This window comes from Perissodus microlepis, chromosome 3, assembly GCF_051167445.1.
Source record: "Perissodus microlepis isolate ML-2025 ecotype Zambia chromosome 3, ASM5116744v1, whole genome shotgun sequence".
NCBI classification, from domain to species: Eukaryota; Metazoa; Chordata; class Actinopteri; order Cichliformes; family Cichlidae; genus Perissodus; species Perissodus microlepis.
The window spans coordinates 5447242-5591343 of record NC_140463.1 but is presented as its reverse complement, the minus strand read 5'-3'; the positions used below and the strand labels follow the sequence as shown (position 1 = coordinate 5591343).

At 42.2% G+C, this 144102-nt stretch overlaps 4 protein-coding genes and 1 pseudogene across 8 annotated transcripts; all 5 read right to left on the bottom strand.

Annotated features, from left to right (window-relative positions):
* Nucleotides 1-2010: 2010 nt before the first annotated feature.
* On the bottom strand, nucleotides 2011-40146 carry LOC146389570 (uncharacterized). 2 transcript variants are annotated; one of them, XM_084910742.1, is made up of 8 exons: nucleotides 39836-40146; nucleotides 12906-13253; nucleotides 9800-10132; nucleotides 9609-9707; nucleotides 8552-8878; nucleotides 3329-3655; nucleotides 2779-3105; nucleotides 2011-2704 (listed from the first exon to the last, which is right to left on the bottom strand). In XM_084910742.1, exons 1-8 carry the CDS (start codon nucleotides 39870-39872, stop codon nucleotides 2613-2615), a joined length of 1890 nt encoding a protein of 629 aa, XP_084766868.1. In that variant the 5' UTR covers nucleotides 39873-40146; the 3' UTR covers nucleotides 2011-2612. The 2 variants fall into 2 exon arrangements, with proteins under 2 accessions (XP_084766868.1, XP_084766861.1); XM_084910735.1 differs by lacking the exon at nucleotides 39836-40146 and having other exon boundaries at nucleotides 12906-16515.
* Nucleotides 40147-48725: 8579 nt separating this feature from the next.
* Nucleotides 48726-62267, bottom strand: LOC146389569 (uncharacterized). Its single transcript, XM_084919221.1, has 6 exons — nucleotides 61982-62267; nucleotides 58512-58630; nucleotides 56045-56426; nucleotides 55771-55869; nucleotides 54584-54913; nucleotides 48726-54124 (listed from the first exon to the last, which is right to left on the bottom strand). Exons 1-6 carry the CDS (start codon nucleotides 62265-62267, stop codon nucleotides 52803-52805), a joined length of 2538 nt encoding a protein of 845 aa, XP_084775347.1. The 3' UTR covers nucleotides 48726-52802.
* A 6940-nt stretch (nucleotides 62268-69207) lies between these two features.
* On the bottom strand, nucleotides 69208-93510 carry LOC146389568 (uncharacterized). Its single transcript, XM_084910802.1, has 8 exons — nucleotides 93398-93510; nucleotides 91030-91368; nucleotides 90758-90856; nucleotides 84219-84545; nucleotides 78339-78665; nucleotides 74944-75264; nucleotides 72691-73014; nucleotides 69208-72614 (listed from the first exon to the last, which is right to left on the bottom strand). Exons 1-8 carry the CDS (start codon nucleotides 93432-93434, stop codon nucleotides 72523-72525), a joined length of 1866 nt encoding a protein of 621 aa, XP_084766928.1. The 5' UTR covers nucleotides 93435-93510; the 3' UTR covers nucleotides 69208-72522.
* A 3939-nt stretch (nucleotides 93511-97449) lies between these two features.
* LOC146389567 (uncharacterized) lies at nucleotides 97450-127552 on the bottom strand. Of its 3 annotated transcripts, XM_084911133.1 has the most exons (11): nucleotides 127237-127552; nucleotides 126788-126790; nucleotides 118589-118933; nucleotides 118295-118393; nucleotides 114954-115271; nucleotides 113812-114147; nucleotides 103849-103947; nucleotides 102239-102565; nucleotides 99957-100280; nucleotides 97618-97950; nucleotides 97450-97533 (listed from the first exon to the last, which is right to left on the bottom strand). In XM_084911133.1, the coding sequence occupies exons 1-11, from the start codon at nucleotides 127271-127273 to the stop codon at nucleotides 97451-97453; spliced, it is 2304 nt and encodes a 767-aa protein (XP_084767259.1). In that variant the 5' UTR covers nucleotides 127274-127552; the 3' UTR covers nucleotide 97450. The 3 variants fall into 3 exon arrangements, with proteins under 3 accessions (XP_084767259.1, XP_084767244.1, XP_084767251.1); XM_084911118.1 differs by lacking the exons at nucleotides 113812-114147; nucleotides 114954-115271; nucleotides 118295-118393; ... (1 more) ...; nucleotides 126788-126790; nucleotides 127237-127552 and adding exons at nucleotides 104095-104445; nucleotides 105835-106035; XM_084911125.1 differs by lacking the exons at nucleotides 113812-114147; nucleotides 114954-115271; nucleotides 118295-118393; ... (1 more) ...; nucleotides 126788-126790; nucleotides 127237-127552 and adding exons at nucleotides 104104-104445; nucleotides 105835-106035.
* Nucleotides 127553-130416: 2864 nt separating this feature from the next.
* Nucleotides 130417-140607, bottom strand: LOC146389566 (uncharacterized; annotated as a pseudogene). The gene is made up of 8 exons (XR_014799229.1): nucleotides 140571-140607; nucleotides 137900-138247; nucleotides 137098-137430; nucleotides 136877-136993; nucleotides 136264-136583; nucleotides 135324-135650; nucleotides 133070-133393; nucleotides 130417-133003 (listed from the first exon to the last, which is right to left on the bottom strand). The product of XR_014799229.1 is annotated as an uncharacterized LOC146389566 (transcript).
* Between the last annotated feature and the right edge of the window lie 3495 nt (nucleotides 140608-144102).

Below are 144102 nucleotides of genomic sequence, written 5' to 3'. Positions count from 1 at the left end.
AACATTTTTGCTAAGCTATCATATCTGGCCTCCTCCCTTTGGTCCTTCCCATGAGCTGTCAGATATCAGGATTTTTCTATAAAACCAATTCCTGTAGAAATGACATCATTACTGTGGGAATACTGTCAAATATTCCAGCACGACTGGATTCACAGAGGAACACGAGGAGGAACTTTGTTTGCTGTGAAGTCACCAGAACAGGAAACTGATGACATCCATGAGCTGCTGTAATCCTGAGAGCTGATTTCAAAAAGCGTGAAATGTCCCGACGCTCAGACCTGACGGGTCTGTGGACTGTTTGAAGGAAGCGTGGACTGTGATGTTCTCCTCACTGAAGAAGAATCAAACTCACATGGACACAGAACACAACCATGATGTCAGCGTGACCCAGCTCTCATTGCTGAGTGACATTTCCTACTGTTTAATGGTCAGTGAACACGCCACGGTGATGTTGATGTGGGCGTGGCAGCCACACACTGCAGTTGTGGATTTTCCTGTGTGCTGGAACTTTGTTTCAAAGTAGTTATGATGAGTTTATAAACATGTGTGTGAGTGAAACTGATGAGTGTAATGTGCTGTCAGAGTGAGGAGTCACTTTGAAGCTGTGTCCAGGAGTTATTTGTGATCACACAAACTCCTCTGGTGAGTTGGTCTGATGCACATTCATGGTTAGTGCTGCCCTGTTATACCTCAGTAACAGAACTGCTGTGATGTTCACTGTCAGCCATCCTGTAACGTATGAGTGAGATTATTAGTAGATTATTAGCTCTCTGCCAGCAGATTAGAGGCTAAGCAGGCCTGAGCACTACAGCTGGCTGTGAGTACAGATGTGTAACAGCAGCATGAACACTTAAACATCATCAGATGTTTGAAACCAACCGTTTCTGCCACAACAGAAAATACATTTTCTTTGCTGGATTTGATTTGTTTCTAAATCTGTGTCAGCTCCAGTTATCAGTGATCGGTCTCATTGATTACTGATAATCGTCCACATCAGTCCGTCTTTATTTTTAAGGCTGCTGATATTATGATAAAGAAGCTCAAAGACTTACTGACACAGAGGCAGCTGTCACAGCTGTTTGAAAACCTGAGTTTGTGGAAGAACTTTGCAGAAACAAAAACACACCTCAGTCTTGGATTCAGATTTTGGCTTCAAAGCGACACTTTCATCGGGAAGTTGAAATGAGACGTGTTTAATAAACTGGCACATTTCTTTCTCCTGTTTGTACAAAGCTCTCATTTTGGTGACGTCATCAAAGAAAACACACCTTTCACTTCCCCCTGATGGTTTTTGGGCTCTGACTATTTCCTGGATCCTTTTAATGGACTTAAAGTGGCCACGTTGTGTAACACGGATCCTTTCAGCTCCTTCTGGAGGTGATTCCAGGAAAAAGATGGAGCTCATTGAAAAGACTCTGAGCACAAACATTAAAATCCTGTGAGAGCGAAGCCTGAACTGATTCTGCTTTTTCCTCATGAATGTTCACAGATAAGAGGAGAGATTCAGAGAGGAACCAACCAATGTGAAAGTGAAAGACAGACGGAGACAGCAAGGAAGGAAAGTGAAAGGTTTCCAGGATCAGACGAGTTCAGGTGGATTCAGAAAGAGAGATCAGCAATAAAAGGAATGAAGTGTTTCCTCAGCTGGAGGCAGAACCAGCAGCTGGATGTTTCCCCACAGGTGGACTCACAGGTGAGACACCTGCAGCTTTACTGACACCCAGTGGACGCAGCAGGAAACTGCAGCAGCTCAGACAGTAATTCAAGTGTTTATTCAGGGCTGCTGTGGCTCATTAAAAACTCTGATATTCAAATAAACGAAGGTCTTCAAATGTCTCATATTTCTCCAAAATCATTAAATGGAAGTTTTTTCAGACTGGAAGGAAAAATGAAGCCAAGAAGAATTCACTCACTCACTCAGCGTCTCTCCTCTTATCACCGCTGATCAGACACATTTATTTATTTGAAGATGCAGTTAGCGGCTGACACGCTGATGATGCTCAGTAGATCTGATCTTTGTATGTGGATTTATTTGACAGGGACAGTGTTCATGTTCATGGACATCAGGATAAAAACAGAAGATGGAAACCTGCCAGATTTGAGCTAAACTGCTCATTTCCATGTGTAGTCCCTGGGCAGGTCACATGACTCTATCCAACATGCAAAGACACACAGACACACAAGAAAAGCCAGAGAAACAAAGACAAATCCAAACAATCCATCATACTGAGTCAAAGTGATCACAGGTCTGCTTTGTTGGAGATGAGCCTTCAAAGTGGAACATGTGGACTGTTCCTTTATTACTACCACTGAAGGCCACGCCCCTCTGGTCATGTGATCATATGGTTTGTAGGAACGCTCCTCTTCCTCAGAGGATCCACCTGTGCTTCCTCTCCTCTCTCCTCCACCTGTTACAGTGAGGGAACGTCCTCCATGATGGAGGAGCTGCTGGAAAGTGCTGAGAGTTTCCTCCAGAGTGAGACCTCTGTCACAGTTCAGAGGATCTACGGCAGCAGAGACCTTCATGGACACTAAAAGTCTCAAACACACAACAACAACATCACACTGACTCCACTCTGACATCACTGATCAATAATCAAAGAACACACAGATCAAACTGATTGATCAGCCATCAGAGGAGTCGGATCAATGGAGCTGCTTCTGTTCCTGATGTCCCCTGTTTGATCCTGGACCTGAACTCTCCCTGCAGAGGAGACACAAGACAGTCAGACACACACATACACACACACACACACACACACGGATAAACAAACAAACCTTTGACGTTGAGCAGCACTGTTTTCTGTCTGATGATCCATATGCTCCTGACGACATTACACACATATTTCCCACTGTCTCTCTCTGTGGGGTGTTTCAGGGTCAGACTGAGGTCTCCAGTTTTCAGCAGGTCTTTATTCATCTTCGTTCGGTCTCTGTAAACCTGGTGCTGTTCTTCAGGCTGCTCAGAGCCGTTCTTATACACGTGGACCTTGTTGTTTGAACTGATGTTCCACCACAACACTCCAGCATCTCCAGGCAGGTTTTGTGTGGTTTTGAAGGGCAGCTGGACAGACTCCGCCCCCTCCTCCACCTCCACCTGACAGTCTGAGAGGACAACAAACACAACATGAGCTGTACAAAGTGTGATTGGTGTTCACAGAGCAGCATCATGTGACTCTTGTTCTGCACTAAATGAAGCGATGGAGTGGCGCCTCATCAAAGAATTTATTTTATTTGAATGAACTGAAAATAGATTCAAAACTAAAAGCTTTTAGAGAATAAACTCGTACATGACCTCTGACCTTTGACCTGTATCTACAGCACTGACCTCTGACTTTCTGCTCCACTTTTCTATTCAACAGGATTTTTCCCTCCGTGCTGTAGACGTTGCAGGTGTAGGTCCAGTTGTCCCAGTCTGTGGGGTGTTTCAGGGTCAGACTGAGGTCTCCAGTTTTCAGCAGGTCTTCATTCATCTTCGTTCGGTCTCTGTAATCTTGGTCCTGTTCTTCAGGCTGGTCAGAGCCGTTCTCATACACGTGGATCTTCCTGTCATATATGGTATCGTCCTTCCACTCCACTTTAGCGTCTTCAGGCAGGTGAAGTGTGAAGGGCAGCTGGACAGACTCCACCCCTGAATCCACCTCCACCTGGGGGACTGAGAGGACAACAAAGCACAACATGAGCTTGGATGGAGACATTTGTGTTGACTCTAACAGGCTGAATGCTGCTGCTTCACTGGGAGCTCACTGTTAGATAGAAAGTGGTCAGTGTGAAGAGGAGACGCAGCAGAAAGATGAAGACTGACAGGAAGAAAGCAGTGAACAGACTGTTGGAGCTGCTGTTAGTGGGACAGGACTTTATTCAGTCTCTGAGGACCAGATTTGACTTGATGAAGCAGAGAAACACAGTCTGAGTGTTTCTATCACACTCACTTCATCACACAGCTCAGTTTGACAACATTTGGAAGAATTTGATAGAAGCGTTCCTTTAGTAAAAGCACCAAGAAAACACCATGAAAACACCTCACTACACACAAAACTGCAGTACTGGCAAATTGTACATAAAGTATGAAAAGTCAAAGTACTTATTGTGCAGAAAAATGTTCCCATCAGTGTCTATGGATCAATATTACTGCTGCACATGTTTAAGGCTGAGCTCATTTCAAATCCTTTCTATTGTGTTGAATCTGCAGTAATGCATCATATTCTATAAAATCATATGTTTGTAGTGGCTGTCCTGTGAGGACCACGTATCTCTAAATAAACAGCTGTTAATGAGCTCACAAACACAGGCCTACAGCTGGATTTGAAAAAGTCCATTCAATAGAAAATCAACAATCACAGCTGGATTCAAAGGCTTGAGCTCTGTGTGACATGGTTACCTGTCAGTATCTACAGGGGGATTCAAATATGAAGGAAACATGAAGGTGGTGCATTAGAAAAACTGCTGCTTTCAAGTGCAGAGCAACAAACTATTTGAACTGATCCAACTTTATTAACACAGACAAAGATTTGTGCATCAGCTGCTGTAACATTTGTAATGAGCATTAATATTAATAAGTGTGAGTGAACAGAGCTGCTGCAACAGTGAAACTCTCACTGACTGATGTTACGTGAGGCCTTGTTGGCTCATTGTTAGTTCGCTGCACTGAAACAGGAAAATCCAGCTGTTAGTCATAATGTTTGTGTTTGTAAAGCACTTTATAACTGAGGACAGTGTGGAGGAGAGTCTGTGTGAGTCAGCTGCACCAGTGCTTCATGCTTTGGTGTTTGTAACATAAAGTCGTCCCTGTAGACTGCTTTTAGTTTCAGTGTCCTTATTTTGCCCTCAGTTATTGGTTCTCACTGTCTCCAGATCAGGTTCAAACACAGAGGAGATCAGGGCTTTGCAGCTGCTCCTAAACTGTGGAACAAAGACCCACGCAACATTAGAGACCTTCAACACCCTCCATCCTCTTCCTCTTCTCCTTATCCCAGCTAACACAGAGAGACACTCACAGCACACAGAGAGGAGTGTCGGGGGAAAGGCCCCACTCAGGTGGTGGAAATGACCTCAGGAACTTGTTGCTGTGAGGCAACAATGATCAGCACCACCATACTGTTTGTTTCACTCATGGTTTCTCATTTTATGTTTGTTTTTAATCTGTTGAATTATTTCAGGACTTTGACTCATTTAAATGTGCATCACTTTGGTCAGCAGCTGTTTCAGTAACACTTTATAACACCACCTGCAAATTAGGGCTGCCACGATTAGTCGACTAGTCACGATTACGTCGACTATCAAAATCGTCGACGACTGATTTAATAGTCGACACGTCGTTTGAAGCTTTGTAAGATCCCAAAAGACGCAGGAATAAGTAGTAGGATTTAAGAGTGTAATAACGGACTGAAACAGAAGATGGCAGCACTGCATGTACAAGGATGCCAGCTGCCGTTAAACCCCGAAGAAGAAGTAGCTCTGTCCCAGAATTCATAGCGCAGACCAGCTCAGTTTCCAACAATGGCGGCAACTAGTTAGTTTTAATATTACTCTTATTATTCTTTCTGGGTCACAAAATAAACGTTTAATATATTTTCAGGCGAGAATGTAGCTGTGTAAACCTCAAATATCTGCTCAGTTTATCAAGACACCACATATTTTCAAAAGCGCTCCGACGTTTTCGGAGACGTCTGTTACCCACTAGCTCGATAGTTAGCCGGGAGCAAGGCTCACTACAGCCGTGAGAACACCGGACTCCCGGCAAATTGTTTTCAAACCCACCGCCGTCTTTCGCTACTCAGGTTAAACATATATGAGTCACTTAGATAACTTAAAAATGTTATTGTTTGGCTTTTTTTTAGTATTTTATTTGTTCCTGAGTAAATCGGTTTGGCTGAGATTAAAGTTATAGTTTTTACACAGCTGAATAAACGTCAAGCAGACAACTGATTATCAGAAGTGTGAGATGCTCGAGAATTTACTCCGGTGTCCTGTTATATTTTAGATAGCAAGGAGTTTATTAAACTTCACCAAACAATCTGCAGATTTCATTAAAATTTAATAAACTATCATCTTGCCTTTATTTTTAGTTAGCACATACCTTAAACACTTAAAGCTGTAAGCTAATGATAGTTATATAAGAGCAGATGCTGCTGGTGCAATAAGCTGTACGTTTTACGTACAATGGATGATGATCTGATTAGTTGACTAATCGCAAAAATAATCGGTGACTAGTCGACTATCAAAATAATCGTTTGTGGCAGCCCTACTGCAAATAAGGCTCAAGTAGCCTGTAGTTACCTGTAAGTTTGTGTAACAAGTAGGTTTTGTACAGAAAGAATAAAATAACTACACTGTAAGTACATTTAAGTACAGCGTCAGTCATTTTAAGTGCTGGGTTATTTCATGGGAAATTTCCAGAGCAACAAACAATATTCCATCTTTGTACTTTCCGGGCCGCGGCTCATATTATGGAGCGACTCAGCCTCAGCCTAACATCCTGGTATTTTATAGCAAAGGACGCTAAGAAAGGAAATCCAGCCACACTGTAGCCGACTGTCTGCATTGTAATCAGGCTGCAATGTAGGGACGTGTCTACAAAGAAGCTCCAGCTGAAAGGATTACAGCAGGTTAGTGTGATGACAGATAGAGGTGTAAATGTACTGACATGTAAAGAGTGTGTTGAGAAGGTGGAAGAGTGACGTGTGAGCAGCAGCTTCATGACAAGAACAAGCACTTCAGATGTACCGAGAAGGTCAGGAGGAGCTGCACTGTTTCTGTGTGCATGGAAACAATGGTTGGTGCAGTACATGTATGAGGACAGAGAGACAGTGGGAAGGTTTGCAGTAGCAGGGAAAGATGGGTTCCTGCTGGGGCTGGGATTACATCAGAAATCCACTCTGAGCCCCTTCTTGTTAGCAGTGCTGATGGACAGGCTGGCAGATGAGCTCAGGCAGGAGTCTCAGCAGCTCTGTTTGCTGAGGACATTGTGATCTGTAGTGAGAGCAGGAAGCAGGTGGGTGGAAGAGAGCCTGGAGAGGTGGAGGTATGCTCTGAAGAGAAGAGTGTGTGTGAAGAAGCTGGAGATACGACAGTGAAGATGAAGGAGTCGAGGTGGTGATGGTGGATCAGTTTAAATACATGAAGTCCTCCATACAAAGCAGCAAAGTCCAAAAGAGGTGAAGTGACAGTATAGCAGGATGGAGTGGGTGCACACATGTATCAGGTGTGATCTGTGACATGAGGACAGCAGCTAAAGTCAACATGAAGCTTTACAGCCTAGTGAGGCTGTGATGATGGAGACATGACACAAAGACAGGAGGCGACCTGGAGGTGGCAGAGTAGAAGATTTGAACAAGTGAGCAGAATAGAAAGGATGGAAATGAGTGGGTGACAGGGACAGCTCAGGCTGAGGAGTCTACAGGACAAAGATAGAGAGGAAGGCTGAGACTGATGAACAGCAAACGTGCAGAAGAGGGACGCTGGATATATCGATGCACCATGTTGAACCTGGAACTACCAAACATCAAGTGTTTGTATGGAAAACCTGAAACAGCCCAGGAAACGTGTTCATCCATAATATTTGTGTTATTAGTCTTTCTATAGTCACCTGAACACAACACAAATAACACACAAACCAACAATCAGCAGTGTTTGTGTTGTTTTACGTTCAGTAACCATGAAGCACGACTGCAAACATTTAGTATCACAAGTAGCAGCTAAAGCATCAAATAAATGTTCCACCTGGTGTATTTACCCACAAATGTTGTGTTTATTTTCACGTGTGTGTGATTTTGATTTTAGCCTCGTCATTGTTTTCCACAAATATACTGCACAGCATCATTTCCTTCTTCTGGTTTTCACACTAAATCTCTCAGCTTGAAAATAATTGGTTGTTATTGGTAGAAGTTATCAAATGAAATGAAAATGATGAACAGACTTAATAACAGGACTTCAAGAAGCTCAAATCTGGAACCTTTGGTTTGTTACTGGATTAAATGAAGACATTACCTGACCTGACATCTGATACTCTGTTTTAGTAAACCCATCTTTTCTCTACTCAGCAGTTTAGTTCTTTTATTGTTTGAATCAAAGCCTCAGGTGGGATGATGTCACTTCTGAAACTGAAAGTCTCTGTTAGCTGCAGAGCTCTGAAACTTCACACAGCTTTGGATGATAACATGGAGAAAGGATGTGGAGATTTTCACACTTCTGCTAGAAATCATCTTCTAGTTATTGTGACTCAGATATGACTGATTATAGATGAGGACCAAAGAAGGTTTTTGCTGATAATTGAACTGACTTAGCTTAGCCTGTGTTTTAGCCACATGCTAAACAAACACATGTTCAGAAACTAGAAGATGTTACTTTTCAGATGAAGTCTCACACATGAACTTTGCTCCTACAGTTCATCTGATGAAGCTTTTACATTTGGCTGGAAATCAAATAAAAACCAAAACAGCCACAAACATCAGACATGCTAACACTGTAACATTATTGGATGGAGCCACTGAGACTGAACCACCATCATGAGTCTGACCTCTGACCTTTGACCTGTATCTACAGCACTGACCTCTGACAGTGAGATTCACTTGTTTCTCCATCAGGATGTTTCCCTCCCTGCTGTAGACGGTGCAGGTGTAGGTGGAGTTGTCTCCATCTGTGGGGTATTTCAGGGTTAGACTGAGGTCTCCAGGTTCCAGTAAGTTTCTCTTCATCTTTGTTCGGTTCTTGTATTTATCGTCCTGTTCTTCAGGCTGGTCAGAGCCGTTCTCATACATGTGGACCTTCCTGTTGTTTTTGTCCTTCCACTCCACTTTAGCATCTTTAGGCAGGCAAACTGTGGTTTTGCAGATCAGCTGGACAGACTCCACCCCTGAATCCACCTCCACCCAGCGGACTGAGAGGACAACAAAGCACAACATGAGCTGTAGTGAAGGTTACTAATGTTCTCCTTATGACCTGTTACAGAGGACTTATTTCTGTGCTTGTCCTGTTAGACCTCAGTGTAGACCACAACATTTTACTGCAAACACTAGAACACACCAGAGTTATTAAAGGAAATTTATTACAATGCTTTGAATCATATCTGATAGATTCCAGTTTGTTGGTGTAAATGAGGAGTTTTCTTCACATAGAAAACTTAGGCATGGACTTTCACAGAAAGGTCACCATTTCTGCTGACATTATACTTGGTTTTCTACAACATAATGTAAAGTTATTATACATTATTCACGTTTCTGTTCACTTGTATTGGTTGTTTTCATTGTAACTTCTGCTGCCCTCCGCTGGTCTCTCTTGTAAAAGAGATTTTAATCCCAGTGAGACTTTTACGTGCATAAATAAAGTACACGTGCAGCCTCTGTGTCAGATCAATGCAGTGAAGCACACACACTGTTTAGTAAAGTCATGTTGTGGAGCTGTTTCACTGATCAATGACTGAGTCTGAAGGAGGTTTTCTGACTTCTGGAACAAACCTGGAAGTTTCTCTTCAGCTCTCTGTATCAGCTGTTTGTAACTCTCAACTCTTTCAGCTTCTGGAACAAGTTTGTGTGAGCCACAGTCAAGGAGCCACCAGAGGACACCTGCTGACCATCGGCATTATGGGTAGTGTAGTAGGAGACACTCACCTGACATGAAATAGTGCCGGAAATAAAATAAAAGACCTCCAGAAACCCCAAGAAGAACAAGGAGAACCAGGAGAGCTGTGGCCCAGGATGGAAATGGTTCTGTGGAGAAACATAAAACAATATCAACATGACTGCTGAACATTGACCTCAATTTCCTCCACTAACACCTGGTGTTTTTCTACATCTCTGACCTTTGACCTGCAGCACTACTTTCTGTCTCAGGATGTCTTTGTCCCTGTAGATGGTGCAGATGTATCCTCCACTGTCTCTCTCTGTGGGGTATTTCAGGGTCAGACTGAGGTCTCCAGTTCTCAGCAGGTCTTTGTTCATCTTTGTTCGGTCTCTGTAAAAACTGTCCTGGTCATCCAGGTGGTTACTTTTGTTTGGATACACATGAACCACCATCAGTTCAGGGTCAGAGTGAGTCCACTCCACTCTGGTGTCCTGAGGCAGGTCAGCTGTAGTTTTGCAAGGCAGAATGACAGACTCTGAGCCTTCCTCCACCTCCACCTCCACCTGGTGGTCTGAGAGGACAATAAACCACAGTATCAGGTGTAGAAGCAGCAGCAGTCACACTGATGGTAACTGAAGCACGGCTGAGTATCTACACAGCAAATCTCTGGAGTTAAATATCCTGGAGTTTATTTTTCACCTTATACTACAGTCAGTGTTGGGGAGTACTCTAAAGCGGTGTAATATTTAGGTGTTCATTCACTGGGTGCTAAGGAGTCTAATTCAACACATTGCTGGTGTTGTTTGTCTGTCGACCGTTACCGCGCCTATCTGTGTTTCTTTCTTGGACTCCGACATGTAGGAGGTAAAAATACTTTATTTACTTTGGGATTTTCTGAGAGTGTAGTGATGTTATTTGTATATATTTGGTTGCATGTATGCATAAGTAAAATATAAAGTTAACTAACTAGCACTAAATGTGTTTTCTGTATGTTATGCTGATTTGGAGATAGCAGCTAGGCTAACGCTAGTCAAAAGTTAGCTAACTAACTTATCTTACTGTATTTTAAGATACACATTTCACGTTGTCAATGAAAACGTTTATTTCTATTTCTTAATTTTAACACTAACGTTTAATTTAACGTTAGCTAACTACAGTAATATTCTGTTTAGACTCATGGTAATGGCCGTATTTAACCAAAGAGAGGTGCAGCCTGCACTGATGAGATGTTGAGGTACCATTAACATCAGTTAGTTAGTCCTGCTGCACACTGAAATATGCACACAACCCTGTCTCCAGAACTGTAAAGACAAGGACACGGCAAACATGCGGTCACATTGTCTGCTAAACCTAGCCTAGCTAAATAGATTTTAAGCAATATTTAGTGTGGACAGGCTAACTCAATGTAAGAAAGTGTTTATTGATTAAGTTATACACAGTTTACATAAAGTTACCATAAACAACCTTTTCTTCTTGTGTTGTGTTTCACATTAGTAAAGGTAGTTTTTTCCGTGGGTGGCGAAGATGTTGATAAAAGTAAAACACAGAGAGACAAAGAAATATGCAAAATTGGAAGAAGTCAGCTACACAGATTTTGTGAGAGCAGGTAAGTTATGGTTTGTGCTAAGTCATTAAAGAGGAAATGATAATGTTGTTAGTAACTGAGTGATGATTTTACTTCAGTGCAGCAGAAGTTTCTCATACCAGAAAATGCAGCACTGAAAGTCACAGATGAGCAGGGTATAGAGGTGGATGAGGATGTCTTTCCTGAACTTGCAACAGTCAAAGAGGTGTGTTTTGTCACCTATACAGCTGAAGGTAAGTAAATATATGCTCTGATAGATTTTGAAGGATTTGATTTGTACAGTTACTCTTAAATAAACATTTTTAATTTGTCTAACATCCTGTGGTAACAATCACAAAATGCTGTTTTCATGGCTCAACAGTAAGTTGGATTTATCACATGCATTTCAGACATCCTGGAAACACAATCATCCAGGAAGCTGCGCGACTGCTCAGACCTAATACACTATGTGACACTCACACCTTGTGGTATGTAAATTGTATATTACCATAATAAAATACAAAATAACCATCTGTTCTCCTGGGAGAAAGTGTACTTTAATCAAAGCGTGCAGTTTACTGGCCCTGTGTGCATAAATGGTATCTTTGTTGTGTTTTTGATTGTATATACCTTATATTCTAATATTTTTATTTGTCACCCTCAGATTTGACTGTCCTGAAGCAACACGTGGAAGAGTCCTCCTCTCCAAGTCTAACAGATACATTGTCTGTCTCAACCACCAGCAGTCAGAGCAGTGACACAAGTGATGCCGGACTTCAAACGGTTCAGCCTCTATTGGACAGCATATATGAAAGAAATGTAGATACAGTACTTAATTGACTTATACTTGACTCTTTAGTTGGCATTGAGCTATAGTCAAAATCTCTACCGTTGGCCAAATTCATATTGTTTCTATCTATAGCCCTATAAGCGTAAAAACTATAATCGCTATCAAAAAAGGAAAGTTTGGAGTCTAACCTTAGAAGTAGAGAGGGTGTCTGGGATCTTTTGCTTTTACTCTTGAATGGTTTCATAAAATATTCACTGGATTTTTCTCTGGGACAGCCAGTCCACTGAAAAAGATGCTTTCTATTTAGTTTTTTACAAATGTCTCTCAAATGAGTAAATGCTTTGTTTGTGTATAATGAACTTACAGGAAAGTCTAGTCTATCGAAACTATTTCAAGTGTTTCCGTCAGGCAGCAGCTGTCTGAGATGATGGTTGAGAAATGTAACAGATAAAATCTTAAGCAGAACAATATCAACATATAAACATCAGTCCTACAGTTTTATGCCATTAAGTCTGCAGTCCCCTCACTGTTACCTGAACCCTGCTATGATTTACACTACATATCCTAAAACAGCAGTTATTAACCTGAGAGTCTCAGTGACATCAGGACCAGCTGGATGAAACATGATGAACCATCTCTGCTCTGTCTGCGTTTCATAGCAGCTCCTCCAGTCTGACTCTGTACGACATCAGGACACTTCCTGCTGCTCTGTGAGCTGCAGTGAGGCTTAGAGAGCTCATGTTCTCCACTGTGTACAGTGTGTAAATGTTGTGAGTGTAACCCTGCACATGCAGTAAAGACTGCAGCTGTTGTAGCAGAGACATCCTGTTTCCACTGAGGTTAGCTCTGAGCTACATGTTGCTGCTGGTTTTTCAGGTTAGTCACAACAATTTACAAAACGTTCCCTTCAGTTTGACCTCTTACTCTGAGATGTCACATAGATAACAGGCTCCATGTGGAGTCTCTAACCCACCCAGAGTTCTGACTGACCTTTGACCTGCAGCTGTATATGTCTCAGTCTCAGTTCTTCTCTCCCATCGCTGATAGAGCAGGTGTAGTTGCCGCTGTCAGTCTTTGTTGGTTTTCTCAGAGTGAGGCTGAAGTCTCCAGTGTCCAGAGCATCAGACCTCATTGATGTGCGCCCGCTGTAACGCTGGTTTTGCCCTGTAAGATCGTCTCCTCCTTCTCGTCGTACATGGACAGATTTGGGATCAAGATCAGAGCGAGTCCACATCACTGTGGGGTCTTCAGGTATAAAACCTGAGTACTGACAGGGCAGCAGGACAGATCTTTCCCCCTCATTCACCTCCACCACCACAGCCAGGGCATGCTGGGAAACTGAGGACACATAAACACAAATTAACTGCATGCAGTGGGTTTGTCTCAGAGTCCACATTTATCAGCAGGACAGAGAGACCAGTTTTACAGTCAGACACTCAAATTTAATGTATTTATTTATTAAATCTGAACATTTAATCTGTGAACACCTGACAGATTAAACTGAGTGTGTCTGTGTTCATGAACCAGCCTCAGTTTGGTGCATTTTACTGAGTTTACAGAAAATGTTGGAAAATGTGACTCTTCCTGGTCTTTGCTTTATTTTCTAAGCACTTCCTTTAAACTCTGCTGTATCTTCATCTTTGTTAAATGTTTTGGAGGACCTGAAGGTTTTCTGCTCCCTCTGAAGAGTTCACTGTGACAGCCTGCCATCACGATGAGCTGTACTGAAACCTCATGTTCCCTTTGAACTGAATGTACTCTCATGATCCATCTCTCTGAGACAGACCAAACTAAACCCCCAACTGGCAGAATGAGTCACATGAACACAGCCAACATGTTTTTCATCACAAATACAAAAAACTGCAGCTAACACAAACCATTTAAAAGAGAAAACACGGACTGGTGATAAATGAACTTAAAACCCAGAATGAAGCGTCTCAGTAAGGTGTTGGGATTCTGTGAGCCTCCAGATCAGCTTCACTGCTGCTCAGCATTGTTTCTGTGAGGAGGGATGAGCACTGTTCTTCTGAAATATTCCCTTATTCAGAGACAGATTTACTAAGAGGCGAAGGCTAAAAGGCTGCAACTGCAAAACTATTCCACCAGGAGCAGAAAGGTCTGTCAGTTATTTTATTTTAGTGTTTTAATTCTGTTAATGCTTCCCCAGTATGTACTGTTCCCTTTAGAGCAGAGTACTGTGTGTGCTGTCAGGTGACTCCACACTGTCCAGTCTGTTGGTGTGCTCCAAAAATCCTATTTTGCTCAGGATAATTCTTCACTGAGAGACGTGACCCGGTCATATCTGTATTGCAACCATAATTAAAGCGGTTCCAGTTCTCTAAATAAAAAGTGTCACACCCATCTCATGTAATTGTGAGCGGGGCCTGGGTCTCTACAGTTTAGGTTACTCATGATATTACCTGCTCAGAACCCAAAATATGAACTATGTACATAAACCACAAGACAAGGATTTCATCTGAAATGCATCAGTTTGACTTTAGTTGGCGTATTTCAGGACAAAATAAAGGAAATAAGTTAATTCAATTGGTTTTAGTGTTATTTTAATATGTACCACTGATGAAGTGGTATTCATTACTGTTCATTCACTACAATTTCTAATACCAAATAAAACTAGATAATTAAACACTATGGTGGGCCCACACTCACTCTCATCCATGCACACCTTAATTACAACAGTCTCTAATGATCTGAAAATAAAACCCTGGTTGCCTGCTTGGATCATGACAGACACATGCGCTGTGGCCTAAAACCAAATGGCCACTTCATTTGTAAACACACAATAAAATAAAAGGCACATGGAAATATCAGTACTCACGGCTTAAGATAGTTCAAAGAGACAGGCAGGAGAAAAGGGATCAAGAAATGCACATAAATACCCAGGATCCTGATCTCCAAAGATGGAAAACAGTTTAATTTTGAGCATATTTTGGTAAAACTATAGGTGGCAAAAGTACACACATTCTGTAGTTAAGTAGAAGTACAAATACTACTGTTAAAAAATACTGTATTTGTTGGATTATAAGGCGAACTGTCGATGAAGGGGTCTGTTTTCATACATAAGGCGGACTGGATTATAAGGTGCATTAAGCAAAACAAAACAGATAAGTCAAACTTTACTCAACTCATTCTTCTTGCTTCCTCCACTTCTGCACCATTACCTCTATTCCCATGTTCAGTATATTAATGACTAACCTCGTATTGTGGATGGCAAGGGCGATTCTAGATTTAGAGCTTTGGGGGTGCTGAGCACCCAGAGAGCTGCCCAGCCAGGCAAGATAAATCATAAGAATCTTAAATTCATCAAGTCTCTCTGTGCCTGGGTCCTCGTCTCAAAACATGACATCACTGTTTTGTACATTTTAACAATTGAATCCCACATTTGTGAAAGAAAAGCAAAACACTTTTTTGAAAAGTCTGTAACAAAACCATCAAATCTGATAAAGGTTATTTAAATGCTGCAAAAGAAAAATGGATTGGAATAAAAAAATACATATCCTAACCTTAATTACTGGGGGAGAATAATGAATGATGCTCATAGTGAGTAAAAAGTAAACTGAGTGCATTTTTTGGACAGAGATTCACTTTTAATGTGTATGTATAATATAATACAGATGCATTAAAACACTCCCAAAACAGAATCAATTATTACAAATAAAAATCTTTACTGCAGACACTAATTTTACTAATTTAATAATACTAATTTTGTGTTGTGAGATTTATGAGTTTCATGCTTTCATAGTGGTCCTTAGGAGAGCTTGACATTTTTATCAGGTGGTCCACACTGTAAAAAGTTTGAGAAACACTGATAAGTGTATGTGTGCTTTTGGAAAACATTTAAAGCTGCTGTACAGAGTCTTTGAAACAAGCTTAAAACATTTGTAGAATATAAACAGAGCATCTGCTTCTCTTTACAGCTCCTCACTCCACCAGGGCTGTTTGGCACTTTTTGATAGTGTGCAAATGTGATGCACGTACTGCAGCAGTCATACAGACAACTGGACGGTCCAAAAGTTGGCCTACCTATTACTGGCTGAGGTTTTAGTAGAGTTGTGGCTGAACCACATAAAAATATATCATTAATTTTAATCTCCCCAATCAATGATAATGTTATGTTGGAATGTTGTTAAAGAGGGTCAAAAATGTTTCAACCCAGTTTGTTTTGCAGATTCTGTACAGCAGCTTTAATATAGGAAGAACACAACTTCCAGATTGTGAGTAAAATCAGGTTTTTTTCTTTGCCAGTTTAACAGTTTCTGTTTTGCCTGTCACTGTTCCCTGTCTGTTTTCTTACCTGGTTCTTCCTGACCTTGTACTTTCTCCTCACATTCCCCTCTTTCCTCTCTCCCTCTTCGGACTGACAATCATACACAAATAGATTGTATTCAATTAGATGATAAATTACATTAATATGAAAAAATTCTATTAAGATCACTAACAAAAAGTCCTCTCTCAGTGTACTTTCAACCAACAAGCAAATAACCAAACCACATGAACATCTAATAAAAGATATAAATATTGAAACACTGATCCAACATTATTCTTGATTGACGGATCATTTGATTTTACACTTTTACCTGAACGTGGCTCCTTTTTTAAAAAAAAAAAAAAAACCAACTTCCTTATATCCATTATGAACCTGGCTGTCTGTCTGTACAAAAAAAACTGGTAAATGGCCTGTATTTATATAGCGCTTTACTAGTCCCTAAGGACCCCAAAACGCTTTACACATCCAGTCATCCACCCATTCACACACTGGTGCTGGCAAGCTACATTGTAGCCACAGCCACCCTGGGGTGCACTGACATGTGTGCGCCCCAGGGTGGCCCCAAAACACACACACACACAACAGGAGTTATAAGGTTAATGGGCATTGGGTCAGTTAGCTAGTTAGTATCGATTTAAAACAGGGTGGTAACAACAGCAGGCTATGGACAATTTTAAGTTTTAGATTTTAAATAGGCTGTATAAATTTCAATGGGAGCAACGGGACAGTCAAATGTCGCTGATTTTACTGCAGTGTAGGACGAATTGTAGGGTAGCAAACATCACCGGAAAACAAGTTTTTTTTACACCCAGGTTACCTGGTGTAATGTTTTTCAGCTAAAAAGAAACATGGTCTGACTCCTACCTAACTATATAAAGAGTAACTGAAGGTTAAATGCAGCTAATATGTCCTGTTTTAAGTCAGGCACTTACACCTCCACTCCGCTGCGTCTCAGCCACCAGTGCTCTGGCAGCAACAGCGCTAGAGCCAGAGTAGGGGAGAGTGGAGCTGGAACAAAGCATTTTGGGAGGGGGGGGGGGGGGGGGGTATCTATACTTAAAGCGAGACCCCACAGGCAGCTACAAAAAGAAAGTTATAGCTTGCCTTCAAGACTTTGAAAAGGACAAAATCATTGACCGCCTCACATATCACCGCCTTTACCCAGGGGATTCCATACCCTGCATTTACGGACTTCCTAAAATCCACAAGGAAGCTGTCCCACTCAGACCCATAGTCAGTAGCATAAACTCAGCCACTTATAACATTGCAAAACACCTTGCTACCATCCTTGCTCGTCTCGTGGGGAACACCCCACACCACATCAAGAACTCCACCGACTTCACTGACAAGGTCCAGAAACTTACCCTGGATCCAGATGAAACCATGGTGTCCTTTGATGTAGTCTCTCTCTTCACTTGCATACCCACCACGGAGGCAGTGGAGACTGTCAGAAAACGACTACAAGAAGACAGCTCCTTGGAAGACAGGACCAACTCCACACCCGATCAGATCTGCACACTGTTAGACCTCTGCCTTACCACAACATACTTCAAATACAATGAAGGCTTCTACAGACAAAAACATGGCTGTGCCATGGGCTCCCCCGTGTCACCTATTGTAGCCAACCTTTACATGGAGGAAGTGGAAAGGAAGGCTCTTGGCTCTTTCAAAGGAAGAGTACCCAGCCACTGGTACAGATATGTAGACGACACCTGGGTCAAAATCAAGACACAAGAAGTGGAATCCTTCACTGTTCACATTAACGCTGTGGATAAAAATATCAAGTTCACCAGGGAAGACACAAAGGACGACTGTTTGCCTTTCCTGGACTGCGCTGTGCACATTGAAGAGAATGGCAACCTCAACATTGAAGTTTACCGGAAGCCCACACACACGGACCAGCACCTCCTCTTTGACTTCCATCACCCTCTGGAACACAAACTTGGAGTAATTAGGACCCTACACCACCGGGCAGAACATGTTCCCTCTAAGCCTGAAGGAAAAAAGAAGGAACACACACATGTAAAGGAAGCACTCAAAACGTGCGGCTATCCTAAATGGGCGTTCTTAAAGTCAGCAAAGAGGCACAGAAAAGAAGATGAGAAAATTGCCCGATTCTTTGGATGAAGTTATGTCTTTATGTATTAAGGTTGACAATCACCTTCGGGCTAACTGCAGCACGTGGAACTACAGCTCCGCAGCAAAGTGCAATGGCAGCTGGAGGAGGAGCATCTGGAAGCGGAGTCCGTCGCGAATCAGAGGATTCGGGGAAACGCGAGGAGCCCATGGAACAAGGACGCTCAAAATTAACTCCAGAGGTGTGACACCGCCGCTGGGAGGCTGGAGAGTGTGCTTATTGCGGCCGCAAATACCATATCGCTATGAACTCCATATCACTGAGCCTATTTCTTTAACTCTCTCCGGCAATCATTCTGAGACCTTACACTTGTTTGTGTTTAAAGCTCCGCTCACGCCATTGGTATTAGGATTTCCCTGGTTGCAACAACATAATCCCACACTAGATTGGAAGACAGCTAAGGTTTTGGGGTGGGGGAAGGGGTATCACATGACCTGCTTAAATGCCGCTACACCGCCTATCAGTTCTTCAGATCCAGGCTCCGTCCCTGATTCTTGTGATCTTTCCTCCATCCCTCCCATCTATGATGATCTCCGGGGGGTGTTTAGTAAAGACTGCACGTTATCGCTGTCCCCACACAGACCTTATGACTGTGGAACTAACCTCCTCCCCGGCGCTCCCCTTCCGACGAGCCGTTCATAGAGTATTTCTCAACCTGAACGTGAGGCAATGGAAAAATACATCACCGAATCTCTCGCCGCTGGAATTATCCGGCCCTCTTCCTCACCTCTTGCTGCTGTGTTTTTCTTTGTAGAAAAGAAAGACAAGAGTTTAAGGCCTTGTATAGACTATCGGTATCTTAATGAGATCACTTTGAGAAATAAGTACCCGCTGCCTTTGCTAACATCTGCCTTTGAACTCTTTCAGGGGGTCACCCTTTTCACTAAGTTGGACCTGCACAACCGGTCGCAGCAGATGGCCGCCCCTCCCTGAGCCTGGTTCTGCCAGAGTTCATGGAGGACCAGGCTCATGGAAGCGCGACAATCTGCTGTGACCGGTTGGGGTGAGAGAAGGAAGACAGGATAAAAGACATGCTGTGGAAGAGAGACAGAGATTAATAACAGATATGATTCAATGCAGAGAGGTCTATTAACACATAGTGAGTGAGAAAGGTGACTGGAAAGGAAAAACTCAATGCATCATGGGAATCCCCGGCAGCCTACGTCTATTGCAGCATAACTAAGGGAGGATTCAGGGTCACCTGGTCCAGCCCTAACTATATGCTTTAGCAAAAAGGAAAGTTTTAAGCCTAATCTTAAAAGTAGAGATAGTGTCTGTCTCCCGAATCCAAACTGGAAGCTGGTTCCACAGAAGAGGGGCCTGAAAACTGAAGGCTCTGCCTCCCATTCTACTTTTAAATACTCTAGGAACAACAAGTAGGCCTGCAGAGCGAGAGCAAAGTGCTCTAATAGGGTGATATGGTACTACAAGGTCATTAAGATAAAGATGGGGCCTGATTATTTAAGACCTTGTATGTGAGGAGCAGGATTTTGAATTCAATTCTGGATTTAACAGGAAGCCAATGAAGGGAAGCCAAAACAGGAGAAATATGCTCTCTCTTTCTAGTCCCTGTCAGTACTCTTGCTGCAGCATTTTGGATTAACTGAAGGCTTTTCAGGGAGTTTTTAGGACATCCAGTTTTTAGGATAATAATGAATGACAGTAGTCCAGCCTAGAAGTAAAAAATGCATGAACTAGTTTTTCAGTGTCAGTCTGAGACAGGATATTTCTTATTTTAGAGATGTAGCGCAAATGGAAGAAAGCAGTCCTACAGATTTGTTTAATATGTGCATTGAAGGACATGTCCTGGTCAAAAATCACTCCAAGGTTCCTCACAGCGTTACTGGAGGCCAAGGTAATGCCATCCAGAGTAAGAATCTGCTTAGATACCATATTTCTAAGATTTTCAGGGCTGAGTGCAATAACCTCAGTTTTATCTGAATTAAGAAGCAGAAAGTTAGCGGCCATCCAGATCTTTATGTCTTTAAGACATTGCTGCAGTTTAACTAATTTATGTGTGTTATCTGGCTATCTAAATTACGATCTGGGCTTTCAACAATCATTAAAAATGACTGAGCCGATTATTAGCACCTCCCTCGTGCTTTACTCGCGCTGCTCCGTATGGCAAATTGAGCGCACCTCTCTGCGTTTCTAACACGCGTCACAACAATTAAGAGGACCCGAGGGAAGCTCGGTGTCATGTTTCGGCTGAATGAGACACAGAAGGGGAGCACAGCTGGGAGAAATCGGACATAACGAGACCCAAGGGAAGCGAAACTCAATACATTCACGTAGGACACAGACCTTCAAAGTAAAACAGGAAATGTAACATAGACGCAGACTTGACTAGGGGAGACAGAGCAACTAAGAAACACAGAACAATAACAGGGAGACACAGAGGGCGGCTAACTAAATACTCAGAAAACTAAAGAGAATACAAGAAAGCCAAACTAAGACACTAGACCAGGGGTCTGCAACCTTTAAGACCCAAAGAGCCATTTGGACCCGGCTTCCACGCAAAAGAAAACACTGGGAGCCACAAATACTTTTTGACATCTAAAATGAAGATAACATTGTATGTATTGTTTTTTACCTTTATGCTTTGTGTGAACAACTAAGGTGTGTTGCTTATGAAATCCATGAAGTGCTACAGAGAAAATTACATGTTATTTATGTAATTAACACATTTTGAACTCCTAAAGAAATATAACAAAAGGAAAGACACCCAGCTGAACTAAAATGATCCATGTAGCAAACAAAAACTGTTGTGAGCCGCCACCCTCATATCGCCTTTGGGCTTTTGGATCCTTGACCTGACTTTTAAAAAATAATTGGAAAAAAGGCACTATGCTGCTAAAAATGAAAAATAGATATTTGCAAAATTCTGCCTAAATATTAGGGGTGCAACGATACACAAAATTCACGGTTCGGTTCGGTTCGATACTTTGGTGTCACGGTTCGATATTTTTTCGATACAAAAAATGTTCATGCTTTTTTAATTTGTCATTTATTAAAATTATAAATATATATTTTAACTCAAAAGTACAGTTTTTAAATTTAATGTTGCTGAAATAACAAAATAATAATAAAAAAAATCTATCAGATCGAGAAATCACTCATCTTTGGAAAAGAGAGTTTATTACAGAGAAATGGCTCTTTCCAAAATAAAAGCTATACTATACGCTTCTTCTGGGCTATATTCTCAGCTGCATATTAAACATACCAGGTCCCCATAAGGAGAATCCTGGGCTGTCTAAATGACTCGGGTAAAGTTTGTAGCATGCGTGCTTGTTGTTTTTGTCTGCTTCCACTTGTCTTTGCACTAGGATGACGTCGGCGTAAATGTGCAGTTATATTCGTTGTGTTCCCACTAGTGCTGTCAGCGTTAATCTCGTTAAAATGGCATTAACGCCATAATGTGGCAAATCTCCGTTAACGAGTTACCGCGGATCGCCCCGTGTGTGGGGCTGGACGGCGTCAACACGTTAACAAGCTAACTGCGCTAACGCACTAGTTCCCACCAATTGAGCATTGCGTGGCACATCCGACATACTGGTTTACTTTTGTCCATGACGCGCTTACTATCAGGGTCATGCTCACATGAACACCAAGATAGTTCCAAACGCCAGATCTGAATGAGGGTGGGGGAGGTTCAATTTGCCATGTTGCAACGAGTTTAATTTCTGTCTTGCTAGCTTGCGCTGCGCTCAGTGGATCTGCACTCGACAGTGCAGCCTAGGCAGAGTAGTCGAACGCAGATCCACTGAGCGCTCAGCAGAGAAAGCATCGTCAGAAGAAAAGTTGATAAAATAAATAAAAAAAATTTGTATTGTTTGATACATATGCGTACCAAACCGAAACCACTGTATCGAACGGTTCAATATCGATACGAGTATTGTTGCACCCCTACTAAATATGTATTTTACCTGGTTAATGTGTGTGGCGGGGCGTCGTCTGCAGTGCCGCTTAGGGGACGCACCTGAGCGGCACCCGCAATCAGGCCTCGCAGCCTTAACGTCTGTGCTATCTATGCTCCAATGTCCTGTTATATTTTAGATAGCAAGGAGCAGACGGCCGAGTTTATTAAACTCCACCGAGACAGCTGGTGACGCAAATCTGAAGGCTAGACCAGTGGTCCCCAACCCCCGGGCCTCGGACCGGTACCGGTCCGTGAGTCGTTTGGTACCGGGCCGCGCGAGTTGAGGCTCAGGTGTGAAATGTATGGTTTTCAGGGTTTTCAGCGTTATTTTGTTATTGTTTTTATCATTAACTCGATTTTCCTGGGTCTTTTCACGTGTGTTATGAATAAATCTTCATTTTTTCGGTACCGGTACTAGTTTTATTTTGTTGTATTTATCCGCGACACCCTAAAGGCCGGTCCGTGAAAATATTGTCGGGCATAAACCGGTCCGTGGCGCAAAAAAGGTTGGGGACCGCTGGGCTAGACCATCCTATTTCACAGCCACTCACTTCCGGCCTACCCGGCCTCCTGAGGACCCAGCCCAGGTAGACCGCAAAGGCCGGGTCCTCCGAAGGATGCAGCCTATGAATTTGGACACCCCTAAAGATTGTCCGTTGTTGACCAAACAGACACTTTCAGAATTGCAGAGACTTTTTTTGTACTGAACGGCTGGTCGCCCCAGTGTGACCCAGGATTTTTTTAACACAATTGAGTAACACCATTGAGAAATTAGGTCCCATATGTGACCAAATTGGTTGCACTGTAGAACCCTGGTATGGCTAGCTAGATGCTAAAGTACCACAATCACAACTTATGGATATCTGCAGTCGTTCAGGTGTTGTGGCAACCCCCCCCCCAAAAAAAAACAAAAAAACAGGCCCACTTTTAACACCTGAATTTTGCACACGTCATCTCTCTAAGTTACATCCTCTGATTAATAAATGAACAGGGTTTCCTTTCATGTGTTTCTGTTTAGGCTCAAATCGGTTTCATGTTTGGAGGCTTGCAGTGACGAAATAATAACTCCCCTAAAAACCAAACGTAACAAGCCTGTTTTGAAAATGCAAGGAGTAGAAAAATGCAGATATTTGTTTAATAATGTAGAGAGTAAAAGTAAAAAGCAGTCAGAAAAAAAAAATACTCAAGTACACATACCTGAAAATTGTACTTAGGTACAGTAACAGAGTATTTGTACTTCGTTACTTCCTGCCTCTGGATAAAACTATGTTGAACCTACAGTATCTGTATTTAGAAGAATTCTCTTATCTGAAATGAATGTCTTTCACTCCTTGATCGCATTCTTTGGACATCGCAGATAAATTAATCAAAGATTAATCAGAAAACCAGACATCACTATATTCTGAAAATACCGTCTACTACTCCTCAGCATCCTATTATATTCACCTGTGTTATAAATTTAAAAATTCTCATCATTGCAATTAAAGAATCTTTATTTTATTCAGTAGCTATACCTGGATTATAGACACTCTTTAGTCATAATTACCACATCTCTGATAACAAATGGAATAATAAATTCTTAATTACCAAAGAATATTGCTTCCTCCTTAAAGAGAAGTTATACTGTTCAAAGATTCTTCTCTCAGGATTGTAAAAAAAAAATAAGATGTGATTATTTACAATTCCCTGCTCCAGCAAAGGCTAAGCAAATCATATAAGAATAATGTATCCATATGGAAGTAATTGCTGAGATTAAAGCTTAAAAACTCAAATGACTGCACATTCTATGAAGCTGGGAATAAAACAGGAGAACTTTTTTTTCTTTTCTGCCAGGCTTTGCATTGATAAACCAGATCCGTTGTACTCAGCTCACTGAGTAGCTCCTTGAACTGATGGTTATTCAGCCCTCTGCTTGTGATGAAGTTTGTGGTAGACACAACGGTTTTCATCAGTGTTAAGCTTCAGGGAATGTGCACACAGACTCTCTTGATGTATGAGTGGCATACAACTAAATTACTTGCATCCAGACTCAGACAGGTCATTTCTTTTTTGGTTAATGCAGACAATCCTTTCTGCGTGCCAACCATTGTGGGTGCTCCATCAGTGGTGAGCCCGCTCAAGTTTTTAAATGGCAGTTTAAACTTGTTCAATGCCACAACAACAAATCCTCACCTTTAGTAGTGCCATGCATGGCTTGCAAAGACAGCAACGCCTCCTTCTTTTAAAAGTCAGCCATAATCCTCAAATCTGACATTTTACATGTTATAGTGTTTTCTCAGTGCTTATTTTTCAATTTCCAGATTTTTGTGCAGGAATACAAGCTGGTTGACACAGTCAGCTCTCAGGACACTTCTCTGTGCATTTACTATGTCTCCTGCAGAGGGGAATGAAATTCATTCATTTATTTACTTACATTTTTTTCCTTCTTTATCACAGCCACCACAGTGTTCAGCAGTCTGGAACAGGCCTCACTGGTCTCTGCTTCAGACAAGAAGGGCAGGTCCTTAAACCGAGGATCAACAGTTGATGCCACTGTTTTGAGTCTACTGTGTGGGAGGTGATCTGTGATGACCACGGAGAGGACACTGACAGCCTGGTGACATGCAATATGGACTATATTAACTTCTGTGTGGATAACACCGCACCCTCCAGGACTGTGCAGTGTTTCTCCAACAACAAACCTTGGATTACCCCAGAAATTAAAGCTGTCCTCAAGCAGAAGAGGAGGGCCTTCAAATCTAGAGACAAGGAGGAGCTGAAAAGGGTGCAGAGAGAGCTGAGGGGACTGATAAGGAATGGGAAGGACAGCTACAGGCAGAAGATGGAGAACCAGCTTCAACAAAACAAGGAAGTCTGGAGAGGCCTTAGAACCATCTTGGGCCACAAAGAACTCTCTGCCTGGGAGGGATGTGAGGTGGGCAAATGAACTGAATCATTTCTTTAATAGGTTTGATTCATCCATGAGGCAGTCTCCGACATCAGCTCCAGACTCACCCACCCCTACTGCTGCTGTTCCACTTTTGACACCTCAGACACTTCACACCTCCTCTACTCACCCTGCTCACTCCTCCCCACCCCCAACGACAGCATCCAATACACACTCAACACAAGGCTCCAGCCTGTCTCTCTCAACCACCCAGGTTAGGAGGGAACTGAGGAGGATTAAAGCCAGGAAAGTTGCAGGTCCAGATGGCATCAGCTCAAGGGTCGTCAGGTCCTGCACAGACCAACTGTGTAGGGTGATGGAGCACCTCTTCAACCTGAGCCTGAGGCTGGGGAGAGTCCCACAGCTCTGGAAAACCTCCTGTGTTGTACCAGTGCTCACCACTGTGAGAATCATGTTCTTTGATTTCTCCAGTGCCTTCAACACCATTCTTCCCACGGCCCTGAAGGACAAGCTGGAGAACTCTGGAGTGGACCATCACCTCACTACCTGGATTTTGGACTACCTCACTGACCGACCACAGTATGTGAGAACTCAGTCAGGGCTGTGTGTCGGACAGGGTCGTCTGCAGTACGGGGGCCCCACAGGGAACGGTTCTGGCTCCGTTCCACTTCACCATCTACACTGCAGACTTCTTCCACAACTCCACCCAGTGCTTCCTGCAGAAGTTCTCTGACGACTCTGCAATAGTCGGCCTCATCACTGATGGGGACGACAAGGAGTACAGAGAACTGACACAACGCTTTGTGGACTGGTGCCAGCAGAACCACCTCCAGATCAATGCCAGTAAAACCAAGGAGCTGGTGGTAGACTTCCGCAGGCACAAACGTCCTCCACTGCAACCAGTGAACATCCAAGGTATGGACATTGAGACTGTGGACAGCTACAGGTACCTTGGTGTTCATCTAAACAATAAACTGGACTGGACTCATAACTCAGAAGCCCTCTACAGGAAAGGGCAGAGCAGGCTGTACCTGCTGCGCAGACTGAGGTCTTTTGGAGTAAAGGGCCCACTCCTGAAGACCTTCTATGACTCTGTGGTGGTCTCAGCTATCTTTAACGGTGTGGTCTGCTGGGGCGGCAGCATCTCTGCTGGGGACAGAAAGAGACTGAACAGGCTGATCCGAAGGGCCAGCTCTGTTCTAGGATGCCCTCTGGACCCAGTGGAGGTGGTGAGTGACAGGAGAATGGTGGCTAAGCTGTCATCCCTGTTGGACAACATCTCCCACCCCATGCAGGAGACTCTGACAGCACTGAGCAGCTCCTTCAGTGGCTGCGGCACCCACGGTGTGGGACGGAGAGATTTCGCAGGTCTTTCCTCCCCACTGCTGTCAGACTCCACAACAAAGACTTCAACTGATCAAACACACACATCCATACATGTTCAAAAGCAATAACACTAAATGCAATACTCTTTCTGGCATCGTTATATTATACTCATATTGTATATAGCATTTGTATTCTATTTTATTCGATTGTATATAGTATTTTATTTTATTCTATTCTATTGTGTACAGTATCTTATTGATATCTTATTCCAGTGTTTTTCTATGTACCTTTGCACTGTCCACTGCTGTAACAAATCAAATTTCCCACACGTGGGACTAATAAAGGTTATCTTATCTTATGTTATCTTATGCATAGTGTCTCCCTCTCAGTTACATATCTCTTTCACAGATCTTCTGCTATGGCAGTCTTAATTTCCCTTACTGTCGGTGTATCATCAACACTTTCTTGTGCACCCATCACAAGCTTGGCATGAAGAGGAGCAATCATGGACAGGGTTGGCATGCTCTCCTCTGACATCACCAGGGTGGCGTCCTTCATAGGCTTGAGTGCCCTGACAACTTCTTCTGCACATGTGATGTCAGACTCACTTAATGTGAAAATTTCTTTTTCACTCTTCCTAACTTCTGCAGAAAGCAGAGCTGCACAGATGGCTGGTTGCTGTTCTAAAAATCATTCTATCATATCATAGGAGCTGTTCCGTCTTATAATTATGTCCATGATCAATCTGTGAGCTGGTAGCTGAAGGAGGCACTGTTTCTGCTTCAACTGGTTGCTGGCTGTGGTGCTGCGCCTGAAAAAGGCTGTTACACATCAGATCCTCCCGAGAAGTCGCACCACGGATTGTATTTTCAGTGCTTTCTGTGAGGCATGATTCAGACTGTGTGCAAAACATTGTATGTGCATCATGCCTGCAAGTCTAGCAGCGACAGCCATGTTTGGTGCATTATCGGTAACAACAACAAGGTCCTTTGCGTTCAATCCCTATTCAATCACAGTGTCAGTTAGTAACGCTGCAATGTTTTCACCTGTGTTACTGTCATGCATGGCTCGTGTTTGTAGTACATGAGACTGAAGTTTCCACTGGTCCATTATGTGACGTGCTGTAACAGTTACGTACGATTCAGTGGCTCTCGAAGTCTAAGCATCGCATGTCAATGCAACTGTCTCCGACGAGCTGAGAGAGTCCAGCACTGTCGCTTTGACTTCTTGGTACAACTTTGGCAAAGCGATGTCCGTGATGTGTTTTCGGGAAGGAACGGTGTAACGGTGTGGGATAAAAGGGGTGTTTTTTTTTCTTTTCTTTTATTATTTTGTTATTTTATCATCGGCATTATTGAAACCTCAGAATCATATAATCATAATCATATAAGAATCATATAAGCAGCCTTGAATTAACCTTTGATTAAAGCTTTTGACATTACATTGACATTTGTATTACAGTGATGGTTATAACCTTAGGTTGATTTTCCATTTACGAGTGCCAGAATAATCATATGCTCTTTCATTGCAGGTGTTACCATGATCATCTCATACATATTGCTGTTTGTTGCTCATTATAGAGTTGTGCTCAAATTAATAAGGGTTAAAAGCTACAGTCAGCGCGAATGTCTGGCTGATCTATGGAAGGGAAAGGCTTTGAGCATAGAAGGCCGCACGCGCTTACACAACACTGATATCAAGTTATTCTTTGTGATTCTGTGTTTAGTTATATCTTTTGTTATGTTTTAGTAGTGGCAATTGATTAAACAATATTCATTTAATATTACATACTTGATTTAGAGCATTACACACTGATCACCTTAACCAATCTGGAAATCCTTGTAGCTGCAATGTTGTGTCTCCGCAGGGGACAGTTGGCTCCAGGAGATAGGCGGGAGTCAGTGCCTGTCCTCGGGAAGGAGAAAATGTTCTTTTGCTGTGTTAAATAAAACTGTCAACATTGATTGTATTGCACCTGTCGTACGCATGAGGGGGCGTTCTAATACCCTGATTTCATAAAACTATTGTGATGTGATTTTTGGGGTGAGATCTGATGCTGTCTGCGTACGGTGTCCATCTCCCACGCGTGTGATCATTAAAATCATCGTTTGACTCAACCCGGCCGGACCAGTGTTGTTATTGTGACTTTTCCTCTTGTATCCATCCCCAATATTTGAATCCGTAACAACGGGAATCCAAAGTTTTAATCATATTACGAAATCCTTTATTCTCCACAACACTCAGAGGGCACATGTCTTTGCAAATAAAAACAAGTACTGACTACGTTATTTTTGATGCACAAGTTGAAGTTGCTGGTAGTTTCAAAAAGTTAACTTCTTCAATTGTCCGTTGAATGGGATCACCTCGTTTCGTTTTAAAATTAGCATTTGACACTTCGTCGTTATGGTGTCTAGACACGTGTGTTCGTAAATTTGTTGTATTACCTGAATATTTGACTCTGGCGGTGCAGATTTTACGGGTGCGTTGCTCTTGCTCATAGTCTTTACTACCTTCTTTTATCCTAATTCCAAAATAAGTCCACATATCAGCTTTGAAAGCTGTTGGGGCCGGCTGTATCCTCTCCTCTTCAGTCATCAGTTAGCTAGCACAACTGGCCACACATCCACTGTTTTACTTCGTTGGTTTTGGCAAACTAGACGCTTCTACAGTTATCGCGAGACCTTGTTTTTCCGTCAATGTAAAGGCGGTAAAAACTGCAAACAAGTGGCTAGAGTTTGAATTGCAACATACAAAAGAAATACACAGTAAATGCATGTAATTTTTCAATTAAAAAAATCGATAACACTGATTTTGAATATCCATTCAGTATCATTACACGAAATATCACGATATTTCGATGTATCGCTATTTTCTTACATCCCTACATGCTATAAGTACGTATATAAACATAAATTTGCAGTCCGACTGAAATAGTCTCATGGGCCGTAATCGTATCCGGGGGGGTGGACGTGCCCCACCCCTGGCATAGACTCTCAAGCAACAGGCACTTTGCTCTACCTACCGTTTATTGAGGTTATAGTTAACCCTCTCAGGCTCAAATTAAGTTTTAGTTGCTATTGCACAACCAAGTCCTCCAGTGGTACTTCTGAGTAAAAAAAACTCATAAAATATGTATGTGGGGTAATCAGGTTGTTAGTTTTTAACTGTTGCAAATCTGCAACGCCTGCCTTGAGAGGGTTACTCTCAGGAAGAGTCTTCCTGAAGAACTCACTCTGCAGCCCCATAAACTAACTCCACCCCCACTGACCACTCAATATTTTTCATGCAGTACAGCCAAAACATGTCTCTTAAAGAAACGGTAACAGTGCAACAGAAACGGTGAACGTATCATAACAGAATCTCCTTATAGATCATTACACTGCCCCCCCAACAATAAGTTCCTCATCCTCGAGGGAACAACACAGTCTCAGAGGCAGTCTGCATCGCCTCCTTGGTCTTCTGAGTCCGTAGGTGAAAGAAATAGCTATAGGGATTTCAAGGGAAGAACTTGAAGGAGGGGAAGACCATTCCTGCTGAGTTGATCTGTGCAGGGGGTATGGGGGCTTGCACACATCCCTCATGAAAGGAACAAGAGAATGTCCTCTATAAGGGGCCGTTCAGTCTCTGTGCAGGACAACTTCCTCCCTCTAGGAGTCAACTGCACCCTGTAAACCACTTCCCCAACTTGTTCCAGGACACTGCAGGGCCCCAATTTGGTCACACATGCGACCTAACTTCTCAGTGGTGCGACTAAAAAAAAAATCTTAGGTCACACCGGTGCAACTAGCCGTTCGATAAAAAAAAAAAAAGTCTCCGCAACTCTGAAAGTCTCCATGTGGTCAACAACAGACACACATTATGCCCATATCCTGATCTAAACCAATCAGACATAGTTAGGGGCGGGACCTTTCTGATTGGCTGATATTCCTGTAGGCCTACAAGTGTGTACGTTTGAAAGTGTGGGTAGATAGAGAGAGGTGAGTAGCCTAGGCCCGATAGAAGTGGATGTAGCTTTGGGTAATGAGAAAATGTATACTTTACTAATCCCCATAGAGAAATTCCTCTCTGTGCTTGCCGCACAGGGAGGAGAGGGGCGGGGCTACACATGATTCTCTGGCTGGCTAGAGCAGCATCTAATAACCAGCTCGCGAAATAAAAACAAACCAACAAACACAAAAGCACCAGACATCATGTTTTTTCTAAATTCTATCACGCACATATACACTAAAAGTGAGGTGCGAGGGCCCTCGGTGCACCTGCTAGAACAGGCACATCCAAAGTCCGGCCCGCAGGTCAAATGCGGTCCGTATGCAAATTTCCACTGGCCCGCAGCCTCTGTCATAAAATCAATAATACGTGGCCTGTCAGCACTGTTGATCACAGTATAAAATACAGACTTACAATAACGCTATTTTATATTTCACCTGAAGTTGGCAGTAGACTTATAGCCACACTATCTAGGCGTGACCCTTGTGCTTATCCTTTTTAAGCCCATTTCTAAAATGGCAAGTGTAACTAAAAAAAGGAAAGCTGGCAGCGAGGGCTGTCACTTCCAGGATATGTGGAAATTGTTGTACTTTTTCACTGAAATACAAAACAACTGTCGGCCTAATCTGCCAAGAGACTGTGGCTATTTTCAAGAAATATTAACCCTTTAAGACCTACCATAGAACCAAGTCCGCCAGAGCTTATATTATATTTTTACATGCTGTAGTGCCATTTTTGGGAGCATTTCAAATTGCTATACATCAATACAACCCTTATAGCCCAAATTTTAATAATATGTATGCATTAAGTGCATAGTAATTACATAAATTGCAAAAAAGTGCAATAAACTACAAAAAAATTGAAAATCGTTTTTGTTTTTTTAACATATATTTCTAGTTAGAGAAATTTAAGAGGCTTATCACTCAAAACTGTAAATACAAAAAAGTTGCACAAAATAGTTTCCCACCTCATGATTTCCTGAGGTCAGATGGCCCAGGATGTGAGTGGGCCTTCCCAGACGCCTTAACGCCCACTCACATCCTGGGCCATCTGACCTCAGGAAATCACATGATAGGGTGGGGCTAGGTTTCACAATGAGCTCACCCAAAACCCTGGCTGATTGTGACCCACACCCGCTTTCACACCTTGGCTCATGTGATTAGTTAGAGGATCATCAGGGGGTCCTTTGTCCCTCTTTGGGGGGAAACTCCCACTGGGTTTAAATCTGGGACTCTCCACCATTTGACCTTAGAACTGAAGAAGCTTCTCGGATGAGAGGTGAAACGTCTTCATTTTTCTTTCCAAGCTCCTTAGACTACGATGACCTGGGTGACTGAGAACCTTCACAGACATTGCTCAATAATATAAATTTTTTGAGAGGAGTGGACAATGAAATGAACGTGAGTGAAGAGATACTTGACCCCCAGAGCCTTAAGAACCAAACAAGAGGATTTATTTGCTACTGTTTGTTCCGCTATAGATGACATGAAACTACCGTGGAATAAAGTCGCTGGTATTATTACGGATGGCACACCTGCCATGGCTGGGGAGAGAAATGGATTAACAACCCTAGTCTGTAACAAAGTCAGCAAAGAAGGAGGTAAAGCTATAAAACTCCACTGTATTATTCACCAACATGTACTCTGTGCTAAACATTTAAAATATGACCATGTTATGAAACTGGTGATTATTAATTATATTCGCTCCAAAGCCCTGTGCCACTGCCAGTTTAAACAGTTTCTACTCAACATCCAGGCTGAATATGGAGATGTGTATCATAAGGATGTGAGATGGCTCAGTCGGGGGGTCTGAACTGCAGCACTTCTACTCTCTTAGGGAGGAAATCGGACAATTCTTGGCAAAAAAGGGACAACCGATGCCAGAACTATCCGATCATGTTTGGCTGGCTGATTTGGGATTTTTAGTGGACATAACACAACATCTGAACCCGCTGAACACAAGCATTCAGGGGCAAAATGCAGTGGTAAGCCAACTGTATTCACCCATCAAAGCCTTTGGGACTAAACTGCTACTTTTCCAAAGATACCTGTCACAAACGCAGACCAATACCACACATTTCCCATTGCATCACGGTATGGTACGGCAGCTGCACCAAAGCAGATAGAGTGAGGCTTCAGAGTGTGGTCAAGACAGCACAAAAGATCATCGGCTGCCCTCTCCCCTCCCTGATGGACATTTATTCCTCCCGCTGCCTCACCAGAGCAGCAAACATTATCAAGGACAGCTCCCACCCTGGCTTCAACATGTTCAGCCTGCTTCCCTCAGGGAAGCGCTACAGGTGCATCAACACAAAAACCCACAGACTAAAAAACAGTTTCTTCCCCAAAGCGATAACCACCCTGAACTCACACATGCACAGATAACACAGCCCCCCCACTTCCCACTTCCTCTATGGACCACCACTGTGCAATACCAATTCTATGTGCAACAACTCAACTGTATATACATAACACTATTTATACCAATTCTATGTGCAACAACTCAACTGTATATACATAACACTATTTATACCAATTCTATGTGCAATAACTCAACTGTATATACATAACTCTATTTATACCAATTCCATGTGCAATAACTCAACTGTATATACATAACACTATTTATTACATATTACTTACGGCTTGTATATTGTACATTTTATATATATATATATGTTTTTCCCTATGTTAATACTGTCCATATGTACATAGCGCTGCAGAACTGTACCCCCCCCAGCATGTTTACACTGAGTAGGAGATGCTCTGTATCTCATTGTACAACTGTATAGTGACAATAAAGGCATTCTATTCTATTCTACAGGAAATAATCACCAGTTTTCCACAGACCAATGTCAGTGCGCAAATGAGGAGGTATGCAGCAGGCATCTCTTCTCTGGGTGAGTTTCAACAGCGCTTTTGGGATTTTGCAGCTCTACAATGCTTAGGACACTGCCTGTAATTCCAGGCTACATGTTTGGTCCTGCATCCAACCAGATCATGGAATATCGTGCACAGGGGAACAAAATGAAGCAGCAGTTTGCTGATTTCTGCCTTGTGACTTTTGTGTTTATCAGCCTAGTAGTTTGTAGGCTTTCTAACTGCTAAAGACTTCTGACAAGCTGTTATTCCAATTTAAAACTCTAATTGAGCCTCTCTTTTTTTCAGTTTTTTGTCTTAGATTGCCTGACTCAGCAGGTCGGGGAAAATGCAGTTTCTGAGTTTGCCAGCCCCATCCTACAGTAAACTAAAAACAATGAACTGTAAATAATACATTTAACAAAAAATGTTTTTATAAAATAAGCTGTGTTCTTGATGCAAAGATGTCAATTCTTATTTTTTAAAAATTATATTATTATTTAAATTATAAGATAAAGCCTCATGCTCAATATAATAGTGTGATATTTTTGATATGTTACATTGTAACATAATGTTTAGATTTGTTTACCCCAGCTCCTACCTTTGCATGCACGCATCAATATTATCTTCATACAACAATGTAATTATTTTAATTAAAATTCCGCGTGGTATTGTGTCTCTGTGTTTCTATAAATAACGAGCCAACATTTTCCTCACAACCCCAGCGATCAGCTCCACAGACCCTCAGTTTACCTGCATGCATCCTGTTAACCTGTCAGTTGTTTAACACCTGCTGATTCAGGAAACGCGCCTACTTTGCCTGGTGATAGCCACAGCTTAACGTGGGCAGCTGCTACTCAATATAACGTAATGTCGTTATATGCAGTGTCTACAGCATCATGTAGTATACCACCACCACAACCACCTAAACCAACTTAGAGCTCTGTTAGACAGTTTTTGCAGAAATTGAATTGTAAATAGTTGTTTTATGTATTTTATAATTTTTTAACATTTTATGTAGAGTGAATAAATAAAAGCATATTATATAATTTTTCATTTATTATATAAATAAAAAACACGTTTTTTTAACATTAGTAATTCATTTTATGCATAATTTTATATTGTTGTTAATAATAAATTGATTAAAGCAACAAAACAACCTGTATGGGAGCCGAAAGAGCCGGTTCTCTAAAAAGAGCCAAAACTCCCATCACTACTGTGAAGATAATAACCTTCAGCTACACCCTGCCCTCAGTTCACAATGAGATCCTCTCTTCGTATTTGTTATTAGAGCTGAACTGAAAACTTTTACATTAGTTTGTTGCTCCACTCTGTTATGGTCAGTGTAAAATTAAGCAGTAAAACAAGGACACACATAAAACCGTCTCTGTGGGCAATCGGGAGCCTGTCAGTGTTCAGGATACAGTCAGCTGTGGTTAATCTAGATGAACTGGTCCTTTAAACAGACCAGAGGCAGAGACAACAGCGTGTATCTGACAGGAAGTTTAACCACACAGTAATTAATGGATATGATCGCTGTTACCATGGTTTCATAGTCATTAATGTTCAGAGAGGTCTCACTCACTCTTTATGATAAACATCCATGGCAGAAATAATCAGTCTGTCAAACTGAGTCTGTGACAGCTCAGGAGATCCTGACCCCTCCTCTCTGTGCTCCAACTGATTTATACCTATAAATAATTAATAAAGTTTAATAAAGTGACTCTAATGAGATGTGTCCTCTCTCTTTATGTTACCTTTATCATACTTGTATCCCACTGATGAAACTAGCTGCTCATCTTAACTGATGTTTGGAGTTTATGTGAGGGTTTTAATTTGCTTTGTCTTGTTATCACTTGCAGATGTTAGTGTCAGTGGGATGCAGATTATATGCAAATGACATTCAAGACTCAGCAGAGAAGCCCCGCCTCTCAGCCCCTCTCACACACAGTAAAAGAAAACAGGATTTAAACTGAAAAGCAAAAAGTGAAAAAAGAAAACTGAGTAAACAAATCTGTTTAAGGCTATGATCTTTTTAATGCTTGTATTTTATCTTTCCCTTAGGTTAATTGCTGAATTCTAAATTGCCCTTAGGTCTGAGTGTGAACGGTTGTCTGTCTCTCTGTGTTAGTCCAGCGTCAGGCTGGTAACCTAGACAGGGTGTACCCTGCCTCTCTCCCTGTGGTAGCTGGGAAAGGATAAGCAGTCAAAGACTCATTGTTTTTTGCAGCATATCCAGCTGTGAGTGGAGAAACACTGCAGCTGTAGAACATGATAGAACATGGACCAGAAGGTTCTCAGTGGAACACATTTCTGACTGAGGATGGATCTTAACAGGGTAACACAGAAACATCAGCTGTGCCATGTAGGTAAGAATTACGAGAAAAAAGACCAGCTGATCCTTCTAAACAGAACTTTGCAGTCAATCCATCCAGTTTCGATGCAGATCATGGACATAAAGCAGCTCCAGGATGAAGAGTGTGAAAGAACTTCTTCCACTACAGTATTCATTACAGCACTGTGGCACTCCACAAACCCTCACACTGTCTCAATCCCTGTTTCCAGTTTGACTGAGAGAAGGCCTGAAGCTCAGCCAATCACAGGACAGGAAGTGATCAGGGTGAGGCTGCTTCATGCAGGTGTGAAACTATGAGGAAGCTGAACGCCTCCTCTTTCCTCAGAAGTGATCTGTGGCAGTCTGCCATCATGTTTGGCTGCTCACACTAAATGTGACTCACTGAAAAGTGCAGGATAAACAGGTTAGTTTGCTGTACTGTGATGGATTTAAAGTAAAGAACAGTGTGTGACTGATCCACAGTGGCTGTGGATTCATAGTCAAAGTTAGCTTACATCAAGTGTAGCAGAGATTCATTTGAATTTTAGTTGATGATGCTGAGATTCACTGACTGAATTCCACCTTCATACCAACTTTATACCATCTAGTAAACAGACAGAATAAACGGTGTACTGTCAGTGTAGAGAATGAAATCAGCCAGGACAACTCATGAAACATCTGCTCACATCTGGTTGAATTCAGTTTTGTACATCTACAAAGAGCACCAGGTCAGCTGATCACACCCTGCACACTAAGAAAATCTACTGGAGCTCTGAATAGAAATTATTGTAAGTTTGATTCTTTTCCCCACACTGAGACATTACAACCAGTTTTAAAGTTCCTCCACCTGCTGAATCCACTTTAACCACTGACTGTACACATTTTACTGTTTAGAGGCAAAGTCACCCTCTACAATGTAGCAACAAGAAATAGAAATATAGTTTTATTTTCTTTTGTTTTCTACTTATTCAAGCCGGGTATGATTAGAGTAAAAAAAATAAACTAAAGTTTGTTTCCCATCTACAAACATTATGTTATTATTATGTTAATAAAGCACGAGGTTCAGTTAGCTTTGCACAAACGTCCTCCAAAGAGCTGTTTTTACTTTCTTACTCTGATTACATTTCAGAGCCTCTACTTTTTGACTTTTACTTGAGTAAAGAAGTGGAAACAGTTCTTCAGCTTTACTGGAGTATTTCTAATAGTAGTATTTGTAGTTGTACTTAAGTACTGAATGTCTGTACTTTGCCAACTCTCCTCATCTCCTGATGTGTTTACCTGTCCAAGTGAGTAACCCTCACACTCATGTTTTTCAACCTTCACCTGCTTCTTATTACACTTAATGGTCTGGTCTGTGTTTGATGTGAGACTCACTTATATATTTTTATTGTTTTAATTCACAGCTCAGACTGTTCTGTTAAATTAAACCAATCGTTTCCTCCTCTTGCTGTCAGTGTGGTAACTGAACATGAACTCTGATCTCTGAGCAGCACAGACTGAATAGACTAAGTGCACCTTAGCATATGCTACTTCCGGCGGGGAAACTCCCGTAGGAGTGCTTTGTTTCCGGTGTGATATTCGCGTCTTTAAAAAGTCAACCAAATGAATGAATCAAGCAGCAATTTACATTTCTCAAGATGTCTTGGGCATTTGCCAAATATATCTGTAGATGATGTTGGTGGACTTGTCGATATTTTTCCCTCGCACCTCAGAGCAAAAGAGAGAAGGGATTGAAATTTCTCAGTATAGAGTTCCCTCGTTTATCGCGGATGTTATGTTTTAAAAATAACCAGCGATAGGTGAAATCTGCGAAGTAGCCAGCTTTATTTTTTACAATTATTTTAGATGTTTTAAGGCTGTAAAACCCGTCACTACACACTTTATACACTTTTCTCAGACAGGCATGAACATCTTCACACTTTTCTCTCTTGTTCAAGTTCAAACCTTCATAAACAAAGAGAAAAGTCCATTATAGAATGAAACCAAAGATCAAAACCTGTTTTCAGTCCCAAACATTTATTTGAGAAATAAACCTACAGCATATTTGTTTTTCTATAAATTATAATGACAGATTTTAGAACTAATGAATTTAACTTTAAGATTAATTGCTTAATTTAAGCTTAATGCACCTTATAATCCGGTGCGCAGTATGGTTAAAAAAAATATGGTAACGTCTACCTTCCTTTAGCATGTCCAGAAGTCCGACTTTTTGTGCGATGGTTAGGATCTTCCTCTGCCTTTTGGGTGCTACCGCAGGTGCTTTTGACGGTGCAAAATGTTTCGTCGATATTGTTGTTTGTTGGGGAGAAAACTTACAAACATACAGTACAGCAGTCACACTGCTAGTGATCGATGTAGCGATTCTGTACTGTACAGGAGAGCACGGCACGGCACGGAGGAGATCGACATTGTGTTCTGCGTCCCAATCTACAGCCAATCGGGACGCAGAACACAATGCACTTTAAAAAAAACAAAAAAAACAGAACAAAAAGCATGCAAAATTGCACTGAAAGAATCTGCGAAACAGCGAGGCTGCAAAAGGTGAACCGCGTTATAGCGAGGGACCACTGTAATTATGAAGGTAAGTCACAACATACCCTTCGTAAATACTAACATATAGAGACCCTTACCCGCAATCACTCATGTATGTTTTTATATCCTGTGGCTTTTTTTCACGGTTTGTTGACATGCTGTGTAGGTGTGTTCTTGACTAGCTGATATCGACATAACGGGGGAAACATCTGGCTTTGACTATTGTTCACCTGTAGTTTGAATGCTGAACATTTGCCTGTTTAAATCATAAGAACTATTCACTATACAGAGATGTGCTTCTGAATGTGGACGATGTGTCTTCTGATTTTGTAATGCAGTTTGATCTACACTCTTCAAACGTCAAAACTGATCATTTTATTTATTTTATTTTTTTATGACACAGCAATGGTGAGTGTTCCCACCTTCTGCTCTTTGTAACCTAACGTGATCTTTCCGTTTTTGTATTTTGGACATGATTTTTGAGTCCACCTTCACGTACTCTACATCCAGTCTTAAAACAGGAGGTTAGCATTTTCTCGTGCACAGGGTCTATAGTGTTTGTGTTATTCGTGATAGTTATGGCTACAGTGGCTAATTAGTCTGGCTGTAACCATCAGAGTTTAAGAAGCTGGGAGCGACACCGTGCCATACCTTAATTCTGGCTGCTGACACGCACTCAAATAAGGATCCTGCCATCTTAGACGTGGGTTTAAGAACCATTTCCCATAAATGCCATATCATCTTTCCATTTAGTCATTGTTTTAGGTGAAGTGTCACTTACTTGACTATTCTGTTGGTCAAGCCCAAATACAGCAGATCTCTACAAGGAGTTAAGTTTGTTCAACAGAGTATGTCTTATTAAGTGATGTATTGTGAATTTTCCAATATTGTCCTAACAAAAATGAGGACCCTTTTTTTCTGGACATTGGCCTGTTTAAATCATAAGAACTGTCACTATACAGAGATGTGCTTCTGAATGTGGACAATGTGTCTTCTCCATGCTTATGTTGAGTGATGTAAACAAACAATCGATCTACGGCACTTCAAACATCAAAATTGACCATTAGATTTTTTATGACACAGCCATGATGAGTGTTCCCACAGTCTGCTCTTTGTAACCTAACGTAATCTTTCCGTTTTCGTATTTTGGACATGATTTTTTAGTCCACCTTCGCAGTAGCAATTGACTGCAAAATAAAGCTACCGGAAATGTACAACCTTCCATCCGGTCTAAAAACAGGAAGTTACGATTTTCTTGTGCACAGGGTCTATTCCAGGTAACAAATTATTTTCATAAACAGCGCTAAACACACACCTGTGCTGTTTTTAGCGCGGAGAAGCGGAGCTCAGAGGGCTGAATGAGCTCGGCTCAGACCGGAAACAGCGCAGACACGAGGCTACTTTAGCATGGTTAGCTAGCTCTGCCATACCGGAAGTGTCCAATCTGTGACTACAAAGTCCACAGTCTGTTAGTCTGGTCTGTTTCTAACCTTCCCTCATACTTTTACTATTAAAGCCTCATCATTAAATCTGTATTTCCAACACTGTGTGAATTTCCATGACGTCAGAGGCGCGAGCTGCGCCTGAGTGTAGCACTTCTGCTCACAGAGGACTGTCTGCGGAGCTGCTGCAGGTTAAACAGAGACTTTCTTACCGTTCATGAGGAGCAGGAACACCACCAGCGTCTTCATCCTCCTTTAAAAACAACTCAAACCGACACAAAGTCCCGTTAAATCCTCTGCTGACCCAACGAACCCACAGCTGGACACTGCAGCTCACAAACACGCCCACGCACAAAGTTTACTTTCTGTTTAACAGGAAGTCTCCGTGTGTCGCAGATATCAGATAATAAAATGTGTGTGAAGTAGATTTGAAATGAAACGTATAAATGTGGCACATGAACACAAACAGCTGGATCATTGTGGTCTGACAGGCCTGTTAAAGAAAGTCTGAGGCTCAGTGATGTTTGTGTGAATAGTTCATGGAGCTGTGGATCACCTTCATGCAGGAAGTGAACTTTGTTATGGTGAAATTATAAAAGCGTTTCTATTTAAAATATGCTTTATAAAAAATGATTATTATACTTATTATTATATTATATTATTATAATTCAAAGCTTCAGCCTTTATGTTGGTGAGAGATTTAAACTGAACACATCCTGTTAAAATCTGATTCATGTGGCAGTAACAAGATCTGCCACAGATTAATAATAACTAAATATTTATTAATTAGATACATAAACATAATGAGAGTTATGGCATAGCCTTAACAAATTACACTAATATCATAACCTGTCATTAACTTTCATTTAAGTCATAACCTTCATAAATCTGAGATCTGACATAACCTTGGAAGCTTGGAAATAAAGAAAAGCATCTGGACTTCTTGAAGTTGCTTGACTATTTCTGGAGTTCTGACACTGATGTGTGAAACAGTCCAAATAAGAAGCATTAAAGAGGGCAGCAGCCGCTCTGACCTGTGTGTCCGTGTTAGGGCTGCCACAAACGATTATTTTGATAGTCGACTAGTCACCGATTATTTTTGCGATTAGTCGACTAATCAGATCATGCATCCACTGAACGTAAAACGTACAGCTTATTGCACCAGCATGCTTACAGCTTTACGTGTTTAAGGTATGTGCTAACTAAAAATAAAGACAAGATGATAGTTTATTAAATTTTAATGAAATTTGTACATTGTTTCGGTGGAGTTTAATAAACTCAGTCTCGTCTGCTCCTTGCTATCTAAAATATAACAGGACATCGGAGTATATTCTCGAGCATCTCACACTTCTGATAATCAGTTGTCTGCTTGACGTTTATTCAGCTGTGTAAAAACTATAACTTTCATCTCAGCCAAACCGATTTACTCAGGAACAAATAAAATACTGAAAAAAGCCAAACAATAACATTTTTAAGTTATCTAAGTGACTTATATATCATGTTTAACCTGAGTAGCGAAAGACGGCGGTGGGTTTGAAAACGATTTGCCGGGAGTCCGGTGTTCTCACGGGCTCTAGTTAGCCTTGCCCCCAGCTAGCTATCGAGCCGGTGGGTAACAAACGTCTCCGAAAACGTCGGAGCGCTTTTGAAAATATGTGGTGTCTTGATAAACTGGGAATATATTTGAAGTTTACACAGCAACATTCCCGCCTGAAAATATCTTAAACGTTTATTTTGTGACCCAGAAAGAATAATACAAGTAACATTAAAACTAACTAGCTGCCGCCATTGTTGGAAACTGAGCAGGGCCGCGATGGGTCACGCTATGAATTCTGGGACACAGCTTCTTCTTCTTCGGGGTTTAACGGCAGCTGGCATCCTTGTGCATGCAGTGCTGCCATCTTCTGTTTCAGTCCGTTATTACACTCTTAAATCCTACTACTTATTCCTGCGTCTTTTGAGATCTTACAAAGCTTCAAACGACGTGTCGACTATTAAATTAGTTGTCGACGATTTTGATAGTCGACGTAATCGTGACTAGTCGACTAATCGTGGCAGTCCTAGTCCATGTCAAACTCCACAACCCACAGTGGGGCTTGAAATTAAAGAAAAAGTTTGCTATCCTGTGATCTCATTCTGTGTTTAAGGGTCACTTTTGAATCTTTATATCTGTTTGAAATCATGCTTCAGCTGCACATTGATGTGGCCTCACAGCCATCTTCTAGCACTGATGTTAAATACTTCTACACAATTCTTTCTCCATGAGGATTATTGTGATTTCTGTCCTGATCTTTGGTGTCACTGTAGATCATCCATGAGAGGACCTCCTGCAAAACTGAAGGAAGGAGAATGTTGTTCAGAAAAACTGCTGCTTTTTAGAGTTACAGAAAATAAGTTTTCCAAACATGGACCATCAGGTGCAGATTTGTAAGCACTCTGCTTATGATAAAGAACTTTTTTAAATGTAGAAGTTGAAGTTTTGTTTGATGTCTGAGTTTCCATTTTACACTACTTACTACATACTTTTACTATATTTAAGCAGTAAAAGTCTCAGTGATATAAGCAAGCTAAGTAACAGAGGCCAAATCTTTAAATACACATATTAATGATGTAATGAAACATTGATCATCTGTGATTAATTTTATTTTATTTAACTGTTCATTTTATCATCCTTAAGCCTCACATGTGACATCAGATAAACTATATACAGTGTGTTTGAATGGCAGAGATGCAGAAATGTGCGTATGTAGCACAGAGCCTGAATGTGCAGCTTAAAGCCATTTATGGTCTAAGGAGCTTGGAAAGAAAATCGTCTGGACTTTCAGACGCTTTTCTTTCCAAGCTCGTTAGACTACGATGACCTGGATGACTGAGAGCCTTCACAGACATAAAACCATTTATAATTATAATGAATAATGATGAATACAATTCTTACTTGTTTAAACAAAATCAGACATTTTTGACCTTTAACTGTATTTTCATGTTTTTCCCTGCAGATAAGTAGGGTAAAACTCCTCTGAGAGCTTACCACAACACCGACTTATTAGATAAAGATAACACAAATAAACACAAAATGCGGTTTCCAAATGAAGGTATTTATTATTAAGGGAGAAATAATCCAAACCTACACGGCCCTGTGTGAAAAGTGATCGCCCCCTAAACTTAATACCTGGTTGGGGGACCCTTACCAACAACAACTGCAATCAGGCGTTTGTGATAACTGAGTGTTTTACAGAGGAATTTTGGCCCACTCATCTTTGGAGAGTTGGAGGCTTTTCAGGGATAAACCACCTTTTTAAGGTCACCCCACAGCATTTCAGTTGTATTCAACTGGACCAAATTTAGCAAGAACAATCAGTCATCCTGGGAAAGCACAGGAAAAACCGGATACACGTTCCTGATTGGGCATACAGTGTATCTGAAATCCATCCTTAGAATCACATCATAAACTCTGTCCTGTTGGGAAATGTTGCTTAAAGATGAGGAGAAAGAAAAGCTGTGGATGTCTAAAGGTCTGCAGAGGACACGCAGGAAGAAAAATCCACTTTAGAAGCAGTTTTTACTGCAGAGAAGCAGAGACAGTGAATGCAGCAGGATCCCTCCTTCATCAATGTTCACAAATATCAGAGAAATGATCTGTGAAACAATGTGATCTGTTTATTGATCAATATAAATGATTGGATGAACAGCAGTGTGGTTGGAGGAGAAATAGAACTACGACTGATGCGGTGATGGAGACGGTTGGAGGAATAAGAGAAGCCGTTGAAAATGATGAGTGTTGTTGTTTTTCTATTGATCTACAGAAAGCTTTGATCCCATCGATCACAGTCAGTTATTGACCACAGTGGAGAAGTGTGGGATCAGCCGTTTGGAAAATACACGACAATGTGAGCAGATTAACGACACTGTGTCAGGATTTAGAGAGGTCACATGTGCTAGCCCGGGACCTCTGATTGGTCCACAGCTTTTTCTGCTTTATATTCATGATGTTTGTGATGTTGCTGGTTTGTTCACATGTGTTATTTCTGCAGATGATCCAAATTGATTTTGTGTGCAATCTACATCAAACATTAAATTCACTCAGGAAATAAATATCTGTTCAATATCAGTTCAAAGAGCACAAACCAAACCCTGTGGTTCAGAACAATCAATTACTCACAGTGACACAGAGTGGGAAATCCACAGTGTTGAAAAGCTTCACCAAGCTTGTCACATGTTTACTCCGTGTTTCTATCTAATGGAAGGCCCAACACATCCGTCCCATCTACCAGGTTTCATTTGTATTATAGTTCTTCGGGATTCAGACCAGCACAAGAAGGGCCCTGGACTCACTGGAGCTTTTTCATTTTATTTCCTGTTTTAATTTTTCTGACAAACTGTGAAAATATGTTTATTTAATCTCTGTCTATAATTTCATCATTAAAACTTAACCTGGTAAAAATCTCAGGTTCACATAATTCTGAGCCACAACACTTATGATCCCTGCACAAGCTTATTTCTAATCCTCCAAAAGCAGTGTTCAAATCCCTGAAAGCAGATCTGTGGGATGAAGTACAGCCAGCCAATCCCAGGACAGGAAGTGATCAGCTGACACAGTATTTTGAAGGTTGAGCTGTCAGGGTGTGAAACTATGAGGAAGCTGAACGCCTCCTCTTTCCTCAGAAGTGATCTGTGGCAGTCTGCCATCATGGCTGCACACACTAATGCCGTGTCCGAATTCAGGGGAAGGATGCTCCAAAGGACACTACCTACATCACGTCCTGGCAAAAATCTCAGGTTCACATAAATCTGAGCCGCACCCCTTATGATCCCTGCACAAGCTTATTTCTAATCCTTCGAAAGGACACTACCTACGTGTAGATAGTGTCCTTAGTAGTAATGTCCTTCAACTGACAGGTTGTCAGGAAGTGAGCGGCTGTGGACAGCCTTTTTTTAAATAGAAACTTTATTGAACAAACAGTGAGTATACAACATAACAGGTGGGCTGTGGATAGCTTTCTAGCCTTTGTTCAAGTCTGCCCTTACTTCCTCTACTTTGTTTTTCCAGTCGCTAACGCCATAGCGCGAAAACTTTAAAATGGACTGTGACAAAGTGGGTAAGAAGACCATTTGTCTATATTCTTAACATTCTTGTTTTGATTTAACCATATTTCACATGTAATCTGCAATAGGCAAACATCTACTATCCCGGGTTTGTTTATGTTTTGCACTTTTACAGATTATATAATATAACATCTTGGTTTAAATCAATTCCTACAAGTTTGTTAAGTTAACATGTTCTTTATTTCAACTGTTAATTTGTATTGTTTAGAACTTACCTTACCTACCTGTCTTCCAGAAACAAAAGGAGGAAATGTAGTTTTACTTCCTGCTTTATACCTTCTGGGTTCATCTGAGGTCACAGGAAGAGACCAAGTGCAGAAGGGGAAGAACTCTTATAATTTAATAAAGTTGATTTTAGAGGGTTTATGAAGAAATAGATTTTTGTTGTAATATGTATTGATTACACCACAGAGTTTATGTTGCCAGTAAAGAGGAGTAGTAGAGGTTTGAATATAATCATGTTCATCTTACCTACCTACTGAATGGAATAGTCCAGAGGAGAAATTGTTTGGTTAAGTGGACTATTTAAACAGAAGAACTCAGGTGTTTCGGGCAAAAAGGTTCAGGTCAGTGTAGCTCTGTGCAGTTTGACCTTAATTTCTGTTGATTTAAGTTCAGTTATGTTTATTTGAACTGAGTTAATTATAGAGTTGAGTTTCTTATTTGTTTCTTTGTAAATATTGTTTGGGTCACAAAATGGTGAATAAATCACTTGCTACACTGGACAGCATCAGTCTCCTGCACTTCTTTGACCGCTTAAGTCAAGTCCTACCACATGGACCCAGAAATGTCGCTCCGTTTTCTTGTACATTTTTAATTCTTGATGAGCTAAAAAAACCTTATCGTCGTTGCCCACATGTTTTGTACCTTAGGCTCATCAGAGACAATCATATCCAGGTAAAATAATTTCCTTTAATCTACACGCATTTAGGAATTACAGTGAACCCCGTTTCACGAAAAATTCAAGTTATGAAGGCACTGAACGGCAATATTTCTGCCCGTGTTACGGCAACATGCCCTAGTAATGAAATCCGCTGTCTCTGATTGGCTGAGCCTACAATGCCCACAATGCCTTCCGAATCATGTGACAACCCCTTGGCTTCCGTACTTGCGCTTCGCTGTTCCACTTGAACGACGTATTGTTGTTCTAGTTAGCAATTAGCCTATAGCCTATCGTTCAGCATCAGCTCACTCAAAACGCGCAATGGGTGCTTCGACTTGTGAAAATTTTCGACTTACGAAAGACCCTCGGGAACGGATTAATTTCGTAAGTCGGGGTTCCACTGTACCTAGCTAATCACATGGATAATTGAATTCCAGATTAACTGGCGTTGCAGATCAACTGGCATCGGTCGAACAGATGTGTGGTAGACTTGCTTTTCAGGAGCCGCTACGACAAAACAGGAAATAAACACCAAATATTCCATGTGTGATATTTTTGAGGTTTCCTCAAACACACTCCATCAGTCTTGTGGCTCTTGAACAACAAAATGTTTAAAAACGTTGAGAGTTTACCTGGTGATATTCCCATGCAGGAGGCGATCGCGAAAAAAGCAAACAATTAACACCACGCCGATGCTGTTCACAGGACAGCAAGAGTAAACGATCGGGAGAATCTTGTCTTCGTTATCGTTCCCCTCGCACGTTTTATTTCTCCAATTTCAGCGCTTTTGCTGCACAACTAAAGCGTGCAGTTTACTTTGTGTGCACTCAAATAGAGTCGAGTCAACTAGCGCCACCTGTGGCCATAGACTACAGGCAGATTAACTCTTGAAACACATCTGCACCACGTTTGAATTTGTTTCATGCACAATATATTTGGAACTTTCTATTTTTTCTGTTTTTGTGTCTTGCAAATAAAACTTTAAAGTAAATGAAATTGTATTATATATTTCTTTTTGGCCTACATCAGTAAGAAATGCCAAATTATATACACAAAGTTATAGAAATCCCCACTCATTCATGATGATTTCAGTATTTCTTCCCATGACAAAGAAATACGTCTCGAACAAATATATGACACATTCATATTTCACTAGTGTTGTAACATCACATCCTGTAAGCATAGTCTGCCTGTGTCTTTTCTCTGGAAATGAACATTTCCAGCCAATATAAGTAATTCATGGCTGGAGAGAGTTGATAGTCATATACAGTCTGTATAAGTGTGGTTAATATAATAAACATTTGTAAGGAGATGATTAGTAATAAACAGAGCCAGTGAGAGTGAGTGGAAGGAAGTGAGTGACTCAAGTGTGTCAGTTGGTTTGTCGTCTGTTTTTGAGTTTTGGGGGAGAGCAAGAATTTTTAAAGCTAAGTTAGGAATATTTATAATGTAATTTCCAAAACTTGCATATGATCTTCAAGTTGTAGTAGATCTGCTATCACACAGCAGCTGGAGCAGTCTCAAAAGGAGGTTAGTTCACTACTGCCATCTGTGGCCAAGTGCCATAGCCTACTACTAGATTAACTTGTGACACAGCCGCAGTAGAGGCTGAGTGGCTGCACTTACATCTGGTGCATTCAAATCGACCCACAAACACGTTGAAAGAAGCAATGCCAGCAATGTGGGTTGTCAAGGCTAAAACCAATCATTAAGCAAAGTTAATTAAACAGTGTGTGAAAACCTTGTGAAGACTTACAGAAAACATTTGATGTCTGTCATTGCCAACAAAGGGTATATAACAAAGTATTTTGATGAACTTTTGTTATTGACCAAATCATTTTGTCTCTCATAGTTGAGGTACACCTATGATTAAAAGTCTCATCTTTTTAACGTGCACAGTTGGTGGCTGACTAAATACCTTTTTGCCCCACTGTAAGTTGGAGCCCCCAGGTGTTGAGAGGCAGGAAGGGCTAAATGTATATTTCTTATTTGCATACTCAGGCTTTTAATGATTAAAAGAAACACTGGATGATGTTTAAAAGGTAAAATGTCTGTGTTCATTTGGTGCTCCTAAGGGGGCAGGCTGATGGTCTATAACACCCAGTAACTGACCAAAGGAGGGCAACAGCTGATTTAGCACTGACTTGAGCACAGGACTCCAGTTAAGAGGGAAAAGCTGAAAGACTGAGCATCACACTGCAGGGGAAGCTGTGGGACAGCAGGCTGAATGAAACCTCTCACAGTCAGTCAGGCTCTGTGGGAGCTGCTGACAGCTTCCTCTCCAGCATCAGGCTAACAGTCAGCCGCTGCCTGAGCCTGCAGACCGGTCAACACTTCAACGCTCAGAAGTCGGTGGATATGTTCCCAACAGTCAGGTCTATCCATGCCTGCTCTCACGCAGGGAACTCCAGGCTTTGTGTAAAAGACGGAGGCAGTGTTTCCTTAGCGTTGCAGTAACTGCACCTCTAAATAAACAAGCCCAATCTGGTGAGAGATGGATGGGTTTCTGGTCTCCAACACAACAATGTTCATGCTGTAGCCACACGTTACTGCTGCGTCAGCGTCCCCTCGCTTCCCTCTCGCCAGTTTCAAAACACCAGGCTGGAGGCTTTAAGATGGGACTGTGTGAGTCACTGGAGGCTTCATCCATCTTCTACATACAGCCTGTGCTCCTTGTTTTCATCTCAAATGTGCTCTTACTCCAGAGCTCCTCAGACAGTGCACACACACACATGAAGACCAGGCTGTGTCACAAAGTTTACACGTTTGATCCGACTGTGTGAGGAACACAACATGTGAAGCTTCAGCTTCTCTGTGTTTAAACACACTCACAGGCAGCCATGTGACTACCAAGCTTCAGCCAATCAGAACAAACTGGAGCAAAGTTCAACATGTTAGAAGTTAGTTTGTGCCCAGTGTGCATGTTTCATGAGTGCTGTGATAACTCTGTGTGTGCGTTTATTGAAATGGCTTTAAGATGCTTTGTTTCACTTTATTGGCAGCAGTGTTGTGACTGCACGAGCTGTGACTGAAAGGATCAGGCTGAAGGTACGAACGCCATCCGTGAGCTTCCTCTGAAGGGCGTCTGGGTGAGGCGTCTGACTGGGAGGAGACCCCGGGGCGGACCCAGGACACGTTGGAGAGATTCTGTCTGTCGACTCATCGGGGAACGCCTCAGCGTCCCAGAAGAGCTGGAGGACGTGGAAAGAGGTGTGTGCGTGTGCGCTAAGACCGCCGCCCCCGTGAGCCCGACCGGGCTGAGCAGGTGTATGAAGAGGGGTGGGGCTTAGTGAGGCTCTCTGAGTGGATATGATTGGCGTTTTACAGCCACAGCACCCTGAGCAGCCCCGATATGACATCATCTCTGAAAATCAATCAATGAATCAATCAATAATCCATCAGCGAGTTTGTTTGATTTTCACTGTGAACTTTGTGTGTTTCAAAGATGGAGGCCACGCTGCTCTCAGAGGACTGTGTGTGGTTGTGGTAAACGTGTGAGCTGCTGCTGCTTTTCCTCACATGTTTGACATGTTTCCACCTTTTTCACAGATGTAAACGGGTCCAAAAGGCTCGAGTGGTTCTGGATTCGACAGCACGAGTACTTTATGTCTGCTTCCAAACAGAAATGAATGGTGGCAGCAGGATTTCTGTCTCTACTTGGAGTTTGATTTTGGCTGTTGGGTTTGTGTTATGGTTTCTTTCAGTCCATGTCACAGATCCAGACACTGCACATCCCGCTGACTTCACTGAGCTACATGAGTTTGCTTATTTTACTTTTGTTATGTAACATTTTTGCTAAGCTATCATATCTGGCCTCCTCCCTTTGGTCCTTCCCATGAGCTGTCAGATATCAGGATTTTTCTATAAAACCAATTCCTGTAGAAATGACATCATTACTGTGGGAATACTGTCAAATATTCCAGCACGACTGGATTCACAGAGGAACACGAGGAGGAACTTTGTTTGCTGTGAAGTCACCAGAACAGGAAACTGATGACATCCATGAGCTGCTGTAATCCTGAGAGCTGATTTCAAAAAGCGTGAAATGTCCCGACGCTCAGACCTGACGGGTCTGTGGACTGTTTGAAGGAAGCGTGGACTGTGATGTTCTCCTCACTGAAGAAGAATCAAACTCACATGGACACAGAACACAACCATGATGTCAGCGTGACCCAGCTCTCATTGCTGAGTGACATTTCCTACTGTTTAATGGTCAGTGAACACGCCACGGTGATGTTGATGTGGGCGTGGCAGCCACACACTGCAGTTGTGGATTTTCCTGTGTGCTGGAACTTTGTTTCAAAGTAGTTATGATGAGTTTATAAACATGTGTGTGAGTGAAACTGATGAGTGTAATGTGCTGTCAGAGTGAGGAGTCACTTTGAAGCTGTGTCCAGGAGTTATTTGTGATCACACAAACTCCTCTGGTGAGTTGGTCTGATGCACATTCATGGTTAGTGCTGCCCTGTTATACCTCAGTAACAGAACTGCTGTGATGTTCACTGTCAGCCATCCTGTAACGTATGAGTGAGATTATTAGTAGATTATTAGCTCTCTGCCAGCAGATTAGAGGCTAAGCAGGCCTGAGCACTACAGCTGGCTGTGAGTACAGATGTGTAACAGCAGCATGAACACTTAAACATCATCAGATGTTTGAAACCAACCGTTTCTGCCACAACAGAAAATACATTTTCTTTGCTGGATTTGATTTGTTTCTAAATCTGTGTCAGCTCCAGTTATCAGTGATCGGTCTCATTGATTACTGATAATCGTCCACATCAGTCCGTCTTTATTTTTAAGGCTGCTGATATTATGATAAAGAAGCTCAAAGACTTACTGACACAGAGGCAGCTGTCACAGCTGTTTGAAAACCTGAGTTTGTGGAAGAACTTTGCAGAAACAAAAACACACCTCAGTCTTGGATTCAGATTTTGGCTTCAAAGCGACACTTTCATCGGGAAGTTGAAATGAGACGTGTTTAATAAACTGGCACATTTCTTTCTCCTGTTTGTACAAAGCTCTCATTTTGGTGACGTCATCAAAGAAAACACACCTTTCACTTCCCCCTGATGGTTTTTGGGCTCTGACTATTTCCTGGATCCTTTTAATGGACTTAAAGTGGCCACGTTGTGTAACACGGATCCTTTCAGCTCCTTCTGGAGGTGATTCCAGGAAAAAGATGGAGCTCATTGAAAAGACTCTGAGCACAAACATTAAAATCCTGTGAGAGCGAAGCCTGAACTGATTCTGCTTTTTCCTCATGAATGTTCACAGATAAGAGGAGAGATTCAGAGAGGAACCAACCAATGTGAAAGTGAAAGACAGACGGAGACAGCAAGGAAGGAAAGTGAAAGGTTTCCAGGATCAGACGAGTTCAGGTGGATTCAGAAAGAGAGATCAGCAATAAAAGGAATGAAGTGTTTCCTCAGCTGGAGGCAGAACCAGCAGCTGGATGTTTCCCCACAGGTGGACTCACAGGTGAGACACCTGCAGCTTTACTGACACCCAGTGGACGCAGCAGGAAACAGCAGCAGCTCAGACAGTAATTCAAGTGTTTATTCAGGGCTGCTGTGGCTCATTAAAAACTCTGATATTCAAATAAACGAAGGTCTTCAAATGTCTCATATTTTTCCAAAATCATTAAATGGAAGTTTTTTCAGACTGGAAGGAAAAATGAAGCCAAGAAGAATTCACTCACTCACTCAGCGTCTCTCCTCTTATCACCGCTGATCAGACACATTTATTTATTTGAAGATGCAGTTAGCGGCTGACACGCTGATGATGCTCAGTAGATCTGATCTTTGTATCTGGATTTATTTGACAGGGACAGTGTTCATGTTCATGGACATCAGGATAAAAACAGAAGATGGAAACCTGCCAGATTTGAGCTAAACTGCTCATTTCCATGTGCATAGCTGGACTGGCCATCGGGCATACCGGGCATTTGTCTTTACCCACTCCGTCTTTTTGTTTGTTAACTGAAGACGGAGAGACCTCAGCGAGCCGGAGGTCTTCCATGGGCAGCCTTTGTGGATTTCCAGCAGTAGTGCAGGAATGGGAGAGCAGCGAGCACAAGTTTCACGGGAGTGCAGACACGGAGCACGGGCACTGAGAAGAAGACACGGAACGGGAGTTGGGATTGCACTGGGGATTTATTGTTGTTTGGATCATTACACCACTGTAAATAAACGCACTGCCTTCATCATAAAGTCCTGCACTTTGGGTCCTCATTCCTCACATCCCCACGGTCTGGCACACAGACCGTGACACTCTTAGCCTTGTATGTCAGAACTGATATCCTTAATATCGTTATCTCAGGTGTGGCTCTGGCCGTCAACAGAGAAGTACAACACACTGTTGTGCTGTTCAAGGGATAGCCAATCGGAACAAAGTTGCTGTAAAGGAAGACAAGCCGATTTCAGATCGTTTCAGGCGATGTAAGCTTTAAGCACCCCTCATATTTTTCAAGAATGTTTATATTAAAAAAACAAAACAAAAAAACACTTTAATATGATGTTGTCTTAAGTAAGTAACAAAATTGGGCAGCAAGTAAAGATGACATGTAAACAAAATAGTTTAGCTTATGTTTGCTATTTGCTATGGGGAAAAGTGTCAAGCTCTGGCCAGTAATCAAGTCGCTCAGATCTTTTTTTGGTAAATTATAGAGTTGAGATAAGTTTTTATTCAGATTAATTTGGCACCAAAAACTGACTTGTAGGAAAATAACAATTAATGATTTTTAACCAGTTAATCTGAAGGATTTTTTTCTTACTAGCACATTGAGGCCCCAAAAGTAAGAAATCAAACCATCTCCATTCACTTCACTTTGGTAAAGGGAATCAAAAACTGTTTTATGCAGACATGAACACAGCAGGACACATTTAACTTAGCTGGGTTAGTTTGCTTTGTTTCTCCAAATCTTAATGTGATTAGTTGTAAATTCTTTACTTTACAATTTAAAGCACCTTGTGGTGACTGCTGTCATAAATTGTCACTATATAAATAAACGTGAATAGAATTATCAAAGCCAGAAAGTGCTTTAGCCTGAAACGCCAGCCCACAACGACCCCTAAGGTCCAGCTGATGTAAGGGCTAATGTGTTGACGAGTTTAGTCTGACCCATAATTTATGTTGGAAGTAGTGGAACAGTAGCAGAGCTGAAGGCAGAACTGATCGATTCTGGAACGATGACTTCATTCCCCTTTGTACTGAGGCTGCCTCTTCTCCTTGAAAGCAGACAAGCCTTCCAAACGGTCTTTGGTTGGTATCACCTGGGAATAACAAGCCTCTTCTATTGCCAGACCTGTAGATAAATCCACCTCTATCCCCTGGTTAATTGCCAACTTTGCCATCCTTATTGCAATTGGGCCCTGGGGGTTAATCTCCCGTGCAAGCTCCAGAGCCCTCAGGTAGGCAGCATCTCCACTGTTATTCTGCTCCACAGAATGACTGACAAGACCCATTTGTTGCGCCTGTGTTCCATCAACCACTCGTGCAGCAAAGATGAGCTCCTTGGCAAGAGAGACGCCAATCACCCTAGGGAGACGTTGTGTACCACCTGCTCCAGGAATAATTGCAAGTCTAGTCTCAACTAGTCCCATTTTGGCAGTATTGGAGGAAATTCTGATGTCACAAGCAAGGGCCATTTCCAAGCCTCCTCCTAAGGCAGCACCATCAATTGCAGCAATTGTTGGTACTGGCAGGTTTCCTAGCTCTGTAATGAGGGCTCGTGCTTTGGATACAAATGGTCCCACTTCACTCTGGTGCATCTTGGCCCTCTCCTTCAGATCTGCACCTGCACAAAATATACCAGGAACCAAACTACATAAAATTACACTGCGCACTTTTTTATTCTTCTTGATGTCCTCCACAGCTTCAAACATCATTTTCACAAGATTTTTGTTTATGGCATTTTTGGCTTTTGGTCGATTTATTCCAACGACGACAATACCGCTGTCTTCTCCGTCCAGGTATCTAACACGCAGCTCATCCTTTGAGTCGGAGCTGTAGTATCGCATAACAGCACTGTGGCCGTTCAGGCGAGGACAAAGCACAACTCTGTTGTACAGAACATACCGTCTGGAGCAGAAGGCAGCGGCTAGCCTACACGCACTTTGTCGATGTGCTGACTGCACGCGAAAAGATTGCCAAAATGATCTGCAACCTAACAAGACTGCTGTTTTCTTCCTTAGCAGGATGCGATAGGCATGAATATTCCCAAAAAACTGCAATTTGTAGACATCACATCTGTATTCTCCACTGTCTCTCTCTGTGGGGTGTTTCAGGGTCACACTGAGGTCTCCAGTTTTCAGCAGGTCTTCATTCATCTTCGTTCGGTTTCTGTAATCCCGGTGCTGTTCTTCGGGTTTGTCAGAGCCGTTCTCATACACGTGGACCGTCCTGTATTCAGGTTCATAGCGTTCCCACTCCACTTCAGTATCTTCAGGCAGGTTTTGTGTGGTTTTGAAGGGCAGCTGGACAGACTCCGCCCCCTCCTCCACCTCCACCTGACACACTGAGAGGACAACAAACACAACATGAGCTGTACAAAGTGTGATTGGTGTTCACAGAGCAGCATCATGTGACTCTTGTTCTGCACTAAATGAAGCGATGGAGTGGCGCCTCCTTCAGGCAGAGAAACAGCTCATGGAGAGAAATAATTATTAGAGCAAAAACAAGAGTGGAGCTGCAAATAAGGCCGAGAGGAACGCTGCAGAAAACTGTTCATGTGTGAATTCATAACTTCATAGATTTCTTTGAGCACTAAAATCAGAGCTGCTTCTATTTCTAATATGACAGCTGTACATTAGAGCTGGAACACTTTTCCACCCAAACCCAAATGTTTTGGCTGGAAATCAAATAAAAACCAAAACAGCCACAAACATCAGACATGCTAATACTGTAACATTAATGGATGGAGCCACTGAGACTGAACCACCATCATGAGTCTGTCAGCTGTATCTACAGCACTGACCTCTGCCTTTCAGCTCCACTTGTTTCTTCATCAGGATGTTTCCCTCCCTGCTGTAGGCAGTGCAGGTGTAGGTGGAGTTGTCTCCATCTGTGGGGTATTTCAGGGTCAGACTGAGGTCTCCAGGTTCCAGTAAGTTTCTCTTCATCTTCGTTAGACCGTTGTAATTCTTGTCCTGTTCTTCAGGCTGGTCAGAGCCGTTCTCATACATGTGGACCTTCCTGTTGTAATTGTCCATCCACTCCACTTTAGCATCTTTAGGCAGACAAACTGTGGTTTTGCAGATCAGCTGGACAGCTGAATCCACCCCTGAATCCACCTCCACCCAGGGGACTGAGAGGACAACAAAAAACAACAAAGCACAACATGAGCTGTAGTAACATTTTTTAATAATCATCTGATGGCCTCCTTACAGTAAACTTACCTCTGTACTGCGCCTCAGTGCTGCATTTGACACACCAGAAAACGTTGACAGTAAAGTAATTATGCTGCTGCTGTGGTTTCTGTCATATCCATCTCATAGATTCATGAGGATTCTTCCTCAGTTACAAACGTTAGTCATGGAGTTCCAAAAGGTTCTGTACTGGGACCAGTTCTTTTCACATTATAAATCTTTCTCTTATAATATAAGAAAACACTGTAAACATTTTCACTGATATGCAGATGAAACCCAGCTTTATTAATCTATGACAAAAGATAAGAGTTAAACTACCAGCATGTCTTAAAGTCAACAACCTTGATGACCTCCAGTTTTTTTTTAAAATTCATACATAATTTAGGTTCTTCTACTCGACCATTAAAACCTGAGAAACAGGGGGATCAATGACTGACACAAAAGGAGGAACATTTACTGTCAGCACGTTTCCATGTCAGCCTGCTGTTTCCCACCACAGAAGAAGAACAGCTTGTCCACATGCAGCCTCTGTGTCAGATCAATGCAGTGAAGCACACACACTGTTTAGTAAAGTCATGTTGTGGAGCTGTTTCACTGATCAATGACTGAGTCTGAAGGAGGTTTTCTGACTTCTGGAACAAACCTGGAAGTTTCTCTTCAGCTCTCTGTATCAGCTGTTTGTAACTCTCAACTCTTTCAGCTTCTGGAACAAGTTTGTGTGAGCCACAGTCAAGGAGCCACCAGAGGACACCTGCTAACCATCGGCATTATGGGTAGTGTAGTAGGAGACACTCACCTGACATCAAATACTGACAGAAATGAAATAAAAGACCTCCAGAAACCACAAGAAGAACCAGGAGAACCAGGAGAGCTGTGGCCCAAGGAGGAAACTGTTCTGTGGAGAAACACAAAGAACAACATGACCTTTGACCTCTGACTGAATGTAATGATATATTTTACTGAATATACCTCAAGCCAAAATACTTGTAGTCAACATGTGTTTTCAGCAGTAAAATAATAAAGTTTTATCTGAATGATAAAACCGAGTGATCCGCGTGTTTGTTGCTGACCTTTGACCTGCACCTGTACGTCTCCCAGTTTCATGTAGCCATATCTAAGGTCTCTGACGGAGCAGGTGTAGGTGGCGCTGTCAGACAGTTGGAGGTTGGTCAGGTTCAGGCTGAGGTCTCCAGTTTCCAGAGCGTCAGTCTTCATGGATGTTCGGCCGCTGTAACGCTGGTTTTGATCTTTCAGTTTGTCTCCTTGAAGCTGACGCTGGTGGACGGTTGGAGGACTGAGGTCGGAGCGACTCCACACCACTGTGGGGTCAGTCAGAGCGAAAGTGTTATACTGACAGGGCAGGATGAACGAGTCTCCCTCATACAGCTCCACAGCTGAGGCATGCTGGGAAACTGAGGACACACAGACAGAGGCTCCATGAGTCACTTTGGGCTAAAGATACACCAGGTAGATATTTGTGTTTTTCTTTCCTTTACTTTCTGTACAGTCTCTCACTTCTTATTTTTTATTTTTAGATTCTTTACTTTTCTGTGAATCTGCATGCTCCATGCATGTGTAACAGGTGTATTAAAAAGATCATTTGTATTTCGCCAAAGATCCATCGTGTGGGGTTATTTTCATTTGTCAGTTTTGTTTATGGACATGCATATGTATATATATTTATTTTCTGTATTTATATTTTGGGAGCTTTTATTTTCTTTGTGTGACCTTTGACGTCCCACAGAGTCACTTCCTGTTCCGGTTACAGAGCGATTAAACACAGTTAAAGTAATTGAAGTCATTCAAATATTGTTTGTTCCACTTGTGCATTTTGTCTCACACTGTTACTATATGGTCACGATGCAGTGCATTTTAATTTGTTGTTGTTATATATGTTTATATGTATATTTCATTATTTTAGCAGCTTGATTTATAATGAGGTTTGTTGTGATGTCACACCTCAGTCGTCTAGAGTCCCTGCTGGGGAGAGGTGTGCATGCAGACGTCCAGTCATATGAAGTTGCTGCACTGAATTTGTTTTTATTTGAACAGTTTTGGGAGGATAAACCTGCCTCAGCTGGCAAAGCGAGAGTCAACTCGTCTCATCATTCGCATAACAAAACACAGAGAACACAGCAATCAGAGTGTCAGGCCAGACCACCTACACCTGTCACTGTGCTGCTGGAACACTCACCCAGTGAGGGACAGTAAAGGATATTTATATTCTTCTCTTTTTTAAGTTCTTTTTTTTTTAATTGCAAAGGTTTAATAAATATTCAAGTGTTGATTTTCTCTGTTGCTGCGCTTTGGATGCTTTGGAATAACCTTCCTCTCCATATTAGACAGGCTATATCAGTGCCAGTTTTTAAGTCTTTATTAAAAACCTATTTTTATTCCCTGGCTTTTAACTCTGTGGGTAACTGATTTTATTATTATTATTTTTTTTATTATTTATTATTTTATTTTTTTTATTTTATTGCTATCTCTGGTTTTATTACTATGTGCATATTAGTATTGTACAGCACTTTGGTCTACAAGGTGTGTTTTTAAAGTGCTATATAAATAAATAAATGATGATGATGATGATGATTTTAGCATTTACGTGTTGAAAAAAGCCAAAAAACAATCATACATATTGAAACTCATTGTTTTTATTTGTTTTTTAAAGCTTCTTGAAGATGGCCTGTTGTGCCATGTCAACAACCTTATTCAGGTTTGTAACTGAGCTCCGTGTGTGGGAAAACCCTGAATCACTGAGTTCATCATGAGTACTCAGTTATAATATCAGTGCAGGCACAGGTGAGATAACCAGGTCCTGCTGTTATAAGTGTAAGTGTCACAGAAATGGCTTATGTATAAAGAAGTTTAATAGATGGCTCCAGCAGTTAAAATGTTCTTGCTTGTACATTTCTGTGGACAATATTGTAAAGGTGTGTTTATCTTGTCACAAAGAACAAGTTTTGTTACACCGCTATTATCGCGAGGTTTGGGCATGATAATATAGGCTGTGAGCCCACGTTTAATAATCACGCTAAGGAGTTCAGCGAGCTATCTGCAAAGGCCTGGTTAGTCTACCAGCTGTTCAAGGTATTTGATATAACTGTATTGTAATATTGTGAAAATTTGTAATGTATGGTGTTCTAATTATTTTATGTTTTCAATTAGAATGCACAGGACTGTAAAGTTATTGTTCTAGGACCTCCGAAGTGGCAGGCGGCCACGAGGTAATTTTTGTTGTTGTTAAAACACAAGTGTTACTTTTGATAGACTGACGCGCTTAAAGCCTTTGTGTTTTATGTTTGTAGTTTTCACGGCGTTCAATAAATGCAGCAAAGCGCCCGTCTTGAAGTAGCCGTGCCTGTGTTGTCATTTCGGAGTTACAATAAGTTATTTCCTCACTGTGAGAACATAACTGAGTGAATTCATAGAAAGTTATTTAATCTTTCTCTCTCCTGTTTGGCCGGGGCAGAACTCATGGTGGGTTCACACCCTTGGCCCACGCCTTCCCGGATTGGGAACACCTGGGCCTCATCAGACCAGCTTGTATTTAAGAGCTAGGAGGTCTGCTGTTCGGCGCTGGACTGTTGTGAAGACTCTCACTCCCCGGACCTGTCCCCGTGTTTCCCCATGTGAAGTGTGGAAGGAGCGACTGGTCACTAGTGGAAAGAGAGAGGTCGGAGTGGACGTGTGTGATTCCCCTTTTTCCCTGGAGCCCTGCCCCTCACGTCTTGTAAATAGCACAGTCCTTGCACAGCCTGTAAATACACTTGGTGAAGAAATTGTAAATAAACTTTCTCTGTTAAATCGCAACTCCGGAGTCCTGCGTGTGGATCCTCAGAGCAACCCGTGACAATAACTGAGTGAATTCACAGAAAGTTATTTAATTATAGCAGGAAAACAACAAAAAAAGTTTTCAATCACTCATGTCCTTCACAGTGGTTTGGTCCTCCATCATTAAACATTAAAATCATTAAACAATTTTTTTCTTTTTTTATTGCTGAAAGGGATTTTTGGATTTCCCATCAGCCCCTTCCAGCTGACAGGTGCACAGTTGAAACCAGCTAACAGTATTCAGGCTCCACCCACTGCACCGCAACAGTCTCTACACAGCACACAGTGATCTGTCTGACTGAAGCTCTGCTTTGTGCTGCTTTCTGATAACTCCACATACAGATGCTGTGTAACAGCAGAGACTATGATGGCTCTGTTGGTCACTACAAACACTTTGGATGTTCAGAGTAGAGCCCTGCATTGGGACTGGGACCCAACGCCAATCTTACAAGAGCTGCAGGCGGGAACTAAAAATAGACAGCGGGTCCTGAGAGCCATCGTGTTCACTGTGATGTTCAGCAAGTTTGAATGTGTTTCTTTGAAATGTGTCTCAGGGTTTTCTGATTATTATTGTGATTATTGTTGCTGTGTATTTGTGATCAAAAGCTCAGAGACTTTTGTGTTTTTATTGATTCTCTTCTTGTTCTACTGAAATAACTCATTCTGTGCATAGAAACTTATTTCATCATATAGTATATCTGCAGGTGTGGGTGGGGTCACACACAAAAACAGCAGAAGTGGGTGGTAATGGTCAGAAACTCAGCAGGAGTGGGATTTATAAACAGTCCAGCACAGGCTCGAGTTCAGAGCTTTAAAAAGCTGCACAATACAGTAGGACACCATCACGTGTCTGCGGTCAGACTGTTTAAACGGGCCTATCAGAACCCGTTGCCGGGCAGATTATTCATCCTGGATCTGCAGCTGTGGAACAGACACAGCAAAAGATGTTTGGTGTGACGGGCGCATCTGCAGACACACAACTATGCAGTGAGTGACCCCCGTGCAGCAACACTTTGATGCAGTATGAGTTGTGTTAGTTTCACACACACTGCACACACAAATATAATGACACACACTCCTTGTTCATATATCTCACTCATTCATTTGGACTTTGGTGAAATCCATTAGTTCTATTTGGAGCATTTAGTGAGCTTTTGCACAACACAGTTAAATTCTGTCTTTGTCACATTTCTTTGTTTTCCTGCTGCTGAAGGCTCCATGTGACTGCTGAGGGCTGCTGGTAGTTCTATACAGGAAGTGCTGATTGCACCAAACCCAGCACAGCCCTCTCATTGGGGGCCCATGTTTGTGTTGTTGTTAGATGATTGTTGGTATTTGTGTTGTCCTCATGTCTCACACTGCTCTGATCAGCCAGTATTTAAGTCCTCTTTGTTTCTTGTGGGTCGGCTCACTTTGATTGTGTTGAGCAGTTAGTTTGGAGTGAAGTTGTTTGAGTTTAGTTCTGATCAGCTGACCTCTCTGAGGCTCTGTGTCACTTCCTGTTGGATATTTGTGCATTTTTGGTTAAATCAAAGACACTTTTTCCCAAAATGGCCGCTGTGTTCTCACGTCTGAGCGGCTCGCTCCATCACACTCGCTCACGCCCCAAAACATGAATGTGATATAAGCGTGCCCTGAAAGCTGAATACAAACATATAGCAGGTCACAGCAGTGTGGAGAATATGACAATGAGCTCAGACAGTCAAAGATTCTTTTCTATGGATGTTTTTCAGGGGACGTTTGGTCCCTGCAGGACCAGCATGTTGTAGCACCTCACAAGTGAAGATACTGTAGGTGCAGTGAATGTTTAAATTGTACTGATTAGAATATACTGGACATCCAATGCTAAGATTCAGCGCACTGTGTTAGAGGCTGGGATTTGGTGAATTCTTTATTCATCATAAATGATGAATCCTTTGATCATCATTTATGTCCAGTTGAGAATGAATCTGTGCACTCACATATTAAATGAACTGAAAACAGTAGTGTGATCTTGCTATTAGGAATGAGAGAACTGACAGCTGTTATTTTAATCAGCCTGTCTCAGTTGTTTTAACTCCAAGTATCACAAAGTAATGTGGTAACATCTGGACTGACGAGTTTACTGTCAGCATTTTAATCGCTAGTTTAAAGGCTGTAGGCTGCAGCCGTTGCTCTAACACTATAAATGTAACAGGCCTCAGTGCTGGTTCTAACAGTCTGAGCTGCTTCCAGCTTTGCTTGTGAAGAGCACAGCAGCTTACAAAACATGTAGCTAGCTCGTACAGCTGTGACGTAAAACTTTCATAAACTAAGATGACCTTAAAATAACGGGGCTACGTGCGGTGATGCTAGCGTTAGCCATGTTACCTTCAACAGGTGGTCAGACTGCATAAACAGGCACACAGTCAGAGGTTGAGCTCTCCGTTTCGCTGCAGGGTCCCTTCATTCTTCACATTTCCGTGTCGAGCCGAGTGTAAATCCCGAGGCTGAACGGCCTTTGCACAAGCACACACGCTTCTTAGCAGGGCGAAGCTATGAGCTAGAAAAATCCAGGCTGGCAGCCTGTGTCTGTCCAACCCAGTGACTTTCTACAGTCATTGGTCCAACCAATGAGAGAGCTCCTTACATCCCACGGTGTGGCTAATTTGCATTGCAGCAGGATTTTTAAAATGAAGTAGCTAATCCAAATGTTAATCCCTGAGCAAACAGGAAAGGGAAATGGATTTTGAAATGAGGAGTGGAATCACCATTTTAAAAAGCATTTTGAAAATCACTTTATTAAAGTGGAATTCAAAAATGAATTTACAAATGCAGAATTTATTCTACAATTCATTATTTAAGCACAGAATACTTTATTTCAATGCGCACGACTCTTGTGGTCCTCCATAAAGGAGTCCCTCTTGCAGCAGATATGTATATTAAAATCACCAGAAATATGAACACGGTCATAATTTTATAAAAGAGAAGCTGGAAAATCTGCAAATTCAGAAATAAAATACTTATTGTATTTGGGTGGCTGATAAATCACAGCACAGAGAGTCACAGGGGGGCCAGTGAGTTCAAATAATTGAGCCTCGAAAGCAGCCTTCGAAGCAGTCGAAAACTGTGGCTTGGCCTCCAACCTTCCCTGGAAGTCTCGGTGAGCTGGAAAAAAAAAACAGTCAGGGGGAAGGAGTTCAGAGAAGGAAGCTCACCGGGGTGAATCCAAGTTTTGGTCTGGAGCAAAACATCCAGCTGCAGGGTGAGGAAAAGATCATTTAGGATGAAGGTTTTATTCGCCAGCGATCTTGAGTTAAACAATGCCATCCGGCTCTTAGCCACCTCATCCATGACAGAGGCGCGTCTCAGCTTGCTTAGGAGTCTCAGAGGTTCCAATCCAGGTCCGAAGCGGCGAGTACACAACTGGAAAGGTCGGATAAAAATGAAGTCCAATAGGGCAGATCCAGCAATGGCTGAGCAGTTTGAAGGATGACCGGCCATGGGAGGTGAATGGAAATCGCAGAGGAATTACCACTACTGATAGGGCAACAGTCTGTTAGAGAGTGGAGGTGCCTGTTCAGGGCTCTAGAGTGCGACCAATTTGTTCGGGTAACAAAAAAAAAAATCTCCGCAACTCTCTGTGTGGTCAACAACAGACACACATTATGCCCCTATCATGGACTAAACCAATCAGAAATAGTCAGGGGCGGGACCTCTCTGATTGGCCGTGGTCCAGTTGAAAGTGCAGGTGGAAGAGAGAGGTGAGTAGCTTGAATAAAGCGATATCAATTCATTAACGGATTCCACACAAAGACGTAAACGAGGAGCGGACCCGACGCATCAGAATCAGCTTTGTCTTTCTCGGCTTTCTCACCCGACGGCCCGAACACGGACACGCTGTCGGAGCTTAGCGATTCTGATGCGTCGGGTCCGCTGTGTTTACGTCTTTTTGCGCTGATTCTGAGCTGCAGGTTTTGTCTCTCCAACCAAAGTCCGCCGAGCCAGCAGCAACAGAAGCAGCAAACTGCGCTTCACATTTGATCAATGTCGTCATGAATTCCCTCTGACTTTTGCTGTTTTGCTTCCACCACAATAAAAATCACACTTCCTGCACAGCTCTCTCTCTCTCTCTCTCTGTACTTCAAGAACAGTTTCCCGTCTCAAATCTCTGTTTCCTGCATTATTCATTCGCTTATTACCCACCAGTCTACCGTTGTTTACAGCGGTCTTTTTCTTTTTTCACTTAAATGACCTCGGACAAGAAAGCCTAATTTCTGCTGTTCAATACTGAAGAAATTTAAACTTCTTAAAATTATGCAAAATTGCAGAATATTTTAAGGTTATCTGCTATAAAAAGCCAGACCAGGAAAATCTCCTTCATGTTTTTCTGTGTTTTATTCTCAGTTACTTTCACACAAAGGCATCTGCTGTGATGTTCACAATTCTGATGAAGTCTCATGTGTATCAATACTGATAAATGATCAGAATTATAATATTTCTAACTGTCTGAGGCTAAATTGAATCAAATCAGGACTTTGAGAACCGGAATTGAATGAGTTATAGAAATCAGTGATGATACTCAGCCCTAGTGAGCAGCCTAGGCCTGAGAGAAGTGGATGTAGCTGTGGGTAATGAGAAAAGATGAAAAGAACTATTGATAACTTTTTTGTTAAGTTAAGGCCTGATCTGTCTGAAATTCATAGCCAGTGCTCTGACATGGTGCCATCAATCTTTGAATGCTGAAAAAGCACAGTGTATCCAGGAAACACATTATATGCTGCAATAAATGCACTGCCCAAGTGTCCCCTCTCCCCACTGCCTTTCAGCAGCAGACAGCAGCAAACAGGTCGTCAGAGGAGCCGAGATGATGATTAAGTTTAACATTTTCTGCAATATTGACAAAGCACTTTAAGCACAAGATTGTTAGTTAATAATTTAGAAATGAATATTGTCTGTATGGACTTCCCCCCCAAAGAAAGTGCACATGTAAAACTGCGGTGTTAAGCGATGCGGTTAATAAATTTGAGTACGCCTAACTTTTGTGCCGGTACGCCTAACTTTTTAAAGTTAGGCGTACCGGTGCGCCTATGTCAAAAAGATAGTCTAGAGCCCTGCTTTAAGGGAAACCCGAATAGTCTAAATAGTCTAAACAAAAAGTCTAAATAAAAAGTACGAAAACAGAGATGAGGATTGGAGTGGGTAAGGGTGAGCTGCTGTTTCTTTTGATCACCAGTTTTCTCCTGTTTTGAGTTAGTTAAGGAGGTCAGACTGTCTCGGTTTTGGGTCGCTGCTCTTGCCGTCGACCAGCCAGTCAGCTGAGCAGTTTTGCGTTCTTTTAATGCTGTTTTCGTTGTTGTTTTTCACCGTCTACTCAGTATATTTGTATTATTTTCCTTTTCCTAATTTTTGTTTTCGACACTCGACACGACCCCAAGGCTCACCTACACCAGGGACTCCCTCATCTAGCTGCGGCTGCAGCTGCAGCCCGGCCTCCGGCTTTTCCTGAACATTGATGGCTTTTCACCACTTCTTCGTCTGGACAGGTGGCAGCATGTGTCTGTATTTAAACAACAGCTGGTCCTCTACAGTCACTGTGAGGGAGAAACTGTACACTACAGACATCAAGCTTCTGGCTGTTTCTCTGCACCCTACTACCTCACCCGAGAATTCCCACAGCTTTTCATCATCTTGGTTTACATCAACCCCAGAGCTGATGCAGCTAAAGCCGCAGAGTACTTCACCAACAATCTGTACAAACTGGAACAATTATCACCGGACTCTCCCAAGTTCATCCTGGGTGATTTTAACCTGTTCACCTGACAAGTCACTTAAAGTCTGGTCTGCTGGGGTGGCAGCATCTCTGCTGGGGACAGGAAGAGACTGAACAGGCTGATCAGAAGGGCCAGCTCTGTTCTAGGATGCCCTCTGGACCCAGTGGAGGCGATGAGTGACAGGAGAATGGCGGCTAAGCTGTCATCCCTGTTGGACAACATCTCCCACCCCATGCAGGAGACTCTGACAGCACTGAGCAGCTCCTTCAGTGGCTGCAGCACCCACGGTGTGGGACGGAGAGATTTCGCAGGTCTTTCCTCCCCACTGCTGTCAGACTCCACAACAAAGACTTTAACTGATCAAACACACATTCACAAGTGTGTGACTGTGTGTGTGACTGAATGTGTAAAGCGCTTTGGGGTCCTTAGGGACTAGTAAAGCGCTATACAAATACAGGCCATTTACCATTTACCACACAAACCCACACATGTGCAATAAGACTAAGTGCAAAGTTGTATTTTTACTTAGTTGTATAAAGCATTTGTATTCTATTTTTATCCCATTGTATATTTTATTTTATTCTATTGTATATAGTATTTTAGTTTATTCTTTTCTATTCTGTACAGTTGTGCACAGTATATTATTCTTATTGTATTCCAGTGTTCTCTAATTTTTGCTATATAACTTTGCACTGTCCACTTTCTGCTGTGACCAAACAAATTTCCCACATGTGGGACTAATAAAGGTTATCTTATCTTATCTTATCTTAAAGGATACCAACAGTATGTTACATGCAGCACACATCAGGGGAAGACTCTGGATAAAAGCTATGGCTCTGTACCAGATGCATTTAAAGCCCTACCCCTCCCTCCTCTCAGCTCAGCAGACCACCACACCATCCTGCTGGCCCCTGCTTACACCCCAGTCATCAAGAGGATTAAAAAGGTCACCAAAGACATCATGCAGTGGACAGCGGAAAGTATCCTCACACTACAAGGAGGATTTTCTTCACCGGCTCTGCTCTGGATAAAAAGGAGGTCAACAGGGACGTCAAGAGGGCCATAAAAACTGCTAAACTGGAGTACAAAAACACAGTTGGAAAAAAATTCACCACAGGGGACCTCCGCTCAGCCTGGCAGGGCCTCAAACCATGGCCTCTGTGAATACTGCAGTCACCACCCCCAGGTAGAGAGCAGCAACCCCTCCTCCCTCCCTGACGACCTCAACGCTTTCTACACCAGGTGTGAGACGGACAACATGGCCCAGCTTGAGGAGTCCAGATCCTCACTCAAAGCTGGCAGCTCTGCACTCACCTTCAGGACTGAGGACGTGGTGAGAGCCCTCAGGAGGACCAGGGAGAGGAGCTCACCCAGCCCTGACAACATCAGCAGTCGAGTTCTGAGGCACTGTGCAGGGCAACTAGGAAGTGTGTTCCAGACTCCATTTCAACACTCAATTGACAGTCACACCGTCCCCAGCTGTGGAAACACTCCACAGTCATCCCCATCCCCAAAAGAAACAACCCAAAGTCTCTGAATGATCTTCGTCCTGTGTCCCTCAGCTCCCTGGTGATGAAGGCCATGGAGAAGATCATAAAACAGCACATCGTAAGAGCAACTGACCCCAACTGATGGACCCACTCCAGTTTGCTTATTGTACATACACCATTTTTTAAAAATATTGTTTTTTAAACATGCATAAAAATGATATTAGTCTTAGGTCCAATCCTCTGCTGCTCCTTATTTCACTCAACACTGAGAGGTTTTATGTAACAATAAGTCAATAAATGTAAGGTACAGGGTCATGACATAAAGAGTTAAAAGTGACACACTATCTGTTGGCAGCTCCACCCTGACCACAACCATCCACAAAGCACCACAATCCTACAATCCTGAAAGTGTGTTGTAAGGTTTTTGTACCATATGGTCCATGGGCGACGTTCCAATTCAATTCAATTCAATTCAATTTTATTTATATAGCGCCAAATCACAACAAAAGTCGCCTCAAAGTATCAAGTCACCTTAATACTTATAATACCTGTTATGTTGGACTTGGGTTTTAGATTTTTTGGGAGATAGATGAAGCAAATATTTCTGGATTCATAAGCTCTTTATTCCGAGGGGTCACCCTGTGTGGTTTTTGATGCAGCCTAACAGAGAGGACACTCAGTACACCACTCATCTAAAACTGCAGCCATTTGTTATTTTAGAAACTTAGTCATCTGTCAATTATTGTAAAATGCTTTTGTCTGATTAATGATAAATAATAAATCTTCAAAAGTGAAGAATCACAGGTGTTTCAGAATAACTGGTTTCTGTTTTGGAACTTTCAGTATTTTAAAGTTGAACTAAAACCCAACTAAACCCATCATTGTATTTGCATGTTTACGAGTTTTAAAGAAAACATTTTCTTCATTGCAAAAATATGTAATTTGTCAAGTACAGTCAAAGTCAAATGTAATAAAGCATAAAACATGAATCTTTACTCTGTAAATGTAAAGTCGTTCTTACTTCTCTGTTACTTCTGTCTTGGACAGAAGCTTCTCTCGACTCTCACAGAGCACACATCATTACATTTGTATTTTGTAGCAATGAATTAAAATCATCACATAAACAGCACACAGTGAGATTATCTGCCTTAAACTGTGGTGTGAGTGCAGATTGATCTGCATTCAGTTTCTTACCATTTATGAGGAGCAGGATCACCAGCAACGTCTTCATCCTCCTGTAAAAAGCTCAAACAAACACAAAGTCCTTTAAATCTGCTGCTGACTGAACAAAGAAACAAACACTCAGCAATTTCTCTCCAACTGAAAGCACACAAGGAAAGTGTCACTTTTGTTTTTAAGAGGAAGTCAGTCATGTGACATGAAACTGTCCACTGTGAAAAATCCTCTTTACAGCCCACAACTTCCACCTCAGTGCTGACACAAGGCTCATCAGCAGACTGACATGTATTAAATGTCATTTGAATAAAGAACAATAAAAAAGTGTTGCCATGCTTAAAAAGCGTAAGTTTAATAACCCAAACCTTCAGCTTGTCTCTATGTTTGTGATATATTATCTATGTAAGTGTAGGGCTCATCAGTGCCCTCACTGATAACACAGAGTTGACTGTGTTTAATAAATAATGTGTCAGAATTATTTTAAAGTTTAGTCTTAGATTAGTTTTAAGTTTTGTAATTTAAGCTGGACTGTTTGAAACAACACTGATGGGGTATTTTTGCACCACCTTTTCAGAGCAGATAGAAACTCGTGATGGTCCTGGCAGGTCAGGTTTGTTTTCCTTCTTTTCTTCCTCTGCTTCCTCTCTGTGTCTCCTTCCCTCTCTCTTTCCTCTCAGGTGGCAGGCTTGATCTCCAGTTTTCCTGGGCTCTGGCTAGTGTGGCTGTTTGTCATCAGCTGGCTGCTTCCTGCAGCCTGTTAAAGAAAAGCAACCAAATATGCATCAATCCAAGACTCCACACCACCTCTAACAGTTACAGCTATCATTCACTCAGCCGACTCTAACAAGTCCTCTTCTCTTGAGCAGAAAACCCTGTGATGTTTCTGCTGGCCTGTTTTTGAGTTGGGCATTTGACTCCATATTTACTGACATTATCACAGAAAATGTTCAGCACTTCAAAACTACACTGGTGAACCAAAATTCTTATTTTAATTGAAATTCTCAACTTGTCGAATAAAATAGTTTAAGAGTTAATACATATTTTTCAGTGAACCCTTGCAAAAATTGCAATTGCAAAAATTCTGATTGGCTGTTTTGGTCTCCAATCAGTATTGTGGAAACACAATGTTGCTAAATCCAGTGGAGTGTTTTGGTTTAAACTAAATCAAAAAACATGTTTGGTTAGTGTGTTTAATTCTTTTATTTCAAGATATAGATTTTTTTAAGACCATCATTGGTGTGGTGCTATCGCATTGTCGAGAAACAGATGTTGAAGGAATCAGTCCTAAAGGGATGTTTCCTCCTCAGCCTAGCTTCTTCCACAAGGAGTGATTTGGATTTCCTCTGCAGCTAAAGAAGACATAACAGAATGAAAGAATTGCTCCAAAAATACTGCACCACAGCATCAGGTCAGTTCAGATGTTTGCTCTTGCAGTTCCTTTCATTAAATATGTTGTGAAATTGTAGTTACAGATGCAGCTGTAAAGTTTAAGTTAACCTATGGTAAATTACCAGCATAGTTTTCTTATGGAGGAAGTTCATGAGTTTCTAATCATGTGACTCCTTTCATGACTGATTGTTGCAGTTTTAACTAAATCATTTAAATCTGTTTTATGGCAATGGTGCAGTTGAGTCAGCAGTCAGAAATCTGGTATCTTTGTTGCTTAACAACATGGCCTCAAACCCTTCAGGAAGAAGGATTTGATCCTTCAATGAAGATTTGTTACCAGTGAAATGAAGCAATGCCTCTGCAGATGCAGTACACATCAAGACGTGAGACTTATGAAGAGGTGAGATGCAATTACTGATTTTGATGTAAAAACAAAAAAATATGGTATAACACTTGCTGTTTTCTAAATCTGCAGGAATCCAAGTTATCCATTGTAAATAGAAAATGCAAGGTAAACCTAGAAATTACCTAAAAGAGATTACCTAAAAGGTAAACCTAGCACATTACTAGAATCCAAAGTAACTACAAGTAATTTTGGATCAGTAACGACCTGTTGCGTAACATGCAACCCTCTTTCACATTTTAGCTAATTCGTCCAATTACCTGAAATTAAGGACTTCACAGTAATAAGGAGGAGACCACAGTCCATGCTAGTTTGTTTGTGGATATATAATCTCTTTTCAGATGTTTCTGAAAAACTGTGCTTCAGTTACAGTCCACGTAAACATAATTAGTTTCTTTTTTTTTTAAGTTTGTTTCATCAACAGCTTCAAATGCATGGTGCCTGCTGCAAATGATAAAACTCCACACAGCGCAGCTCAGTATGCACACAGACAGGTACTTTATTCTGTGTTATAGTTCATATACACACTATTATGCAGGACCATTTGTTAAAATTATGTGTAAGATAATTTACACAATAACTGTAACTGTAAAACATTTTGTGACCACACTACTTTAAATTATCTTTAACCCTTTAAGACCTACCATAGAACCAAGTCCGCCAGAGCTTATATTATATTTTTACATGTTGTAGTGCCATTTTTGGGAGCATTTCAAGTTGCTATACATCAATACAACCATTATAGCCCAAATTTTAATAATATGTATGCATTAAGTGCATAGTAATTACATAAATTGCAAAAAAGTGCAATAAACTACAAAAAAATTGAAAATCGTTTTTGTTTTTTTAACATATATTTCTAGTTAGAGAAATTTAAGAGGCTTATCCCTCAAAACTGTAAATACAAAAAAGTTGCACAAAATAGTTTCCTACCACAGGAAATTTATTTTGAGTGTCTTCATAGTTTTATTTTTGAAATACACCAATTTTTATGTACTGCAGGAAAAACAAAAATAAATATTATAATGCAAATTTGCAAAAAAAAAATGCATCAAAATAAACTATTTCCAGCAGTGCAATATGAGTCCTAAGCATCCCAGAAACGACACAGAAAGTCATAAAGTCAAACATAACTTTTAAAAACACCAGTATAGGCTCATGAGGCCCTGATGGTAAAAAAAACTACATTTCCGCAAAATGACGTCACTTCCGGTTTCGGGTAGGACATGGCGGACATGCGATAGTTCGTGCTGATGGACGTAGGAAGTGTTATGAACAGCTGATCGGATCGGCAAAGCGTGTTTCTGGAATATTATGTTTTTGTTGCTGCAAGTGCTTTTTATGCCGTTTTGCAAAGCTATATGTGGAAGGAAACTGACCTAGGACAAGCTGATGGCATAAGATGTAAGTACAACTCCTCCGGTTTCATATGCAAAAAAAATTATTGCGCTAGCTTACGTGGTTGCAGTGCTACTGGGATTTAAAAATAGTTACGCAAAACAGAGCGTGCCCGGCTTTAAAGGGTTAATGGTTGCTGCACAGAACATGCTGCAGTAATTTATAAGCACATTTAATTTGCTTTTGCTCTTTTAATCTGAACATGATTGTTTCAGATTTGATAATCCTAAATAATCATGTTTATGATGTTTTCTACCTTTGTTTTTCTTTTTTAGCATGGAAGATGTAAGAGTTTCCTTAAACAAAAGTTGATGCCACAACAGAATTCAAGTTGTGTCTGGACAGAGAAGATCTTCCAGACAGAGGCCTTCTCCAGTAGCAGAGAAAATAAAAGCTGCATCTGCTACCAGTGTTTGTTTGTTTTTTGTTTTCTTTTATATGATTTGGTGTGTCAAGATGGCTTGCCGTCAGCTGTTACCTGTTTTGTTTGTGGTAGCTTTGTTTACATGTATTTTCTTCAAAAATGTCTCTACTCTTCTGGTGTATGACTTCCATTGTTCCTCTGCTGTGATCCACCTCTCTCCAGGAGGAAATGCCACAGAAGGCGAGGGAAACAGGCCGGCGTGTTGGTAAAATTCAAAAACTGCATGACCTCCCCGGGCTCTTTGGGGCTCCAATGAGCTGTCGCATTTTCTTAATTAAGTCTTCACAAAAGGTTAAGAAAATTAACAGCTACCCACCATCATAAATCAAGGGTAAAGTACACTGATTCCTAAACCTAAGAAATGTCAAAGATGACTACTAAAGATGAGTAAAGATGTTTGCGCTTATTTTAGCCCATGGAATAAAGATGGTTACTAGTTCTAGATATTTTGGATTATCCAGAACTAATAAATAGGGGTGAGTTTTTGAAAAATGAATTTTCAGGCGGTTCGGTGGTTAGCACTGTTGCCTCACACACTCACAGCGAGAATGTCCTGAGTTCCACCATCAGGGTCTTTCTGTGTGGAGTTGGGTTCTCTACAGGTACTTCAGCTTCCTCCCACAGTTGAAAGACATTCAGTTAGTGGGACTAAGTAAGTGGAAACTCTGGTGTGAATGGTTGTCTATGTGTTAGCTCTGCGACAGACTGGAACTGTACAGGGTGTACTCTGCCTCTTCCCCTAAGACAGCTGGGATAGACTCCAGCCCCCCTGTCACCCTGAAGAGGATGGACGGAAATCGATTATAGCTTGAATAATGCAATATTGATTTATTAAATCCTGAATTGATTTCTAAATATAAATGTATTTTTGCCAGAAACTTGAGAATCTCACCTTAAAGCTCACAAAATTATTTCCACACCATCAAACAGCTAAAACAGCAAATGAAAGGAGGTAACTGGATTCTGCACAAACATTTAAACATAAAGTGCGTATTGTTCACCTAACGCCATGGACACGCCGTCGGGGCTGAAAGCCGACATCTCACAGATTCTGATGCTGCAAGTTTTGTAACTCTTTGACCAAAATTTACTGAACCAGCAGCAAAAGAAGATGAAAACTCCACTGAATTAATGCTGATAAACATCAGCATTAATTTGCTCTATTTGCTTACTTATTGCTGCTCAGTTAAAAGTCTGAAATTCAAACAAATGAAGGCCAAATGTCTCATTTTTCCACTCGCTCACCATTTCTCCTCTTATCACCACTCATTAGAAACATTTATTTATTTGAAGATGCAGTTAGCTGCTGACACGCTGATGATGCTCAGTAAATCTGATCTTTGTATATTTTTTTTTTTTCGGGATTTATTTGACAGGGACAGTGTTCATGTTCATGGACATCAGGATAAAAACAGAAGATGGAAACCTGCCAGATTTGAGCTAAACTGCTCATTTCCATTTCCACAGGATCCACCTGTGCTTCCTCTCCTCTCTCCTCCACCTGTTACAGTGAGGGAACGTCCTCCATGATGGAGGAGCTGCTGGAAAGTGCTGAGAGGTTCCTCCAGAGTGAGACCTCTGTCACAGTTCAGAGGATCTACGGCAGCAGAGACCTTCATGGACACTAAAAGTCTCAAACACACAACAACAACATCACACTGACTCCACTCTGACATCACTGATCAATAATCAAAGAACACACAGATCAAACTGATTGATCAGCCATCAGAGGAGTCGGATCAATGGAGCTGCTTCTGTTCCTGATGTCCCCTGTTTGATCCTGGACCTGAACTCTCCCTGCAGAGGAGACACAAGACAGTCACTCAGGGAAATACAGACGTGAACATGAAGAGAGAGAGAGACAGACAGATACCTCTGACTTTCAGCAGCAGAGTTTTCACTCTGATCCAGACGTCCTTGCTGTTGATACCACACTCGTATCTCCCACTGTCCCATTCTGTGGGCTGTTTCAGGGTCAGACTGAGGTCTCCAGTTTTCAGCAGGTCTTCATTCATCTTTGTTCGGTCTCTGTAAACCTGGTGCTGTTCTTCAGGCTGGTCAGAGCCGTTCTCATACACATGGACCTTGTTATTGATTTGGTCCTTCCAAACCACCGTAGCATCTTCAGGCAGGTTTTGTGTGGTTCTGAAGGGCAGCTGGACAGACTCCGCCCCCTCCTCCACCTCCACCTGACAGACTGAGAGGACAACAAACACAACATGAGCTGTACAAAGTGTGATTGGTGCTCACAGAGCAGCATCATGTGACTCTTGTTCTGCACTAAATGAAGCGATGGAGTGGCGCCTCCTTCAGGCAGAGAAACAGCTCATGGAGAGAAATAATTATTAGAGCAAAAACAAGAGTGGAGCTGCAAATAAGGCCGAGAGGAACGCTGCAGAAAACTGTTCATGTGTGAATTCATAACTTCATAGATTCCTTTGAGCACTAAAATCAGAGCTGCTTCTATTTCTAATATGACAGCTGTACATTAGAGCTGGAACACTTTAAATGTGAGCCATAAAAACATGATACTCTACAAGTGCATTCAGCTCTGACACTGTCACATCATGAAGGAGACGTGGAAATCACTTTGTTACACAAATCAAAGTCAAATCAATTCTATTGATGGAATATTGTGTGATCAATAGACTGATCAGTTTCTAATCTGTCATCTATCAGCTGGAAATCCAGCAGTGTCAAACAGACTTGGCAGCAGATTAGGACCAAACACAAACACATTGAGACTTTTTCTTCATCAGCAGTTGCAGGTAAACTGCAGCAACAATGCGACTCAGACAGTTTCTCTATAACTGCAGGGCTTCCTGCGCTGCTGTTAGTCAGATACGGATCAACAGGTTGTGGATAGAAAGCAGATTCCTTCAGCAGAGGATCCATATCACACTTGAAGCATGTCGTCGGGAAACAATCAGTGAAAATGGGACACTTTGAGCCAATTTGAGCCTCAAACTCTGAACATAACCTGCTGCAGACCAGCTGATGTGTTCAGTTACCATGGTGAGGAATTTCACAATAAAGGAGGCGTACGCTCTGTCTTTTCCCGGCCCGACGCTCTGGGACATTTTAGACAAGTTTCCTGGCAGAATACGATCCCGTCCGGAGGCCGACACCATCCTTATCCACATGGGTACCAACCGGATTCCAAACAGCGCTCCCACTTCCTCAAACTGGACTTTGTGTGTCTTTGTGAGGCTGTGAAACAAGCCCACCATAGAGTTTGTATCTCCGGCCCCACCTCAGTTCCACTCTAAACACTAATACATGTTCAGCTGGACTCGGAGCCTCTGGAGACATTTTGGATATTCCAGTCATGAAGATTCTTTAAGTCACAACAACAACAAAAACTGACAGATTGAACGTGTATCAAGATATCTGCTGAGGTTGAGGCTTTGCAGTACAGACAAAGGCCCAAAGGTCTGATTTGGACTTCTGTGATAAGTCTTTGTAGATGTAATATACTTGCTCGAAGTTTTTTATGTTTGTATTTTATGCATTGTTGCTATTGTGTTCAAAAGCAAGTAAAACCCCTTGATATTCATTCTTGATATTCTTGTTTGTTTATTTGTTGCTTCTATGTAAAATAAGATGGCTGCACTCAGCTTCAGTTAATCGAAAATGCTGCAGCAAGAGTCCTGACAGGGACTAGAAAGAGAGAGCAGATTTCTCCTGTTTTGGCTTCCCTTCATTGGCTTCCTGTTAAATCCAGAATTGAATTCAAAATCCTGCTCCTCACATACAAGGTCTTAAATAATCAGGCCCCATCTTATCTTAATGACTTTGTAGTATCATATCACCCTATTAGAGCACTTCACTCTCGCACCGCAGACTTACTTGTTGTTCCTAGAGTATTTAAAAATAGAAGAGTCTTCAGTTTTCAGGCCCCTCTTCTACGGAACAGGCTTCCTGATGAGCTTAATGCTCCCAAACACATTTCTATTGCAGGTCTGTTTTTAGTCTTGAATGTAGTTGAAACGTTTGTAATTTCCATTGTGATAAATAACAGAGAGTCATGCATTAAATGGAGCATCAAAGCAAATTTTTTTGCATTGATGTCAGGGCAGTTTGTTCTTAGTGACATACAAGGAAAAAAGTAAACAATGGATCAAACCTTTGGGCTTAAGCAGCAGTGGTTTTGCTCTGAAAATGTCTCCATTCCTCCAAACTTCACAGATGAAAGCTCCACCGTCACAGTCCGTGGGGTGTTCCAGGGTCAGACTGAGGTCTCCAGTTTTCAGCAGGTCTTCATTCATCTTCGTTCGGTCTCTGTAAACCTGGTGCTGTTCTTCAAGCTGGTCAGAGCCGTTCTGATACATGTGGACCATTCTGGATTTCCCGTCCTTCCAGACCACTATAGCGTCTTCAGGCAGACCTGTGGTATTGAAGGGCAGCTGGAGAGAGTCCACCCCGTCCTCCACCTCCACTTGGGGGACTGAGAGGACATCAAACACAAAATGAAAAGTGATAACCAGATGAGCTTTTCACTGTTATCCATTGTCTTGAATACAAATGTGGAATAAACTGCTGAACCACTCCAAAACATTCATTTAGAAACAAAGAGAGAAGACATCTCACAGACGTCACACATACAAGGATAATTTGGATTCTTTGGACAATCTTTGGACTCAGGCGCAGACTGAGAAAGCACGGTTCAAACATTTCTTTATTAATCACACTGTTGGTGTGCCTGTGGGATCACCAGGTACTTGTAGCTGTCCTCTATGTCTACGATGTTGCCTTCACCCTGGGTCTACACACCTGAATCAAATGATTAGTTCATTACCAGGCCTCTGGCGAACTGCAAGACATATTTAGGAGGTAATTTAGCCATTTGAATCAGCTGTGTTGGATCACGGACACGTGTAAAAACTGCAGGACACCGGCCCTCGAGGCCTGAAGTTGACGACCCCTGCTCTAAAGGGTGGCTGGTTGCTCAGCTTAACCACGTGCTCCTCTGTGACTTCTGAGTTGGAGAAGGAAGTCCCGATTTGGCGTCCGCAATACCGTCACAGACCTGAGGCAGAGGAGGGTATGGCGGAGACCATAGAGGCTGTGGGAGGTTCTGATGCCGAGGCAGACCACATGATGCCACTTTTGAGAACCAGGAAGGGTCAATCCGCTGATATTATGTTTGATGACTTGCAGTAGTGTTGGTCTACCATGGGGGGAGACCAAAAGAGGGGATGTTGGAATGATGTTACCTGAAGTGCTTTATTACTGTGCCTTTTATTAATCTCATATTATTCAAAACTGCCATATGATCATATAGAAGTAGTGTTGAGTGGACACAACCCTGAATAATAAAGGCATTAGAATAGGTGTCCTTCAGTCGTAGGCTCTCACCCATATTTGCCTGTAGAGCAGTAGATAAGAGGGAACCATCTTGTAGTCGAAAGTTACTGAAATGCTGTTGTTTAGACTAGAATGGGGTGCCCGGGAATAAAACTGTCAGGTGCGCGTCACCATTTTGAGATCTGCGGCAACGTGTCATGCAGGACGCATCTCCCTCTAGAAGTAATGTGAAAGAGAAAATAAAGTGTTAAATGGTCTACTGAGCAGTGTTTTGTCTTCCATCGGATGCCTCTGAGGAATTAAAAGAACTCGGTGAAGTGTTGATATTTGGAGTGCTCAGAGTAGAGACGCTACTCCTCCACATCGAAAGGAGGAAATCACAAAAAGTTGGTCGTGTTCATCTGGACATAGGGTTTCCAGTGGGAGAAATGTTTTGTCAGTCATCCAAGTGTCTTCTCAGCTGACTGCAGTTTTCCCCATCGAGAGTACCTTTGCACAATGACTGAAACTAGCACCACTGAATGAACAATAGGCTGGGGGGGGTGTGTGTGTCAGTTTTTGACCATTAATATGCAAATTGTCATGACCACTGATCTACGACCATTGATCAATGACTACTCATCATCCATCCATCCATCCATTCGCTTCCGCTTATCCTTTTTCAGGGTCGCGGGGGGCGCTGGAGCCTATCCCAGCTGTCATAGGGCGAGAGGCAGGGTACACCCTGGACAGGTCGCCAGTCTGTCGCAGGGCCAACACACAGGGACAGACAACCATTCGCACTCACATTCATTCGCACATTCACACCTAGTGACAATTTGGATTATCCAATTAACCTATCCCCACAAGCTGCATGTCTTTGGACGGTGGGAGGAAGCCGGAGTAGCCGGGGGGAAACCCACGCAAACACGGGGAGAACATGCAAACTCCACACAGAAAGACCCCAGCCTGATGGTGGAATTGAACTCAGGACCTTCTTGCTGTGCGGCAACCACCGTGCCACCGTGCTGCCAATAGGCTGGGGGGGGAGGAGGGATTGTGTGTGTGTGTGTGTGTGTCAGTTTTTGACCATTAATATGCAAATTGTCATGACCACTGATCTACGACCATTGATCAATAACTACTCATCAATGACCATGAATACTATTCACAGAGAGTTGGGGATTGGCTGCAATCACAGCATTGAAAGATGTACCATTGGGATGGTACATCTCTCTTCACTTGTGTTCCAATTACTGAAGCGTTGGAGGTAGTTCATAAAAGATTACAGGATGACCCCAATACCATCAACAGAATCACTCTCATTACTGACCAAGTGTGTTTGCTCTTGGAACTGTCTTAATTCCACCTATTTCACATACAAGGGTCAGTACTACTGGCAGAAACATGGGTATACCATGGGTTCTTCATTTTCATCCATTGTGTCCAACTTGTACATGGAAGAAGTGGAAAAGGGGGGTTTATTATACTGCCCTGGAACAACACCAAGTGATTAGTTGAGGTACGTGAATAACATCTAGGTAAAATCTAAACCTGAGGATGTACCACAATTCACTGATTATATTAACCTGGTGGACCTACACAAATTCACCAGGGAGGATATAAAAAGTAGCAGGTTAGCCTTCTTAGACTGTGAGATGTCCATCAGTAATGGGGGACATTTAAAAGTCGATATGTACCATAAACCACCACATATGGTTCATTGTATAAGGTTTGACTCTCATCACCCAGTGGAGCACAAACTGGATGTCATCAGGATGCCACAACACTGTGTTCTCTGTAGAAAGGCGCCCACACAAACACAAAGCAGGAGATGAAGCATCGCTGAATATGTTTCCAAACCAACTTCCTTCCAACCCGAAGACAGAAAAATATGGTGAAGCATGTGATGAATAGCATGCTGACTCAATCATTTCTGCATGTTTCCTCATGTTACAGAGGAGGAGAAGATCCAAAGAGGAGGCAGGGGGAGAGGCTCAGGAACAGTTAGGATCAGAGACTTTGAGCCATCATGGACTCCCACTGTGGGGACTCTTAGTCTTAGTCTGTTCAATTAAACGTACAGTTGCTTCCCCTAAAAGTTTTGGCTTTTAGACAACGGCATCAAAGAATTTATATTATTTGAATGAACTGAAAAAAGATTCAAACTTAAAATGTTTAGAGAATAAACTCTTGCATGACCTCTGACCTTTGACCTGTATCTACAGCACTGACCTCTGACTTTCAGCTCCACCTGTTTCTTCAGCAGGATGTTTCCCTCCCTGCTGTAGACGGTGCAGGTGTAGCTGTCTGTATTCCAGCCTGTGGGATATTTCAGGGTCAGACTGAGGTCTCCAGTTTTCAGCAGGTCTTCATTCATCTTCGTTTGGTCTCTGTAAACCTGGTGCTGTTCTTCAGGCTGGTCAGAGCCGTTATGATAAACATAGACCATCCTGCTGCCTCTGTCCATCCACTCCACTTTAGCATCGTCAGGCAGGTGAAGTGTGGTATTGAAGGGCAGCTGGACAGACTCCACCCCTGAATCCACCACTACCCGGGTGACTGAGAGGACAACAAAGCACAAGATGAGCTTGGATGGAGACATTTGTGTTGACTCTAACAGGTTGAATGCTGCTGCTTCACTGGGACCTCACTGTTAGATAGAAAGTAGTCAGTGTGAAGAGGAGACGCAGCAGAAAGATGAAGACTGACAGGAAGAAAGCAGTGAACAGTAGGGATGGGTATCGTTTAGGTTTTATCCGATACCGGTGCCAAACCGGTACTTTTGAAACGTGCCGGTGCTTAAACGGTGCTCAAACTGGTGCTTAAAGAATGGAGAACACAAAATTGGTCCAAAAACCTCTCATGTTCAGCTGTTTTTTTGTAAAAAGATAACAATGTTAGCCTTTTCTGCAGCTATGGGGCATATATGGCATCACTCTTGGCTGGAAGCAGTGCTTAAACAATGGAAAAAACACAAACTTTGTCCAAAAACCTTTGGTCATTTTAGCCTTTTTGGCCAGGGAGAAGGGAGTATCTGCCATCAAACAAGAAGACAGCCGCATGTAGCTATGATGATGTTTGCTAGTTCACCTTACTGCATTAATGTAATAACGTGGTTAGCCTACTCAACGTAAATTACACACGAACAACATTAAGCTACTCGCCCAGAGAAGAACGGCTGCTGCTGCATCATCATCCGTCATCATTTCTGCTACACTGGCAGGGCTAGGGGCCAGGACTCTACTCTTCGGGTTTTTGGGGGATGTTGCTAACTCCGGGTCCGATAACAGGCACCACACCCGCAGTAGATGTGCACGGTGTGAGGTCTCGCAGCAAGCTATCAAATACGGCGCATTTCTCGGCTTTAAAAAAAAAACGCTATGCGTCGCCAGGTGTTTCATCGGATTTGAGGTGTTACCTCCTTTGACAGTATCACAGTATTAGCTTAAAGCACTTGTTGCAGGCTGCTGAGTTTGCATCTTTTGCTGTGAAGTACAGCCAGACTTTTGACCGCTTCGCCTTGGGCATTTTAATCTGTAGCTCTGCTCTAAAAGAACGTATGTACCTGGGCCCGCCTACTATCCTCGGAAACGTAAAATGATTGGCTAGAATCTAAAGTGTATCACAGCTCAGGAAAAAAAGCACCGAAATAAAGCACCCAAATGTGCACTGCTTTTCGGTCTGGTTACTACCGTTTATGTCAGATACCAGTACCCATCCCTAGTGAACAGACTGTTGGAGCTGCTGTTAGTGGGACAGGACTTTATTCAGTCTCTGAGGACCAGATTTGACTTGATGAAGCAGAGAAACAAAGTCTGAGTGTTTCTATCACCAGAGATGGGCAGTAACACGTTACAAGTAACGCGTTACTGTAATCCGATTGTAATCTGATTACTTTTTTCAAGTAACGAGTAAAGTAAGGGATTACAATTGTAAAAAAGTAATTAGATTATACTTACTTTCCTGTAAGCACACTGCGTTACTGCATTACTAAACAATGATTTTGTTTGTGAGAGTGTCTCCTGACAATGACGCAAGCGGGTGCGACGGCTGTGGTAGCACGTCTGTAAATCAACAATAGAAAACATGGAGCGAGGGATAGAGTTCGATCGTGCAGCATTTAATACTTGGAAATACCGACATTGCTTTCAATTTGACTGTTTAAAAAGCGACAAAAACATAAGCGTACGTTGTACACTCTGCATCGGAAGAAAACTTCTTTCTACATCGAAAAATTCCACTTCCAACCTGAGCAAGCACCTAGCACGCTGCCACAAGAATGTTAAATTAACAGAAAACCCCCAGGATCCCCCCACTGACATGACCGCTGTGGCTACCACATCTACTTCCACCGGGCAAACCTTAGATGGACCCACTCCTGCTAAACAGGTTAAACTAGACGTAAGAGCGACAGGACTTAGTGCCGCTGAACTGAAGAAGCTCGTCGCTGCCTATATCGTCGAGGACATGTTGCCAATTTCCACTGTAGACTCTGAATCATTCCGACGCATCGTAGAAAAAATACCAACTAAAGGTGGTGTCAAGCTGCCCCAGAGAAAGTCAATTGTAGGATACCTTGAGAGAGAATATGACAAAATGAACTCTAACTTGAAGGCTACACTCGAAGAGGTGGAGTTTGTTTCCACCACTGCTGACATCTGGACGGTAAATAATAAACGTTTTATGGGTGTAACAGTTCACTGGATTAATTCCATATTACAATGCAACAAGGCCGCCCTAGCATACAAGAGAATTAGAGGCAGCCATACCTATGATGTAATTGGAGCAGAGATTGAAGAAATCCATTCATCATATGGAATACAAGGCAAAGTTATTGCCACTGTAATGGATAATGCATCCAATTTTGCCAAAGCATTCAGAGTATGTCAGCCCTGTCATTTGGAGTCTGAATCTGAAAATGAAGAAGGTGATGACGAGGAACCGACCTTTACTGATGTCAAGGAAGCTCTTTCAACCGCATGTGGTGATGCACAGTTTGGCCTCCCTCCACACTACAGATGTGCATCGCACACAATTAACTTGATTTTAACAAGCGATGTTGACAAACATCTAAATTCCTATGGAGACACCAAAGCTGTATACAGGAGTAGCATTGCAAAATGTTCTGCTCTTTGGACTAAAGCAAGTTGATCAACATTAGCCTCTGAACAGGTGGAGGAAGTCAGCCGGAGGAAACTAATGGTACCGACATCCACAAGGTGGAATTCCCTGTATGAGGCCATTTCTAGAATCATCACAATTCCCTTGAATGATTTTAATCCCCTGTGTGTAAAACTGGGAATCAAGTGCCTTAATGAAAGGGAGTACCAGTTCTTGAAAGAGTACTGTACGGTGATGAAGCCCCTGACAGTGGCTCTCGACATCTTACAAGAGGATGAGTGCACCTATGGGGCTTTACTACCAACACTCACAAGCCTGATGTCAAAGACGCTTGCCCTGAAAGATGACCTCTCTAGAATGACAGCCAGCCTTCCAGATGTCATTGTAAAGGTAAGATTATTATTAATTGCTTTGGGTGGATTTGTTAAATTTGTTATACCATTCACAGTGGGTGGATGTTATACTTTGTTTTAAGCAGCGTGTAAAATTATTAAAATGATAGAATAAAAGACCAAGTATTTACCCCTTGTTAAATATCATAATAGTCGGCCTCATCACTGATGGGGACGACAAGGAGTACAGAGGACTGACTCAGGACTTTGTGGACTGGTGCCAGCTGAACTACCTCCAGATCAATGCCAGTAAAACCAAGGAGCTGGTGGTAGACTTCCGCAGGCACAAGCATCCTCCACTACAACCACTGAACATCCAAGGTATGGACATTGAGGCTGTGGACAGCTACAGGTACCTTGGTGTTCATCTGAACAACAAACTGGACTGGACTCATAATTCAGATGCCCTCTACAGGAAAGGGCAGAGCAGGCTGTACCTGCTGCGGAGACTCAGGTCGTTTGGAGTAGAGGGCCCACTCCTTCTATGACTCTGTGGTGGCCTCAGCCATCTTCTATGGTGTGGTCTGCTGGGGTGGCAGCATCTCTGCTGGGGACAGGAAGAAACTGAACAGGCTGATCCGAAGGGCCAGCTCTGTTCTAGGATGCCCTCTGGACCCAGTGGAGGTGGTGAGTGACAGGAGAATGGCGGCTAAGCTGTCATCCCTGTTGGACAACATCTCCCACCCCATGCAAGAGACTCTGACAGCACTGAGCAGCTCCTTCAGTGGGAGACTGCGGCACCCACGGTGTGTGACGGAGAGATTTTGCAGGTCTTTCCTCCCCACTGCTGTCAGACTCCACAACAAAGACTTTTGCAGCTGATCAAACCCTCACACGTGCAATAAGACTGCTATATGTGCAATTCTTGTACAATTCTTCTTCTGACGAAGTTGTACTTTTGTATTTTCTTACTCAGTTGTATATAGCATTTGTATTTCTATTTTATTCTATTGTATATAGTATTTTATTTTATTTTATTTTATTGCATTCCAGTGTTTTCTAATTTCTGCTACATAACTTTGCACTTTTGCTGTAACAAAACAAATTTCTCACCTGTGGGACTAATAAAGGTCATCTTATCTTATCTTATCTTATCTTATCTTATCTTATCTTATCTTATATCAGGGATATTGATCATCATTAATCAAGAATATTAATCAAAATATCAACAAAAGCCTCAACCAAAATTAAATCTCATACAGTATTGATAATAGAAACATGTGCTAACACTTTTAGCAGGCTTACATGCTAACCCTACTTTTTAACTCACTGAGACCTATCAAAACACTTCAGATTAATCAAAAACAAGTATTTCCCTCACGGAAGTCTTTAAATGTCCTTTACTTGTCATTAAACTTGCTAACCTTAGCGAACAGAGCATTAGACAGTCTGAAGCTCTGTGCGGTTTGCTCGTGAACTGTACATGCTGCTTTCAAGTGCAGAGCAAAAAACTACAGTGGAACCCTGACTTGCGAATACCCCATTTAATGAAAAATTCAAGTTACGAAGGCACTTGACCGCAATATCTCTGCCTGCATTACGGCAAAATGCCCACGTAACGAAATCCGCTGGCTCTGATTGGCTGAGCCCAGAATGCCCAGAATGCCTTCTGAATCATGTGACAACCCCTTTGCTTTTGTACTTGCGCTACACTGTTCCACTTGAACAACGTATTGTTGTTGCAGTTAGCAATTAGCCTATAGCCTATTGTTCACTCAAAAGGCGCAGTGGGTGCTTCGACTTACGAAAAGTTTCGACTTACGAAAGACCCTCGGGAACGAATTAATTTTGTAAGTCAGGGTTCCACTGTATTTGAACTGATCCAACTTTATTAACAGTGACAAAGATTTGTGTATCAGCTGCTGTTTGCTGCTATAGATATAATCCAGCTGATGTGGGAGAACTACATGTGACACTTTGATGCAGCCATGAATCAATCTGATTTCTTTCCATTTTCAAAGGTTGATGCATCAGTTAAAGTCCTTAAAAAGCTCAGAAATAAAGAGAAAGGTTGGTTAAAGCAAAGAGAGGCACTGGCAGCATTGAAGACACTAAACAAGAGAAACAGATCAGAGAACTTCAGACTGAATAAGTGGAATAAAGTGAAACAGAGAACTAACGCTCCCTAAGAATGGAGCTGTCAGAGGAAGAGAGCAGCAAACTGAAAGTCTCTGTTAGCTGCAGAGCTCTGAAACTTCACACAGCTTTGGATGATAACATGGAGAAAGGATGTGGAGATTTTCACACTTCTGCTAGAAATCATCTTCTAGTTATTGTGACTCAGATATGACTGATTATAGATGAGGACCAAAGAAGGTTTTTACTGAGATTAGCTTAGCCTGTGTTTTAGCCACATGCTAAACAAACACATGTTCAGAAACTAGAAGATGTTACCTTTCAGATGAAGTCTCACACATGAACTTTGCTCCTACAGTTCATCTGATGAAGCTTTTACATTTGGCTGGAAATCAAATAAAAATCAAAACAGCCACAAACATCAGACATGCTAACACTGTAACATTATTGGATGGAGCCACTGAGACTGAACCACCATCATGAGTCTGACCTCTGACCTTTGACCTGTATCTACAGCACTGACCTCTGACAGTGAGATTCACTTGTTTCTCCATCAGGATGTGTCTCTCCCTGCTGTAGGCGGTGCAGGTGTAGCTGGAGTTGTCTCCATCTGTGGGGTATTTCAAGGTCAGACTGAGGTCTCCAGGTTCCAGTAAGTTTCTCTTCATCTTTGTTCGGTTCTTGTATTTATCGTCCTGTTCTTCAGGCTGGTCAGAGCCGTTCTCATACATGTGGACCTTCCTGTTGTTTGCATCCTTCCACTCCACTTTAGCATCTTTAGGCAGGCAAACTGTGGTTTTGCAGATCAGCTGGACAGACTCCACCTCTGAATTCACCTTCACCCAGCGGACTGAGAGGACAACAAAGCACAGCATGAGCTGTAGTGAAGGTTACTAATGGTCTCCTTATGACCTGTTACAGAGGACTTATTTCTGTGCTTGTCCTGTTAGACCTCAGTGTAGACCACAACATTTTACTACAAACACTAGAACACACCAGAGTTATTAAAGGAAATTTACTACAGTGATTTGAATCACATCTGATAGATTCCAGTTTGTTCATGTAAATGAGGAGTTTTCTTTGCACACAAAAATTATTCATACATTTATTTGATTACCATGCATATGCTATGCATTTGATTTTTATTTCTGATATCATTTAAATCAATCAGTTACAGGCATGTCTTAAGAAGATAAAGGCCTGGAGGACATCTAATTTCCTTCTTCTAAATTCTTTACATACTTGACCTTTATGTAAAATTAAATCCTACTGACTTATTTTTCACTAACATGTCCATATTGGTATTTTTGCAAATATCAGTGACCAATGTGTGATTGCTGATATCTGGCAGAACCACTAACCTGTATTTTTAATTTTAGCCTTTAAACAGTGAAATCCCTGAAATATGGAAATCTGTGTATTTTCCTTTGCTGAACGGAGGTGATAATTCAGATGTTACTAACTACCAGTGTTGGGCGAGTTACTTTGAAAACGTAACTAATTATAGTTACTAGTTACCTCTTAAAAAAAAGTAACTGAGTTACAATATTCTAAAAGTAATTAATTACTTGAAAAGTAACTATTGTGTTACTTTAAAAAAAATGTTTAACCCTCTGGGGTCCAGGGTATAATTGGCCATTTTTAACTACTTTTGATTTGACCTCTACATTTCACCCTTAAAAACTATTTTCTTTGCCTTGTTTGGTATCATCCTTTTCAGCACAACCTCACGTGTCTGAATTTACAGTCAGGTTTTCATTTTGACATACTGTATTAACACAATTGATCTAAAATCAAACAAAAAATATAAAATCAGAGTAGAAAAAGTTATATTTTTTACTGTAACAACCACAAACATGTTTAATGAATCCTATTTCATAACTTTAAATGCAAATATAAATTGTCAGTTTTAAAATCATATGTACAAGTTTTGCAAACAACAGTTATTTGCAGCCATTTACCTTTTACCCCTTTTTTAAATAACCATTTCAAACTATTTACAGAACAATCAGCTGTTCTGCATTCAATAAGATGCCACAAATTATTTGTGCCACTCCAAAAAAAATAATTTCTGTCCACTATAAAGGAGAACATCACAGCCTGATACCTGTTGACATGGTGCATTTTTCCACCAAGACGAACGGGCTGGTTTTTTTTGTTTGGTTTTTTTGGTCATAAGCAGAGAGTGCTTGCTAGCGCTGTCCTTAGACAGTAAACGTGACAGTATATTGTTTATCATGAATCTGGTTTTACGTGGCCTATCTACGGTGGCCCCTAGAGACAAAGCACGTACAAATTCCAAAACACTTGCAAAATCCAAAACACATGCAAACCCCAAAACACATGCAAATTCCAAAACACAACGGAAGTGCTCCAGGACGCTAGGGGCAGTGTTGAGCTCGATTTGCAAAATAAACGGCAAGTTTGTCTGTATGGGACGGTCTAGTCTCCGTCTCGCTTCCCAGGTTGCCTAGCAACCATGATACTAACCGCTGGAAACGTGTCATACAACTTTGACAGAAATGAAGGAGAACATATTTGTTAATTTGTTTGTTTGTTTCTACAAGAGCTTTGTGTGATTTGATAAGTATCTGAGGCTGAGACCACAGGACAGTAAAACATGATTTTTGGGCTTCATTTCTGTACTGAACAGTCATTTAAGATTAGTTAGTAAATAACAATTAGCTAATGCTGTTCATGAGACTAAAGTCATATCACTTTGGTAATCTAAATATAATATGGCCAATATTATAGTTATTATATTAATCATTATTAGCTATTACAGCAGTGAACATGAACTCTGTGTCAAATACTGAGCCTCAGTACAGATTCAAGTTGCAGTTATTTATATGTCTTATCACCTTAAATCTTCACTCAAAGACAAGTATCTTTGACAGTGCATATATAGGTGCATCATATATAAGAGACAAATGTTGTTCCTTCAGTATGTTGGTTACTAAATTTGGCTCATTGCTTACATATATTTATAAAAAGAAAATGTACAAGCTGTGATAACTGTGTCTGATAGAATGAAGAGTAGACTGATATATTAAAAATTCCTTTATTGGGTGAGAAAATCAGACCATGTCATAACTGCTTTAAGTCATACAGAATAGATATCAGAGCCTTAAACAGGCTGACTTCTGCTAAATGGGTCAAACTGGGCAAAAAGTCTATAAACACATAACATCCTTATAGAATATGATGTAACACTATAGATCAACTTACCTCAGAATATATAAAGCATATAAACAATTACAGCAATATGATGCAACAAACACAGCAGTACTACTAATCCAAAATACTCAAAGCTTCATAGAACTGAAACAAACATTTATTTTTAGCTCCATTCTGCTGCTGATACATACTTTAGGTTTCTGAATATTAAACTTGTTGCTGCCTTTCATAGTGTGTAACTTGAAGTCCCTGAGTACTTTCTCCCACACTGAAAACACTGGGATGATAAAATTATTTGAACATTGCCTAATAAGACTGATTCAGGACAGACAATTAGTTATTTAAACTTTCCTAGCAGTCCTTCACAAACAGGGAACAGTCTGTCTATTCTCTCCATCTGTCAACTGCTGCTGGCTCTTCCTCCTCCTCTTCCTCACACACTGCTGAGTTTGTCCTGGTGGATCATCAGGGGTGCAAAGCCTCACAGATGATGTGCAGCAGTGGGTCCCTCAGTCTGTCCTCACTCTGGACACTTGCAGTTGTCACACATGGAAATCAAATGTGTGATAAGCAGTGTTGGTCAAGTTACTTGAAAAAAGTAATCAGTAACTAATTACTGATTACTTCCCCAAAAAAGTAATCCCGTTACTTTACTGATTACTTATTTTCAAAAGTAATTAATTACTTAGTTACTTAGTTACTTTTTAAAAACACAATTTACAACCTGAATAGGTGATAAAGCGATAGATCTTTAAGCCCAATTCTACTTTTTCTACATAATCCATCATACAAAATGTAATCAAATTGAAAAGTCCCTTTTTAAAACTTGTTTTATCAGTTTTAATCTTTTAACTTTGTGCATCAAGCAAAAAATTTAATTATATGCAACATTCTCTGTCTGGAAGAAATTTGTTTAATATTTAAACCTATTTTCTGCACATTCCAGCACATAAAATATATATATATATATATATATTTTGTGTTTACACTCAGTCTTTCAGATGCAAGTAAAACATAGCAGAAAATAAATAAAGTCAAAGACTAGCGGTCCTTTTGCTCTATTTTCACCTGTAAAGCAGGAGTGGGCGGAGGTTTACCCTGGTGCAGGTGTGGCGCAGCGGTCAGTGGAAGAATCCGTGAGTTTCTCTGTGAGTTTCCCATTACGTGGTAGCGCACTCGGTGCTTGCTTGGAAGTTTAGGGGTTTTTTCGCTGTAAAAAGAAGTTTTCTTCCCACGCACAACGGACACTAATGTTTTTGTCACTTTTTATGGAATCAAACTCAAAATAAGGTCAGTACTTCCACGTTTTAAACGCTGCACGCTCATACTCTCTCCCGCACTGGATATATGATCCACTGTTGATCTGCACACAGCTGTTGTCACGAACGTCGCACTCGCTTACGTCACTGTCTCCAAAAAAATCACGGTTTTAGTAACGCAGTAACGCAGCGTTCCTACGGGAAAGTAACGGTAATCTAATTACCGTTTTTGCAATAGTAATCCCTTACTTTACTCGTTACTTGAAAAAAGTAATCGGATTACAGTAACGCGTTACAAGTAACGCGTTACTGCCCATCTCTGGTGATAAGCTGCAGGATTCAAACACAAGTGTAACTTATAAATACATGTTCATACTTTTATTCCACAATCAGAGAGAAAGAAACAGAGAGAGAGTGCAGGACAGACAGACAGGTGACAGTCTCAGGTGTATACACTGCTACAAAACAGCACAAGAGAAGGAGGATTTAGTGTTTGTGTTATTACGAGTGTAAACAAGAAGAGTTCCCAGATGGTACAGTGGACACATGTGTGACTCCTGTGATTAAAGCATCTTTCTTTCAGCTTAACGAGTGAACCGTCAGCTCGTTCAAACACACGTTAAAGTCCGTTTGGCTCGACACCACCGAACAGAGGCAGCAATATAACATAGCTAACATTAACAGTGCAGTGAATCCTGCTTGTGCCGTGATATTCAGGACTGCAAACCGAGCAGCATCACTGACTTTCAGCTTGTTGTGTTTGTGGATATATGACTGACTTTAATTATCCATAAAATCATCACATTCTCTGTAAGATTAAAGTAAAGGCTTTAAAACAAAGTAAACGCTGAAAGTACAAACATCGCTAATGTCACATAACTTTGCCGGCATGTGGCCAACAGTAATGTTTTAATGTTCTTCATTATTAAACATTTGCACATAAATAAGTGACATAATATTCAGAACTTACTTTTGAAAGTTTACTCTTTGGCCGCTCCGCTTCCACTTCTTTGAAGTGCCTCCCAGTCCCAGTCCACTTGTTAGCATGTTTTGGTTGATGCAACTGGTCTGTCTGGTTATTGTCTCCCCAGAAACATTTCCGTTGTGTTGTGTGTGCTTTTGCAGCGTTTTTCTTTTTGCAGCGTTTTTCTTTTTGCAGCATTTTTCTTTTTGCAGCATTTTTCTTTTTGCAAGTGTGTTTCTTTTTGCAGCATTTTTCTTTTTGCAAGTGTTTTTCTTTTTGCAGGTGTTTTTCTTTTTGCAGCATTTTTCTTTTTGCAGCATTTTTCTTTTTGCAAGTGTTTTTCTTTTTGCAGCATTTTTCTTTTTACAGCGTTTTTCTTTTTGCAGCATTTTTCTTTTTGCAGGGTTTTTCTTTTTGCAGCATTTTTCTTTTTGCAAGTGTGTTTCTTTTTGCAGCATTTTTCTTTTTGCAAGTGTTTTTCTTTTTGCAGCATTTTTCTTTTTGCAGCATTTTTCTTTTTGCAAGTGTGTTTCTTTTTGCAGCATTTTTCTTTTTGCAAGTGTTTTTCTTTTTGCAGGTGTTTTTCTTTTTGCAGCATTTTTCTTTTTGCAGCATTTTTCTTTTTGCAAGTGTTTTTCTTTTTGCAGCATTTTTCTTTTTACAGCGTTTTTCTTTTTGCAGCATTTTTCTTTTTGCAGGGTTTTTCTTTTTGCAGCATTTTTCTTTTTGCAAGTGTGTTTCTTTTTGCAGCATTTTTCTTTTTGCAAGTGTTTTTCTTTTTGCAGCATTTTTCTTTTTGCAGCATTTTTCTTTTTGCAAGTGTTTTTCTTTTTGCAGGTGTTTTTCTTTTTGCAGCATTTTTCTTTTTGCAAGTGTTTTTCTTTTTGCAGGTGTTTTTCTTTTTGCAGCATTTTTCTTTTTGCAGCATTTTTCTTTTTGCAAGTGTTTTTCTTTTTGCAGCGTTTTTCTTTTTGCAGCATTTTTCTTTTTGCAGCGTTTTTCTTTTTGCAGCATTTTTCTTTTTGCAAGTGTTTTCTGAAGTTGCAGTCCGTTTGGCCTCTCAGGGCCACCGTAAAAAAAAAGGCTTTAGGATATAAGGTTTCCTGGAATAATCTACAAATTGAGCTAAAATTGTCAGAAACGGCTACGATGGAGGAGCTGAAGTTCATTTTGGAGCGAGAGAACAGCTCTTTTGGTCAGTGTTCTTGTTTTGATCTGTTATTGCACACAACTCATACATTTGTGTTCACTGGTCTCTACAGAATATAGTATTTGAACATTCTGAATGAATATTGGTTCTTTACTTGTTATATTGTTATTAGTGGTATTTGTTGTAACATCTTCTGCCCCCTGCTGGTCTCTCTTGGAAATACGAGAAACGAGTATTTTGTCTGGATTAACTGCAAATAATGAAAGAAAGGCTTGTCCACATGCAGCCTCTGTCAGATCAATGCAGTGAAGCACACACACTGTTTAGTAAAGTCATGTTGTGGAGCTGTTTCACTGATCAATGACTGAGTCTGAAGGAGGTTTTCTAACTTCTGGAACAAACCTGGAAATTACCCTTCAGCGCTCTGTATCAGCTGTTTGTAACTCTCAACTCTTTCAGCTTCTGGAACAAGTTTGTGTGAGCTCTACTTGTGTATAGTACGGGACACTCACCTGATTTATAATATTGACGGAAATAAAATATGAGACTTCCAGAAACCAAAAGAAAAATCAGGAGAATCAGGAGAGCTTTGGCCCAGGATGGAAACCGTTCTGTGGAGAAAAGAAAAACATGACCTTTGACCTCTGACTGAATGTGGTGATATATTTTATTGAACATACCTCAAGCTAATATTTTTTGAGTGAACATATTTATGCAGCAATAAAATAGTAAAGTTTTATCTGAGTGATGTCAGATGTATCTACAGCAGATGTTTGTTGCTGACCTTTGACCTGTAGCTGTATATCACTCCGACTCAGTTCACGTCCAAAGTCTCTGACAGAGCAGGTGTAGGTGGCGCTGTCAGACAGTTGGAGGTTGGTCAGGTTCAGGCTGAGGTCTCCAGTTTCCAGAGCGTCAGTCTTCATGGATGTCCGGCCGCTGTAACGCTGGTTTTGATCTTTCAGTTCGTCTCCTTGAAGCTGACGCTGGTGGACAGTTGGAGGACTGAGGTTGGAGCGACTCCACACCACTGTGGATTTAGTCAGATTAAAAGTGTCGACATGACAGGGCAGGATGAAGGCATCCCCCTCATACAGCTCCACAGCTGAGGCATGCTGGAAAACTGAGGACACACAGAAAGAGACTCCATGAGTCACTTTGAGGTGAAGATCAAGTTTAGACACATTTACAGAAACCAGGAGACAGAACGACAGAAACATTCAACATTTTAACAACTCATTAAAGAGAACACAGCACAGATCAGAGGCAGGAAGTCCATCACATAAAAATGTCAAACTAAGTCCAAAGTCTGAAACAGTGAGAAGTTCTAACAACAACCCAACAAAGACTGGGGGTATGTTCTAATAGTCCAGAACATTACCTCCTACGTTCTTTTCCTAACTACTGTGTACGCCATGTGATAGTTGCTTGTTGTAGTTCTTATGTATTTGGTGACTTATTTGGAAAGACAGGGCGAGATGTTCTCAGCATTTGTTGGTAACTGGTGGGTCAAACCTGCGAACACAAACTTTGTCTCTATCCTGTAACTGTTCGTCTCAAAAAGCTCAGGATTACAACCATAAATAACAAAAACCATGACAGTGTGTCAGGCGCGGATCAAGGTTTGTTTAAAGAAAATATCTTTCTGACACATGCACAACTGAAACCAGCTAACAGTATTCAGGCTCCGCCCACAGCACCACAATAGTCTCTACACAATGATTTCTGTTACAGCCCAGGGACCTAATCTTCCCATTTATGACTCAGTTACAGATCTGATAGGTGTTTGGTGGTCCAGATGTCAAAGCACACCTAACATCTGGACCTGTCTCAAATTCCCTGATTACTCCACTGTGTATTTAATCCCCATGTTTTCCTTTCCCTGGATTGCGTCATGTTGTCGCTATGCTGTGTGTTTGTTTCGTGCTCCTGTTAGTTTGCTAATGTTTAGTTTCTAGTTTCAAGTGTGAGGTTTTGGTTGGTTTTAGTAAGTGTTTATTTTCATGAAGAGTTTTTCCCACAATACAAGCTACATTATGGGTTTAAGTCACATTTTTGAGATCCTGCATTTGGGTCTAATCCTCCCTGCCGCACAGCACGTCATGACAGAACGACCCAACCAAACAACCGACCCAGCAGCACTCTTGCCGTCTGAGGAGCTCCAGGAGGATATTATTTACTCTGTGAATAAGTTATCTGACCTGTGGCTGGATCATTCTGAAAAGGAGTTTTAGTGAGCTGTAGATAAATGGCTACAATGCCTGGATTCTGGTCTCTCCTGGTTACCGAGTGCGCTTCACCAACTTTTGTAGCACTTTTTGCTACACACACCAGGGCCCGACTTGTCCATCCAACGATCTTCTGTCTCCACTGGAGGTCCCAAGGGGTTGCTTCAGCCACCTGTCTCCTTTGGAGGCTCTGAGCCGGTCCAGCCATCAGCGCCGCCATCAGCACCACCACTTCCGCTACCTGCAGCAGCCATGTCCCCGGCCTTTCAGCTGCCCGAGGCTGCTCCACCTTCGCCTGGTCCTGCCTTGCCTGGTCCACCACCGTCTTGTCCTGCCTCGTCTGGTCCTGCGGCTGCCACACCGCAATCTCGTTCTGCCTCATCTGGTCCCGCGGCTCTCACACCGCCGTCTCGTCAAAATCTAGCACGGCCTGCTTGCCCACGTCCACATCCAGCATGCCGTGCTCGTCCAAACCCGGCACACCATCGCCGGCCACTTTTCCAGCCATCAGCTAAGGATCTTTGCCGTCATGGATGGCCTTCTCACCTATGTGGCCAGTGCCACTTGACCCGCGGTGGGGCTCCTGATCTGCTCTGTCATTGCCACTGACTTGCCACCCCGGGTCGGTCTTCTGCTTTGGTTCTGCTCCCAGGATTTTCAGTTTCTTGTGTTTTGTATTATTTTACATGATTTATGTTCAGTTTTTCTAGTTGTGCTGTTCGGATTATCTTTATTCAATGTTTCAGCTTAATTCTGGTTATGAGTTTAGTTCTTAGGTTTTGTTCTTTTGCCCTCGTGTTTACTGTAGGTTTAGTTCAGTGTCGTGTGTTTCCTGTTTTACATTGCCATACACTTCAACACATTAAAGAGAGAGAGATGAAAGAAAAGCTGATGATGAGAGCAGAGAGAGGAAGGTGTACTTACCGTGCAGGAGGATCACAAACACCACAAACATCTTCATGTTCCTGTCAAACTCAGAGACTCTTTAAAAGCCCTTCAGGACATCAGCTCACAGCAGCTTCACTTTCCTCTGCTGATCATCTACTGACACTCTCACACTGCTCACACTGTCACAGCTCAGAGTTCAGCTTCACACTTTGTTAAAGCACATCTGTGGAATGAAGTCTGGCCGGCCACAGATCACTTCCCTTCTTCTAGTTTCACGCCCGAGCGCTGCGGTTGGAGGCGGCTGCTGCGGCCTCACCCTGACACGCACAAAGCTCCACCTTCAGTCTTGACACTGAAACATCCACTGTAGCTACAATGATGCAGATGCTGATGTGACCCTCAGCAGCTGGATTTCCTCTCCATAGATGTGTTTCCATGCAGATCATGGACATAAAGCAGCTCCAGGATGAAGAGTGTGAAAGAACTTCTTCCACTACAGTTTTCATTACAGCACTGTGGCACTCCACAAACCCTCACACTGTCTCAATCCCTGTTTCCAGTTTGACTGAGAGAAGGCCTGAAGCTCAGCCAATCACAGGACAGGAAGTGATCAGCTGACACAGTGATTTGAAGCTGTCAGGGTGAGGCTGCTTCATGCAGGTGTGAAACTATGAGGAAAACTGACAAAGCGAAGAGTCTCAAAACTACACAAACACAGGTGTGTATCAGGTGACTCATGAGTGTATTTAATGTTCTATCAGTGAGTGAAAAGAACAAGAAAGAGGACAGGAGAGGAAGAAGAGAGCTTAAATTTAAATGGAAGGATGCTTATTTAAAGCTTACATGTAAGTCCTCATGTTCCCTAATCAAATATTGGATCTGTACATGTGACATTATGTTTTTCCACATTGTGAAACCTGCTGCTAAACAAACTGAGGAAGAGTAACTGGGTTATTTAAAGACTTCATGTAAAATCCTCTGCAGGCTAGGGCAGGATAAACAGGTTAGTTTACTCGTGTTTACTGTGATGTAAATCCATCACAGGATTTACAGTAAAAACAGTGTGTGACTGGTGCAGAGTGGCTATGAATTAATGGTCACAGTTAGCTTACATCAAATGTAGCAGAGATTGATATGAACTTTAGCTGATGATGATTCCCTGACTGAATTCCCCCTTCATAGCAACTTTATACCATCTAGAAAAAAGACAGCATAAACGGTGTGCAGCCAGTAAACGGACAGAACAACTCATGAACACTAAGAAAATCTACTGAAGCTCTCAATAGAAATTATTGTGAGTTTAATTTCTTTTCCACTGAGACATTACAGCTAATTTTAGGTTCCCCCACCTGTTGAATCCACATTACCCCGACTGCACACATTTATTGTTTAGAGGCAAAGTCACCCTCTACAATGTAGGAAATAGAGATGTTTTATTTTATTTTATTTTTTATTTTTTTGTTTTATTTTCCTTACTTTTCCTGCTCATGCTCATACTTAACTGATTCAAGCTTAACTGATTGGTTACAATTCAATTTTAGACTGAAATAAATCTTTGTATTTCCATCTACTTATATAATCTTATCATTATGTTAATAAAGCACAAGATTCGGTTAGCTTTGCACAAATGTCCTCCAAAGAGCTACTTTTACTTTCTTTCTTTGAGTATTTCAGAGCCTCTACTTTTTTACTTTTACTTGAGTAAAGAAGTTGAATCAGTACTTCAACTTTTACTGGAGTATTTTTAACACTAGGATCTGTACTTCTAAAGTAAAGACATACGTTTATTATACTAATTAGTGTTAGTCACAAGGAATAACCCCAATGAAAACATATTTATTTTAGTTTTTCCTTTTAAAAAAGCCACGCCCACCACACATCTATTTAACCTGTTCATCTGGCTCACCTGGCTGCAGAAAAGCCTCGCCTGGTGTTTTTCCAGTGTGACACTGATCCACTTCAGCCTTGACACAAAAGTCTCCTTTTAAGTAACGTACTGCATTACTTTTAAGAAAAGTCTTCTGTGTAATATGTGTCATAACTTTTTTACTTTACTGTTTTGAGTAAACACTAATCACAACTAGGGATGGGTACCGGTATCTGACATAAACGGTAGTAACCAGACCGAAAAGCAGCGCACATTTTGCCAGACCGAAAAGCAGCGCACATTACAGGTACGTACATTCTTTTAGAGCAGAGCTACAGATTAAAAATGCCCAAGGCGAAGCGGTCAAAGGTCTGGCTGTACTTCACAGCAAAAGATGCAAACTCAGCAGCCTGCAACAAGTGCTTTAAGGTGATACTGTGCAAAGGAGGTAACTCCTCAAATCTGATGAAACACCTGGCGACGCATAGCATTTTGTTAAAAGCCGAGAAATGCGCTGTATTTGATAGCTTGCTGCGAGACTTCACACCGTGCACATCTACTGCGGGTGTGGTGCCTGTTATCAGACCCGGAGTTAGCAACATCCCCCAAGAACCCGAAGAGGAGAGTCCTGGCCCCTAGCCCTGCCAGTGTAGCAGAAATGATGAGGATGATGATGGCAGCAGCAGCCGTTCTTCTCTGCGTGAGTAGCTTAATGTTGTTCGTGTGTAATTTACGTTGAGTACCCTAACCACGTTATTACATTAATGCAGTAAGGTGAACTAGCAAGCGCCGTCATAGTTACATGCGGCTGTCTTCTTGTTTGATGGCAGATACTCCCTTCACCCTGGCCAAAAAGGCAAAGAAAAAGTGGAAAACAGCTAAATATGAGAGGTTTTTGGACAAAGTTTGTGTTTTTTTTCCATTGATTAAGCACTGCTTCCAGCCAAGAGTGATACCATATATGCCCTATAGCTGCAGAAAAGGCTAACATTGTTTCTTTTTACAAAAAACAGCTGAACATGAGAGGTTTTTGGACCAATTGTGTGTTCTCCATTCTTTAAGCACCGGTTCGAGCACCGGTTCGAGCACCGTTTAAAACCTAAACGATACCCATCCCTAATCACAACAAACATGGAAACATCTCAAACATGGAAAAACATTTGACCCACAGCATGTATTTAATGTGCATGAATGTAATATCTTTGATAAGTTGTTTAGAGATGGTGGTGACTCTCTGTGTTGTGTTAAATTATGTATTTTTCATATAATGTAACGTCCTGCAAAACAAACTAAGTTATACTTACTTTGTGTTTGTTGTTCGAATGTTGCATGAAAATACTGGGTACTTTTGTGCAGGATAAACTGTTAAGTCTGCATTAATGTGGTGCATTCACAGTACAGAACAGTGTGTGACTGCGGTGCACAGTGTCTGTGGCCTCATGGGCAGATTTATGTTGCATTAAGTGTAGCAGAGATTCATATGAATTTTAGTTTATGATGATGAGATTCAGTCACTGAGCACCAAGTTTATAACAGAGTACTTCAGTGTAGGAGATGTACATCAGTATAAAAATACACAATGCAGTTAGCAGCTGACATGCTGATGATGCTCAGTAGATCTGATCTTTGTATCTGGATTTATTTGACAGGGACAGTGTTCATGTTCATGGACATCAGGATAAAAACAGAAGATGGAAACCTGCCAGATTTGAGCTAAACTGCTCATTTCCATGTGTAGTCCATGGGCAGGTCACATGACTCTATCCAACATACAAAGACACACAGACACACAAGAAAAGCCAGAGAAACAAAGACAAATCCAAACGATCCATCATACTGAGTCAAAGTGATCACAGGTCTGCTTTGTTGGAGATGAGCCTTCGAAGTGGAACATGTGGACTGTTCCTTTATTACTACCACTGAAGGCCACGCCCCTCTGGTCATGTGATCATGTGGTTTGTAGGAACGCTCCTCTTCCTCAGAGGATCCACCTGTGCTTCCTCTCCTCTCTCCTCCACCTGTTACAGTGAGGGAACGTCCTCCATGATGGAGGAGCTGCTGGAAAGTGCTGAGAGTTTCCTCCAGAGTGAGACCTCTGTCACAGTTCAGAGGATCTACGGCAGCAGAGACCTTCATGGACACTAAAAGTCTCAAACACACAACAACAACATCACACTGACTCCACTCTGACATCACTGATCAATAATCAAAGAACACACAGATCAAACTGATTGATCAGCCATCAGAGGAGTCGGATCAATGGAGCTGCTTCTGTTCCTGATTTGATCCTGGACCTGAACTCTCCCTGCAGAGGAGACACAAGACAGTCAGACACACACATACACACACACACACACACACACACACACACACACACACAAGCACAAACCTTTAACTTTGAACTGCACTGTTTTGAATCTTATCCAGATGTTCTTGCTCTGAACTCCACAGATGTATTTCCCACTGTCTCTCTCTGTGGGGTGTTTCAGGGACAGACTGAGATCTCCAGTTTTCAGCGGGTCTTTATTCATCTTTGTTCGGTCTCTGTAAACCTGGTGCTGTTCTTCATGCTGGTCAGAGCAGTTCTTATACACGTGGACATCTGTTACTGGTTCAGGGTCATAGCGTACCCACTCTACCGTAGCATCTTCAGGCAGGTTTTGTGTGGTTCTGAAGGGCAGCTGGACAGACTCCGCCCCCTCCTCCACCTCCACCTGACACACTGAGAGGACAACAAACACAACATGAGCTGTACAAAGTGTGATTGGTGTTCACGGAGCAGCAACATGTGACTCTTGTTCTGCACTAAATGAAGCCATGGAGTGGCGCCTGCTTCAGGCAGAGAAACAGCTCATGGAGAGAAATAATTATTAGAGCAAAAACAAGAGTGGAGCTGCAAATAAGGCCGAGAGGAACTGCTTCAATAATCCAATTTAGAATGAGAATGGAGCAGCCCTTATAGCAGCTCATAAGATGGTAAATGGCCTGTATTTGTATAGTGCTTTACTAGTCCCTAAGGACCCCAAAGCGCTTTACACATCCAGTCATCCACCCATTCACACACTGGTGATGGCAAGCTACATTGTAGCCACAGCCACCCTGGGGCGCACTGACAGAGGCGAGGCTGCCGGACACTGGCGCCACCGGGCTCTCTGACCACCACCAGTAGGCAACAGGTGAAGTGTCTTGCCCAAGGACACAACGACCGGGACTGTCCAAGCCGGGGCTCGAACCGGCAACCTTCCGATTACAAGGCGAACTCCCAACTCCCAAGGAAGACAGCACCAGAAATGTTGGGGATCATTTTCAAGTGATTGACAATGAATGCAGTACACCAGTTATTGTTCATTATGTTGTTGATATGTATATGCAAAGATGGATGTTTAAATATTCTTTATAAGACATCTTTGAGTTTATGTTAGCTTAACCACTGTTGCTGTAATATAGTTGCCCTAATGGCAGCTTATTTGTTATATCAGACTGCAGGCAACGCTGTCTATTAAGGTGACAAAAAACCAGCTGACTTCAACAGTTAAGCAAAGTGGAACCCTCTTGTCGTCCTTCCTGTATTCTGACCAATACACCATCTTGTTGGCTGCTAAGAAACTATTCATAACACTGCTATTCCAGAACACATGCACTCTGTCTTTGCCCATACTCTGCAACCTTTTAGAAAAGTTTCTGGGCAGAATACGATCCTGTGCAGAGGCCGACACCATCCTTATCCACGTGGGCACAAAAGTCCAAAAGTCTAAGGAACTTTGAAAGAAAAGCTTCTGGACTTCTTTAAGTTTCTTGAAGACATTTCACCTCTCATCCGAGAAGCTTCTACAGTTCTAAGAGCAATTGGTGGACAGTCCCAGATTTGGTGTGAGCATTCGTGCTAACAGCCAGAAATGTTCAGACGTCTACATTGGAAAACATAAAAGAGCCACCTAGACAGGACAAGACTGAGCTGTACATCTGAATCTCAAGGACAAAGATCACACTTTTGAGGATGCAAAGGTTCACATTCTGGACAGAGAGGGCGGACGGTTTGAGAAAGGGGTGAAAGAAACCATCTATGTCCACCATGGACCAGGAGGCATCTTTCTGCAGCAGATGTTCTCCACTTCAACCAATCAAGAGCCAGACACTCTCTGCTAACATATCATATGGAGTCCAGCAAGCAGGAAACACTCCATCTGACCACTATTTCCACGGTTCTCTGTCTTCTGGCTGTGCCCCTGAATTCTGATTTCAGTTACAGTTTTGGCTTTCAGTCGTCATCAAAACACTTTGTTTCATTCATGTTGCTCTGAAGCTTTCCTTTCTTCTCATTGACGTGTTATGAACCAATCACAGCCCTTTCCTTTACAGCGCTCTGCTTTCACCCCTCCCTAAAAGCCCAAATTCACTCTCAGTTTAGTTCAGCTGGAGCCAAGATGACACAGAGAGCCTTTGGTCCATGAGATCTATCTAGGAGACATCAGTAACATCAGGTTTGTGTAAGCCGTCCTGTAGAACGCTTACATACAGCTGCTTCTGTCTCTGATCTCTGAGTATCTCTCAGCTTCAGCTGGGACTCCACCCAGGTGTTGGTTGGTTGTTGGCACAGGTGTAGAGCTGCTGCAATGACTCACAGCTGCTTTCATCCAGTTTAAATAAACACATGAAAATCCACCAAATATCAAAATAGAAACAGAAAAAACTTGAATCCACATTTTGACCTGTATCTACAGCACTGACCTCGGACTTTCAGCTCCACCATTCTCTTCAGCAGGATATTTCCCTCTCTGTTGTAGACGGTGCAGGTGTACATCCTGTTATCATAGTCTGAGGGGTATTTCAGGGTCAGACTGAGGTCTCCAGTTTTCAGGTTTTCATTCATCTTCGTGTTGTCTCTATAAAACTCGCTCTGTTTTTCAGGCTGGTCAGAGCCGTTCTCAAACACATGGACCTTATTATCATTGTTGTCCTTCCACTCAACTTTAGCGTCTTCAGGCAGGTGAAGTGTGGTTTTGAAGGGCAGCTGGACAGACTCCACCCCTGAATCCACCTCCACCTGGGGGACTGAGAGGACAACAAAGTAAGAAACACAGTCTGAGTGTTTCTGTCACACTCGCTTCATCACACAGCTCAGTTTGACAACATTTGGAAGAATTTGATAGAAGCGTTCCTTTAGTAAAAGCACCAAGAAAACACCATGAAAACACCTCACTACACACAAAACTGCAGTACTGGCAAATTGTACATAAAGTATGAAAAGTCAAAGTACTTATTGTGCAGAAAAATGTTCCCATCAGTGTCTATGGATCAACATTACTGCTGCACATGTTTAAGGCTGAGCTCATTTCAAATCCTTTCTATTGTGTTGAATCTGCAGTAATGCATCATATTCTATAACATCATATGTTTGTAGTGGCTGTCCTGTGAGGACCACGTATCTCTAAATAAACAGCTGTTAATGAGCTCACAAACACAGGCCTACAGCTGGATTTGAAAAAGTCCATTCAATAGAAAATCAACAATCACAGCTGGACTCACTACCCCATTCATACAAAACTGCTCAAAGAAGTCCTGACATTAATTCACGCTTCAAATCATATGATCAACCTATATCTAATAATTATGTACCACAGGCCTTCAAGGTGACAGTAGGTAAAGCGTTACTTAAAAAGCATCTCTAGACCCAGTGGTCTTAGCTAATTATAGGCCAATCTTCAACCTTCCATTCATATCAAAATATTCTATTAGAGCGATTAGAACATGCTGTAGGTATTATGGGTACTGCACTGCAGTGGTTTGTATCATATCTATCTAATAGACTCCAATTTGTTTATGTAAATGGAGAGTCCTCCTCACACACTAAGGTCAATTATGGTGTTCCACAGGGTTCAGTGCTAGGACCATTCTGTTTACATTATACATGCTTCATTTAGGCAGTATCATCAGAAGGCATAGCATACGTTATGAGCTGTGGAGATGACACCCAACTCGATCGTTGCTAAACTCTACATCCACCTCACTAACAGACATTATTCTCTGCTAACCTTATCCATGTTTACAGCTCGTGGTTAAATGCCAAAAGGTCAACTCCACATCCCTCCCCCACAGTCTCCTGATTGGTCTGAATGTTCTTGATTGGCTCACTAACAGCCAATAAAATCTCATGTACAGAATTACAGTATTAGTTAGGAAACTGTACAAGCTGCTTTCAAGTGCAGAGCAACAAACTATTCGAACTGATCCAACTTTATTAACACAGACAAAGATTTGTGCATCAGCTGCTGTTTGCTGCTATAGATATAATCCAGCTGATGTGGGAGAACTACATGTGACACTGTGATGCAGCCATGAATCTGACTGATTTCTTTCCATTTTCAAAGGTTGATGCATCAGTTAAAGTCCTTAAAAAGCTCAGAAATAAAGAGAAAGGTTGGTTAAAGCAACGAGAGGCTCTGGCAGCATTTAAGACACTAAACAAGAGAAACAGATCAGAGAACATCAGACTGAATAAGTGGAATAAAGTGAAACAGAGAACTAACGCTCCCTAAGAATGGAGCTGTCAGAGGAAGAGAGCAGCAAACTGAAAGTCTCTGTTAGCTGCAGAGCTCTGAAACTTCACACAGCTTTGGATGATAACATGGAGAAAGGATGTGGAGATTTTCACACTTCTGCTAGAAATCATCTTCTAGTTATTGTGACTCAGATATGACTGATTATAGATGAGGACCAAAGAAGGTTTTTACTGAGATTTGAGCTGACTTAGCTTAGCCTGTGTTTTAGCCACATGCTAAACAAACACATGTTCAGAAACTAGAAGATGTTACCTTTCAGATGAAGTCTCACACATGAACTTTGCTCCTACAGTTCATCTGCTGAAGCTTTTACATTTGGCTGGAAATCAAATAAAAACCAAAACAGCCACAAACATCAGACATGCTAACACTGTAACATTATTGGATGGAGCCACTGAGACTGAACCACCATCATGAGTCTGACCTCTGACCTGTATCTACAGCACTGACCTCTGACAGTGAGATTCACTTGTTTCTCCATCAGGATGTTTCCCTCTCTGCTGTAGACGGTGCAGGTGTAGCTGGAGTTGTCTCCATCTGTGGGGCATTTCAGGGTCAGACTGAGGTCTCCAGGTTCCAGTAAGTTTCTCTTCATCTTTGTTCGGTTCTTGTATTTATCGTCCTGTTCTTCAGGCTGGTCAGAGCCGTTCTCATACACGTGGACCTTCCTGTTGTTTGCATCCTTCCACTCCACTTTAGCATCTTTAGGCAGACAAACTGTGGTTTTGCAGATCAGCTGGACAGACTCCACCCCTGAATCCACCTCCACCCGGGGGACTGAGAGGACAACAAAGCACAACATGAGCTGTAGTGAAGGTTACTAATGGTCTTCTTATGACCTGTTACAGAGGACTTATTTCTGTGCTTGTCCTGTTAGACCTCAGTGTAGACCACAACATTTTACTACAAACACTAGAACACACCAGAGTTATTAAAGGAAATTCACTGCAGTGGTTTGAATCATATCTGATAGATTCCAGTTTGTTCATGTAAATGAGGAGTTTCCTTCACACACAAAAATTATTCATACATTTATTTGATTACCATGCATATGCTATGCATTTGATTTTTATTTTTTTTATTTTTCTGCTTCTAAATTCATCACATTGATCCTGAACCTTTATATAACTATAACCAACACACACATATTAGATGTCAGTGACCACTGTGTGAAAATAATAAATATTAATGACAGTATAATAAAATAAATGTATAATAAAATCTTATCATGGAGATCTCTTTAACGTTGTTTTTTTTTAAAAAACCTTTATTTGATTACAGTGATCTGGTGTACATTGCACTGTAAATGGTAAATGGCCTGTATTTGTATAGCGCTTTTCTAGTCCCTGAGGACCCCAAAGCGCTTTACACAACCAGTCATCCACCCATTCACACACACATTCACACACTGGTGATGGCAGCTACATTGTAGCCACAGCCACCCTGGGGCGCACTGACAGAGGCGAGGCTGCCGGACACTGGCGCCACCGGGCCCTCTGACCACCACCACCAGTAGGTGAAGTGTCTTGCCCAAGGACACAATGGCTAAGACTGTCGGAGGGCTCGAATCGGCAACCTTCCGATTACAAGATGAACTGCAACCTCGTGAGCCACGATCGCGATTGTATTGTAAAGTTATTACATATTATTCACATGTCTGTGTTCTCGAGTATAAGTTGGGGTTTTTTTGTAACCTCTGCTAACTCATGACCAATCGCAGTGAAACTTTTGGTAAAAAGTAAAACTGGTTAAATTGCAAATAATGAAAGGACAGCTTGTCCACATGCAGCCTCTGTGTCAGATCAATGCAGTGAAGCACACACACTGTTTAGTAAAGTCATGTTGTGGAGCTGTTTCACTGATCAATGACTGAGTCTGAAGGAGGTTTTCTGACTTCTGGAACAAACCTGGAAGTTTCTCTTCAGCTCTCTGTATCAGCTGTTTGTAACTCTCAACTCTTTCAGCTTCTGGAACAAGTTTGTGTGAGCCACAGTCAAGGAGCCACCAGAGGACACCTGCTAACCATCGGCATTATGGGTAGTGTAGGAGGAGACACTCACCTGACATGAAATAGTGCCGGAAATAGAATAAAAGACCTCCAGAAACCCCAAGAACAACCAGGAGAACCAGGAGAGCTTTGGCCCAGGATGGAAACTGTTCTGTGGAGAAACAAAAAGAACAGCATGACCTTTGACATCTGACTGACCTAATAGGCCTACATTTCAATCAAAGAGCCAATATGATTGCTCTGATAAGTTTTATCTGAGTGATGTCCGATGTGTCTACAGCAGGTGTTTGTTGCTGACCTGCAGCACCTTTGACCTGCAGCTGTACTTCACTCCAACTCAGTTCACGTCCAAAATCTCTGATGGAGCAGGTGTAGGTGGCGCTGTCAGACAGTTGGAGGTTGGTCAGGGTCAGGCTGAGGTCTCCAGTTTCCAGAGCGTCAGTCTTCATGGATGTTCGGCCGCTGTAACGCTGGTTTTGATCTTTCAGTTTGTCTCCTTGAAGCTGACGCTGGTGGACGGTTGGAGGACTGAGGTCGGAGCGACTCCACACCACTGAGGCATTTCTTAGGTTGAAAGTGTCAAACTCACAGGGCAGCACTACAAATGATGCCCCCTCATATGATTCCACAGCTGAGGCATGCTGGGAAACTGAGGACACACAGAAAGAGACTCCATGAGTCACTTTAAGATAAAGATCAAGTTTAGACACATTTACAGAAACCAGGAGACAGAACGACAGAAACATTCAACATTTTCACAACTCACAGATAAAAAAGGAAGAGGCCGGAAGTTTAGAGGAAGTGGAGGAACGAGCTGATGTGAGGCTTTAAAAGTTAGTTCTGTATCTAACAGGCAGCTGGTGCAGTTCAATTTGCATGAGAATGATAAGGATTGTTGTCTTTCAGTTTGTAAAAAAATCTGTAACCTGAGTTGTGGATGAGCTAAAGTGGGAACATGTTTGGCTGAGTGCCGAGTAGAGATAACAGTCCAAACATGATGAGGGGATGGAGATTTTCTTCAAGTCTGTGTCAGATGAGAATGTGTGACTGATGTGATCTGTGTGTCCAAAAAAAAAAGTCAGGGTCAAACAGCACAAATAGACTGTGAGTGGAAGGCCTGATGTTGGAGGACAGATTTTCAAGTCTTTTTACAAATTAAAGGTTTGGGAGTGACTAAGAGGAATCCAGATCTGAAATCACTAAGCTGATGGAAGCGTTTTACATCAGAGCAACAGATTCAGAATACATTTGTGTTGCTGCAATTAGTGCAACGTACAGCTGTATATCATCCACGCAACAGTGGACATAACACAGTATTTTCAGATTATCCCAAAAAATTGATTCTGGTCATCTGGACGTAGCGTTTTGTGAGAGAAGTGTTTCGTCACTCATCCAAGTGACTTCTTCAGTCTCAGCTGACTGCAGGTTTCCCCAACCTTATAAACAGTACATTTGCACAATGACTGAAACCAGCTCACTGAAGCAACAATGGGCTGGGAGGTCAGTTCCTTAATCATTAGTATGCAAATTCTGCACAGACATGCCGTCCCAGCATGTCTGTGCAGGTTTCAGACAGACAGGCTGGGAAACATGGAATAAAACATAAGGAGGGGAAACAAGGCACCAGAACTCTAATACACACAGGGAGACACTGGGGGTAAAGACACGAGGGGAAATCCAATAAACTACACTGAACAACTTTGGACCTATAGAATAACTCCTAGAACAACAAATGAACTCAACATGATATAGAAACACAAGAAAACAGAGAAGGCAGCGTCAAAATGACCCAGGACCATGACAGTAAGTACTTAAGTACAGTTTTAAGGTATCTGTACTTTACTTAAATATGTAGCTCATCTGGAAACCACCAAAAAGAATCCAGTGATTTGAAAGTTGCTGCTTTGGATTGTTAGTTTGATCTGAATCAGAATCCAGTGTTTGATGGAAATCTCCTCCTGCTGCACTTCAACACATTAAAGAGAGAGAGATGAAAGAAAAGCTGATGATGAGAGCAGAGAGAGGAAGGTGTACTTACCGTGCAGGAGGATCACAAACACCACAAACATCTTCATGTTCCTGTCAAACTCAGAGACTCTTTAAAAGCCCTTCAGGACATCAGCTCACAGCAGCTTCACTTTCCTCTGCTGATCATCTACTGACACTCTCACACTGCTCACACTGTCACAGCTCAGAGTTCAGCTTCACACTTTGTTAATTTGAGGACTGAAGTCCAGCAGCCACAGATCACTTCTGAGAAAAGAGGACGTCGGCTTCCCTCCTAGTTTCACGCCCAAGCGCTCCGGTTGGAGGCGGCTGCTGCGGCCTCACCCTGACACGCACAAAGCTCCACCTTCAGTCCTGACACTGAAACATCCCTTCCGCTGTCGCAACAATGATGCAGATGTGAAAAGATCAGTACAGGTTATTAAAGAGGCCGGGTTCTCTGATCACGGCGATCCTCTGTTTCTAAAGTCCCACATGATCACATTTATGATGTGGTTTCTTTTCAAATCATGCAAATAAAGTTTAAAGTCTCCGTGTCTCCAGACTGTGTCCACAGTGTTTCAGTGCAGCAGAGTGAATCTGATTTACTGACAGCTTTTTGTCCTTTCACTGAACAAAAAGCTCCAACAGAGATGAAATGAAGATGTGTTTCTATCGTTGCTTCATGATGGAATAATGCTGACAGCAATATAAAAATGGGACGTTTGGTTGTCGGTGATATTTGTGAGGGTCACATGTGTGAATGTTGTTGTTGTTTGGCGGCTCGGGCAGCTTTAATGAGATGAATGGAAGCCAGGCATATATCAGCACTGCTGCTGCCTGAGCCTGTTCACTCCCTGCTTGGTGTCCACACTGTGGACTTTATATGTGCTGTTCATACTGTCTGTGTCAGAGCTGATGGCTCAATACACACAAATATGCCACGTAATGTGAGCGCACACTCTGTGTGTGGCACATTCCAACAGTGCTGTTTGTGTGTCAAAAAACAAGCAGAACAAAGGTTCAGTTTAAAAAGAATGACTACACCCTGAGGGTTCCACGGGTGGCTCAGCAGGTAGAGCAAGTCATCTCCTGACTCCTCGCAGCAGCATGTCAAAGTGATCTTGTACAAATAAAACTGAGGTTATTGTACTCGTCCCTAAACATCATAGAAATATGGTATCTAAGCAGATTCTTTCTCTGGATGGCATTGCCTTGGCCTTCAGTAACACTGTGAGGAACCTTGGAGTCATTTTTGACCAATTCAATTCAATTCAATTTTATTCATATAGCGCCAAATCACAACAGAAGTCGCCTCAATGTGCTTTATATTGTACAGTAGATCGAACAATAATAGAAAAAAAAAGCCCAATGGAAAAATGTACCATGTCAACCAATTAATTAAGTGGGATTTGGTTGTTGGTGAGAGAGAGAGAGACAGTTTCTAGATGTGGGAGATTTGTGACGTTTGGTGTGGAGTGTATAGTTAGTGTGTTGTGTTGTCTCGTGTAGTTGTTCTGTTGTGTAGTTGTTTTGTGTGTCAGTGAGGGCACTGATGAATGTCACAAAGGCACATTTGCAGTGTAAACAGTGTCACTAAGTAGAAAACCAGCAGAGTGATACACCTCCTGCTGTCAGGCCTGCAGGTTTATCCCTGTGCTGCTCTCCTCTGTCTTTTGGTGGACAAACATTGTTTTTTCCTGGCACATATAATTTGTGGGTTTTATACTCATTGGGCTACATGTGTATTTATTATACAGGCTATACAGTACATAAAATCAAAACTCACATGTTTTATGTAACTAAAGTGTGTAATTATGCGGACTACAGACAATAATTAAGTTATAAACTATATTTATATGAAAAACGTGTATACTTACTGCATTTGAATTATTTTAACCACATGTAACCACCTGCATATGTGTTTGAAAAACAGGTTTTGATTTTGCCACCTCATTTGATTTCTTTGCCACCCTCATGCCACCTGTTGAAACTTGTTCGATTTGGGTAAGAGAAGTAAGCAGACTGAATCCAGGTAGGTGCCAAAAATAGTGATCTTTATTTACACACTTGCGCAGAGTGTGGGAAGAAACTTGCAACAACAATCTTACAATCTTCAACGAGCAGACCGCTCCCCATCCTTATATTACCCTGATGACATCACAGTTAGATCTTACTGGAAATGATAACAGTTCAAAAAGATTCTCCTTATATAGACATCCGATACTACTTTAGAGACAAACAAGTGTGTGATATGTTGTGCAATTTTGTGAGACTGTGTGTCCAACCGAGAGACTGTCCTGAGACGACCTCCCTGTTCTTAATACGTGTGGGTGTGAACGTGCGTATTTTCCATGACTCTCTATGTGCATGTTGGTGTAGGCCTGAATATGTGTGTAAGTGAATGTAGAAGGCCCTACTGGACCCACAGCTTCGAGAGGTGTGAATACAATGATATGGATACCATTTGCAACAGCTTAAGCAGATAGAAAGAATGATAGAGAACAACAATAGACTAATTAAAGTGATCAGATTACCATAGATATAATTCAGAGATTATTCTGTCAGCAGATTCGACAATGATGAATGATTGATCAATGATAGTTCTGATTATAAATCGTCACCATAAGAATACAAAATAAAATATCTCTTGTCCACACTCCTCCTCTTTGGCCATCGGCCAACCTTTACCAGAATTTGTTTCACTCCTCCGTCCAGGCGGCTTCTCGCAATGGCATCATATACCCCGGACCAGCTGAACCAGCTGAACCAGAGTCTAGGGCCCTGCTTACCAGTTTTACCAACACTCGCCTTACCAGAGGAATGAGACAACAGCCGATCATCAATATACCTAGAAAAACTATAAGAGAAAACATGACAGACATAAACACACCCTTCCATTGCCCAAAGACAGACGTGATCCAGTCTCCCAGCCCCGTGTTCACGCCTGATTGCTCATGCATGGTTCTAGATAACGTTTTCAGATTCTCAAGCGCCCGAGTGACCGTTCCGTCCGGAGCAGTATTGTTGGGAATAAAGGTGCAGCACATGTCACCAAACATTGCACATACTCCACCTTTCTCAGCCAACAACATGTCCAGAGCCATTCGATTTTGGACTCCCATCAAAGACGTCGGACCTAATTGTTCCCACCTGAGCCAACCTCGCGCTTGAATTTCCTCGACGACTCGATCGGTTTGGACTCTGGAGCGGATAGACCTCTGCGTCTGGGCAATTCACCTGTCTGCCAATAAACAAACAAACACATTATAATACTTATTATCCCCAACATCCCCGTTATTTTCCAATTTTCCCACAACTTCATGATCACTGTTCCCAGGCTCGTTTTACTGTTACTTTAAACTTCGTGATAAGAGTATAACGTTATGAGTATAAAAGTATGCGATTATCGTACAAAACTATTACGACTCCTTTAAACTATCAAATACTTTAGACTAGAGCCCTAGCCTATTAGGAGCCGGGAATGAATTAATGCTTGGCATGTGACGCTCCTCTTCTTTCTTCGTCTCCCCAGGTAGACTGCTGGGGAGAACCGCGGCACAGGGGGAGAGGATTATTCTGCCTCTATGTTCCCCCCTGTGTTACTTGGGGTGGAGCTTATCTCGAGTAAGCTCTCATCGGCCACGGCACATTGAGACCAATGGAACCAGGTCTCACCCTTTCCCTTCAGCCGAACCGCACTGGTAGTGCGAGCCGTCACCTCGAATGGCCCCGTCCACCTTGGATCTCTCCACTTTCGCTTAATGACCTTCAGCCACACCGCCTTGGCGTCGGGTACGGACCTGTCCTCCGCATTCACCCCCTCTCCAACCTGTTGTGTGAAACTAGACACAAGAGCTTTTAATTCTTTCCAACATTCAGTATGGTTTCTGTTACTTTTTATACTTTCTTCCGCCGGGACTGTTGTCCAAGGACCTGGAAACTGTCGTCCTGTCAACAGCTCATATGGTGTGAAACCTGTGGATTGATTAACTCCACATCTTATTATCATCAATGCAATTGGCAGGGCTGCCACCCAATTTAGCCCCGTCTGAGCAGAAATTTTAGCGATTTTATTTTTCAGGTTTAGATTCATTCTTTCTACTTTCCCCTGCGACTGGGGATGATATACAGTGCCAAATCTGTGTTGCAACCCCAGCTTCTGTTCTACCTCTGCCAAATCTTTGTTTTTGAAATGAGTCCCATTGTCTGACCTAATTCTCTTAGGAAAACCATGCCGGGGGATGTAATGATTGATTAAACACTTAATCACACTTTTTGCATCCTCCCTCTTTGTTGGCCACGCTTCGGGCCATCCCGTCAGAGCATCTACACTTACCAGTAGATATCGAACTCCTCCTGGCCCTGGATCAATCATGTCAGTGAAGTCGATCACAATCTCTTCACCTGGATACAAAATAAAATATCTCTTGTCCACACACCCTAAGAAAATTTCTCTAGATCCGCCCCTGCATATACAGTGGCTTGCAAAAGTATTCGGCCCCCACAAACATGAATCAATTTTATTGGAATTCCACGTGAAAGACCAACACAAAGTGGTGTACACGTGAGAAGTGGAACGAAAATCATACATGATTCCAAACATTTTTTACAAATAAATAACTGCAAAGTGGGGTGACAATGTTGTTGCGTCTGTCTTGAGTTCCTTCTTTTTCCCTTCCGAACACACGCATGTAAAGGAAGCACTTAAAACATGCGGTTATCCTAATTGGGCGTTCATAAAGTCAGCAAAGAGGCACAGAAAAGAAGATGAGACACCAGCGAGGGAGGATAAGAAAGACAGACGCAACAACATTGTCATCCCCTATGTAGCCGGTGCATCAGAGAAACTCAGGAGAGTTTTCTCCAAGCATGACATCCCGGTGCATTTCAGACCCAGCAACACACTCAGACAAAAACTGGTTCACCCGAAAGACAAAACTCCAAAACACAAACTTAACAATGTGGTGTATGCTGTACAGTGCAGCGAGGAATGCCCAGACCAAACAGCCACTTCACAAGCGCATGGCACAACATAGAAGAGCCACCTCCACAGGACAAGACTCAGCACTCCATCTGCATCTAAAGGTCAAAGGTCACTCTTTCAAGGATGCCAATGTTCACATTTTGGACAGAGAGGGCAGATGGTTTGAAAGAGGAGCAAAAGAAGCCATTTATGTCCATTGTGAGCGACCATCCTTGAACAGAGGTGTGGTTTACGACGCCAACTGTCTGCCATCTATAATCCAGTTTTGAGATCCTTAACGGATGCCTTAACGCCCAGGAACAGAGTCCGCACAATGTGGTGAGCCACACGGTAAATCAGGGTTCCTACTGCGATGAGCTGTGGCTTTCCATGCTTTCAGGTGACAGCCCGGGTGGTTAACACAGGGAGTTGTGGGGAATAATCCAGCTCCAACAAGTCTCAGGCGTATCTTATTGGCAGCAGCCCAAGGGTAAAGCCCCTGAAGATCCAGTTCTCTGCTAAGCCGACGAAGCAGCACAAAAAAGCCCGCTCTCTTCCCCCATTACCTCCGATGAGGCCTGGGAAGCAAAAAAGAGCTGACCGGCAAGAATGGAGGTAAACCGGGTGCTGCGCCGCGCTCAAGCGCCGGTGGGAAAACACCCTTGTTTCGTTGACTCTGAAAATTATCCATAGCAGATTTAATGCTATCGCAATAACACATGGCGATCATAAATCCGGAGGGAGATGATGCTGGACAAAAGTGTAGAAAAGACACTAGCACAACATGAAAAGTAAACAAACAGATGGACAGAGGCAGCGGCACAGCCAAACACAGGCGCCATCTTGCATCTGTGAACCAGTGCACCTTACATTCCAAAAATCTGTCAAAAATGTTTTAGTACGACTATCGTAAGCTACGAAGCCGCACCGCTTGATGGATTGTTGGAGTATTATGGGTGAAACAAACACTGCGGCACACTGAGAGTTAAAAACGGTCTGAATTCTTTCATCGTCAATAAAATGATCAGCGTTGCTGCTTTACCAGGTGTAACAGTTCAGTTTAACATCCAGGCATCCATGAAAACAGATGCAAAGTTACATAGCAAAATTTTGAAAAATGCCGGAACAACATATACCACAACAACATGGGAATAGAGCATCTGCAAGAGAATTCAACATTAATAAATCAATGTTACAGAAGTGGAGGAAGCAAGAGGAATGAGTTGAGTAAAGCGTGACTTATCCGACTGTTTTCTTTCATTAAGGAGCTCCTCATAGAAACCCGGTGCACCTTATGTAGGAAAACAGACCCGTTCATCGACAGTGCGCGTTATAGTCCAGTGCACCTTATGGTCCAAAAAATACGGTAATATTCTAGAAATAATAATAATGAATTGGATTTATATAGCGCTTTTCAATGCCACTATTCATTCACTCTCACATTCACACACTGGTGGAGGCAGCTACAGTTGTAGCCACAGCTGCCCTGGGGCAGACTGACAGAAGCGAGGCTGCCATATCGTACCATCAGCCAACACCTGGCCAACACCAGCAGGTGAAGTGTCTTACCTAAGGACACAACGATCAGGACAGAGAGCCCGAGGATCGAACCAGCGACCTTCCGGTTACAGATGCGGTTCCAAACCCCCTGAGCCACGGTCGTCCCAACACACCTTGCCCGTCCTATCAGTTGTTCGTAACACTTCCTACGTTGGAATAGCCATCAGCATGAACTATCGCATGTCCACCATGTCCAGTATGGAATTGGCGTCATTTTCACAGAAAATGTAGTTTTTTTGGTTTTGTTTTTTTTTTTTTTTTTGGGGGGGGGTTTGGTAAGGGGGGGGGGGGTTGGTGGTGGTGGGGGGGGGGGGGTCTTATAAGCATATACTGGTGTTTGTAAAAGTCATGTTTGACTTTAAGGTTTTCTGTATATGCTCAGAACTCATATTGCACTGCTTGTAATAGTGTATTTTGATGCACATGCTGTTTTTTGGGTTTTTTTTGCAAATTTGCATTATATTTATTAAAATTTTTCATGCAGTATAAAAATTGGTGTATCTCAAAAATAAAACTATGAAGACCCTGAAAATATCAAAATGTCCCGTTCAGTTCAATTCAATTTTATTTATATAGCGCCAAATCACAACAAAAGTCGCCTCAAGGCGCTTCATAGATACAGAGAAAAGTAGCCATGATGGTTACCTTCTGTTAACCGCTTTGACGCTTTGACGTTTCAAACGTGGCAAAATTTACTTGTCTGTGTGAGCACCGATTTCCAGATTTAATGAATTGATATCAGTTTATTCCAGTTAAAATCTATTTTAATTGAAAAATCGATTATTAAAACCCACCCCTACTGTGTATGTGTGTGTGTGTGTGTGTGTGTGTGTGTGAGGAGAGCACAGTGCAGCAAGGAAGTACTTTAACTCCTTTATTTCACACAGACAGCTTCAGCATTTGTTCTGCTTTCTCTGCTTTTATTTGAATGTAACAGAAAAACACGACTGGAATTTACACAAACGTGTTTACAGGCTGACTTTAATGTGTTTTTACACATGCTTGTCCTCTGGTCATGTGATCATGTGGTTTGTAGGAACGCTCCTCTTCCTCAGAGGATCCACCTGTGCTTCCTCTCCTCTCTCCTCCACCTGTTACAGTGAGGGAACGTCCTCCATGATGGAGGAGCTGCTGGAAAGTGCTGAGAGTTTCTTCCAGAGTGAGACCTCTGTCACAGTTCAGAGGATCTACGGCAGCAGAGACCTTCATGGACACTAAAAGTCTCAAACACACAACAACAACATCACACTGACTCCACTCTGACATCACTGATCAATAATCAAAGAACACACAGATCAAACTGATTGATCAGCCATCAGAGGAGTCGGATCAATGGAGCTGCTTCTGTTCCTGATGTCCCCTGTTTGATCCTGGACCTGAACTCTCCCTGCAGAGGAGACACAAGACAGTCAGACACACACACACACACACACACACACACACACACACACATAAACACACACACAGAGAGAGAGAGAGAGAGAGAGAGAGAGAGAAACAAACCTTTGACCTTGAGCAGCACTGTTTTGAATCTGGAGATCCTCTCACTGTAGACTCTACACCTGTATCTCCCACTGTCTCTCTCTGTGGGGTGTTTCAGGGTCAGACTGAGGTCTCCAGTTTTCAGCAGGTCTTCATTCATCTTCGTTCGGTCTCTGTAAACCTGGTGCTGTTCTTCAGGCTGGTCAGAGCCGTTCTCATACACATGAATGATTTTGCTAAAGACTTCACCAGGCTCATAGTATTTCCACTCCACTTCAGCATCTTCAGGCAGGTTTTGTGTGGTTCTGAAGGGCAGCTGGACAGACTCCGCCCCCTCCTCCACCTCCACCTGACAGACTGAGAGGACAACAAACACAACATGAGCTGTACAAAGTGTGATTGGTGTTCACAGAGCAGCATCATGTGACTCTTGTTCTGCACTAAATGAAGCGATGGAGTGGCGCCTCCTTCAGGCAGAGAAACAGCTCATGGAGAGAAATAATTATTAGAGCAAAAACAAGAGTGGAGCTGCAAATAAGGCCGAGAGGAACGCTGCAGAAAACTGTTCATGTGTGAATTCATAACTTCATAGATTTCTTTGAGCACTAAAATCAGAGCTGCTTCTATTTCTAATATGACAGCTGTACATTAGAGCTGGAACACTTTAAATGTGAGCCATAAAAACATGATACTCTACAAGTGCATTCAGCTCTGACACTGTCACATCATGAAGGAGACGTGGAAATGTTATTCTTTCTGTCACAACACAGAGCTTGTGACCAAAGGTGAGGGTAGGTATGTAGAGTGACCTGTAAGTCAACAGCTTCCCTTTCATACTCAGCTCTCTCTTCACCATGATGGACTGGTAAAGCATCCCCATCACTGCAGCCGTAATCTGTGCAGGGTGTGCAGATTTTTTTAATAATCACTTTTTTATTGCGTTTTAGACATTAACACAAAAATAAGACAATGCACATACACCCCTGACACAAACACAGAAAAATTAAAAAAAAACAAAAAAACAGTCTGAGCAAGCAAAATTTCAGTAAGTCACATATTCAAACCCTCTTATAACACCTGTACACATAGCTATTGCATTGAGCCTTTTCTCTCAGGATACTCTCTCTCAGATCGCAGGGCTGACCTGTATCTACAGCACTGACCTCTGACACTGAGCAGCACTTCTTTCTTCAGCAGGATGTTTCCCTCCCGGCTGTAGATGGTGCAGGTGTAGGTGTTTGTGACTGTGGGGTATTTCAGGGTCAGACTGAGGTCTCTAATTTTCAGCAAGTTTCTCTTCATTGTGATTAGGTCTCTGTAAAATGGATGCTGTTCTTCAGGCTGGTCAGAACCATTCTCATAGACGTGGACTTTCCTGTAACCATCAGTCCACTCCACTTTAGCGTCTTTGGGCAGACAAACTGCGGTCTTGCAGGGCAGCTGGACAGACTCCACCCCTGAATCCACCTCCACCTTGTAAACTGAAAGGACAACAAAGCACAACATGAAAAAATCAGCAGTAGCTGTGATGGTCACATGACCTCATCTTCCTTGTCACATGCTTCCCTTCCCTTTCTGGCTTGACTTGCTTTTGTGTCTTTCTCTCTGTCTCCCATTCCCTCTTTCCTGCTCTATGTGTGTTTCAGTTCTGCTTCATCTTTCAGAGGTGAACAAGCTCACATTTAAATGATAAACAAGGTCTTTTAATTTTTTTAGCACTGTTCATTAGTGTATCCACTCCTTTAGCCACTTACATCGCCGAGTGCCCTAAACCGCATATTGGATAAGCAGATATTGGACCAGCTCAGGAGACTATTTCAAGGCAGAAAAGAACAATGCAGCAATGAATGCAGCAGGCACAGATCCTGTGAAGAGGGATCTCTCCAGCCACGGAGCGCCAAGGAACAGCCAGGAATGAGGGAGAACACAATGCCAGACAGAGGGAGATGCAGACTCTAAATATATGAGAGGGATTAAGGGCAGGGAGGAAACGTCTGGGGAAGACGGCTGAACATAAGCAACTGACAAGACAGGGGAAGCACAGCTCTAAAAGCTGCAAAACACACAGAGACACAGGCCGACTATGTACAGGCAAAGGCAGGAGCGACAGAGACACTACTGGGGAACAAGGGAAGAGAAGGCAAGGGAGCAACACAGAGACGTGACTGGTGGAAGGGGCAGAAACAAAGACAAGACGGACCTAACAGGGCAGGACACACAGATGCAGGACCAAGACGAGACCAGGCATGAACAGGATCAAACACCAGACAACCTAAACTAGAAATACAGATAACTACATAGGAACAAGTCACACAGCACAGAGAAAACAAAAATAAATAAACAAGACTTAAAATATTATAAAAACAAAACATTGACTGAACGACTCAGGCACCCTAACACACTCAATGTCATCTAGTGCTTACTCATTAATCCTAAATTATTTTTCCTTGTGAACCTGATCAGAGGAAGGGTGCTCATGTGGCCAAGGAGATGTTGGCTGGTAACATGAATATAACTTTTCTGGATTTTCTGGAAAAATTAAATCAGGTTTTTGATAAATACTCTAGCACTGACTTGCTCACAAAACTGCTGACACTCTGACAGAGGAGGAGTAATGTGGCTGAGTTTGTGGATTCTGGCAGAGGAGACTCGCTGGGATAATTTGCCTTACAATATAAAGCCCTTTGAGGTTACTGTTGTTGTAGTTTGGTGCCATCCATCGTTCCATCCATCCATTTTCTTCTGCTTATTCAGGACCAGGTTGTGGTGGCAGCAGGCTAAGCAGAGAAGCCTATGCCTCCCTCTCCTCAGTGTAACAATAACAAATGTGTGGTGTCTCTTTAAGACAGCCTAAGTTAATGTTTAGTGATGTCACTAAATATTACTGCCCAGCCAAAAGATATAATTTCTCTGGCATGCCATGGGTCTCCCCCAGGAACTCAACTGGCTCCTTTTAATGTGGAGTAGTAGTGGCTCTACTCCTCACCCTCTCTCTAAGGTAGAGACCAGCCACCATTCAGAGAAAGCTAATTTCTCCACTTTCTCTGAATAGTGCCGTGGGCACTCCACCCTTTTCCAGCTGAGGACCATTGTTGGACTAATGGACGGATTCTCCTTTTCAGCACCCTGGCATAGACTTTCCGAGGAAGGCTGAAGAGTGTGACCACACCCTCCAGTCTTTTTCGATGGCCTCTCCGAACTCTTCCCAAACCCAGGTTTTTGCTTCAGCCCCTGCCTGATCACTGTTCTCCTTGGCCTGTCCATACCTATTGGCTGATCCCAGTCCAACAGGCTGACCAAGCCTGATAGCACTCCTTCAGCCTGATGGTTCCCTTCACCTCTGGTGTTCACCATCTGGTTTTGGGGTTGCCACCATGATAGGCACCAGCTACCTTGTGGCTGCAGGTCAGTGCAACAGCTTCAGCAATGCAGGTGCTGAACATCCAGTCCATTTGGACTTAATGTCCCCAGTCTCCCTTGGAGTGCTCTTGAAGCTCTGCCGGAGGTGAGAGTTGAAGATCTTGTTGACTGCGGCCTCTGCCAGGCATTCCCTGTGCACACTCACTATATGTTTAGGTGAACCAAGTCTGACTCAGGTAATACATGAAACCACAGTCCTTCGTTTACAGATGGATTTATTCTTCCGTCACACTTCTCCATCAATTCACTATAAAATCCACCGTCAAACTGTCATTACATAAATGCGCAGAATGATCAAAAATAAATATAACAAACAAACATTTAAAATAAAGTTAACAAATGTGCAATAAACAGAACACAGTTAAATGTACCACGCTGGCTGCACATAACTGTGAGGGAAGGAATCTGCTTTAGAAACAAAAACTTAACAAAAAACAATTCCCAATTTCTTCTTTATCTTCTTTACAGCTCCCTTTCACTATGAAACAACTTATTTAATCTTCCTTATGACTTATTTATCTTACGGCTTCTCTTAGCTTCTTTGCACATTTTCTTAACCTCCTTTTTTGTCACTTAAAGGCGAAAGAAAGAAATAACATACATAACACAATAAATTAACAAATTGACATAATTTACATTTATGGCAGTTAAAGACTCTAAGAAGGCCGGGTACTCTGATCTGTCGTTTGGCACTTAAGTGCAGACGACAGTCAGGTCCCAATCCCTGACCCAAAGGCGCAGGGAAAAAAAACCTCTCTCATCCACTGGGAAAAACTCCAACATACAGGCAGCAAGCTGACGGAATGCTAAGTTACCCACCTCAGCCTGCCACCTCTCACCAAGGGCAACTTCAGACTGAGACAAAGTTGAGCCCCTCTCCAGGAGACTTGTTCTAGAGCTCAAGCTTTTAATTGACTATTGCATAAAACAACATCTAACACTTTGATGCGCCCATTTTTTTCAGTTAAGCCTTGGACTCATTGCAGTTCTGGGATCATAAGTGTGTGGTGATCACAGCCTCCGATCACTCACTCTTTTGGTTTGGCCAAAAGGGTTATGGGTAGTTGTTGTAGGAAAGACTGACCTGACTTAAAATGGTGCCGGAAATGAAATAAAAGACCTCCAGAAACCACAAGAAGAACCAGGAGAACCAGGAGAGCTTTGGCCCAGGTTGGAAACCGTTCTGTGGAGAAACAGAAAGACAAGTAAGACTTTTGACCTTTGATGGAATGTAATTAGTGAATTTACTGAATAGGCCTATACTTGTGTGAAAGAGCCTAGAGTAACATGGTTATTTCTTATTAAAGTAAAGTTTTAAAGTAATAAAGTTTTATCTGAGTGATGTCAGATTTATCTAAAGCATGTGTTTGTTGTTGACCTTTGACCTGCAGCTGCACATCTCCTAGTCTCTCGTAGCCAAATATAGGGTCTCTGATGGAGCAGGTGTAGGTGGCGCTGTCAGACAGTTGGAGGTTGGTCAGGGTCAGGCTGAGGTCTCCAGTTTCCAGAGCGTCAGTCTTCATGGATGTTCGGCCGCTGTAACGCTGGTTTTGATCTTTCAGTTCGTCTCCTTGAAGCTGACGCTGGTGGACGGTTGAAGGACTGAGGTCGGAGCGACTCCACACCACTGTGGGGTCACTCAAATCGAAAGTGTCATATTCACAGGGCAGGTGGAATGAGTCCCCCTCATACATCTCCAAAGCAGCTGAGGCATGCTGGGAAACTGAGGACAGACAGAGACTCCATATGTGACTTTGAGGTAAAGATCAAGTTTAGACCTCAAAAGTTGATTCTGTTCATCTGGACGTAGCGTTTTCAGTGAGAGAAACCTTTCATCACTCATCCAAGTGACTTCTTCAGTCTCAGCTGACTGCAGGTTTCCCCAATCTTATAAACAGTACATTTGCATTATGCCAGCATGTACACATACATGAGACACACGAGAGTTCTTCTTTACTGATGTTTACTGTGCTTCTCTTAACGTACACAGGTACACTGTAGAACTGGTGAATACAGGGAGTGCAGAATTATTAGGCAAATGAGTATTTTGTCCACATCATCCTCTTCATGCATGTTGTCTTACTCCAAGCTGTATAGGCTCGAAAGCCTACTACCAATTAAGCATATTAGGTGATGTGCATCTCTGTAATGAGAAGGGGTGTGGTCTAATGACATCAACACCCTATATCAGGTGTGCATAATTATTAGGCAACGTCCTTTCCTTTGGCAAAATGGGTCAAAAGAAGGACTTGACAGGCTCAGAAAAGTCAAAAATAGTGAGATATCTTGCAGAGGGATGCAGCAGTCTCAAAATTGTAAAGCTTCTGAAGCGTGATCATCGAAAAATCAAGCGTTTCATTCAAAATAGTCAACAGGGTCGCAAGAAGCGTGTGGAAAAACCAAGGCGCAAAATAACTGCCCATGAACTGAGAAAAGTCAAGCGTGCAGCTTCCAAGATGCCACTTGCCACCAGTTTGGCCATATTTCAGAGCTGCAACATCACTGGAGTGCCCAAAAGCACAAGGTGTGCAATACTCAGAGACATGGCCAAGGTAAGAAAGGCTGAAAGACGACCACCACTGAACAAGACACACAAGCTGAAACGTCAAGACTGGGCCAAGAAATATCTCAAGACTGATTTTTCTAAGGTTTTATGGACTGATGAAATGAGAGTGAGTCTTGATGGGCCAGATGGATGGGCCCGTGGCTGGATTGGTAAAGGGCAGAGAGCTCCAGTCCGACTCAGACGCCAGCAAGGTGGAGGTGGAGTACTGGTTTGGGCTGGTATCATCAAAGATGAGCTTGTGGGGCCTTTTTGGGTTGAGGATGGAGTCAAGCTCAACTCCCAGTCCTACTGCCAGTTTCTGGAAGACACCTTCTTCAAGCAGTGGTACAGGAAGAAGTCTGCATCCTTCAAGAAAAACATGATTTTCATGCAGGACAATGCTCCATCACACGCGTCCAAGTACTCCACAGCGTGGCTGGCAAGAAAGGGTATAAAAGAAGACAAACTAATGACATGGTCTCCTTGTTCACCTGATCTGAACCCCATTGAGAACCTGTGGTCCATCATCAAATGTGAGATTTACAAGGAGGGAAAACAGTACACCTCTCTGAACAGTGTCTGGGAGGCTGTGGTTGCTGCTGCACGCAATGTTGATGGTGAACAGATCAAAACACTGACAGAATCCATGGATGGCAGGCTTTTGAGTGTCCTTGCAAAGAAAGGTGGCTATATTGGTCGCTGATTTGTTTTTGTTTTGTTTTTGAATGTCAGAAATGTATATTTGTGAATGTGGAGATGTTATATTGGTTTCACTGCTAAAAATAAATCATTGAAATGGGTATATATTTGTTTTTTGTTAAGTTGCCTAATAATTATGCACAGTAATAGTCACCTGCACACACAGATATCCCCCTAAAATAGCTAAAACTAAAAACAAACTAAAAACTACTTCCAAAAACATTCAGCTTTGATATTAATGAGTTTTTTGGGTTCATTGAGAACATGGTTGTTGTTCAATAATAAAATTATTCCTCAAAAATACAACTTGCCTAATAATTCTGCACTCCCTGTACAAATGTACAAGGAAATTGTATTTCAGCATTAAAACATATGGCAATATAAAATTCACAAAATATAAACAAACATACCGCTTTGGCCTGCAAGTGGACAAACTGGTGTATTTGGAACTTAGGACTTGTTTTTTCGTCTTTGACATTCACACGGCTAGACCGTCACCATGAGCAGCTTCTCTGGCCTTTTTTCTAAAAACAGGAAGTGACCTCTGCCCTTACTTTAAACTTACAAAATTAACCGGTTATTTTCCATGTATCAAATTATCAGTACACCAATCCGGTATGCAATAGGAAAATGTTAACATGCTCAATATAAAAATAAAACATACAAAATAAAATGCGTTAATTACATTATCATTACAAGAGCTCTGCCTAGTGGTCAAATACTAACATTTCAACAGCTGTTACACCCCCACCATCACGCTATCGCAGCAGCATGTGTGTTCCTAAAGGAATTTAACCCAACAATGAACTTTATAAAGGTTAACCAATAAACATAATGTTGAGTCTTTACTCTGCTTCAAGTAAAAGTATAGTCTTGTGTATGGGTCTCTCTAAAATCGTCTTAGTTGTGTGCTTCCCCTTATTGTCTCTAGTAGAGTCAACGATGAGTAGCTTAACTTTTCTGACTCTGCCGTCAGCTCCTGGAGTTCCTGGACTTCCACGACTTTAGCGAGTTTCCATTGGTTTCTTGGAAGACAGTCTTCTTGTAATAACACAATGTCATTTACTTTTGCATTTCTTCTGGTTTTATTCCATTTGCTTCTCTGTTGCAGGTTTAACAGATATTCCTTTCTCCACCTAGTCCAAAATACATTTGCCAAATACTGTACTGGTCTCCATCTTTTCTGGAGGTAGAGCTCTTCTTTAGCGAATTCTCCAGGTGGTGATGAGATCACTGCTGATTTCATCGTCAAAACATGGTTGGGTGTCAACGGCTCCGGTTCTACAGGGTCGTTGATAGACTCTACAGTTAGTGGTTGACTATTCACTATTGCCATGGCTTCATACATGAACGTTCTCAATGATGAAGTGTCTAATCTTGAAGCTGACTGGTCAAGAATGGATTTCAGAATATTTCTTATTGTCCAAATCTGCCTCTCCCAGACTCCTCCCATGTGGCTAGAAGCAGGTGGATTGAAAACGAAAGTTATTCCCAGCTCTTTGACCTTCTCTTGAGTCACTTACGTTAGGAGTCGCTTGTGTTTGAAGCTTTCGTTTCTTGCACTGATAAAATTGGTGCCTTGATCACAATGCAGCTGACCTACGTTGCCACGTACTGTTATGAAACAACAGAGTGCATTGAGAAAACAGTCTGTACTGAGATCATCTAGGACTTCTATATGTATAGCTCTCAAGCACATACATGTAAACAAGAGTCCATATCTCTTTAAGTCTTTCCTCCCTTCTTTTACACAGAATGGTCCGAAGCAGTCCATACCGCTGTATGTAAATGGAGGGGTAGCTTCCAGTCTTTCTGGTGGCAGGTCACCCATCCTTTGCTCTTGATTGCCTTTCCTGTACTTTCTACATTTGACACATTTGTATATGAATGACGATACTTCAGTACTGCAGCCAATTACCCATATGCCATTGGACCTTAGCTCATTTACGGTCATCCCTCGGCCTTGATGATGCGTCTTCTCATGAAAATGTTTAATGAGTAGGTGCGACACATGATGTTTCTTTGGCAGAATGGCTGGATGTTTGATGTTGGGATGGAGTGACACTTTTGTAAGTCTTCCTCCCACCACTTCTTTCCTTTCTTCCAATGTAGTACTTTCATTGGACATTTATTTTGGGTTCTTTACATACTTTACACGTCGTCTTAATCTTGCTATTGCTTTCACAACTCTCATCCAATCTGAGAATTTTTCCAGCCGTTCCAAAATGGATTTTTCTTCTTTTGCCTTAACTGCGAATACTGTTGTGACTTTGAGTTTTGGATCTTTGATGTTGATCTCTTCCACTTTAGCATCTTCCTTTGGTAGTTCCTTTTGCCATTAAAACTTGGTCCTGTGAACCAGTTGGACTGTACTAGTTCTTTTGTCATGACTCCACGTGATGCGTGATCTGCACGATTTTGTTCAGAGTCAACGTTTCGCCATTGACTTGGTTCTGTACTTGATCGGATTCTCTGTATTCTGTTCGCAACAAATACATGAAATCGCCTTGCTTCGTTGTTAATATAACCAAGTACAACTTTGGAATCAGTCCAGCAGTACTCCTGAATATTTTTGATATCCAATTCTCTCTTTAGAAAGTCAGCTATTCTCGTAGCTTCTACAGCCGCAATAAGGTCCAAACCTGGGATAGTTGTCACTTTAGTAGGAGCGACTCTTGCTTTCCCCATCACAAGAGTGCACTTTACTTCTCCAAACTCAGTCACTGTTCTCAAGTATGAGTACACACCATAACCGGTTACACTGTCATCAGAAAAGCTGTGTAACTCATTCTGCTTCACTTGGTTGAATGTTGATGGGACATAACAACGTGATATCTTTATGGAGGACAGGTTCTGGAGGTCTCTGAGCCAAGCTTCCAATTGAGGCTAGAGATCTTCTGGAAGTGGCTCGTCCCAGACAAGCTTTTCCTGACACGTTCTTTGGAGGGGTTTCTTACCAACTAAAATGAATGGAGCGATGAATCCAAGTGGGTCAAATATTGAGGCTACTGTCGAGAGCACTCCTCTTCTAGTGAAGGGGTTATTCTTTACAACCACTCTGAATTGAAAGGTGTCTGAGCTTACACACCATTGGACCCCTAAGGCCCTTTCTATCTTTGGCTCTCCTAGTGCCAGATCCAGGTCTGTTGCTCCTGCTACACATTCCTGTGTACACATCCTTTGGGACAGTAGCAATCACTTCCTTGCTGTTGCTAATGAACTTGTGCAGGTGCAGGTTACCTGTGGCACACAGTTCTCTAGCTTCCTTTACAAGTTGAATAGCTTCTTGCACTGAATCCACGCTCGTCAAACAATCGTCCACGTAGAAGTTGCGTTGTATGAACTTTGCCATGGCTACACTGAACTTATTCTCACCTTGAGCAGCAACATGCTTGAATCCAAAGTTTGCGCATCCCGGTGAACATGCTGCACCAAACAAGTGGACTCTCATGCGGAACACTGATGTGGACTTTTCCATGTTACCATCCTCCCACCATAGAAATTGTGGGGCAACATGAAACTGGTGGAACATGCGCTCCACATCGCACATGACAGCTACATGTCCTTTCCTGAAAAAACACAGAACTCCAACAAGAGTATTTGTGAGGTCAGGTCCTGACAGGAGATGCTTGTTGAGCGATGTATTCTGGTACTTTGCAGAGCAATCAAAGACAACGAATCTGTCTGGCTTCTGAGGATGGTAGACGCCATGGTGAGGAATGTACCACGCTGGTTGATTATTTAGCTCAGCCTCTGGCACTTTCCCTGCATCACCTCTCTTTATGAGGTCTTGCATGAAAGCCACGTAATGCTTGTAGTAGCGATCGTCTCTTCTCAAGCGCCTTTCTAGAGACTTCAGTCTGTGTTCTGTTTGTTGTTTGGCAAGTCAGGTCTTTCTTGTTTGAAGGATAGTGGCATTTCAAAGTGGCCATCTTGCTTTTGTCGCATGCCTTCTTTTACTTTGGCTAGAAACAATAGAAACTTCTTGTGACATTGACTCTTCTTCAACACTTTTATCAACAAAGCCCATTTCTAGCACATTAAGTATCTCGGCTGGAGTAAGTATTTCTTTAACTTTGTTTCTGCTTACAAAGTGAAATTCTGTTTTGAGCTTGTGAGTGGGTTCTACAGCTGGCAAGACTTGTCTAACAATAACACGATGGCTTACTCCTATTTCATCTTCCCAATAACCTTCAGAGTCGCTGCAGACAATGATGCTCCCACCAAGCAGAGATTTCTGTGCAAATGGCTGGTCTCTGTCACCACTGACCACCGCTAGAGGGAGCAAAGCTTGAGGACAGTTATATCCGATCAGTAATCCAACTTTACAATCAAGCTTGGGCGCCATCTCTTTTGATAAATGTTTCACATGTGACCAGTTCTCTGCTGTTTTGTTTGTGGGAATATGTGATTGGTTAGCAGGAATGTAGTCTCTGGTATAGCTTGTTGGTAGTTTGATTCTCGTTTCAGAGTAAATGCCTCTTACTTGTAAGTCCTTTAACTTGCTGCTTAAAACAATTTTTGTTTTGGACGTTATAGTGGAAATCTTGAGTTTAACTGGCTCTAACATGGCGTTGAGCAACTGAGCTGTGTCTTTCAAGATGAAAGTGGTGTCGCTTTGAGTATCGAGCAAAGCATACACTAACTTTTCATTCTCTGGTTCATCCACAGTTGATACATAAACTGGGATAACTGAGGAAGTACAACCTTTTGACGTTTGTTGCACAACTCTGTTGGATGTAACTTTGTTAGATACTTGCTATTGTACTTCAGAAACCTCTGTTTCCTGATTAGTCTTTGATTGTTGTTGGCTATTCTTTCTTTGTTCCTTGTCTCTTTTCTCTCTGTCTTGATGTAGACACGTTGGGTGAGGCTTTTGGCATTTGTCATACACATTTCTGGAAGTACAGTTCTTAGAGTTATGACCAGTCTTGAGGCAACTAAAGCACAGTTTTTGTAGACTGCACAAACTTTACTATCTCTTCAACTGACTTGTCCATTATCCTGCAACATTTCTGAAGCGTGTGACCAGGTTTCTTACAAAAGAGAGGCATGTGACATTTGTCCTTTCACTAGAGCTTGTACTAAGTGCTTTAGCATTCAGCATGTAGTTTCTTTTGGGCTTGTCTTTGAATGCATACTTGTCTTGTTCAGTTGGCTTTATTGCAGGCAGAGGAGTGATAGGATTACATGCAATTCTTGCTTCTTTATTCAGGAATTTGACACAATGACTAAAATCTGGGAACATTTTGTGTTCACCTTGAAACTCTGTCGCCGTTCTGTTCCATAGTGCAGTTAGCCAATCAGGCAGCTTTGCAGCTATCCTCTGATTTTCCACGCAATCATGCAAAACTGGAACATAAGGTATGGCTGACTCAACACTGTTTAGAAAATCTGCAAACTCACGTAGATCTTTAGTGTCTTTGTTGTTCATTTTTGGCCATGACTGAATCTTGTCACGGTATGATTTGCCTATTACAAAGGGATCTCCAAACCTGTTGTTGAATATTTCCCAGGCAGCATAATAAGCGGTGTCTGTTCCAACCAGAAAATGTCCTTCAATAGCTTTCTTAGCTGGACCTCCAACATACTTTCTCAGGAAGAAGAGCTTTTCTTGAATTGGCAGATTCTTGTGGTCAACTAATGTTTGAAAAGGCAACTTCCAGTCATTATACTGCAGCAGATCACCTGTGAAGAATGGGATTGGGATTCTGTTTGCAGTGACAGCTTCAGCAAGCATCCTCACAAGGTCAGTGGAGGGCGTTTCATTTGCACTAGGAATTGCTGTTTGAGGAACAGAGGCTTGGAGAGGTGTAGTTTGTTGCAGAGCGCTAACTTGAGCGGGGATGAATGGTTTCAAGTTCACATTTGGAAAGCTTGGTTGCAGGAAGGAAATATCTTGTCTTACTTGGGAATGAACAGAAGATTTTTCTTCTTTCTCACTTTTCACATTTTCAGCATACACCTTCAATCTTGCTTGTGCTGCATTATGCTTTTGCAATTCTTTCAATAGTTCCACTTCCTTTCTCTTTTCTTCTGACCTTGTCTTTATTGAGGTGCTCTCTGTTAGAAATTGAGCTCTTTTCCTTGCACCTTCAACTTCAAGTTCTCTGATTTCCTCCTCACACTGATGCTGTTTTCATTATCTTAATGACTTCTTCCGTAGCTGCTACTTCAGCTGCAGCTTCTTGTCTTTGTTGTAATGTGACCAGAGATTATTGCTTTGACACCCCAGAGATAGACCTTGACCTATATGTGATCCTTGAAGAAGCACTGGATGAACACGGTCAAACACAGACACTGAATCAGGCCAGGGTATACTATTTGGATCACCATCTTCTTCTAAAACGCACCGAGCTTTTGCGCTGGCAGTTTCACTGATAGCCATGCACACATCACATCTTCTGTGCATTTCAATATCAGGACTATGTATTTTTCTGATCTCATCATGAATGTTACAGATGTCAGTCATACTAGCATCTATAACACTCACAGCTTCAGATATTAACTCATAAGTTTATGTGGTATTTCCACTTCTTGTAAAATTTGACATTTGCTGGAGCAACAACAACACACACAGCAGCTGATTGTAACAGGAGTTCATCTGAAAGCCACCAAGAAGAATCCAGTGATTTGAAAGTTGCTGCTTTAGATTGTTAGTTTGATCTGAATCAGAATCCAGTGTTTGATGGAAATCTCCTCCTGCTGCACTTCAACACATTAAAGAGAGAGAGATGAAAGAAAAGCTAATGATGAGAGCAGAGAGAGGAAGGTGTACTTACCGTGCAGGAGGATCACAAACACCACAAACATCTTCATGTTCCTGTCAAACTCAGACTCTTTAAAAGCCCTTCAGGACATCAGCTCACAGCAGCTTCACTTTCCTCTGCTGATCATCTACTGACACTCTCACACTGCTCACACTGTCACAGCTCAGAGTTCAGCTTCACACTTTGTTAAAGCACAACTGTGAAAGTCCGGCTGGCCACAGATCACTTCTGAGGAAAGAGGAGGACGTTCAGCCTCCTCGTAGTGTGACTGCTCCAGGTTCACAGCGACACACAGAAAGCTCAAAGTCCTGTCACATGACCATCATTTACAACCAGCCCAGAGCAACTTTATGAGTCAAACACAATAAAACGGAAACATGAAGCTTTGGTGCTTCAGTGAGTTTATGTTAGCATGGATGCTACACACTGCACACACACACCAACATGAAGCTTGTGGTGGTAATGTGTTGATTTCAGCCTGAGCCAGAACCTTTTTATGACATGTCACAGACTCCTGTGAGTTTTTGTGGAAACACTAAACACACCTTTGACCTCCACCAACACAAACAGCTGCACTAAGAAACCAAACAGCGTCTGATATATATGGATGTGATTAATCTGAGAGACCATTTTTGTTTCAAAGACCAACAAAACTCACTGCAACTGTGTGTTTGCACAAAGGCTGAAATGTACATGTGTGTTATTATTTCAGATTCATGCACTGAGCTCTAAATCTGTCATTAATGTGTTCACATGTAAACCAGGCTGTTTGTATCACTGCACACTTTACTCAGAAACACATGCAGACACGTCCTTCTGCAAATGAAAGAAGGGAAACAGAAGTGGTGCTTTATGTTTATCTCAGCTCTACAATCAGGAACAACAGAGTAATAAAGGACAAAGGATCCCAGCAGGAAGAAGAAATGATTAACTACACATGAAATCAAACACTCTGAACTCTGGACTTCAGATCAGAAATAGATGAAGGTTTCTGACAGTCAGAGAAATCAAACTAAAGTAAAACAGAAAACAACTTAAATAGCACCAGCCAAACAAGACGAGAACTAAACACGATCCAGACGCACACTGAGGAGGCAGCACCGACACACAACTGTCTCATTCTAGCTTAAAATTTCTGTTTCATGACCCGTCACGGTACCACGCTGGCATTCACGGTGTTCCCGAGGGCAAGCCATTCTTTCACAAACGTTTGTAGAGGCAGTCTGCATGCTGATTTTACACACCTGTGATCATGAAAGTGATGGAACACCTGACTATTAGTGATATCTAGTGGACATTTGAAGACACTACGAACTGATCTCAGACTATTTTGAAATAAATCAAGTATATTTAAATACAGCACAATCACAGAAACTGTGTAAGTGGAGAGTAATAACAAAATTATGGGAAACATAAAAGTGGAAGTGACACAACTGTGAAGTAATATATATATATATATATATATATATTACTTCACAGTTGTGTCATTCATATACATATATATATATACATATGTTGAAAGATTTTGAGTTTTGTGTTATGTTTATTTGTAGCTTCGTTTAAAGGAAGAAGAGCTTGTGAATTGGACAATTGCAGGAAAGGGGAGTGAGACATTGTGTGCAGAAAAATGTGCTGTGTCAGCCAAAAAGCTACCTCCTGTTTCAACAGATAAGTTAACGGTCTCTCCTTTTAAGGAGATGTTATTGAGTTCTGTACATGCCACACCTATTGCTGTGAAAGCTTGTTTGAGTATAAATAAAGAATGTACTGGGAGCCCCGGCGCGATTCCCTCTGTGATGGGGCATCGTCCATGTATATGTAAAATCTCTGAGTCTGTGTTTCTTGTATATGTGTATATATATATATATATATATATATATATATATACATATATATATATACATATACATATATATATATATATATATATATATACACACACACACACACACACACACACATACATACATACATATTTATACATAAATATATACACATTTATACATGCTGCTTACTTAAATGTAACCAGGACAGAGGAGAGAGCAGAGGAGATGAAGAGTGCTCCATGTCCTCCTGGGTTTTAAATGCACCTTAGAACACACATGCATCAACACTACAATGAGCGGGCGGAGGGAGGTTTGGAGTCTTCTCACACCCCCGTTCTCTGCGACCTGCTGGAGCGGGGGGCCAGGAGGAGGAGTTGGCCGTCCGACTGGGGTCTGGAATGTGGGGCCTCCCTGCTGCTGCGGCGGTCTGCTTCTCCCCACCGCAGGGAAAAGGGTAACACCACCTGGATCTGGGTGCAGTTTCCCCCTCCAGGGGCAAGGGTACCTAGACCCGGTTCTTAGAGTACGCTTGGGGAGTGTGATTGTGTGTACAGTGTCTTTCTATGTCTGTCTCCATGTTGGTTGAGTGTTGAGTAATTGCATATGAGAGCATGAGGGTGGGAATGGATGTTTGTATCTGTGTGTGCCTGTATGTCTGTGTCTATATGTCAGGTTGGGTATCAGACGCCACCTCTCTGGGGACATCTCAGGCCCTCCAAGGTTTGGAGGCCTATCTCCCCCCACCACTTCCCCTGCCGGTGGCAGACGCCCTCAGACATCGGTGCGTTGGTGGTTCTTTGTGTCCGGGGATGGGCGTCCAGGTACACACCGGCTCACTCCTTGGTGGCTGCTTATCGGGGCCTGGAGCCTGGGGCTCGCTCGGGCCACTTCGGGGGTGGGGTGCCCTCGGCCTCTCGGCCTGGGACTCGGCCTCTCGGGCGCAGCTGGCTGCCGGCGGAGGTCACGGGCACGTCACTGCACCCCCCCCCTGGCTTCTGCTCCGCGGCTGCTGAGTGACCCCTCATCTGGGACTCTCCTCAGCTCTTTCTGGGACAGTGGCGCGGCTGCCCCTCTGTTGGTCTTCCTTGGTCTCTTGTGTTCTGAGGGCCTCTGGATGTCTGGAGTCTTGATCTCCTCCATACCTGCTTCATGCCCTGGAGGACGGAGCTGTGGCCCCCCCACACCCTCTAGCAGATCATTACATGAAGGAACCTTTTAAATACAAGCGCGTCCATGCTCACAGGTGTACACACGGGTGCTCACACACACAAACTACACCCTTTTTGGCTCCTACCTCAAAGCACACTGTGCGCTGTCGATCTTACGTGCTGCACAATAATGTTTAACATTTAGTATTTACTGTTATATTCACATAGATCATTGTGATGTTGTTTATTGTATTGCTCTCGTTTTCTTCTGCTTGTTTTCTTTTTTCTTTCTCAACAGGTGATCCAGGTGATTGATATATGTATTTTTTTTTGTCTGCTTATTTAGTTGGTTTTTGGTTTTTTTGCCCTTTATCCCCGTCTCTCTTCTCCGCTGTTTTTTCCCCCTCTTCCTTTCTCCCTTTTCTTTTCCTCATTCAAGTCTGTTCCGTATCTAGCAAGTGAAAATAAAAAAATAAAACGTGCCTGAATGGAAGCATTTTACTGGATGCACTCGGAGTTTTGTGCTTTAAAAGCTTGGAAGCAGCAACAAGGAGCTGATGGCTTTGGTAGCAGCTGGAAGAAAAAACAACATTAGAAAATATGATGGTGTGGTCTCAGCACTGCATACCAGAAAGTAATAATTCCAGCATATGTAACTACTGTAGTTCCACGTTGTAGGGCTGCTGGTAACTTACACAGATTACATATCGCAGACATCTCTGCTGTAATTACATGGCAGCACAGCTGGAATCAAAGACGAGCTTTATACTTCTGTTTCCAAAAAAAAAGAAGAAAAGATTTCAGGGTGTGATGTCATCACACCACAGGCACAGCTCACTGTTACACATCTGTTACATTGTTACCCTTTACAGGTGTGAATGCAGCGCTGTGAGACGTAAAAATATAAACTGAATGCAACATTGAAAAAGACCAAATTTACAGTTGAGTGTTGAATGAAATAAGCTCTATACAAAGAATCTTTGAATGGCAGAGGTGTGTGCATGTACCACAGAGCCATGGCTCCGAGTCTGACAGCGTCTGAATGTGAGCACCGCCCTACAAACATGCTTTGAGTAAATCGTAACCCTAACCCTAAGTCCTGAAAATAAAGTGACCATTCGTTGGACTGATAGGGATCAGCCTCTGCTGTCACCATTCTTTTCTTCTAATAATGTCATGGAGGTTGAGAGTTAGGACCCAAGATGCAGGCACGGCTGAGATACAAGTGAGTTTTATTCATAAGGTGGTGACGGACGAACCAGCAACAAGCACGAGATGACACACACTATAAAAACACAGATAGAAACGTGAGGAAACGTGCAACAGGTGCCAACACAGCTGGAACTGATTGGGCATGACGAGACAAGGAAGCAAAGCAGAATACACTAAGGTAAGACACAGACCTTCAAAGTAAAACAGGAAATACACAGAGACGCAGACTGGAGGGGAGAGAGAACACTGAGTAGCATCAGGGAGAGCTCAGACATGACGGGCTGAGGAAACATGGAATAAAACACAAGGAGGGTAAACAGGCACCAGAACTCTAATACACACAGGGAGACACAGGGCGTAAAGACACGAGGGGAAATCCAGTAAACTCAACTGAACAACTTATGAACCATAGAATAACTCCTAGAATAACAAATGAACTTAACACGATACAGAAACACAAGAAATCAGAGAACACTGGGTCTAAATGACCCAGGACCATGACAAATAATTCTCCTTTGCCTTGTTGTTTCATATCGTCCTGTTGATCTTCTCATGGCTAGTTTTGAACTGCTCCGTAACAGAAATGGAAAAAGCACCTGTGAACATGCAGTTAGAGCTGATAGGAGTCCAGTCTAATGGCACACTAAAGGTAAAGTACCACTCTGTGGGGCCTACAGTTCCCCCACTCCATCCCTACAAATGCTTAGGGATGGGAATCGAGAGTCCCAGTAGTCCAATTGGACCTTATCAGTTCTTGATTTCAGTTTTAGTTTCTGTGTCAAAGGAGGAAAACCCAAACTGTTGCTGTTTTACCTTAGAGTAATTAAGTAACGTACTGTGTTACTTTCAAGAAAAGTCTTCTGTGTATTATGTGTAATAATGTTTTTAATTTACTTTTTTTGAGTAAACACTCATCACGACAAAGATGGGAAACACCTCCAACATGCACAAACATTTGACCATGTATTTAATATGCATGAATGTAATGTCTTTGATAAGCTGCTTTGACATGGTGGCGACTCTCAAAGTGGAGCCAATGAGAATCGATAAGGAATTTGAATCACTAAATTCTCATCAGTTCCCGTCCTTACAAACAATCCAAACAATCCATCATACTGAGTCAAAGTGATCACAGGTCTGCTTTGTTGGAGATGAGCCTTCGAAGTGGAACATGTGGACTGTTCCTTTATTACTACCACTGAAGGCCACGCCCCTCTGGTCATGTGATCATGTGGTTTGTAGGAACGCTCCTCTTCCTCAGAGGATCCACCTGTGCTTCCTCTCCTCTCTCCTCCACCTGTTACAGTGAGGGAACGTCCTCCATGATGGAGGAGCTGCTGGAAAGTGCTGAGAGTTTCCTCCAGAGTGAGACCTCTGTCACAGTTCAGAGGATCTACGGCAGCAGAGACCTTCATGGACACTAAAAGTCTCAAACACACAACAACAACATCACACTGACTCCACTCTGACATCACTGATCAATAATCAAAGAACACACAGATCAAACTGATTGATCAGCCATCAGAGGAGTCGGATCAATGGAGCTGCTTCTGTTCCTGATGTCCCCTGTTTGATCCTGGACCTGAACTCTCCCTGCAGGGGAGACACAAGACAGTCAGACAAGGACAAATAAATAAATAAACAAACAAACCAACAAACCTTTGATTTTCAGCAGCACAGTTTTGCCTCTGTGGATGTTTCCCTTCCTTCTAACCACACAGCTGTATCTCCGACTGTCTCTCTCTGTGGGCTGTTTCAGGGTCAGACTGAGGTCTCCAGTTTTCAGCAGGTCTTCATTCATCTTCGTTCGGTCTCTGTAAACCTGGCTCTGTTCTTCAGGCTGGTCAGAGCCGTTCTCATATACGTGGACCTTATCGGTATCACTGTCCATCCACTCCGCTTTAGCATCTTCAGGCATGTGAAGTGTGGTTTTGCAAAGTAACTGGACAGACTCCACCCCTGATTCCACCTCCACCTGACAGACTAAGAGGACAATAAACACAACATGAGCTGCACAGACAGTAACAGATGACATGAAATATTTGCAATGAGAGCACGTTTGAGTGGTTCTTGTTTAAAATATGATGGAGACAGAATTGTCATTTTCTGTCTGTTTAATCCTGAGCAGATCTGGCTGCTTCTTAAAGAACAGTGTGACTGTCAACTGGTCAGAGTCAAAGCTTTCTTTGAAGGTGAGTCAAGGTGTCCATTGCAGGAAATGTTAAATGTAATGTAATGTAATGTTTTCTTGAACCAAGGAAGGTGGTTCAGGGAAACTAAGAGAGACTGGTACTGGGTGAGGGGCCAGACTAAGAGCAGTTTATAAGATATTGTTAAAAACGGGTTCAAATATTGAGGGAGAGTACAAAAACAATAATGGTCCAGAAGAGCTTCGGTCAAACAATGATTTTAATGAACACACGCGTGGGGAGATGAACACTGCACCATCAGCATCAATCTCACCCCAAAACTGCACAATAAACTGTTTTATAACATCAGGGCATTTTAATGACGCCCCCTCATGCGTCAAGAAGATACATGAGTTTCAAAAACACACACATTCTGTTGACGACTTTTGACACATTTAAAAGGACATCTTCTCCGTCTGGAGGCCAGGCGCTTCCCGGTAATCTTCTAACTCTGCTTATCTCCCAGAGCAAACTGTCCCTTAGGCAGACACAATTTTGCAATCACCAGCTTTTGCAACTATTATTTGAACTCTTACCTAAACATGAGTCTAACTACTGTTTGTGTGTGTGTGTCTCAACCTCCAACGCACTCACCCCGCCCGTTGACGCTTCTGGCCTTTTACCAGACAGAAGCTCTCTGTGATAGGTGTAATAATCTTAACTAAGAACATGTGCAATCTATTGAATAAATGCTTTGATGAAATGATAATTAATGTAATGGTAATGATGATGGTTATGAATAGTAGCAGTAAAATATTTCCCTGATCTCCACAATATGCATATTGATGATAGCAGAAGTCCAGAAACCTGGACTGAATGAGGCATACCACTGCTCATCTGAGAACACTTAACCTGGTCAGGCCTTGACCCACGGGGCCCGTCCAGCCATTCACCGAGCTGTCATTGTTCGACTGATACTGACAGCCTTCAATTCCCTGGCATGTCACGAACTGGCACAATGTGCTGAGTCCACACAAAAAGTTTACATAAACAAAAAATATATATTTATTAAAGATATCTAGAGGGTGTAGCCTGCGTTTCAGGCTATGGTAACTGGGATAGACTCTTTTCATCAGTGTGGGGGCATCATTCTGAGCTGCAGCATGCCTCCTTCTCCACTACTACTGCTTGGTAAAGTTAGATAAGTTGGCAGATTTCTCGGGTAAATACAGAAACTCATTCCAAGCAGCTGTTCCTACGTGACTGGTGTCGGAACTTTAAACCACAGTTGCGAAAACGAAAAATAAAAATTAACCTATAGTGCATGAAATCCAGTGTCGGGTCCTTACCACAGTGGGACTCTGGCAAATCATTAGGTGACCCCAGAGGGCACAGTGGTGCTCTGTTAACACTGTGTACAAGCTGAGACGATTCCCACCTGGATAATGGTGGAGTACCCACTGTGGGTCAGGGATGAATTGTATTTGTGGGTTCTGTTCATGAGAGAAATAGGAACAGACTGACTGGTGCCACATCTGGAGTGATGTGGACACTGTATCAGGCAGTTGTGATAAAGAGAGAGCTGAGTGTGAAAGCAAAGCTGTTGATTTGGCTGTGATGGTAGCTCCAAAGTCAGGTATTGTGCACGAGTCCTATTGGGAAGAGCTTGCTTGGGAGTACTTCAGTGTACCCCTGGATGAGTGGCAGGAGAGAAAGGTCACCCCACCCTCCTTCCCTGTCATCAGAGGGTTAGCTAGTTTGCTAACTGTATGTACAGCACTGACCTCTGACTTTCAGCTCCACTTGTTTCTTCAGCAGGATGTTTCCCTCCCTGCTGTAGACGGTGCAGGTGTAGATGCCTCTGTCTTCATCTGTGGGGTATTTCAGGGTCAGACTGAGGTCTCCAGTTTTCAGCAGGTCTTCATTCATCTTCGTTCGGTCTCTGTAAACCTTGTTCTGTTGTTCAGGTTGGTCAGAGCCGTTCTCATACACATGGACCTCATCTTCATCACCATCCATCCACTCCACTTTACAATTTTCAGGCAGATGAGCTGTAGTTTTGCAGGGCAGCTGGACAGACTCCACCCCTGATTCGACCTCCACCTGCAGGACTGAGAGAACAACAAACACAGCATGAGCCGAACAGACAGCAGCAGCACTGAGCACATCGTCTTTAATCAGATGAAGTGAAATACTTATAGTGAAAACATATTTGACTGATTCCAGTAGGAGTGAAACAAGTGGAAAAGTTCTAAGCACATCAGATGAATTCCCCCACAAACCAGGACGAAGGAGGGATTCAGGGTCACCTGATCCAGGGTTATCAGAAAGGAAAGGTTTAAGCCTAATCTTGAAAGTAGAGGCTGGTTGTTTCCTATTTTACTTTTAAATATTACTACTGCTACTACTACTACTAGTACTACTAGTACTACTAGTACTACTACTACTCCCCATCTATGGGGAGCTGCCATCCTGCTTTTTGGTCATAGAAGTGACTAAAATAATACCTTGTAGATGTTTTGGTTGACGACAGAGGTTCTGAAATGTTACACATGAAAAATGAAGGAAATTTGTGGAGATTTTAATAGTTCTGCATGAAGCGTGTTTTAGTTATTGCGATTAAATTATGATTGATTATAAATGATTAAAAAAAAATTTCTACTGATATTTTAACTGACATAGCTGCCTCACTGCTAACGAACCCATCATTGTGATGAGGCTGACCTCTGACACGGAGCACCACTTGTTTCCTCATCAGGATGCTTCCCTCCCTGCTGTAGACGGTGCAGGTGTAGGTGTTTGAGTCTTTGTCTGTGGGGTGTTTCAGGGTCAGAGGTCTCCAGGTTTCAGCAGATTTTTCTTCATTTTCGTGCGGTCTCGATAACAACTGTTCTGTTCTTCAGGCCAGTCAGAGCCGCTTTGGTACACGTGGACCTTCCCACTAATATTTGTCCACTCAACTTTGGTGTCTTCAGTCAGGCGAACTGTGGTTTTGCAGGGCAGCAGGACAGACTCCACCCCTGAATCCACCTCCACCTTGTAATCTGAGAGGAAAACAAGACACAACATGGTCAGCACCAGCTGTGATGGTCACATGACCTCCCTGTCCCCTCCTTGTCTCCTAGTCTCAGTCAGATTGTGTCTCAGTTTGTTCCTGATGTGTTCCTGACTCGTTCTTTGGTAACTAGTCTGCAGCGTCCTGTAAAGTGCTGCAGACATGTTGGATGAAGAGCAGAAGAACAGACAGACTGAGCCTCCACAGTCGGCCATGTCTCACACACATCAGCACAGAAACCATGAAGATCTCATGTGTCTGCTCTGAACATCCGAAGCTCACCTGGCATGAAATAGTGCCGGAAATGAAATAAAAGACCTCCAGAAACAACAACAAGAATCAGGAGAAGAAGGAGAACCAGGAGGACCAGGACAGCTGCTGCCCAAGGTGGAAATTGTTCTGTGGAGAAATAAACAAAGGTAAAGAAAAAAAGAAAAGAAAGATTTGACTTTTGAATTATAATTTTTTACCACGGACCTCTGTTGTTTATCTACAACACTGACCTTTGACCTGGAGCACTACTTTCTGTCTCAGGATGTCTTTGTCCCTGTAGATGGTGCAGATGTATCCTCCACTGTCTCTCTCTGTGGGGTATTTCAGGGTCAGACTGTGGTCTCCAGTTCTCAGCAGGTCTTCGTTCATCTTTGTGCGACCACAGTAAAGGTCGTCCTGTTTTGTAAGATGGTCACTTCTGTTTACATACACATGGACCATCATGAGTTCACGGTCAGAGCGAGTCCACTCCACTGCTACATTCTCAGGCAGGTCAGGTGTTGTTTTGCAGGGCAGGAGAACAGACTCTGACCTTTCCTCCACCTTCACCTCCACCTGCTGGTCTGAAAGGACAGTAGATAGCAGTATAAACTAGAGAAGCAGCAGCAGTGATACTGTTAGTACTGATAACAGTCATCTGCTCTGGATATCTACAGTGAGTTCCATCATCTGTTAGACAAAAATCATATTTTAAAGTTTTGTAATAAATATGATGGAGTAATTGGAGTCTACAGCCTTTACAGGAATTTAACAACATTTTCATTAACTGTTTATAAATAAGTCATTTTTATACATACTCAAACATTTAAGAGGCTTAAAAAATAACTGGAAAGAATAACATAACTGTAAAAAGAAGCACAACTGTATGAAAATTATTTTTAACAGTATGAAGTATAAAGCCGTTGGACATCTCCAAACACTTTTTCCCGCCTTCCTGGTTTCTTAGTTTTTTGCATATTTCTGCTGCTACTTCTCAGATTCTGAAGAAATAATTCAGCTTTATTATTTAAGATGTTAGACTGGACTGCTGACCTTTGACATGCAGCTGTACGTCTGTCAGTTTTCGTTCATTCCTTCCATTACTGATGGAGCAGGTGTAGTTGCCACTATCAGTCAGTTTGGGTTTTGTCAAAGTGAGGCTGAAGTCTTTCATTTCCAGACCATCAGGCCTCACTGATGTACGTCCACTGTAACGCTGGTTTCGCTCTTCAAGATTTGGACCTTCTTCTTCTTGCACATGGACAAATTTTGGATCAATATCATTGCGAGTCCACATCAACATAGGGTCCTCAGGCATGACACCTGTGTACTGGCAAGGCAGCAAGACAGAAAGTGCACCTTCATTCACCTCCACGACCACAGCAAAAACATGCTGGAAAGCTGGAAGGACACACAAGGAAAAAGAAAGTTTGCCCCAGCATGCAAAAGCTGGTCTCCAACACACAACTGCAGACACCAGAGAGACAAGTGTTGCACTCAAATACAACCTAAACATAAAGAAATGACCAGGTATCCATCCAACCATTTTCTGTGGGTTATCTGCAGAAAATGGCAGAGGTCTCGGTTCCTGGTCTGCCTACATTATTCTGTAAACTCAGCAGCATCTTCACTTCATTGCCTTTAAGCTAAACATTAATCTCTTCTTAAAATTAATGACTTACTTTTTACTGAGCAAGCAGTTAATCATACACACATCAGTTAATGCACAATTGCAACCTAATGCTATTCTCTGACTATGTATGGTAATACCAATTGTGAAGAAGGGCTGATATATAAACTACTGATTTTGAATATTTATCAGACACTAATAGACTTTTTTTGAACGAGAGATGAGATTTTGTTAAGAGAGTTAGTTAGTTAAGAGAAGAGATTTTGGGAATGCTACTATGCAAGTAAAACCAGTGGAAAGGGTTATATGAAAAGGATATAGGACATATGGAACAGCCAACATTTAGACCAACAACGAGGTAACCAGTAGTTCTGCGTTCCAACATCTGGAAGAAGCAACTGCTATCACAGCTACTGGTAAGATAGAGCACAAGGATTGTGGAGAGGGGAAGCCTGGATGTCACGTGGCAGTGATCAATGAGATTTTTAGCTATAAGATGAACAGCCAAAAGTAGCAGTACCCTTCATGTAGAAGGAGAGTAGAGTCCAAGATCCAGGCAGCAAGGAGGGAAGTTAGCCAACTATCTGAGCGGCAGGAGGGCATGATGAAAAAAGGGATGGCTTAGAAATACAGCAAGCTGCCCATACCTGTGACAAGTAACCATCACTGTGGCAGGCAACCAGGAAAGGCTATCCAACATGAAGAATCAGAGAGCATCAAGCCTTGTCATGATTCATGCAGACTTGCTAAAGAAGCTGCACTCCCTGAGTGGCTGGCTAACTGAAGGCCAGACAGTCCCCAAGGATCACCAGAAGGGACTGGTCCCATCCAACTACCAGCCAATAACCTGCCTCAGTACTACATACTACATGGAAGCTCCTGTCAGGCATCATAGCGGCTAAGATGAACAGGCACATGGCTCAGTACATGAGCGGGCCACAGAAAGGGACTGGCAAGAATACCAGAGGACTGAAACACCAGCAGCTGGAAGATAGAGCAGTCATTCGAGACTGTAACACCAGAATGACAAACCTGTGCAAAACCTGGATTGATGACAAGAAAGCCTATGACTCAGTGCCCCACACTTTGATCCTGGAATGCCTACAACTGCACAAGATTAACAGGACCCTAAGAGTCTATGAGGAATTCAGTGGGAATGTGGCAAACAACACGAGAGGCCAACTTCAAGGAAATAATACAAGTTACCATCAAGTGTGGGATCTACCAAGGAGACGCTCTGTCCACTGGTGTTCTGCAAAGGCCTAAACTCCCTCAGTGAGATCAGTGACAAGACACAAGACGGGCTGTGGATACCGACTACAGAATGGAGCAATCATCAGGCACCTCCTCTACATGGATGACATCAAGCTGATGAAATATCTGTGATGAGTACAGCCTGGAAATCCCGAGGTCAAAATGGGAGACGACCCCAAGGGTGGTGGCGAATGACCAAGCTAAGATCCTCTGGGACTTCCAGGTACAGACGGACAAAATCGCGGTGGCTAACCAACCAGACATAGTAGTGGTAGACAAACAGAAGAAAACAGCCATAGTGATAGATGTAGTGATAGCAAATGACAGCAACATCAGGAAGAAGGAACACGAAAAGCCTGAGAAGTACCAAGGGCTCAGAGAAGAGCTCGAGAAGATGTGGAGGGTGAAGGTAACAGTGGTCCCAGTGGTAATAGAAGGAGTAGATCTGGTGACTCCAAAGCTAGGTGTGTGGCCCCAAGCAGATCCCGGGAACAACATCTGAGATCTCTGTCCAGAAGAGCGCAGTCCTAGGAACAGCTAAGATACTGCGCAGGACCCTCAAGCTCCCAGGCCTCTGGTAGAGGATCCAGGCTTAAAGGACAAAGACTGCCTGCAGGGTGAGAGATCTGCACAACACACACAGCAGCTGATTGTAACATGAGCTCATCTGAAAGCCACGAATCCAGTGATTTGAAAATGAGCTGTTTTGGATTGTTAGTTTGATCTGAATCAGAATCCAGTGTTTGATGGAAATCTCCTCCTGCTGCACTTCAACACATTAAAGAGAGAGAGATGAAAGAAAAGCTGATGATGAGAGCAGAGAGAGGAAGGTGTACTTACCGTGCAGGAGGATCACAAACACCACAAACATCTTCATGTTTGATCACAGATCAAAGATCTCACACACAATGATGCAGATGTGACCCTCAGCAGCTGGATTTCCTCTCCATAGACGTGTTTCCATGCAGATCATGGACATAAAGCAGGATGAAGAGTGTGAAAGAACTTCTTCCACTACAGTATTCATTACAGCACTGTGGCACTCCACAAACCCTCACACTGTCTCAATCCCCGTTTCCAGTTTGACTGAGAGAAGGCCTGAAGCTCAGCCAATCACAGGACAGGATATGATCAGCTGACACAGCTGCAGGGATTTGAAGATTCACAGAAAGTTGATCAACAGGTGTGAAACTATGAGGAAACTCAACAGTCTCCCCTTTCTTAGGTGTTATCTTTGGCAGTCTGCCATGAGGTTTGGCTCCACACACTAAATCTGAAATGTAAAAACAAAACAAAACCGAGATTAAAAAAACTGAAGAGTAAAACCTTTCAAACCTGTTCAATATGTGAGACTGAAATACACTGAAAGCTTTTCATTTATGTTTGGTTTAATCAGTGATGGCTACAGGAACTTTAAGAAACCACGGAGTCATATGCAGTATGTACCTAACTATATTTTGTATGCATGCTGCAAGTAGTAGTAACCTATCATTGCACTCTGTAGGGTCCCAGGTTTCTGTTCCAGAGACACCTGGATGAGAATCAAACCCAACCAGTAGAAACCTTCAGTCTTCACATCAACTCAGGTGTTTTTGTGCGACACAGAAAATATGAACAGATGGTTTCTACATGCATGGTTCCCACCATGAAGCATAGAGGAGGAGGAGGTAAAAATCCTAGAAAAACATTAAATGAGAAGGTGTGTCCCAACATTTTACTGCTAGTGTATCTCAGTGCTTTGCAATTGGCATAATTTGTGAAAGTTTAAATCTCTTCTCTATTGAAGAGCAGAAATTAGGCTTTCTTGTCGGAGGTCATTTTTTGGGGCGATAAAAACAGCAGCGTGTCTGTGTACGTGCCGTCAGGTGGACGATCCACGCTTTGTGTTTATGTCTATGTGCAGAATCTGTTTGCCTGCTCTCATTTGCTGTTTTAGCTGTTTGGTGGTTGTTGAAATTGTTTTCTGAGCTTTAACCTGAGATTCTGGCGTTTCTGACACAATGCATTTATATTTAAAAATGGATTCAGGATTGAATGAATCGATATCACTTTATTCAATTTATAATCGGTTTGAATCCGGAAATCAATCTTTACCAGTACCTACTCTTTGACTCCCACCACCCTCTGACACACAAACTTGTGTTCAGTATGGATCAGTAACAAAAATGACTGGCCGCCCCACAAATTTTGCTGGCTACTCTGTGCCACCCCAATATTTTTCGTCCCCCCCATATTGCCCAAACAATTCTGAATGTGCCTCTGCAAGGGGAATCAGCTACACTGAGAGAAGGTCTGGGGCTTAGCCAATCACAGAAGAGCACCAGGACACACTATAATCATCTGTCAATGACTTGAAGGTTCACATTTCTAGGTTCACACCTAGGTGTGAAACTATGAGGAAGCTGAACGACCCCTTTCCTCAGAGGTGATCTGTGGCAGTCTGCCATGTTCAGCTGCACAGAGTCAGTGTGAGCTCTCTGAAAGCTGACTGGGACCTTTTTAAAGAAATGTTATTTATAATTTAAAACATGACAAATATATTCAAATGTCTGATAAAATAAGTATAATCTGATTTCAAACTGCAGCTATATTTCTTAATTTTTAAGAGCCAGTAAATGGTTATTGTGAAATGATAATATACAAAAATTAGAAATAAACTGTGAACAATCAAATTATTTTGATATAAGTGTTTTGTGATGAATACAGCAGACAGTAACCCTTCTGTGTGCAGCGGTGCTCTGCTGTCCTGAGCAGACAGTAAACGCAGCATGCAGAGTCCTGTCTGTCCTCAGTGTGTCAGCACAGCTTCAGTTCACAGGACACTTTCATTTAGTCATCCATTTATTTCTCTGTTACATTCATTTCAACATTTAAATCATTAAAAATGATTCTGTATATTGTTCAACTAAATGAAAAGACATGAAAATAAGAATTTCCAGGCTGGCCTCAGTTTCATCCTGATACTGACATCAGCTAAATTGTAGTTTCTACTCTGTAGATTTTTGGTGGGGACTGAGTGTTTATCTCTAAAGATCGGATCCAAGACATTTATTCAACCCTTGGAGGTGAAGGTTGTTACCATGGGAACCATAGATCTTAAATCTTAATGTTTAGAATAAGGATCTGTTAACAATCTCTGGGGAAATAAACGTTTCTCTGTTTAAAGCTGTAAATCTACTGCTGAGGAGAGTCCAGAGACATTTCCACAGATGTGTACAAATGTAATAATTAAAGAAGAATTTAGAAAAAAAACTTTTCTAATGAAATCAGAGAAAAATTAAACACCAGGTGATGATTTCAATATAAGACTGAATAACTACCTGCTGCTGGTTTCGGGTGCACTGTGCAAAGCTCTTTGGAGCTGGAGGATAAAAAAAAATAGCATTTGCACATGTGAGCAGCATTATGGGCGAGTGTGGTCATGACGCTGAGCCTGTGGGTGTCTGCAGAGACCATCTCACTCACTCTGTTAATAAAACCTATGTCACCTGGAGCCCAGCAGACTGGAAACTATAATCAGGTCTTTATCTGTCTGGAGGCGTGAAGCGAAGTCATAAACATGGAGTTCTCATGCCGTGAGTTCTCAGAAATTGGCTCCTTGAGCACAAGAAATGACAACATCACAGAACGCAAGTATGGCGAAGCTCGCGGCTCTCCAACGGGAGATTGAGAGACCAGTGTTGGACTGTAGAACTGCTTTGAAATTCATATGAGCTGTTCGCACTAAAGTAAAAATACCATCACTTATGCGGATACCCCTTTGGCGCCGGCTGCAAGGCCGGAGCTGAACAAAACTCCCTGATAACGACTGTGTTGAGTCTGTTCCTTCCCATTCCATGCAAGGCCACCTGGGTTGGCTGGAAGACTGTTTACTTAGCCTAGCAGGGCGAAGGACACTGTCTCAGCTGAACTATGGACACACACACACATACATATACTGATACTGATAAGCACTCACCCACGCATCACCCTCCCTACCCCGGATCCAACGCCACCTCCAACGCTTACCTCCCCTCTGATGTGGACATCGGGTCAGCTGGAGGCGCAGTCGAAAGATTGCAGCGGTCCCAGATCAGATGTACACACTGGAACTCTTTCCCATGTTGCTTGTCTGTGTTTATTGTGCTATGGTGTGTTGATATCTGTGCATTCCTCTATTATCCTTTTGTGTTACACATTTAAAGGCTAAATAAATAAATAAAGGCTATCTCATCATCTTTCATCTCACATATCTCCCTTATTGTGACTGCTTGGATACACAGTGAAGGACACTTCTGCAAGAATAATCAGCGTAAAATAGTTTCCCTGTCATGTCCTGTCACAAAGTTTCTAAATAATTCATACTAATTCTTATTCAGTTTAATGTATATTT

What these genes read in the sequence shown, in the direction of transcription:
- LOC146389567 (XM_084911133.1), bottom strand. Translation starts at nt 127,273, where the DNA reads ATGAAGATGTTTGTGGTGTTTGTGATCCTCCTGCACG. An exon ending in AGTGCTGCTCAGTGTCAGAG is followed by an intron (nt 114,148 to 114,953) that starts GTCAGTGCTGTA and finishes TTGTCCTCTCAG; the next exon opens with TCTGTCAGGTGGAGGTGGAG. An exon ending in AGTGCAGTTCAAAGTTAAAG is followed by an intron (nt 97,534 to 97,617) that starts GTTTGTGCTTGT and finishes TCTCCTCTGCAG; the next exon opens with GGAGAGTTCAGGTCCAGGAT.
- LOC146389568 (XM_084910802.1), bottom strand. Translation starts at nt 93,434, where the DNA reads ATGAAGATGTTTGTGGTGTTTGTGATCCTCCTGCACG. An exon ending in CCGTCAATATTATAAATCAG is followed by an intron (nt 84,546 to 90,757) that starts GTGAGTGTCCCG and finishes TTGTCCTCTCAG; the next exon opens with TCCGCTGGGTGAAGGTGAAT. An exon ending in ACTGCTGCTTAAGCCCAAAG is followed by an intron (nt 73,015 to 74,943) that starts GTTTGATCCATT and finishes TTGTCCTCTCAG; the next exon opens with TCTGTCAGGTGGAGGTGGAG.
- LOC146389570 (XM_084910735.1), bottom strand. Translation starts at nt 13,311, where the DNA reads ATGTGGACTCTGAGACAAACCCACTGCATGCAGTTAATTTGTGTTTAT. An exon ending in CCGGCACTATTTCATGTCAG is followed by an intron (nt 8,879 to 9,608) that starts GTGAGTGTCTCC and finishes TTGTCCTCTCAG; the next exon opens with TCCGCTGGGTGGAGGTGGAT. An exon ending in AGTGCTGCTCAACGTCAAAG is followed by an intron (nt 2,705 to 2,778) that starts GTTTGTTTGTTT and finishes TCTCCTCTGCAG; the next exon opens with GGAGAGTTCAGGTCCAGGAT.
- LOC146389569 (XM_084919221.1), bottom strand. Translation starts at nt 62,267, where the DNA reads ATGGCCGGTCATCCTTCAAACTGCTCAGCCATTGCTGGATCTGCCCTA. An exon ending in CGTACAGGTGCAGGTCAAAG is followed by an intron (nt 55,870 to 56,044) that starts GTCAGCAACAAA and finishes GTTTCTCCACAG; the next exon opens with AACAGTTTCCTCCTTGGGCC. An exon ending in AGTGGAGCTGAAAGGCAGAG is followed by an intron (nt 54,125 to 54,583) that starts GTCAGTGCTGTA and finishes TTGTCCTCTCAG; the next exon opens with TGTGTCAGGTGGAGGTGGAG.